Below are 120,001 nucleotides of genomic sequence, written 5' to 3'. Positions count from 1 at the left end.
CATGGCTATATATAGAAAAAGCAGGAGGGCAGTTCATACTGCATCTACCTCCCTCCACGTCAGGTTGCCATTACTAGTAACCTACCAAAGTAACCTAAGCCAAACGAAAGCCGCGTAACTCAAGGTTTGCTTGCAAATAAGTCTGAGAGTGTGTGAGCGCCTTTTTAAGCTTGAGTGCGAGTCCGTGGAGTGCGCATCGCGGCGTCATTCAATTGCTTTTCACCACTACTACGATGCCATGCCCGAGTATTACGGACCATAATAACTATGGCCACTTAGCCACTTAGCTCAAATCGACATAAAAGTAAAGGGAGAAAGGGACAATGTGAGTTCATAGTTCTTATGGGGCGTAATACAGTATGAACCGATTAGGCCAGCAACAAGTATTACTGTGGCCTCTGTAGCTTTCGTTAAAGCCATCATTTCTCTCTACGACGTTCTCGTGCTTAGCACAAGTGGGATTTTATGAATTAGGATTTTAAAGTTCTTTGCGAGGTCCGTACACTACATCACCGGACGGCACTCGATGCTAAACGTGAAAACTCAAATTCGCTGTAAGTTAGCTGTTTGAATGACAATTATCAAGAGCAGAATTGTACGCTCTTATCACTGCAGCCCCTATCGAAGGATGTACGCTACCTTATGCAGGTATTAGACTAATGATACCTTATGCAGGTATCAGTTCGGTGTGCATTGTTCCTGAGGACTAGCAGCATGTTTTACGCGATTGCAGTCGGTATTCATAAGACAGACAATCTCTGAAGGCTGCGTTGCATTTGTACCACGACTCCTTCGTAAAACTGCTGGACATTCTTGGACCGCGGCGAAACACTGCAGACTCACTGCGTCCAACGAAAGTGCTTCTGATATTTCTGAGAACTACGGTCCTTGATCAGACGTTATGATCAGTTTGAAAGTGTGCATGCCTAGAGGCGTATATGTGCCGTTTGTGTGTTTATCTGGTCAATGTGGTGTCTGGTCACCCAAAACCTGGAGTAAGGACGTCGTCGCTCGGTTAGTAAACCCTCGAGCTAACGCGTTAGCCTGTTCGCTCCCCTGTGCCCCCGCGTGTCCCGGGCACCAGGGTAGGCGATGGCAATTGTTGAACGATTTGGGGTGGGAATTATCGCGAGGCTACACGTTCTTAATGGGACAACCAACAAGCCCAAATGGAAATCCTTAACAAACATTCGACATGTCTCCCGGGAGTCCGTGACCACGACCGAGTCTCTTTGCGAACGGTCCGCCTGAGCGAGGGCGATCGCCACTGCTAACATTTCGGCCGAGGCGGGGGAGCCCGCCGAGGCCGACGTGGTTATTTGCTGCTGGCAGTTCGCGTTGATGACTGTCAGGGCATACCTCCTTTGGTAGCGCTGCCCGGTCGCCTCAATTACTATAATTGATGAAAAGTGTCAATGTGAAAATTGTTGAGCAACATGAAAAACTCACGATACAGCTTTCTGTTGCTCTATACGTGCTACATAAAGTGTTTTTCTGAGTGTGAAAGATGCCCGCGAATACACGCAAACTGCCTCAAGCAGCCAGCAGCGCGGCTATTTTGCATGTATTCGCAGGCGTCTTTTACGCTCGTAAACTTTTACGTAGCACGTATTGAGCAACAGGAAGCTGTATCGGGAGTTTTTCATGTTGCTCTACAGTTTTCTCACTGACACTTTTCATCTAAATGTAATAATTGAGAAGTTAATTATTTAGACTAATTATCTAATTAGGCGGAATGGAAAAATAATCCGAGCATCTCCAAGCAAGGGCAAACAACATTACCTTGGTTTGGTCCAGCTACGTGGCATTTGCATATTTTTAATGTATGGGCCACGAAAAAATTATGCGGTTTTACGTGCCCAAACCACAATCTGATTATGAGGCAACCGTGGTGGGGGACTCCGGAATAATTTGGACCACCTGGGGTTCTTTAACGTGCACTTAAATCTAAGTACACGGCTGTTTTCGCATTTCGTCCCCATCGAAATGCGGCCGCCGTGCATGGCCGGGATTCAATCTCGCGACCTCGTGCTTAGCAGCACCCATAGCCACTTAGCAACCACGGGAAGTTTGGCCCAAGTTAAGTGAAACACCCTGTACATAATCTATAGCATGTCCTACTCACAGGCAATTTAAGGTAGCCCGAATACGGTGTCATTGTTATGAGAAGAAGCTTTGTCTCTTGTCGAAAAGAAGACGAGGAGAAGTCCTTTTGTCAAAGTTTTGGAAGGATACTGACGCTCCTTCATTCTTCTCGTCTAGTTCTCTGAATGAATATCTTCTAATCAGTTATAGAAAAGTATTGTGCTTGCTTTGCCTTCTGTGCCACCTGTCAAGTTACGGAGTATCTCCGCAAACTAACGCATTGTTTTCTTTTCTTTCTTCTTTTTTTTTCTCGAAACAGAACCTGAAGGGACGAGGCCACTGTTGTGCCAAGGGTTCTACCGTGGCAGTGAGGAAACAAGCCGAGATCCTGAGCTCGAGGTCAAGACATGAGAATGAATACTTCAAGAAACCATGGCCCGTTTTACCGTCTGAAGGTTGTCACGTAGTGTGGCGTGCTCTCTAAGTGCGGGCTTTTTCTTCGCGCTTATGCCTCACCATGAACACGTGACGGTCAACGGAAAGGAACTCTACCTGCCATTGGAAGCACTTCGCAACACTCTTCGCTTGTTTTCACCCTCTGCAGCACTCGTACGATCGTTACACACCTTGAATAACCGACGTACCTTCTCCATCCACTGAACAAGTCGCCTTCTGTCTTGACACTCTACGAACCGGCGTGAAATTCGGTAACAGCTGTTTCGTTTGCAAGAATCTGACCTTGCAGGCCTTATCCGTCCCGTTGCCTTTCTCCACGACCACAAGCATCATCGGCATATTTTCACGTTCATATCACCAATCGCGCTCTTTTCCTTCCTAAGTAAACGCAAGCTCCACACTTATGCAAGATATTCACACCACCGGAAACGATCACGTCACCTGACGCTGTTTTAGAAGCCCGCCGCACTGCCCCTACTACGTACGTACGTTTATTCGTCAAGATGTCGTGCAAGTATCACGAATACTGTCATTTCACCAGTGAGTAAAGGCAAGATCGTTCACGGACACGCCTTCTTTGTCGGCTCACCCAGCGGACAGGCTTCGATGCCCGCGAACAGTTTGCCCCTCAGCTCGCTTAATGGTACACTTCCCTTCATTCAAGACGCGAACGCTAGTCTTTCACCAGGCTGCACCAGGCCCTCTGCTCCTCTTCATTCAAGCCTTTGAATGAACAGTAGAATTCAAGTCCAAGTGACCTACTTACACCCAATATGCCTTCAAGACTCTCTCAATGGAGACCACAAAAAGCGATTAGCCAGGCTTCGACTTCGCATCTTATCTGATCAGAAGGGGACTTCGGCCAAGACATCTATCGGCTCACGCATTCTTTTGTGTTCTTATTATTCACCTGTTTACGTTGTTCTGGGGAAGCCTTCGGAAAGTGTGACGACACTCAGTGCAGAACAGCTTGACGAGGGGCTTGCGGGCTACGGCCCCGTGAACATGACCTGAAGGAGACGGGGATACACATTCGCGCCCCCCGACCCAGCCAGCCCTCCCTTGGCGGTGCGCGCTCGGCCGACACGTGACCTGGCGGAGCCATGCCTGCGCGAAAGGGCTTGCTCGCACCCCAGAACACTTTCCTGGACACCATCGCGACCAGGTTTGATGGAACTCGTGAGTACTGACGCTTTATTTCTCTTTATCGCTCTTTTTTACGGTGTATGCCTTCTATTTTCTGTATTGAGTCGCTCTTGTAAATTTCAATTTATAGGGTTGTTTCAAAAGTGCTCACAACGCGTCGTGTATAGTGACTCGAGCAACAACGTAATGCAGAAAGGCAAGGCAGGTTCACGTGCCTTTTTACGTAGTCAGATAGCTTGCATCCTCCTGAAATGCCTTCATGCGCGTAAGCCCGCAAAATGAGCTTCATAAAGGGTGCTGTTGAGATTCCAGAAGCATGACTGTCGTCAATTGGTCGCGATGGCTAACACCACAAATGACAGACAGCACAATAGTTGTCTGCTAATGCCGGTACTCGTGCACGGAGTAGCTTGAAAAGCGAAAATAGTGATGGCGGGATAAATTGTGGCACATGATGATGGTAGTATGTTCAATACAGAATAAGAAGCAAGGGACTCTGCGTAACGCTTGTCTTCCTGTTTAAATGCCTTCGCGCACCTTTATGACGGAGCCAGCTCTACAATAATCGAAGTCTCATACGTTTTAACGCGGTACTTGCTACGCTCTACTGAGTTGTGCTCCCACGAATATCCATCTACAGGTCCATATCGAGAAACCTTGCAAATAACAGCGCTGCATCCTGCGTTTTTCTAGGCCCCATATTTTCTCTTCCTTTCTATTTCTTTTTCTTTCCTTTTTCGTTGTATGCTAACACAACGCCCTGCAAACTGGTTCAGGGTTTGGCATGAGTTAGTGGGCTACGAAGCGGCAGACACCCAGCCTAGTCATACGCACACACAAAAGTTCATCACGCCTCGTGTTCGAGATAGGTAGCCTCGCCTCCTCTCGTCGCAAAACAAAACAGAAAGAAACGCACCCAAGAACGATCCCTAGAAGAACTTTTTCGCGCTTTATGTCAAGTATGAAGAACTATGCGTCCAGCCAGCTTGCTTCCGTCAACCCTCCCGCATCCCTCGCATATATGCTCACGCCGCACTCAGTCGTCCTCTCTTGGCGCTGCCGTGCGAGCGCGTGTTTGCAGCCATCGCGTTTCAGCGACTACGCGACATGAAACGGGAAAACGAGCACACGCGAGAAGCGGGCCACGACCCGAGCCCAAGGACGCGTGAAATCCTGCAGCGGGAAAGCTCTGCTTCACCCGAATGCAGCACTCGACGAATCGGCGGCGGCGGCGGCAGCTGCTGCTTACGCATGTAGCCGGCGCAAGGCCGTGTGCCAAATCCCCGAGGAAAGACCCCTTTATCCGGGCGCAGTCGAAGTCGGCGCGTCTCGAGCTCAATGGTGGACACGCGGCGCGCGGTTAAGAAATACAAATAAGTTTGTGCCATCGACGCTCATTGTCTATGTAAGAAAATAACAAGAAAACACTTCTAGATATATATTCGCTTTTTTAAAGGAATGATGCGCTTAAAGGCGCATATTTGTTGAAACGGAGATATTTAGGTAGAGTTTGCCGTTTCATTGCGCAATTCCGTAGAGAACAGAGCTCTTAACCAGCACATCTGTAGCGGCAGTATAAATGGCTACACATATATTAAGTCGTATTCTGAAAAAAATTGGCATTCCAGCGCTTCGAGCTAAGTCCGAGCTATGCACCGAACAGCCTAACACAATTCGGAACATATATAAGCCGATTCCTAATATATGCGTGAATGTGCGTTGTCTCTAGCGGCGCGAGTACCAGCGTGGAAGGCTACTGCGATCGTCATCCAATCTCACAGCCGCCACATGGGGAGAGGGTGGAGGGAGAAAAGTAGGCGCTCCTTCTACAGCGCTCTAGTGGCGCAAGCTTGGTGGCGCAACCCACCACCCCATTGCAAAGGGGAACTCATGGCATCCATCCATCCGTTTATCTATACCACAGCACGTGTATGCCCCAAAGCTCTCTCGCGCGACCACGCCTGCGTCTCACATGGGCTATGGTAGCTATAATTCGCTGACGAACTCGGTTGCGCAAGAGCACGCGCCGTTTGCATTGGCGCCTTTGTGTCAGTGGTGAATGTCTGACCACCACCGACCACCGAACCGAGAGACAGAAAGGTATACAAGCTTTAATCATATGATGGAGTTGTTAGCCTGCCTAATCACTAAGTGTATCGCTGTGGATGTCATAATCATCACCCAGCACCTAAAATAGCCTATCAGGCGATTAGTCAGGCTAACAACTCCATCATAAGATTAAAGCTTGTATATCTCTCTGTCTCTCGGTTCGGTGTTCATATATATATATATATATATATATATATATATATATATATATATATATATATTGGTTCGCTTTAAGAAACGCGGCAATCAGCAGTGCCTTTTAACCGGACAACGTGAAGGGCCCCGTATCGCAGAAAATCCGGCGTCGGCGTCACAGGGCGGGCCCTTCGCATGGTGCAAGGCGTTAGTGATCAAAAATTGAATTTCTCAAAGTAAAATCCGTCAGAAAAATCATGAAGTACGACTTAACCACAACCTACAGCATCGGTTTGTAATTTGAAAAGTTGTCGCAGTTTCACCTGAAAGGCGAAGCATCAATTGCGATAGCAAATTTGTAGAGAGCTATACGGAGTAATGATAGTAGCTTTATCAGCTGTATAAACGTGGACATGCAGCAGCACCGGCAACACGCAGAACTGTTGTCGACGCCGTCGGCGTTTTGCCCGCGTTCGCACAAAATGCGTGCGGCGTTGGTGACTGTTGCCGGAGCCTCTGATATAAATAGGCACTTGGTGCCGCAGCTAAACGTCGCCTCCCCCCCCCCCCCCCCCCCCCCCCCCCACGGCCTTTCGCGCGTCGGAAGAAGGTGCGTTTGCTCTACATATATGGTGATTGTAAAGGAGGAAAGAGACGCCTACTTCTGCAGCCCTTAAGGGAGCATGGCACAGAACGCGCGTTTGTTCTCCGCCGTGCGTTCACTCCCCGTGAAAGCGCGCGTCCCTCGCCCCCTTTCACTCGCACATACAGCGTTCGGCGCGCGGCGACGATTTCATCTCCATTGACGTCATACGGAACCTCACGGCGACGGCGACGCTGACGGCAGAAATCTGCTTTGTCCATATAATTGCTATCGCAATAATATACGAGAAAAAAGCCTGATAAGCAGCCAAGGATCTTTGAGTGCTATCGCGTTTCCCTCTTAAAGGCGAAGCTTAAGCGTCCTCCATCTGATGGTGTTTCGCTGTACTTTGGTTCTAGGCAGCACTGAGATGTTGAAGCAGCCGGGAATGTTGAAAACCGAGCCTTTCTAAATTTTATGCTCTGTGCTGTATACTGAGCTGAAACTGATCTGCGGATTTGGACTTCATTTATGCTAGTGCCAGAGGACTGCTTTTGCTAAATGTTAAAAACGGCAAAGTGTACTTACTCACTGTTGAGTAGTGGCCTGGAGAGCAATAAACTGGTGCCTAATCACTTTGTCACGACAGCCTTATTTCCTCATCACTATCTTTATTGTCACCTTTAATTCATTTATTTATTTTTCGCTGTAAAACAAAGAAAAATAGAGTAGTGAAGGTATTTGTTATTTTAATCTCGCCACAGCGAACCATTTATAATTTAACAGAACAGCAAAATAAGAAAAGGGACGACGAACGGTAGGAAGGACCTGACGGAAGTAGCACAAGAAGCCTGTTTCTTTCTTTTATTTTTTTTTTTCATTTTATTCCTGCTCGACCTTAATCGATGCTCTCGGGTCTTGGCGATATTCTTTTTTTTTTTTTTTTTGAGCTTGCGTTAAGGCGTGTATCAATTGTATACACAACGAAAACGAAAGCCACCGCGCATTTAGCTAGATTATTATGTCTCTTTTTCTGCTTCGTCCATGCCTAATGGATTTACGGAATACCAGGGCAGTACACGAAGGAAATGAAAAACTTTTCTTAGAAGGTAGGCAGTTAGCACACTGGAGACGCATCGATCAGAACTTGTTAATGTGAAAACCTTGCACTAGCTGCGTCGCGTTTGGCATTGTGCTTCTCGTGTTTTCCTTTTCTTCTTTTTTTATGTTGTCAGTCTAGTATAATTACGCCGTTTGTTTTAATCATCAAACTGTGCTTTTCCTCTCCTTTCTGGTTCCTTCCGCGTGTTCCTGCGTCCATTTATGTGAGGAGGTGCACATTTATTTAGGATTTTTTATCCGTGTTTGAGAGAAAGATAGAGAGATCAAGTCTGCTTAAAAGAAACTGTAAGGCACGCTCGAACGTAGATGATCAATTTATGCTTCAACCCGTAAAATGGCAAAGCAATTTAAATGATTAGGCTTCATGTCTCAAAGTTACGGTACGAAGGATTAATTTTGACCACTTGGAGTTATTTAATTTGCTCGGGACACGAGCGTTCTTTTTTTTTTTTGCGTTTCGTTCGCCTTCGAAAAAGGAGCTACCGCAGTCAGGAATCGAATCCGTGACCTCGTCCTCGGCAGCAGAATGTTCTACCCACAGGTAATCACGGCGCGTTCATACACAAAGTAACGCCGCACTAAGTACGGGTTAGCATGCACTTTGAAGGGCCACGTTTTATGAAGTAAAGAAAAAGAAAACATGAGACCTGAATTAGACGCCCATTAGCCGTCCGCTGATATTTGAAAACTGGTACTAGAAATAATTCTGGGTTGTTACGTGCCAAAACCGCGATTTGATTATGAGGGGGGGACTCCGGAATAATTTTGAGCACCAGGGGATCTTTAACGTGCGAAAAGATCATATAATGTTAAATAAACTTTCAAACTTTCAAAACTGGTACTAGTATTACGATTTGGAATAAGTGAACCCGCTTTGAGCCCTGACCGGCTTCAGTTCCGCAGTAGTGACAGGTTGATAGCTAAATTAATGAATAATTAAAGTGAAACAATTATTATTTGAAAATATCATATAGTTATTCAGCAATCCTCATTTAGCTACCGCTTTTTCCCGGTGCAATTATTGATAAAGTACCCTCTTTATTATCTTAATGTGCACTTTTCTCGAGTGCGCTTTACTAGATCATGTGGTAATCCCCGCCTCCCCCTCTGCTCCCCTCGACGATGCAACTCACGAAAAAAAATAATAAAATGAAACGCAGGATTCGTCGAGAAATGGCTCCGCTGCGTTCGCAAAATGCAGAGCATGCAACTTGCAACTGTGTCAGTGAGCACAATATTACTCGCTGGTACTCAATGCCTACAAAAAATAGCGAATCAGTAATCTCATGCTGTTGCAGGACATCATTTCCTCCGTCTAACAGGCGTGGTGGCAGCGGCCACAGTACCCCCGTACACAGGAAACCATGTAGCGTGCGCGGTCGTTTGCCTATCAGTGATACAATAAAGCCTCGTATAAATGATTCCTTTGTTACGTGTACTATCTGGCTGTTGCGTGAGCGATGCATTGGAAGATAGATCACACTGCCACGACGCTGTCGAAAGAGCCAAACGGTGGAGCTCGTAACACGAGCCGGTATATCCACAACACGGTGAACACTGCACCGTTGGCTCTATTATACTCTTGCCTAACTGCACGTAGTGTTCGCGAGCGTCCATCATTCGTTGGAGTTCATATACTGTTACGAAATTAATTACATCCATCGGAGTATAACGTGAGAGCCGATTCATCTTATAACAAGGTTAATATCGACTTCGGATCCCTCCTGCCTGAGCGCTTGCCTAACTTTATTGCAATATATAACGACTTGTCTATTCCTTCGTGTATATCGAAGGTTTGTTCTGTCTAATCACAACTAATGTCTCCTTTTATCTATTTGAGCATAACTTGCAGAAATCGATCAGTAACTTCTCGCCGTCAACCACAACTCTACCATCTCATTAACAGTATACGTAATAAGCAGCTTCAGTTTCGACGTCCGAAAGATCACCTTGCAAGCAATGCCAATTCCAGCACGACTTTTACTTATACGCGTGTTGCTGACTAACATGCACGCTTCAGCGGCTCTTAACGTAATACAAGTCCTAAACACGCTCATTTAAATGATTGTCACTCAACATTATATTCCCCGGCAGCAGCTAAGAAGTTCCACTGCCTAGCGGCGTGCATTTTGTGCGGGTGGGACGAGACTCTCGAGCACTTCTGTGTCACTGCCCATATTTTGACACTCAACGACGTATTCTTCAAGCTAAACTCAACCTGTTAGATAACAGAACGCTCTCGGACGAAAAGATTCTTGGGCCATGGCCTATGCATTCTTGCATGCAAAAGGCCACAATAGCTATTCTGCAGTTCGTAAAGAGTACTGGACTGTACGAACGCTTGTGAATGCGGAGATTCTTCTGTGACTGTCTCTGCGAATGACTAACTCTGTTTTGTTTTTCTCTTCTTATCTATTCTTCCCCTTTCCCCTCCCTAAGTGTAAGTTAGCCAACCGGGCACGTCCTTGGTTAACCTCCCTACCTTTCCCTCTTCGTTTCTCTCTCTCTTTCTCTCTCTCTCCACTGCCTAGCAAGCATACGCGAGTTCCATTCGCCATCACGGCGGTTGTATTCCCACTGGAACAGAATGGAGAACGATCTTGTAGTACTTTTATGTTCACCTTAAGGAACCGGTCGTAGTCAAAACTAATTCGAAGCTCCCACTACGCCGTGTCTCACAACCAAAGTGCTGCTTCGAGGCATTAAACCTTGTCAATCAATCAAGCCTTCAAGAGCAAGGTGAAAGGAATCCACATTATTTTGTTTGTCTGCGTCACAGTGCGAAGCGGCAATGAATCTTTTTCATCGCATTATAAACCCTGCCATCGCCCACGACATCTGTGTGTTCTATCTGCCATATGAAGCCAACAAACTGCTGGCTTCTATGGTGGCTTTCTGTTAGCTTCATTATGGTTGTAACTGAACATTAAGCTCCTCGGTTACTCTAACTGTATCCTCCAAGTGTGCGCGCTGTTCTTTAATCTGCCTGTAGGCCAAAATAAATTCCTTAAGCTATGTTCAGCAGCAAAATATGGTCGGCGAAAAGGCACTGCACAGTCACGTTCGAAAACACTTTCATTTTAGTACACTTGGATTGTATAGTGAAAGGACAAGAGCGAAGAAGGCAGTTCCGACACGATACAATAATACTGTAGAAACGTTATTGCAGAAATTATTGAGATACTGAAATTACAAGCAAAATTACGATTGTATTGATCAATAAGTAAAACAGTATTTTATGCGGTTAGATCTGTACTCGTTTTTGTCTTCACGCTTATGTCAGTGCACAATAGCTGTTGCAGTCAGCACAGGACTGCAAAAACACTAATGTGACCACAGGTCGTAAAAGTGTTATAAATATTTCGTTACGTCTTCGGCGAAACGCTTGCGGTCCTGGGTACTGTGGACGGTAAGCTTTCCGTAGCACTAAAGAAAGACATATAGGTACCTCAAATATCAAAATATCAGTTGGCAATCCCTTTATTCGTTTTTGACCTTCCCTCGCCCTCAACCCTCCCCCTTCCCTGTTTCCTCCTTTCTAAGTCCGCTTGCACAAGCAAGCGCGTTCCACCACCATGTCACCACCTTCATTGCATCTTGACATTCGCCAGGGACCCACATTTGCCTTCCTGCTTGAACATTTCGGAATGCGCAGTCATTCTCGCAGCTCTAATGGCTTCTATTGTGTGGAGCTTTTCGTGTTACGTAGGCGTCAGTCACAATCTTCCCGTTTTCATTTCCTGTCGCCGCCATCGCCGCCGCTCACCGCGTTCTCCCTACAGGCATACCGTCCGTCATTAGCGAGAGCATTAAGCAACTCTCTCGCGAAACTCTGTGGTATTTTTTTTCTGCTTCTGTATGCCATGAACTTCTAGCTACCCACATTCTTCGTCTTTTCTGCTCTTTATCCACGCAGGAACTGCCGGTTTCCTTTTGCCTCTTCTTTAGCCTCTTCACCTTTATCCCGCTTCCCCAATAACCGACGTCCACCGTTCCCATACAACCTTGCTTCCGCTAGCACATGTGCCGACCTTTTTTTTCAGTACGTCTGTGTACGTCCTCGTCCCCACTTAACTGCACGAGTCCGCCGCCCTGAAGTGCCTCAGCTTCTTCCAGTTTTTTTTTTTTTTTAATCCATTTCTCCCCTCACCGTTGGACGTTCTTCAAACTCAAGAGTGCGCTTCCCGCATCCAAAGAGAAGTGCCATTCGTTACTCCACTTGTGCCACGCGCGCCACGCCTGCCACCGTTTGCCAAACGAAAAAAAAAGACTGCAATGAGGTTTCAGGATGGGAGACGCTCGCCCTCCCTCCCTTTCATTTTGTTTCCGCTTCTTCTCTTTCCACTCACCCGTCTTTTCAATTGACGAGCGACTCGTCACAATTTGCCAAGAAATTCAGCTTCCTTCCTGTCTTCTTTTGGGTTTGTGTGTGTGTGCGTGTGCCTTTCTGCTAGACCTGCGTCCACCGCGTGCGATGGCAGAGTTCGCACGGCGCTCGGACGCCCGCACAAGAAAGCTGTCACGTCTGTCTTTTGTTCGTCATACGCCACGTGTGCGCACATTTTCGTTTTGTTCTCTTGATTCCTTAACCACAAAGGCAGAAAAGTGAGAGAGACAGAACCACCCGCCTACGGTTCTGGCTCGTCACGAGTTCTTTCTTTCTTTTTTTTATGCTTTTCTTTTCTGTGTTTTTTTTTTCTTGCAGTACATGCACTTCTCGGTGGGATCTTGTCCAGCCGCAGAATGCATGAACGCATTGCATCATCATTCGGCTCCCCTAGCGTTTCTCCCACGTTCTTTACGCTGCTCGGCTTGTTTCACTTCATTTGTTCATTTCGCCGTCGTCACTTTCTCATCTTTGTGGCATCAGTAGACGCCTCTCTTTCTCTCTCTCTCTCTCTCTCTCTCTCTCTTTCTCTTTCTTGATTCACCGCACGCAATATAGGCACGCTTTTGTTGCGACAGCGTTATGCAACCTACAGCTGTACCTGTATCCGAAAAGCACGCCATGCGTCTTAGCACCGCAGAAGATGCTTCAGACGATTGCGATGGCGCCACTGTCGAGTTCGATCAAACGCGAGTGGTATGGAGCTGCTGTCAGCATATATATCGCTGACGTTTCGCTGCGACACAGTTTCACGGAATAGAAGGCGCGTGGATAACATTGCGTGCGCAGAGAGTATGCTGGATGCGTACCGAAAGAAACAATGCCGTTCAAAAGAAAGTAAACATGAGGAAATCCGCAGGACTCTAACCTGGGTAAATTGTGTGAGTAATCTAGTGCATCCATCACTCGACTGCGATGTCAGCGCATTTCGTGCCACACACGCGGCTCAGCTTTGAAAGCTGCGCCAGGGGATTTCTGCACTCCATTCACAACCCTCAAATTTACATTTCTCGCTAGGTACTTAGAGTGGATAGCAGACCCTCACAGGACGCGCCTCAAATTTATGGCAATGCCAGAAGCATTCTGATGCCTGTGGTGGGCTGTTGTAACTGCTGTTTCGGTGAAGAAACTGTTTGCGATGGCATTTTTTAACCAAATTGCATTGTGACAACGGTGACAAAGAGGCATGCTTAAGCGCGGACCTGAAGAAATAAAAAAAAAAGTTTTCTTTCATGAGCGCAGCGGCTTAAAGAGGAAGAGTTAGACAGGCATGTGCCACTGTGAACATGAATCAAAGTATTGGCATTACCACCTTTCGTCGAATTAAAAACAACTAGTTTTGGTTTTCGAGGCTTCTGACGACATGCGCTGCTACAATTCCAATTGATGCATGCACTCAATGTATTAGAGCGTCTGTCGTAGCCTCACTCCAAATTTAAAGAACTGGATGTCTACTTTGTCCATTTATACAGTACACTATATGACATGCGTGACAAAAATGAAAATATATTCTTAACTTAAAGAACAGCGACTGCTGAAATAGAACACTTTCATGATATCTTCCTTTAGTAGCAGTCTGGAAACGTTATGTAATCATTTACACGCGTCACATCACCAACAGCATGGCATGAAAAAGGAAGGCAAAAAATTTGTAATGTCACTTGAATACGATCGCATCTCTAACTGCTTTGCAGTCATTAGGAAGCGAAGTATTTTCTTTCACTCGTTCAATATTTCTTTGGCACAGTAGACAGCTGTCTCCTTGTAGTTAAAAGTACAACTAAACAGTTAATTATTCCTGATGAAAATATCGATTATTTGGTATCCATAGAATTAAGGAAGGGAACGTTGAAAAACGACAGTGGTAGGCGTAGAGCGAACCAGACGAAGGGCTACCGCTTCGTTTCAAAGAAAAACTTGAGGCATGACTCCAGAAGAAAAACCAACACTGGGACAAAGAGAACGCGTTGATGAAAAAGTACGTAGAAAAAAGAAAACATCTATTTCAAGAAAAGTACGCGACCGGCATGGAAAAAGGAGCACGCGCGACAGTGCAAGCGCTTTCCGATCTTGTTCTTATGTCAAAAAGAAAACGAAAGGAAAAAGCACGCGCTAAATTATTCTCTCACTTCCTCCAGACACTAAAACACGGCGAGCGTGTAGTTATGTCTTTTCTTTCACTGTAGTTTGGAAACTACGGCGTTCATCGAGCCATTCGAGCCATACTATATTTGAAGCACTTCAATTACGCGTCATCTCAGATAGATAGATAGATAGATAGATAGATAGATAGATAGATAGATAGATAGATAGATAGATAGATAGATAGATAGATAGATAGATAGATAGATAGATAGATAGATAGATAGATAGATAGATAGATAGATAGATAGATAGATAGATAGATAGATAGATAGATAGATAGATAGATAGATAGATAGATAGATAGATAGATAGATAGATAGATAGATAGATAGATAGATAGATAGATAGATAGATAGATAGATAGATAGATAGATAGATAGATAGATAGATAGATAGATAGATAGATAGATAGATAGATAGATAGATAGATAGATAGATAGATAGATAGATAGATAGATAGATAGATAGATAGATAGATAGATAGATAGATAGATAGATAGATAGATAGATAGATAGATAGATAGATAGATAGATAGATAGATAGACTTTATTACAAAGATGGAGTTTTGTCTTGCCCCGATGGGGCATCGCTAATGGTCGGGGCCCCTAGTCCAGGGCTCCGCTGGCTGTTGCCATGTTCCCTGCTCTCTGGATCAGCTCGAGCTGGTCGTCGAGGGCCGAGCTGGACAGCAGTGCCTCCCATTGCTCCCTCGTGGTGTTCTTGTCATGGTGTTCGTGTCGTGGTGTTCTGTGTTGTGTAGCGTGCACTCCCACATAATGTGGTATAGGGTTGGTGTGGCCCCGCACCACGGGCATTCGTCCCTGTATACGCTGTGGGGTGCATGCGATGTAATATGTGTAGGTTCGTGTAAGTGCCTGGAGCCTACGCCAGGCAGCGGCATCCTCCGTCTTTAGTATTCGATGGGGTGGGGGATATCGCAAGCGACTCCCTCTGTGGTAGTTCAGGATTGCTGAATACTCGGGGTCAACTGGGTCAGGGTCATCTGCAGTCGGCGTGATGAGTGCTCGGTTATGTGCAAAGTATCGAGCTGCTCTGTCGGCATACAGGTTACCCGTGATGGTGGCGTGGCCAGATATCCAAATGATGGTTTGGATGGTGTTGTCGTCAGTGTCCTCCTTGGGTATTTGGGCTAGGACTTGTGCCGCAGGTCTTGCGATTCTTCCCTGTAGGAAGAAGAAGCAAGAGAAAGGCAGAAGGCAGGGAGGTTAACCAGAATAACGTCCGGTTGGCTACCCTACACCGGGGGAATGAGAAAAGGGAACACAAAGATGACAGGGAGAGAGAGGAGGGAAGGAAAGAAGGGAAATTAGCGGTTAGTTCGCTGACGTGTGTGGTATTGCACTAATAGTCACAGACGTTGACACAAGTCCGTCGTCCTCAAGAAACACAAAAGTGCCTTCACCGCTTCATGGGCCGACGAGCGATGGGGGCGGTGTTCCAGCAGCACCTGCACGGAAAGCGTTCGATTGTCCAGTTTTTTTAGAGCGTTAGCAAGTTCTTGTATTTCTGGGGCATATTGTGGACAGTGGCACAGCAGGTGGTCGATAGTTTCGTCGGAGCCGCAGACCTCGCATGCTGCACTGTCGGTCACTCCAATTAATGTAGAGTATGCCTTTCTGAAGGCAACTCCTAACCAAAGGCGACAGAGAAGCGAAACTTCACGTCGAGGAAGTCCGAATGGAGGTCGGAGTTGCAGTGAGGGGTTTAATTGATATAGTCGTGTAAGTCGTAAGTTTGGCGAGTTCCACTCGGTCAGTGAGAGACCGCGTGCCAGGTGTCAAAGCTGCCTTAAGCGTCTGTCCTCGAAAGTGGAATTGGAACGCTGAGCTCTTCTTGGTGTGATGGGCGAGCAGCGTTATCTGCGGAATCATTGCCACTGATTCCACAATGACCAGGTACCCATTGAAAGACAACCTCGTGGCCTTTTTGTTGGACGTGATGGTGAAGTTTCACGGTTTCTTCCCTGTAGGAAGTTGCGGCAGGCCTGCTGGGAATCCGTGACGATCGTCAGTGGTTTGTTTGCGTGTTGGCCTTCGCAGATGGCTAACGCGATGGCCAGCTCTCCGGCTTCCGTGATCGTGCAGGGGTGGGTCGATGCACCGGAGGTGACGTGGCCTCGGCGGTCACAGACCACTGCCACTGCTCCCTTATTCTTCGTTCCGTACATAGCGGCGTCCGTAAAACTGGCCGTGGTATGGAACCTGAACGTTTTCTCTATGTACTGGGCCCTCGCTTTCCTCCTTCCGTAGTGTAGGTTAGGGTCCATGTTGCGTGGTATTGCGGCAATGTGATACCTGTCCTGGACGTGACGAGGTATCGTGCAGGTTTCTTGGGTTCGTAATGTTGTGACTTTGAAGCCCAAGGTTTGTAGGACCTGCCGGCCCGTGTGAGTCCGCGCAAGTCTCTGTTGTTGTGAGACGTGAAGGGCTTCTGTGAGTTCCCTGACGGTGTTGTGTAACCCCAACGCCAATAATTTCTCAGTCGATGTACTCATCGGCAGGCGGAGAGCGGTCTTGAAAGCCATCCTCAAGAGTGTGTTGGCCTGTTTCGTCTCAGATTGTGTGAGATGGTAGTAGGGCAGGCTGTGTGTGATTCTGCTCACCACCAGGCTTTTGACCAGTCGGAGGGTGTCTCCTCTTCATGCCTCTATTCTTGGATGTTACACGGGATATGATGCGTGATATCGTCTTGACACTGGTTTTGAGGAGCGTAGGGTGTGGGTAGCACGCTGGTTAGACTGCAGCCACATGCCCAGCACCCTGAGCAATTACTTTTCATGTATGAGGCCCCCGTTGAGGTGTACCTCGAGTTTTCGTGTTTGGTCTATGGGGACTGTATGGTTACCCCGGCCTCGCCAGACTCGTATGAGTTCAGATTTCTCGGGCGAGCATTGTAGTCCCCGTTGGCTGACGTATTCTTGGATGAGGTCAGCTGCAGTATGCAGCCGTTTTTCTTTTTCAGTAAGCAACCCTGTTGTGGTCCAGAGTGTTATGTCGTCTGCGTAGAAGGCGTGGCGGAGGCCTTCTACGTCCTGCAGTTTTCTTGCGAAGCCGATCATGGCGACATTGAAGAGTGTGGGTGAGATGACTGCTCCTTGTGGTGTGCCCTTGTTGGGAGGGTGGTATACTGCAGTCTGGATCTCCCAAATCTTCAGCTCTGCCGTGCGATGGCTTAGGAAGCTCTGAACGTACTTGTACGTTCGCTCGCCGCAGCTGGGGTTGGCGAGCCCTTCTAGGATTTCTTGGTGGCTGACGTTGTCGAAAGCTCCTTTGATGTCGATTGCTAGGAGGGCATGTTAGCCACAGCGGGGAACGTTGCTGAGGACTTCCTCCTTGACTTGGAGTAAAACGTCTTGTGTGGACAAGCCTGCGCGGAAACCAAACATGGTGTCTGGCAGGTGCTTGTTGTATTCTAAGTTTCTCTGTACTCTCTTGTTTATGATTTTCTCGTACACCTTGCCGAGGCAGGATGTGAGCGAGATGGGTCTGAGATTTTCAGTTGCCAATTTCTTGCCCGGTTTGGGGATCATGATTATGTGTGCGTGTTTCCACATCGCCGGCACCGTACCTTGTTCCCCAGTGTTGGTTCAGAAAGGCCGTGAGCGCGAAGATGGCTTTGTTGCTAAGGTTTCTCAGCTCATCTACGGGAAATTATTGGTCGGCGGCCACATGTGGGCTTTATCACCATCCCAATCTGTTCCTGCTTTCCCACGAAAGAGCAAAAGGAAAAGCTTAAGAAGGTTGCGGAGCTAAGTGATTGATTGATTGATTGATTGATTGATTGATTGATTGATTGATTGATTGATTGATTGATTGATTGATTGATTGATTGATTGATTGTATGACTTACTGACTGACGTTTTTTGAAAACAATTCAAACTTTGCTACATGATGTCAAGGAATTCAGTCCAGATAGACAGCAGCTCTTCTACCGCCTCCTGCGCGTTTTAACGTGATAGCGTTTTAACGTGATAGCGTTTTAACGTGATAGCGTTAAGGGCCCCGTGCCGCAGAAAATCCGGCGTCGGCTTCGGCGTCGTCGGTAAGCATCGCCGTCTGGCGGAAATAATTATGTCGAACCACATCATCCCGAACCACCCCGACCACACAGGCCATCCGCGTGGCGCAAGGCGTTAGGGAACAAAAAATTTCTCAAAATAAAATCTGTCAGAAAAATTGTAAAGTACGACGTAACCACAACCTACAGGCGTGATAGCGTCTGAGTGTAATTTGAATATACGAGAAAAAAGCCTCATAAGAAGCCAGGGATCTTTGAATGCTATCGCATTCCACTCTTAAAGGCGAAACTTAAGCGTCCTCCAATTCTGATGGTGTTTCGCTGTACTTTGGTTCTAGACAACATTGAGGGGAATGTTGAAAACCGAAGCTTGCTAAATTTTGGACACGCGCGCGCCTCGGGGCAACATCAAACAATTAATAAAACAATAAAAAAAGGTCCTAGGGCCTTCACATTTTGATATAAGACGGCTTAAACTGCTCCTGTAAAAATATCTTTCGAGCAATGCATTTGCGCTTAAAAGTGAGGCCGACCTTAAGGAGATCAGTGTAAGCGTGGTCTTTGTAAGCTGGCTTTCCCACGTTATGTGTTGCAGTAAAGCCTACTCGTAAGAAAAATGTGATGCGAACGGAGCCCGATAACGCTATCGCGTTCCACTCTTAAAGGCGTAGCTTAAGGGTCCTCTAATTTTTGTTCATCCGCATGTGCATGGCAGTATTTTTCTTGAAAATTCTTCACTTTACTTCGTATAGAAACGAGGGACTAACGTAAATGTGTCGTTATATAGTGGAAAGCGCGCGGTGAAACTAGGTGAGCATAAATTCGTGTTTGCTAGTGTTTACGCGCGCAGTTTTCCAGTGGTAACACGCATACTCGCATGCTGAGACGAAACGCTTCAATAAAAGCGACAAAACTGAAATTGGTCGCTGGGGACTCAAAGCTAAAGGCCGAGGAAGAATCTAAGATAAGAGCGACCTACATTTTGCGCTCACTTGCTGGAAAAATACTCAAGCACACATCATAAGCAGGAACCCTCTAAACAAGGTAGGCCTCACTTCTGGCACAAGAACACACAACTTCACAGATGTTATTGTGCTATATATACGAACGAATCACCAGCGTATTCCTTGCAACAGCCAAGCCAGCTTCTTACACACATCGCATAACCATAGTGAGATCAGCTGGAACTGTTTCTGTACTCTCTGGGGACATTTTAAGCATTCTACAAGCACCTCGCCACGTGGGAGTGTGTCTCTCCCATCTTTCTTTTTTCTTATAGGTTCCTTTTTCCCTGTTCTTCTTTCTTTTTTTCACTGACATCCATGCTACTTTATTTTCTAAGCCCTGCTTCCTCGGTTGCAGGGAGCCTTGCTCCCACGCCTTGTTTTCCGTTCGATTTTTCCTCAAGCAGGTGCCGACTCTGGCAACACTGTCTCGTCTCTTGTTGCTCTGGTCTCTTGCTGCAGCCGCAGCCAGCTCCCGTCAACAAAGCTTGCAGATATACACGCGGCCGTTTGTAGTGAACTCCTTCCTTCCTACGTGTAAAGTTTCGTGAAGTACCCCTTTCTTGCTTTTTCTTTCGCTTTTTGCCCTGATCGCTCGGCATGCCTTCCGATTTCCAAGAGAGAGAGAGAGAAACGTGCTTTAATGAGATGCTGGAGATGTTATCCTGGCTATTCGCCTGACAAAACTCAGGTGCTGGGTGATGATTATGATATATACAGTGATAAACAATGAACAATACATAAAGTCACACACACACATATATATATATATATATACACTATTTACAAAGTTTCGTTAAGGCTCGTAGCCCGCAATAATGTTAGCAGGGCAATATGCGAAAACACCCGTGTACTTAGATTTAGGCGCGCTATAAGAACCCAGGTGGTCCAAATTATTACGGAGTCCCCCACTGCGCGTTGCCTCGTAATCAGATCGTGGTTATGGCGCAGTAAAACCCCATAACTTGATCATTTCGTTTTTCGATCTTAATACTAATATGAAGATCACGCGCCCACTAACAATTCACTCGCAATTCACAAGAAGAATAGAAAGACAGGAGGGGAGGAAAAAAGAAGGAAAGGCAGGGAGGTTACCAGCAAACATGTCTGGTTGCTACCCTACCGGGGGAAGGGGGTTTAAAGGGATGAAAAGAAAGGAGAGAGAGGGAAAGAAAAGGAAAGACAGGCTTAACAGAACGCACTCGGCCCTAGAGAAGGTATTCTCAGAGAAGATATTATTCGATATTCACAACCTTTGACAACAGTTGCTACGAGAAAATATGATAGAACTGTCACGGCAAGTCTCGTGTCGCACTTCTGGGGGCGCTGGAAATCTGCGCAGATATCGCTATATTCATCGAGAGCTTTCGAGAAGCGAGTGCATTAACAAGCGCTTTCAGGCACTACTTCGGCCGCACCTCAGCTCCTGGCACGGGTGAAGTGGCTCAAAACTTCGCACAATTGTGAATTATATGTATATATTTTTTATTCGATAGGATCAACAAACTGGATTTTTTTTCGTCTGTCCAAACACGTACTGCTGCTTCAAACAACTTCTCTATAGCATCACTTTTCTCTTTTTTTCAGAATAGCCATTGTTGCAATCTTTTTTTCGCGTAGGCGCGCTGGAACGATGCGATTTTAATAAGGTGGGGCCGGAAAACATTTGCATATTTTTTTTCTTGTAGAAGGATTGAAAATTGGAAGTTTATAGTAAAAAGCAATAGGAGTTACCAATGTGCCGCTGGGCGAGCTTGGAAAAACTTTTTTTTTTCATTCGACGGAGCTCCAGATTACCGAATCCCGCAAAATGAAATTTTCGCTGTAATTTACCTTCTTCGTCGAAAAACTCTGCCACATTGTTATACTCGCCCACGTCCTTATTCGCTATTTTTCTTTCTTTTTTTCCCTTTATTGTATCACTCACTCTTTATCCAAGGAGCAGAGTTAAGCTCTTCGTTGACAGTGCCCTGCGAAGAACGATAACTTTATTGATAGTCCTGCGAACTTCTTTTTTTAAAGCAGACCTCGTTTCTTCTTTTAAGCCTGACTCAATCTTCAATGTCTTCTTGCCGACAATGGTTAACGCCGCTTTTCAGAACGTGGCGAAACCGTGTCAATCTTCCCTCTTGAACGTTGACCGCACTTCCGAGACACTGCCCTTTCCTCGGAGGTTATGCTTCATCTCTTCACCTCATTCCGCTCATCCATCTGTGCATCTTCATTTACGCGTATACTTGAAAATTTCGAACCTCTTGACCCTTTTACCGATTCTAAGCTCCTGGGAGCTAGGCCTCAACCCTCATTGGACCGTAAAGCCGTACAAGCGCGTGAATTCTGTAGTTTTACGTGCCAAAATCACGATTTGGTTATGAACACGCCGTAGTGGGGAACTCCGGATTAATTTTGACCAGCAGATGGATATTTAACGCGGCCCCAATGCACGGGACACGGGCGTTTTTTGCATTTCGCCCCCATCGAAATGCGGCCGCAGCGCCGGGATTTCATCCCGCGACCTCGAGCTTAGCACCCAACACCATAGCCGCTAATCCACCACTGTGGGCGCCGTACAAGCGCATCTGCAAGGCTCAAAGTCAACGGAACTTGACTGTCTCACTATAGCCTCTTTCAGGCGCTGCGTGTGATCTCGTACACGCCAAGGAGCCGAATCAAAATTGTTTTTAAATGCGGAGCATTTCTTGGCGAACATTTGTCACTTTGACAGTACTCTATCTATTCTATCTACTATCTATCTATCTAATCATTATCTATCATCTATCATCTACTATCTATCAGCTATCTATCTATCTATCTATCTATCTATCTATTAAGCCGCCTACGCCTTTGTGCTCTCATGGTCGTTTCGCTAACTTGGCATGCACCAAAATTGGCATAGTATGACAAGAGTGTCTGACGAACATAATGATAGCTCATGGCAATGAATGTAATGACATGCGTGTCATGTAGGTCATGAAACAGCGCATATGTCTTAGTGCTCTCACCCATTACGTTAACTTGGTAGGTGCCAAAAGTGGCATAGCCTGACAAGAGTGTATGATGAACATAAATAATAGGTCATGACATGAATGTCATGACATGCGTGCCATGTGGGTGATGAAACAGCCGCCTAAAATGACAATGACCCAGCGAAAGAACATTAACACCCCAAAAACCACTGAAATGGGTTCGGACGTGGGTACTAAGTGAAGCAAGCACTGAAGGATGATGGTAGATGATGATGAATCAACTTTTATTGGGCCCAAATATATTGGTGGTGCCCACAGGCACCAGACGGGGTGGTTCCCTAGTTACGGGACCCATATGTCCCCACCGCTCCTGGGCCCCTGTCCGTCAGTGCGAGCTGAATCGGTAGGGCGGGGCTGGATAACAAGGTCTCGCATCGCTCAAGGGGTTGGGGATTGGGTGTGTTGGCGGGAAGGGGGAAGGGGGGGGGGGGGGGTCTTGAGTTCTGTGCACTCGGCCAAGATAGTGCGGCAGGGTGCCCTTTTCCCCTTTGCAAAAAGGACAGAGCGTATCATGTTCTGCGGGGTACATGCGGTTCATCAGTACGGGATGCGCAAAGCGATCCCGCCTGCGCTCGACGCAGGATGGTCTGTTGTTGCCTGGTGAGTTTGGGTGCGGTTCTGGTAGTTTGCACCTTTCCTCTTGGTACATCCGGGCAATGTCCCGAAAGCTGGTAACCGGGTGCGGGTAGCTCTTCCGGCTCGTGCTCTGCCCGGATTGACATTGCTCGGCATGGTAGTCGGCGATGGTGTTGCCTGCTACCTGCGAGTGAGCCCGGACCCAGACGAGCTCTAGGGCTCTTCCCGAGGCTTGCACTTGGATAGAATGGCTCGGGTTGCGGAGGAGATTACCCCCCTGCGGAAGCTTCCGTAAGCTGTCTTTGAGTCGGTGACCACGGTGTCCACGCTCGGCTGTGCGAGTGCGAGGGCCACGGCCGCTTCTTCGGCAACTGCGGGGTCTGTTGTCTTCAGGGACGCGCTGACGATCAGCCTGTCTTTTGACGTAACCACCACCGCTGCTCAGTCACTGTGTTTTCGGAACGAGGTGTCCGCGTAGAGGACCCTGGGGTTCTCTTCCAGCTTCCGGGCCATGGCTTTAGCCCACGCGGTGCGTCTCTCGTCGTCCTTGCCCGGCGTCATGTTCCGAGGAAGAGGTTTGGTCTGAATGGTTGTCTTCCAGTCTTCCGGAAGGACCACCTTGATGGGTACTGGCTCGATCTGCCATCCTATCTTGCGTAGGACGGCTCGTCCGTGTTCCGTGTGACTGAGCCGGATTCTCTGATTAGATAGTTGGGCTTCGATGAGCTCCTCCACCGTGTTGTGGGCGTACATGTCTAGCAGTCTTTGCGTGGACGAGTATATGGGTATGCCCAGTGCTTGCTTCGTTGCCTTACGAAGCATGATGGTAGAAGTCATAGTCATGAGTATGTCTAAGCAAAAATGACAATGACTCAGCGAAAACAAATTAACACTCAAAAACTACTGTAATGGGTTCGGACATGGGCACTAAGTGAAGGAAACACTAAAGGATGATGGTAGAAGTCATAGTCATGAGCACGACTCAGTAAAAATGACAATGACTCTGCGAAAAAGATTACCACTGAAGTACCACTGAAATGGGTTCTTACATGGGTGCTAAGTGAAGGAAACACTAAAGGATGATGGTAGAAGTCATAGTCATGAGCATGACTGAGCAAAAATGACAAGGACTCAGCGAAAAAAGGCTAACACTCAAAAACGTATGAAATGGGTTCGGCTGTTGTAATAAGTGAAGGAAAAGGCTAAAGCTTGATAGTCGAAGTCGTAGTCATGAGCATGATTAAGGCTTTCGCCTTAGGCCTCTTAGGCGAAGCTAAGTGACTCCTAAGCACTCATGACATGAATGCCATGACATGCGTGTCATGTAGGTCATGAAACAGCCGCGTACGTCTTGGTGCTGTCATGGTCGTTTCGTTAACTTGGTAGGCTCCCCACAACCTGCTTCGCATAACATTGATTTCCACAGGGTGTGGGGTCTGCCGGATATTTTTATGAAAATGTTTGACGTTTAATGTGTGTCGCGTACGTCTTCAAAGATATCTGATTGGAACAATGCTGCAAAATTTTTTCATATTTGCAAAGTGGGCTAGAGAATGGAGGTGGAGCATCGATGTCTCGGCTGAGGAAGCGAATGCTTATTTTGCCCACTTATCGATGATCAACGATGGCGAGCACGCAGAGACATGCTTTGCAGCTAATGTAACGCGATATTTTAGTGTCGAGTCACCGTCGTGTGTAATTTCTAAAATGCGTATGAACACATATGTTGTTGTATTTGAGTTGCGAGCCTCAAAACGTGCACAGCGCTTCAGTATAATATTTTTTTGGTTACCTCTTCCTGCATCTTTCTCGCCATTAAACCATCTCGCTTACTATCACAAACATTTGAGTAAGAAAGTTTGCGCTGAACGCTCCGGTACCATATCACGTTCGGCAGCAGTGCTAATATCTCACACACTCGTACATATTTCTTTCTCTCGTTCGCAGACAGCAACTTCGTGCTGGGCAATGCACAGGTGCCGGCGCTGTTCCCCATCGTGTACTGCTCAGACGGTTTCTGCGAGCTGACGGGCTACCCGCGGGCGCAGATCATGCAGAAGGGATGCGCCTGCGCCTTCCTCTATGGGCCCGAGACCAAGGAGGAAGCGATACGCGAGATAGACGACGCCCTCGAGAACAAGACCGAGCTCAAGCTCGAGGTCATCTTCTACAAGAAGAATGGTTCGTCATCCGTCCTTCCCTTTTCTGACGAGTGCAAATCCTTGTGGGGGCACGGCGGGTGTAAACCCGCTTGTCACTACGATGCTGCTGCTTACCTGAACGTTCCCGATGGCGTTCTGTTTAATAACTGGGGGGCACAAAATTTCCAGTGTTCAGTTATCAATGACTGCTTGCTGAGGCGTGTGCTCCTGTATTTTTACAACGCGTGTGCTGCCACGCTAAAAACTGATAAAGGGGTGTCACTTAGAATTACCCACTTTTGGAAATGCTGTTCGCCCTATAGCGTACAAATAGGAATGCATCAACCTTCAGCTCTTGCTACTTCTGCTCCTTAAATTGTAACACAGTAATACATGTAGCAGGGCTAGTCGGTTCATACTGTACTACGGACCATAAGAACTATCGGCATCTTTATGAAACGGGATCTTCCCATCTGGTTAACCTCCCTGCCTTTCCCCTTTCTTCTCTCTCTCTCTCTTTTTGTGAAAATTAACAAAAACTAAGGGGAGGAAGGGACAAGTGATCTTGTGCCTTCCGCCCCTTATTTTTGTAGATTTGCGCTAAGTGGTCATAGTTCGTATAGTCCTTAGCACTCCTTAAGATGCATGGAGGAATGAAATCAACTAGATCCATGCGAAAGCGGTATACAGCAGGAGCACCACAGTGCGAAAGTTGTGACTCCTATAGCAATGGCAAGTACGTAACGCCTAGTATTGCCTAGAAATGTGGTGCCGCGATCGGGGAACTTCGTCCCGTGAATTTCGGTGCAACTGGACCGGCACTGAAAGTATACAGGAGGCAGTGGCCATGTCATCGGCGAAGCCATTTCGTTCTTGTTCGAAAATTTAAGCATGGCGTGTGTTTTCTGACGAGCCAGAGACTACCACATTCAGAAAGACCGGTGTGGCAGAATCCTGCACTGTATGGTGGCCCACATAGAGATGGTTTTAGCGCACGCTGCCTACAGAACTAATAACCTAACACTTATGTCACGAGTGCAGTTGTTCAAAACTACTCGCTCAAAATTTAATTTCTCATAGACATAACGTTTGAGAAACTTCCAGATAGCTAAATCCGCGAAAGTAAAGTGGCCGTGAAGTACGAATGCACGGACTACTCGAAAACAAAGGGTCGCGGTAAGTATGAGAGGGAGTGATTGATAGAGGTCGAACAGGGGAAGCTTCAACCTGGCGTCAACGTTCCGACAAAGAGAACGAATTGTCCTTCTTTTTTTTTTTTTTTTTTTGTAAGAACGACGACAAGTACCCTTGTCCAAATGGTTCTCTTTTTTTTTCAGGCTGAAGCTTCACTTTTTAGGCCACTGTAGTTTATATTGGGTGCTCAAAGGTCAAAATGTTATGTATCTCCCCTCATTTCTCCAATAAAAAGTAGAACCTCGCCCTTGCCCACTTAGTGCTGTGGGGGTTGACTCCACCCTGTCGCCCTTTGCAGGAAGCCCGTTCTGGTGCCTGCTGGACATCGTGCCCATCAAGAACGAGAAGCACGAAGTGGTCCTCTTCCTGGCATCGCACAAGGACATCACCAAGTCCAAGATGGCCGAGATCGAGACGGACGACGCGGACGAGACGGCCGAGCTCGGTACGGGCGCGTTAAGCATGCGATATGATACCATAAAAAAAAATTGGTGGGGCTTAGTGTCCCGAAGAAGCACTTCCGCTATGAGGAGCACCGTCGCAAAGAGCTTGGCGCTAATTCCCTGATTAACGTCCACCGATTAATGAGTTCAAGATTAATGTCCGCTTCTTCGAGTAATCCAGCCGAAAAGGATGAACCGGGCTATACTCGACCGGCGATTTTTTTTAATCTCTGCCAAGTTTAAAATATGAACCCTCGTCATTCGGCAAGATAACGTCAACGCTTTATCTCGCAATATACGCAATCACTATCGAAAAAACCTAACCCTAATTGATGCCTTTGTTACGCAAGAGCTTTCGCTTACCAACGTTCCGTGCTTTCGCTTGAAGAAATAGATTGACTGCCAACTGAAGCTCTCTTTTTCTTCTTTTTTTTTAAGGCCTGCAGCATGCCACGGATACTTATACATAAATTTCTTGATTCATTTGTTAACTTCCCAAAAGCAACACAAGAATTATGGGAGCCACTTTAAGTAAAGGGCTTCAGAATAATTTTTAACCAGACGAGTTTTTTAAGGTGTGCCAGTCTGGGAACACGAGTACTCTTGCATTATAGAACTTTCTTCCTATCCCGGTTCAAGGTAGCCATTCGCGCTCAACCTGGTTAACCTCCCTGCCTTTTTCTCATCACTTCTCTCTCTCTCTCTCTCTCTCTCTCTCTCTCTCTCTCTCTCTCTCTAAACGTAAGTCCACTGATTGTGTTTGTCAAGTACTATTTTCATAGCTGTTGGGTTTTCTCGGCTTACCATCTACCCTCTTCTGCTTGTCTCCACGACACAAACGATCGCTGTAGCTAGAGCCTCACATCGACAGGTACTCGAAAGCAAACCCATTGCACAACCCTAGTCACGCACAAGGGCCTGTCTAGACAGGTTGTACGTGCGACCTAGCGTTGAGCGTGACCACGGGGGCTCGTAGCCCGGGCTTATAATAACGGTAGGTATAGATATAGATAGGATATAGATCGAGCCCTGCCTCCTGGCCTGGCCTCGCGCCGCGCTCGGATTCGTCCCCGGGCCACATTGGCGTTTATTGCTCACGAATCACCGTATGACCTGGAAACCCATTCGAAGCGCCCCGCGGCATTCTTGCCCGGTTTAAACTCTAACCCTGCGCCTGTGAGCAGTTGCGCTGTTAACATTGCCGGAACCAGGTCACAACCTCCGCGGACGTAAATATCCATGGACGCCTAGAAAGAGATAGAAGCGCGGTTACTCAAGTACACATAGTGCGACGTTTACGGCCCGAGCAGCCTGCGGAAGCGGTTGCCACCGCTAGAGTGCCGCTTCCTTCTATTGCATTTCAGTTTATCTGCGCTCTGAATCCGCATCTGCGCCGACACCTGGGCTGACACTTGAGAAGGCGTTGTTTTCTTGTTTCGACGAAAGCGGCGATGCATTGTAATGTTCGCACACAGGTTCCGAATGGCTCCAGGTTTTGCTCGTGGAGCAGCCTGCTAAATTTAGGTCGGAAGCATAAACGAGAATTTTAATAGCAAATATATACAAGACCCTGCAGCTGGTACCATTTCTTGACTAAGCAGTTTTAAACGCCGTTTGATAAATGATGTTTACAACGAGGAAAGTGAGAAAAAGCAGGGATATTATTCAGATGCAAGTTCCCAGTTTGCTACCCCGTGCGTGGTTAGAACGAAAAAGAAGGCGAGAAAAGAAAGAACCACACATATACGATAATAGGAAGAACTATAGGCGTTCGCAGAGTCCGGTGGATCACATAAACACAATAACGTTTTCATGGTCTTCTGATGGCATGATGAGTCATGTCTGTGTTGAAGGATTATCTCTTCGATATAGGACCAATCGTCCACTTGTTGAGCGCATCTGTGAGCGATCGCCCCTGCACGTAACAGAGAAAGAGAAGGATAAATTGAAGGCATGGAGGTTAATCACTACTGAGCCCGCTAGGCTAACCTGCGCTGGGGAAGATAAGTAAGAGATTAAGGGGAGTAGAGAAAGGTCTAGTGCTGATGCCGCCGACGTAGCGAAATTCTCAGCTCTGTATCACAGACGGTACAAGAATTGTATGGCCATACAAGAATTGTATGATGGACCACGAAACAATATATTTGTTTTCCTTAGCAAATTTGGCTCCCAAATGGCGACGCTACTGGAACATATCCACCATGTTATTAACAAAGCTAACAGTACCCTTGTTTTCTTCGGCGGAATTTCCGCCTCACTCCCGTTCCATTGAAACTACTACTATATAAAACACTCGTGCGTTCTAAACTAGCGTACGCTTCACCCATATGGACCCGTCCACTAGCTCGTTAACGCAGGCCTTAGAATCGGTTCAAAACCGCTCAGCCAGGTTTATCTCTCTAACTACTATCGCTTAGCCAGCGTTTCTCGCATGAAGCAACACCTTGACCTACCTCTCCTTTCTACTAGACGTCGAATTTCACGCTTATGACTGTTTCATAAATATACACTACACTAATAATGACCTAAAAATGACACTTCTTTCGCCTCCGAACCATCGTGTCATCCCGTATTGATCATCAAATGAAGGTTGGGGTGCCTCAGTGTAAAAGCAATGCATACCTTGAAGCCTTCATCCCGAAAACAAGTCAAGACTGGAATCGCCTTCCCGCCTCCATCGTCGCTATCACAGATCATGATGTGTTCAAGTCGGCTATCTGTGACCATGTGCTGCATCTTTAGCCATTTTTTTTTCTTTTCTATTGCCACTCCTCTCTGTAATGCCTGTACGGCCTTGAGAGTAAATAAATGAAATGAAATGAAATGAACTGGAAGTTGTCTCGGGTAACAGACCATGCTGCTGCCATGGTTGCATCGCTTGTTCATTCTATTTTAATGACCACCAGTTTGCGTGCGTTCCTTGCGACTTTCTTCCTCGCGAGAACTTCTTTTTTAAATACGTTCTTATTACCAAACATTGTGGACAAACATTTTGTCGATTGCGAAAATTGTGCAGATGCAAATGGCAACGTGGATCTGGAGGGCTGCGTGCAGAGCAACAACTACCAGAGGCGACGGAGTCGGGCGGTCCTCTACCAACTCTCTGGTCACTACCGCCACGAGAAGAAAAATGTCCAGCTCAAGCTCAACAACGTAGCGCCTCCTCCTATTCCTAATGTCAAACGGGCCTGCGAGCTGCGATGGACGCGATCATTAAGCAGAGTTAACCAGGCTTCCACGACTTGCTATTGCGTGTTACGATCGTACCGAGATGCAAGAGGGTGATACAAAGTTACAAAAAAAAATACGAACTGATTTTCCGTGATCTCTTGGAAAACAACGCACAATAACTGCCATCTGCCGAAGCTGTCAATTAGACGTGTGCTGAAATCTCTCCAAAAGAAACGTTCTAAGCCTTCGGCACCAACGTAGTCTTATAACGGCTGATTCAGTCTAGTTTCAGACTGTAAGAGTCGACCGAAAAAATGTTCCTACCATGTCACGTTGAACTCACACTCGAAAAATATCACTAAAAGTGCTCGGTCTGCTGCATGGTTCTCGGCATTCACGGCCACACTGGTACCCGACAACATAATAAACTATTATATTATACTTCTGTACAATAACCCCACAAACAAAGAGAAGGTGAAGGACAGGTTATGGAGAATGTTCAAAAGGAAAATCCACTTTCAACCGCTTCAGAAGACAACTCAACAGGCCAAAATTGGTACAGAAGAGGAATCACGTCGCGTCACGCACAAAGTCGTGAGAAAAACTGTTACTATTCACCATAGCATAGAGAAATTTCATCACAGGCGCAATGCGGCCTCACACCAACATAGAACCTTACCTCACTGTCAGTGCATAAACATATTGTAAAACAAGCCACCGAGACCTACTGATCCGTTGGTGAAAAAATACTTCTTTTCAAGTTAATTACTTTTTGCGGCATCACCATTGCATCAATCCTCGATGAGTGAAATGGGCCCAGCTAGTTTTTGCTAACATCGGAACACATTACGATGATCCAAATTTGCTCATTGTGTATAAACACCCCTGCCGAAGAGTCTTCGGCTGCCCCAGTTCCATGTGGTTCGCTGTACGTTATTCATGCAACTCTAACAGAATCGTTAGGAACTTCGTAAACACTCCGCCAGATTTCTATAAGTAGACAGCGCTTAATAAAACGGTAATGGAAAACATGAAATGATTGTACGCCATTCAGAACATTTTAGTAGGGACGCCTGCGAGCGGCCAGTCACTTGCTGCATTACTGTGCGTGTAAGTGCTTTGTGCACTTAAAATTGGTTGTGCACGACTACCGGTTTCGATGCTGTAGCGCTTGAGGGGCTCGCTGTTTATGACAGTCTGACGCTTCCTTCTTCTATTCTTCTATATTTTGTTATTCTGTCTTTTCTGGTAACCTTTGTCTGCTACTCCCGAGTATCTTAACAATCGCTGCCGTCTTATTCGACCAGCGATATTTAAACGAGCACGCCGAACTTGCAGCAAATCATCGTAACGAATTCAGTGGGTGTGCGAAAGGACCAGGCCCTTCCAGGCAGAATGAACCAAGGTGATGACGAAACAAGATATTGGTGAAATATCGGTCGCTCGCACGGTGCGCTGAACTCGGGACCATTAAAATTGCGCATTCTCCCGTCGGTTGTCTGGAATTTGCGCTGTAGGCTAACCACGTGGGCTTTAGTAAGGTATACACGGGGCTTCGGCGCCAGAGGTCATTCGTATGAAGCGTGTCTCTTGCGGCAGGCCGCGGATATTGCGCATGTGACAGGAATACAGCAACCGGATTATTACCAAAGGGGGGGGGGGACATAACCTTTGCAGCTCAGCCCAAAAGTCCGTGATGCTCGTGCATAAAAAGCTTTGGCCGCAAATCGGCTTAGGGTAATTGGGTGCCAGAAAGGTTCGCTGGCAGTCAAGGAGGCTGGTAAGCCATCTTCGGGCTCCTTGAAGCTTAATTTCGTCATTTGCCCCGCCATTAACCTTTCTTCTGTCAGAGACCTGCGAACGCCCGCCGTATGCGATAATAGCCTGCATTTATTCATCACTTGCACGGGCGTTAGGGGCACGGACCCGCATATTGATTAGCATGTCACCGGTCCAAAGCGCGAGCCTCTTAGCGTCTTCTAGAACGTTGGACGGCTATGGAGGTGAACGCCATTCACGCCTTGAAACACCGTTCGCGTTATGAGCGCTCCGCATTTGAAGTCGTTCACTTTTTTTTTTTTTCATTTTGTTGCACACTGAATGGCGCGTTTGAGGAGATGCAAAATACGTACAATCACGATAGGCTGATTGATTGATTGATTGATTGATTGATTGATTGATTGATTGATTGATTGATTGATTGATTGATTGATTGATTGATTGATTGATTGATTTTGACTTCCCAAACCCGCACATACACTTGGCTGTGAGCGACACCATATAGCGCACAGCTCCGGGTTAATTTTGCAAAATATCCGTAAAGTTCGCCTAAATCTAAGCACGTGAGGGTTTCCGTAACCTTCCACCATCTAATGCGACCACTGCGGCCGAAAATCTATCCTCAATTTTGTTCAGCAGCAAAGAGAGAGAGAAAAAAAATAATAAAGGAATAACAGGGAGGTTAACTAGAGATTATCCCCGGTTGGCTACCCTGTACCGGGGGAGGGGTAAAGGGATGCGACAGGAGAGAGAGAGAGAGAGAAAGAGAAAAAAAAGTAAGTAAAAAAAGAAGAGAAAATCACACACACACACACACACACACACACACACACACACACACACACACACACACACACACACACACACACACACACACACACACACACACACACACACACACACACACACACACACACACACACACACACACACGCACACACACACGCACACACACACACGCAGAGAGAGAGAAAACAGAACTGTTTCTGTGGGCACTGTCACGCAGTCTGCGAAGGCGTTCTCGTGTTGCATAGTGTAAACGTTCCATCTTACGTCACACAGTGTAGAGTCACAATTTGTCACTGAGTCCAAAATTTCATAGCCACCAAGCCACGGCACAGCGGGTCGTTTCTCGAACAGCTCGCCTGAGTGGTGCGCACAACAGCGAAGCGTTGGTTCTGCTTCATTTTAAAGGTCAAAACAGTGCAAAGAGAACTCGAAAAAAAAAACAAAAACAAGAAAAACGCGTCTAAATAGATGGCAAATGTCCATCAGGTGCTTTCCTGCTTGTGCTTCACGTGCGTTGTTCAGTTTAAATTGGTCTGAGCGGGATCATTATGGCACTTGGGCGTAGGATAGATGAGCTTCTACTGTGACACTGGGTTCCATGTAGCTGAAGTGAGTGAAGTGATGCATGAATGCGTGAAAACCTGGAACTGATCCCCCCCCCCCCCCCTTTACATGCCCATTGCAGCCGTAAAAGCCGTCACTTGCGAAATTTGTCAGTGGTCTAGCACAACTCTCTTATAAAGGTAGCCAGCCCCATCCAAGAGCCATCAGACTAAAAAGACATGGACAGTAAAACAGCAGACGTGATATCCTGCTCAATACGATGCTTGCGACACGCGAAGGTGGCGATGTTGGCGCGCCCTAGCATTTTGATACCTCTCGTCAAGTTCGTCTTTTATAAACTCTGGTGAATTGCTTTCTACAGTGTTATTGTAATACGCCCTTTCATCGTGAAACGAGGCGTCTTAGCGCCAGAAACGAACTGAAAAAAAACGCAAAATAATAAATACAAAGCGGGCTTTGACTGTTAAAGAAATCCCGTCTTCCTTTCTTCGTGTTTTCTATGTGTTTGCTTCACCAGGCTTTTATGCAATCTTATCTTGCTTCGCTTTGGTGTTCAAGCTTCCCTGAGAATGTGTTGTTTCAGCAAAATTCAAGCCTTAAAATAGCAAATACCACTTGCCGCTTTTTGATAAGCCCTGCATTTACCATAGCTAGACTATGCAACCATGCAACCGACTGTGCAACCAGAGGCGCTCACTTTTTTTTAACATATTGCACAGAAGAACGTCCACTACTAGTGAATGGCTACGGGCAGTATGCATCAGCATAATTATCGAGGATCCCATACGTGCCGTAAAGATTGCTAAATAGCTCTTGCCGCCACACGTCGAAAAAACGCGACATCATACACAACTCTCAGCACAAGCAAGTAATGTCGTTTCTCATGCGTCGCTGACCCTTTAAGTCGTTACAAGTTTTTCGAGAAAACAAAAATGGCATGCAACCAGATCTCCTTGCTCCACTGATTTGAGGCAAATTGAGGTTTCAAAAGCGCGACGCACACTTAGGCGGTCACCGTTTTTTTTTTTTTTTTTTTTTTTGGGGGGGGGGGGGGGGGGGGCACTTTCTTGTCTCTTCGTTCGCACTTCAAGTAAAGCAACTCTTAATAAACCTTCTTGCGAAATCTCCCTTCGCCCGCCGTAATATTTCTTATTCGCTGCGTCGCAGCTTAAGTCGCGCTGTAAGCAACCTTCCAATCAGGTTCACTGACCTCAGTCATTTCAGGCTCTTATTCTCACGCGTAGACTCGAGGTCCCGTATATTACAAGGGCGACGACACTTAACACTGTTCGTGCTGAATTGTAAAACCTTTGCAATATGTTTCTCGCCGCGGCTTATGCGATCCCAGGTTTCAGTGAGCTTTCACCGACCGAGAAGAGCTTTCATTCGAGTTTCTTCCTTTTTATTTCTTTTTTTTTTTCTTTTTTGCGATGCTGTAAAGAATGATCTATCGCTCGGAAAGTTACTGCCTCTTTCCAACTTCTTTATTTTATGTTTCTTTTTATTTGCACCACGCCCGGTATTGCATACTCCTGTTTAAACAAAATGAAACCACGAAATTAGAAATTGTCGTGTACCCGAATGTACAAAGGGAACCAATAGGACCAGCCGTGGTATCTCAGTGGCTATGACGCTGCGCTACTGAGTTCGACGTCATCGGTTCGATCCCCACCGCGGCTACCACACTCCGATGCGGGCGAGATGCAAAATGCTCGTGCACTTAACTGCACGTCAAAGATCCCCACGTGATCAAAATTATTCTGGAGTCCCCCACCACGACATGCCTCATAATCAGATCAGGTTTAGCACGTAAGACTCTAGAATTTAATTTTTGTTTGACATCCATGCAGGTTACTCAGGCAAAAATTCGCAATTGAAGCAAAAGTTTGCCCTGATCCAGAGTTGAAGATTACCCTGCACCACCGCCTTTCCGGGGGCAGCGGCTTTACCAAAGAAACCAACTATAGACGCTAGCAGATAATACGGCGAGAACGAGTTAACCAACAACTCGAAGTGCACGAACAATGATAAGCAAGCGAGTTGCAGGGAAATCCACAATGTTGGCGAAGTTATCGGTTCGCTTTGCATAGCTCTGTGTGATGCACTCGGGTGGATTGCAACGTTTCTTTTCATGAAACTTTCTTCACCTTGCGGATTTCCGCACAATTTATTTACGCATGAAGTAGAACCAAAACTAGAAATGTAGTCGAAAATTATGCCCTGTGTGTACATTTCTGCATGCCAAGTTCATCAAAACAAAAACTCAGATAAAAATAATAATAATTAAAACGTGTCGCATATATTTGGAACACGTCTGGTTGAACGTGTGCAGCAAGCTTCAATAATATATACAAAAACGTAAAGTAAAACGAGTTGGGAACTATATACGGCTAGGTACTCGCTGTCGGTGCCAGTATGTCGTCATGTAGTGGGTACACTTCTTTTATTGTTTATCGCAATATATTGCAAAAGGCATACCCTTCAAAAAGCTGGATAGGTGCTTTCCAAGTACGCTGGACATGAAATAGTTGATGTTCTCTTATCCGATGTTCCTGTGCAGAGTTCTCGCACGGAGTTCATGTTCTATACAATCGACAAAAACTCACCGAAGAATTGCCCATTCTTAATCCGTTTTGCGGCAGCAGGCGTTTCATGATTCCGAAGAGGCAAGAAAATAGGGTGAAACTGAATTTGGCAACGCACCGAATACATTGGCTTGTGGTAGGGGTACAACAGACAGAGGAAGGACGCGGGCGTTGTATAAAGGCGAGTGCCTTCATAATAGAACGAGGAGGCATCGGCGTAGGCGGCCCGACGAGGCCATCAGACAAGAGAAACAGCGCTTCAAAGGACGCGTCAGCTTTTCTATTTGGTTCCCAATTTCATACCTCCGCTAAGTGGCACGCGCGCTGTTCCCATCTTGTATATATTTTTTCCTAAGCCTCAGTGTGGAGCGGACGATGTTGCTTCAGACATGTGCTACAATTGCATCGTCAATCGAAATAGTTGCTGATATATCCGAGTCGTACGCGGGTCTTTCGTTCCGTTATAGGTTTTGCTCCTTCCTTTGCGCCAGTTCTGCTAGTTTTACGCTTTAAATTTCAGTGCGGAACCATTCCGCTTTAAGCACTTCGGGTGCCATGTTTTTCAGTCGCAGTCAAATTGAGTTAGTTTGTCCCTTGCAGAGACAGCAAGCGTCAGTCAAGTTATCGAGAAACACCAAGCTTTAAAAAAACTCAGTGATTGGGAGCGCGTCGGTAGCGGCCAAGACTAGTAATTTAATTATACGAAAAACAAATTTAACATAGTTTAAAGGAATAGAAATATTATCTACTTCCAATATTCTACTCATGCGGGCGTTTTCCTGGCATTTCCTCCAACTCGCTTTCCATAACCTGGTTTGCACTACGATTATATAGTGATTGGTTGTTTGCCAAAGTCTTTACCGGTGCTCAGACCTTAATGTTACCGGTTGTCTATTGAACCAATTTGTCAGAACGAAGCCCAAAATGGTTATCACAAACCTAATCCTTTTATTGTCCGTCTTATAATTTTTTAGCCTGAACTTGTGCCCCTAATTTTCTCTGTAAAGTACCTCACCCTTCAACGCGCAAAAACGACCTTTATTCACTCTCTCAATTAACGCACTGAGTGGAACCTCTTGTCGAGTTCTTATGGTGCCGTAACGAATGATTACCAGGTTTGAACAGCACCGTATTCTCTACGTTTACAATAACGGGCGAGTATATACAAACATTTTAGCAAGTCATGCATGAAAGTTTCATAACCTGTACATATTGTAATACAAATCTTAAAACTGTGCCCATGTCTCGGATTTCACGTTCCGATAACAGGGATATATTGCTGTACACTGTGTCCTGGTATACAAATCATCACAAAAAAAAATGTTAGTCGCACAACCAGTGTTAAAAGTGAAATGAGCTAAAGAATCTATGAAAGCTCAAGACCATTGCGCAGGCGCGATTGTATACGGCGTTTATTGTACCCTAGTATGTAACGCCCGACACTTTACTTGACCTTTTCGTGCAGTTGTACAAATATAGGCGGGTATGGCTAGCTCATTGTCGACAGAGTTCATTCATGTCTTGATGGCACGGTAAACCTCTGGCGCGCTTTTCTCTGCGGCCTGCGTACAGAACCTGTTGCACTCGACGGCGCTGCCCGAATACAAGACGGCGGCCATCAAGAAGTCCCGCTTCATCCTCTCCCACTACGGCGCCTTCAAGACCTGCTGGGATTGGCTCATCCTAGTCGCCACGGTCTACGTCGCCGTCGTCGTGCCTTACAGTGCCTGCTTCGGCGAGATGCAGGTACGTCGTCCACGACTTCAGTTGGCATCGCGAGACAAGTGGAAGGTTCGATGTTTTTAACTGAACAATGTGAATTTGGCATTGCTGCGACTTAATGGCAGCCGATTATAAACGGCGGCGAAATCGCTAAAAGCATGTAGAGTTGTTTTCACGTCGTGGGACACAGTATCAGAGATTCGGCCGAAATTCTCCCGGGTTCTTCTTTTGCGGACCAACTCACAGTCCATACTATATGAACCGCAAGAGCCCGTGAATCCACAGATACTGCTTTACTGTGACGTCCGTCCAAGGTGCTCACAACATGACAGTCGTAACGCGCCAGTTCGGGAGCGGAAACTCGCCAGAGCTCTAAAATTCAAAATGAAGCCATTCTCGGCACTTAAATACAAAGAGCACGGAAGCACCACGAAGCATTGGGAGGATATGTACCTGGTCACATTAAACTGCTAGCCAAGGCTACGCACATTTTAAGTAAGGCAGTGTATGCACAAATGAAATAGGCTATTTCGCGCATATAAACATGTATGCAAACTTCGTGGCCTGTATCCACATTAAAGTTCTTGCTGAACATTAAAGTTCTTGCTGAACATTAAAGTTCTTGCTGTGGAAGAGTCACCATTGCAGTGTTTCTAGACATAAAGCGTGCATTTGACACAGCCAGCCACACTCACGTGCTACATGGGTTAATTCAGTTGGGCATAGTTGGCCGAAGACTGAGATGGATTGCGGAATTCTTAAGAGACTAGAAAATCTATATTGAAACTGCTGGTGGCAAAAGCACAGAGCATAAAGTGAATCAAGGCGTTCCACAAGGTAGTGTACTCAGTCCATTTTTATTTAACTGTGTTATGGCTGAATTACCCCATATCTTGCCTGCTACCTTGAATTATTCACTATATGCAGACGACTTGTGCATATGGACTTCTGACACGAGTACTCAAGCCGTTCAGCAAACGTTACAAGCTGGCCTAACAGTGATTAATGATTTTTTGAAAAGTAGAGGTATGATTATTTCACTTGAGAAAACTGCTGTACTTCCTTTTACAAGGAAGTGCCTCAAGAGATTCCAACTTGTGCTAGACTCTCAGCGTTTGCAACTTGTGCGACAACACAAGTTCTTAGGTATTATTATAGACAGACGGTTATCATGGGCTCCCCAAATAAAAGCATTAGAGGAGAAAGTCAGCTCCCTAATCAACATTCTCCGTCGATTTGTTGGAGTGAGATGGGGTAGTTCAACCTCTTCTTTATTACGCATTCACTCGGCGATCATTAGACAAAGAATAGCATACTCTGCTCCTGTACTACATGGAATATCCCGTAATCTAGAGGAAACCATTCAAAGATTAATGGCCAGAAGCCTTCGCATATGTCTTGGTGTTCCCCGTGCATCTGCCAGTGCTTTGGTAATTGCTGAGTCCCGCCAACCAACTTTTCATGCACTAAGATTTACGGAAACTTGTCGTCACTTTTTTCGTTTAGCAACACAACACGCTAATCATCCATTATGCCAAAACCTTCAAGGTAGAACCGGTGCACGCATACATGATGAAATACGGCGGTGCAAAAACTTACTACCTGCTTACGAATACTGGCCTGCATGCGCAACTCATCCCCCATGGCGACTTACAATTCCAGAAATAGTCACTTCAATTCCTGGAGTAGGTCGTAAATGTGATATGCCCGTAGTTGCGATAAAGCAATTAACTTTATCACATCTTTACACTAACTACGTAGATCGCATTCACGTATATACCGATGGATCATGCTGGAAACAAAGCTCTACATCAGCGTTTTATATACCTACATACCAAGAGAAAAAATCTTATAAGCTTTGCCAATTTACAACGTCCACAACGGCAGAACTTTACGCAATACTTTCTGCTTTACGTTACATATGTCAGCATTCAGGACCTCTTCGCTGGGTAATTCTGAGTGATTCGCAACCCTCATTGCTGAGCCTAAATGAAATCAGCTTAAGAAAAAGAAACAGCACATTGACATATGAAATACAGAAGATATATGCCACAGCGAAAGATCTGCAACATGACATAGCTTTCCAGTGGATTCCAAGTCACTGTGAAATCATAGGAAATGTAACGGCTGATCAAATGGCTCGTGAGGCTCATCAAAAGAATGAATTATCACTAGTTCCTCTAACAATGAGTGACGCGCGTTGTTTATTGAACAAACTATGCGGTAAATTGTCCAAGGAAACTTGGTTCATAAATGATGCGCAGAACTCTAGATTATGTAATATTGATCCTGGAAAAGAATTCAATATTCCGTTTAAAATTAACCGATCGGTTGAAACAACAGTACATAGGCTTCGTGTAGGCACTGCCTATACTAAAAGCTTCCTGTATAGGATAAGAAAAACTAATAGTGCTACATGCTCATGTGGAGAGGCTGAAGAAGACATAGAACACCTTCTTCTACGCTGTAAAAAACATGACGCTTCCCGTAAGAAGCTTTCAGAAAAACTACGTGGCTTGGACAGACGACCACTATCCATAGGAAAAATTTTGGGTACATGGCCTACAGAAAAACAACAAAACATCGCTGCGCGCGCCTTGGTACAATTTTTGCAGGAATCAAAAATATCACAAGAATACTGAGTCGGATATTAGTTATTGCTGGTATTGTTATTATTAGCAGGCACTCTTGATTACATGTTTACTGTGTCTTCGTGTTCATGTGGCATTTGTGTCTGCGCACAAGACTGTTGTAATTAGAGCACGGCATTCAAGAGGGACCTAATTCGCAAGTGCCCAACATCATCTTTGTGAACTTGGTTTTGAGAACATTTATGCTTTGTGAACTCATGTGTTGTGTGTGAACACTTCAGTTTTGTGAGTATTTATGTTATGTGAACTCTTTTGTAGTGCTAACATTTACTTATATTTCAGTTAGGATTTTCTACGTGAACGTTCGTACATGTGTTTTGTGAGTTTTGTGAGTTATATGAGTTTTGACAACATTCTGAGGACAACTATCATGCAAGAGAAGAGGAGTAGCCGGCGCCACATATAGGCACCAACCTCTCCTTAAATACATTTAATTAAAAAAAAAGTTCTTGCGCTAGAACTGTTTGCAAGACACAGGGGCAGAATTCACAAAGCTTCTCCTTTATAAGTGTTGTTTGCCATTAATCGGGCGCCTGTGCTTCTAATGTGTCTGGCTCTAATACATAAAGTATAATATAATCTAATAATATGTAATTTCTAGCTTAACAACGTTTCGTCAACGCGGACTCAGATAACCAAGTACATTCTGTGAACATCCTAAAAGCGAAAGTATAGGTTCCGCATCTACCGGAATGCACCGTGCAGCTTCGGGCTGCATTCGAGAGGGCGGTAACTTTTTCTTTCAAGACCTTCGCTTAGGTCAGTGTCTTGAGAAAAGGCACCCGTGGACTTCCCCACACACCGTTTGAGTCCCGCAGCGTATCCACAGCAACGCTCCGGCCTTGGCCTTATTCTCGCAGAGCCACACCGTGCAGCAGCAGCAGCGGCGGATGGCTCTGATGGCGGCGGGCCTGAACGAGAGCTCGCTGCTCGAGCTGGTCGCCAGCTTAAACGGCAGCACAGGGGCGGCCGCGGGTGTTGGCGGTGGTGTCCCGGCGGGGAGTGCGCTGCCGCCGCCAGCCGCGGAGCCGCAGCTGGACGGCAACAGGACAATCATCTCCGACGTCATCGTCGAGGCCATGTTCATCATCGGTACGTCAGGCTGCGCATGCGCCCAACGTATTTTGTTTGTCTGTTTGTTTTTGTTTGTTTGCTTTTGTTTGCTTGTTTGTTTTTTACGAACTGTTGTTTACGAACGAAAAATAGCACTGAGAGAGAATAATATATTTATTTTCACGGCTCGAGACCAATTTGGAGAAGGAAATAAGGGAAAACGAAATCGGGCTAAGCGTTGGCTCGCTAAGCTTCAGATGCGAAACTCCATATTAAATAGGTGAAGCGTAAACTCGGAAAGGCTCATCGGTCGCGTCGTCTGCTCGGCGCTTCCTGTCCGACGGATGATGGGTCCGGTTCACGATTCTCCGTTCGCGGGGCCGGTCGAGCGTCAATGTTAACGCAAGCGCGCGCACGCACACACACACGCACACACACACACACGCACACACACACACGCACACACACACCCGCACGCACACACGCACGCACACACACACACACGCACGCACACACACACACACACACACACACACACACACACACACACACACACACACACACACACACACACACACACACACACACACACACACACACACACACACACACTAAAACGGGGACATCGAAAGAGGTACAGAAAACACAACTGCACTGTGGTGTCCAAGATGTATGCGTCTTTGTCTCTGCCTTTCGTGCGCTGTTCTTTCTTGTTTTGTTTTGTTTCTTTGCTCACAAAACACGTTATTTTACTGCGTGGTTTTAGAAATTACGTGCTCGGAAACAAAGTTAGGAATGGTGGGAGAACTGCAAGGAGGGCGCTATCAGTAGTCCAAGATAGCTGCCTTCTGCTAATCAGTTCCATCTATTTCGGGGATATTGTTATGTACATGAAAGGTCAAAATATACTATAGTAAATAACAGTGGCAGCTGCTGCTAATCACGTGAAAGAATTGAAGATGTCGTACATAAAGGCTAATGAAATAGAAAACACATCAAGTTTCAACGTAAAAAAAAAACAATAAATTTATTAAAAGTTTAGCATTTGAACTTTAAACACATAACATGAGAGAATGTAGCTCGAGAAAAGCAGGCTGGTATGGTCAAAACGAAGCTTTAATAGCTCCTAAAGTTCAAACAGGACTTCAGCTTGATTCTGTTAAGATCGACTGAAGCATACATCAGTACAGTGCTTAGCGCACAGCTGTACGGTATTCACTGCTACTGCCTGGTCTGCAAACTGAATTGTCTTCACGCGCCTTAACTCTGGCAGCGTTTGTGCGGTGTTCTTGCAAGTCTGAAACTAGTTTCTGCCTTTCATTTTTGATGTCAGATTGGTCAATATGGGGAAGTTGTCGAGCAGGTACAAAAGCTTCGTTTAGTTTTTCTTTCTCGACGTTGTTGCGACCAATGCTTCTCAGCTTATGAAGGAGGAGAGAAAGAAAAGGTACGAAGTTCAACCAGATGCACGTCCGATTTGCTACGTCCTACGCAGGGGAAAAGAACGAAAGAAAACTAAGGAAGGAAAGAAAGGGGAAAGAGGCACTAGCAGTGCGAATATGTGGACTGCCCATCCCGCCTACAATCAGTCACAGTGGACCAGTTGATTTCATAAACTGCACTAAAGCCCGCGTTGCTTCGTGAGCCTATATCTCAGCCGAAGAGAATTTAGCAACCAAGACTAAAATGGCCCACAGGCACTATATTTAAGACTACTACAAACAAACACTTATCCCGCACCAAGAAGACTAACAAATATTCTAACACACAGTGTGCAGACTGCAATACACCACTTGATTTAGAACACATGCTCCTGGTCGTGCAACCGAACCAACGAAAATTTCACCAAGGATCGGGACAGCCTAAAGGTAGCAATTCGCAGACCGGACCTGACCGGGCAACTATGGGCCATCCAGCAACCCCACGACGCGGCCAAAAGGCTCTGCCTGCCGGTCCCAACGTGGGAGCAGCCCACTTTGTGAGGGAACTCACAACTTCCAGGACCAAATAAATGGTTTCCTTCCTTCCTTCGTGAGCCTACGACGCATGGATCATGTACCAAGGACACTTGTCTCAAACCATGGTCTACGATCTAGCCACTTTAACACAGCCCGAAGACGTCACGCTCAACTACCCCCCATAACGATAACAAAAACTTGGAGTATACGCTTAAGCTTCGCCTTTAAGAGTGAAACGCGATAGCGTTATTGGATGCCGTTGACGCCGACACCGACACCGTGTTTTCTGCGACATGGGGCCCGATCAAAACTTAGAAATGCTCGGTTTTCAACATTCCCCTCAATGTTGCCTAGAACCAATGTACAGCGAAACACCATCAGAATTGTAGGACGCTTAAGCTTCGCCTTTAATAGTGGAACGCGATAGCATTCAAAGATTCCTGGCTGCTTATCAGGCTTTTTTCTTGCATATTCAAATTACAATCCGACGCTATCCCGTCTGTAAGTTGTGGTTAAGTCGTACTTTACGATTTTTCTGACAGATTTTACTTTGAGAAATTCAATTTTTGTTCACTAACGCCTTGCGCCACGCGAAGGGCCCGCCCAGTCGGGGTGGTTCGGGATGATGTGGTTCGGCATGATTATTATGCGCTGAGGTCGTCGCCGGATTTTCTGCGACACGGGGCCCTTAACGCTATCGCGTTAAAAACACAGTTCGTCTTTGATCGTCTCTTCACAAATGCACGAGTCAGACGGGAACGTGTCTGTCATCCCAATAGGGAATAAGTAGGCTTTCGTAAAAGCAACTCCTAATCAGAAGCGGCACAGTAAAGTTGCACCACAGCGGGAAAGTGGCGACAGGAACGTTTGCAACTGCCTCTCAGCTTAGCTGACTGTTGGTGTAGTGTGTACGTAAGGAAAGTTAGCAGTGTTGTCGGCAAAAATTTTCAGGGTAACATTAATGTGGTGAGGGAGCACGGTTGACATACTTGTGGTTATGTTCGTTCTAACGGCTTTAGAAGGTGAGATGCTAGAACAGTAAACGAAATCATTCTATCACAGAACAAGCACGGGCTCTTATGAGAGTCCGCGAAAGCTTTAGTAAAGCAGTGCATACCGCCATCGCACTGGATGGCACATGGTAATAACTCCGAAACCCCGGCTGTAGAGCAATGCACACTGCGTCGGTGCCTTTTTCACAGCTATGGAGAGTTACCCCTTTCTCTTTTCCGTTTATGAGCGTACTGCATATTTTCAACAGGGGCTTTTATCTGATCTTTATTTTTATCTTCTGCTCTTCGTGTTCCCCTGCGAGCTCTTTTCCTGTTTCAAGGATAACAGAGACAATAAATTCAAGGTCTAGAAGCCCTCACAGTAGTCCCAAATAAAATCGTGGCGCTTTCTTTTTTAATCGTCAGATTTTACTCTGGAAAATCACAAAAGCCCAGTCCGACGAATAATTCTTTAATTTGTCAGATTTTACTGTGTAAAATCACGAACGCCCAGTCCGTCGAATAGCGTTGCACATTATACGTCAATGTCTTTTTTTTTTTTTTTTTTTGGGGGGGGGGGGGGGGGGGGAGGGGAGTAGTAAAACCAATGGGCTTTCAACTAAAGCAACTAAAGCAAACTAAAGAAAAATTGCAGTGGTCTGGTGGAAGCACAGTTCTGCGCGAGGATTCTTTGCAACGAGAACTCGACAAATACAGCAACAAAAGCCCGTATAGAAACTAGCAAATAAAAATTTCACGAAATGTACCTGGCCAGGACACGTGCCTGCCCTTAGCAGGCGCTCTTGTATCACACCACAATAAGCAGAGAAGTAACCCGAAGAAGAAACAACGACCGTCCCGACAATGCCGCCGACATGGCTATGAAGAAGTTGATATCTTTATCGAGCTGACAACCTGCTTTCAGCAGTGACCGACGATGACACGTGTCGTAAAGCTAGACGAGTACATAAGAGCAGTCACATATACCTTGACCTTGCTTACCCGTATCCTTTTTCTTTTTTTCTCTCTCTTTTCGTTTTTTTTTTTTTTTTTGCGGATTAGATGCGCCACTGGGATGTCCTTTCCAGTTCAGCTTCGAACACGTTTCATCAATTTCTGTCATTGTCATGTGACAGGTGTTTCGTGCTCTTTTGTCGTCTTCATCTCGTTTGGCGTTACTACCCACGTTTCGGAAGAACGATAGAGGAACAGCGCCCTAACAAGTGTTCTCTCTATGTGAGTCGACGTGTGCGAGCGTCAGTAAGAATACAAAATGTAGACGCTCCACTACGCAGGCGGCGCTGACATAAAGATTGACCAAAGCACGAATTGAATCTATTCTTCTTTAGTGCACGCTCGGATAAAAGACGTCGTCTCAAACATTGGCGCTTTTCGCGAAATTTCGTTTTCGGCGAAATTACGTTTGTGTGCAACAATGTCCTCCACTTGTAACATCAGAGATGTAGCACGCCTGTTACCGGGCTGTCCATCGTTAAAGTACGAACGGGTAGGCCTTGCTGCGGACTGTGTGAAAGTGCGGCGTACTTTATTGTGGACAGCATCGAGCGAGTATGGTTCCTTTGTGGTTCACGAAGTGAAGGAGGTGCAGTCAGTCAAGCAGTCTGAAATCATTGAATGTTATCGGATTTTCTCAGATGAAGTATTGGAAAATGACATATGGAAGACATGGGGCTCGGGAGGAACAAATGCCGGCAAAATTTTGCAAGGATAAAACCACCTTTACCTTAACAGTTTTCCGTGCAGTGAAATAATTTTGATAAGTGCGGACACTTGGCTCAAAATACTGGGGATGATTTTATGCTTCGTTGTTGATGTTTCGTCAGTTTTTTCTTTAACTTTAGTATGTGTTAGTGTTCGCGCTTGTTCAAGTGTCTTCTTTATTATAATTATTATTTTTATTTTAATCTATTTCTAAAGCAAATTTATTTTCCCACATGGAATTGGAGTTGTGAGATGCGTAGTGCTTCCAACCTCTTCAGTTAGACTCCACTTAATCCTACCTACGGCATCATTCTGACGCTCTGAAACAGAATGATTTTGCTTAAACACAAGCAGATCGAACGCTTTGTTGGAATCTAAATCACCTGAATCTTGTTTGAGTTGGCAAGGTAACGAACCGTATAAACTATCGGCGCAAACAGCTTTTGCGTACGTAGCATAATGTTTGTTTTATTATCATTATTATGATTACAGATACTTTAACTGTATCTTTAACTGTATTACTGATATTTTAACTTGATAGTGTCAGGTTCCGTTTGAACGGAGTTCCAATACGCACTTCAGACGACATTTTATCAAAACAGAAAACAAGTAGTGTCCCTGCTTTGCGGCTTTTCCGTTCTAACTTCAGAATTGCTCAAACATTTATCATTGTTTAGTAGCAGTTATTGTTGGGCTAGCCTGTTCAGGGTTCTAGAAAAGAAACCGTAGCTTAAGGCAGTCATACACAAGCCTACGATTACGTAGTCCACGGCCCCTTCCTTTATCACGTGCGTGTCTCTTTTAGGCTGCGTTTTCTTCTGGAACCTCCATCAGTGTAATCACGGACAGCAGTACGCTCGCAACTCTTCCATACGTTAAGCCAAACCTGTGTGAAGTCGTGATAGAGTCCTAAGCGATATGCTAGCACCGTCTTAATGTTGTTTAATCATTCCCTTTTATCTCCGTAATGACCAGTTTTACTCGCGCAAAATATTATACGCTGAGCAACAGAACTACATCGCACTTCACGGCGACCACTCCTCTCCCTGGCCCTGAAAGAACATTGCGGTTCATTAACGTGTCGGTAGAAAAACACATTCCGCTGCTTCATTTCCCTTCACTGTGCGAATGAACCTGAAAGCCCTCAGCGACAGCTTCTGTAATTGCTCGCCCGGCGATAGAACAAGCCCGAGCACACGCACAGACTCGCGAGAAATTTTGCGACCGGAGCTTCGATTTGGACTTAGGAAAGATCTAGCGCGCTCTCTAGGATGATTTTCGTCTCCCACAACGCACGTACAAGCTCTAAAAGACAAACGCGACGTCCATAATGAAACTCTAATTGCCTGCTTTGTATTGTCTTTTCCTTCACGTTCCTTTTCTTTTTTTTCGTTGGCCTCAGTGTTGTTTTGTGCTTTTTACTGCACCCTAATTGTCGTGATTTGAAGATCTTTTCTTTCGATACGCTTTCTCTGACTCAATATCTTCTCTCTCTCTCTCTCTCTCTTTTTTTTTTTTTTTTTTTTTTTTTGCTTGTTTATACTATATGAACTCCAGCCTTATGCGCTGAAGCACTCTACAAGCACTTCATTTGCTTCGACTGTTTTCCTTCTTTTTTTTTTTGCGTGCTCTTTCATGGAGCAACGTGGTCGACCTGCGACCTTTCTGGGCGACGTATAGGCTTAGAGAACAAACAAAACGAGAATAAAAAATGAACCCAATGATTCGAATGATTAGCACAAGCGCTCAAAGAGCCCGTCTACGGTGTAGAGAGCCTGGCATGGCTTCACTGACCACAGCGTGGGGTCTCGCTGTCTCTTGCTGCTCCTGTGGCCAATGCATACCTTTCCGCTGCTCAGAATAACTGGGGGGAAAAGAAGAGCGACAGGCAGACAGCTGATACTGGCGTTTGTATTTAGCCGGAGTAAGAATGTTTTGAGGAGAGGGCACTAATGGACGCCAGTTGGGAGACGAACAGATTGCACAACGTGCAGGCTCATTGAAGGAGACCAGAACAGACGACCACTCGGCAGAAACGCATGTCGTACAAAATGCCTGGCCAGGAATGTAGGGAGCAGTATTATTGCTCATGTTGAATAAGTTGCGCTGAATTTACGATGAGGTTATGTGGGCTCCCATTAATGTCTCTTTTGGATTGGATCTTGGGCTGAAGTTCTGTTGGGCTGCATGTTAAGCGAGTGGCGTTCATTAAGGATTTCTCCTGACCCCTTTTTTATTATCTAAGTATTGTCTTTTATTATCTAAGTTATTATCTAAGTACTGAAGTAGTTCGAAGTGGGATAATGTACCCAGTGGAATACAGAGCAGTCATCAAGTCCCTTTACTTTCTTAAAAGGCCGCACACCGAGGAAGACTTTCGAGTAGATGATAGAGGTTTACGGGGAAGATTCCCCGTCATATAATGTAGCCAAGATAGCCAACTGCGCTAGGGGATAGTTCAATAAATGTCAGATTAGATGATTGATTGATTGATTGATCGGTTGATTGATTGATTGATTGATTGGTTGGTTGGTTGATTGATTGATTGATTGATTGATTGATTGATTGATTGATTGATTGATTGATTGATTGATTGATTGATTGATTGATTGATTGATTGATTGATGTGGCCACCGGGGCTGGTAATCGAATTCGCGACGTCATTCTCAGTATATAGTAGAGCGCCTTAGCCATGCACTGAGCCATCGCAGCACGGATAACTATAACGAAAGCAAGAGAGATCAACGCGACAAGCAATAGAACAACAGTAGACATGTTGAAACAATGCGAAGCATGAGCTGTCCGTCACACCACAGCTTACTCCCATTCGATCCGTAGTATCAGTCAGGACAAGACAATATCAAGCCGCGCTACTCGGCGACTCAATGACGCCTTCTCGCCGCGAAGCGGAACTGAAATCCCTGTTTGCCTGTACATGGATGCGCTGGCCCGATGGGGGGCGGCATCGACGAAGTCGTGTTCTTCGGCGTACGAGGACACTACCTTTTGTCTGGATGGCTGTCCTAGGCGCTGTCGTTCAATGGAGCTCGAGAGTGGAGGCGACAGTCTACGTGTCTGTGTGTGTGTGTGCATGTGCTGCACGACCGTAATGAGAATCGAGTGGCACCTTCACTCGCCTCAGTCGAGAGTGATTCCGATGAGCCGCTCCTAGCAGGTTTCTTTCGTTCCGCTGTTTTGCCTGTTACTTCATTATTTCTTTCTCTCGGATGACTCTCAGTGGTGCCTTTGCCCTAGTTTAGTCTCATCGTCTCTCTTGGGATTTTCCTTCCTATTTATTTATTTATTTATTTATTTATTTATTTATTTATTTATTTATTTATTTATTTATTTATTTATTTATTTACTTTTGTACCTGCACCACCACTGTCTTGCAAAAGGCAAGCACCCTGCCGCTTCAAAATGGCTATTGGTGCCTTTTTTTTTTCCTTTACTTATTGATGCCAAAGCGTCAAATGGCTCGTTGAGCGAGAAAGCTGGCGGAGTCTGTAGCAGCGAAAAAACGACACCTAACTTCCCATTGGCTGCGACGCCACGTCACGACGCTGGCTCGCGCTTGCTGGCTAGGTAGGGCAGCACGTACCGCTATGGAGTCTGATGCACCTACTCCATCGGCGGCCGTATCCTCGGCAGTAGCGAAACGCGGCCGTCCACGCCAGTACACCGCAGACCAAGTAAGGGAGCCGAAGACCGCAGGGAAACGAGCGAAGATGCACGCAGCGAAATCCACCATCGTCGTGAACTCTCCCAATACACGGCGGCCGGAACGAGCATTAACCCCAACATTACGCGCAGCGCAAAACTCGAAGGGCCGCTCAGCGGCGCCCAATTGTACATTAGTGCTTTCGCATTCACAACTCATAAGAAGTGCTTAAGTGTCCTCGGAACCTATTGTTGGTACTCCTCAGGCGTACGCCTTTGTTCGCGGAAAATGGGCTACTCCAGCGTTTTTTTTTTTTTTTTCCCTTGTCTGTCAGCAGTGGAGCAAACAGTATTGTGGAGGATCAACAGCAAAAGGGCGTGCTGATAATATATTTATTATCGCTAATAGTCCACAATCCCTAAGCATACTTCATTATCCGTTTATATACCGCGTGTCCCTGCTAACGTTAGCCAAGATGTTTCACGAAAAAAAAAAAATTTAGAAACACGGTGCAAGTTAGGATTGTAGAACCTACGGTGTTCGGTCGTCACAGGTATGAAGATCGAACACCTTAGGTCTTAAAATCGTATCTTGTACCAAATATGTTCTTACTTTCATTTTTTTGGAAGGACACCCTATATAGTTTCTTACGTTTTGTAATGTTTTCTTTTTTTTTTTCGATAACATACACGCATCATCGTAGACACTTCAGACTTAACCTCAGCTGTTTTTTAGCAGCGCATCCGTTACCCTTTAAGTAATCGACGAACTCAAGTTAACAATTGGGACCAATTAGATATACACTTCTCAGTATAAAAGCACATCTCTGCAGTTTAAACCGCAAAAGAAACGACGTAGACTTCGCACGATGTGTGTTTTGTTCTAAGTCGATCCTCTTAAGTTCTCCTTTTTTTTTTTTGTCTACCTAGGAGCGGGCTTACATTAACGAGACAGTCCTGTCCCCGGTCTCTTGTGCTCTAGTTTCGCCCGTCGAGCATGTTCACTCTGTCAGCAGCACCTCCGGCAGTCTCCGTTTCACCCGAGCCAGTCCCGGCTCAGCTATCATCTTGTCGCGTCTATAGACCCAGCGCGCGCAGCGAAGGCTCCACACATCCTCCTCGGGGCATCGTGTGTTGCATGCCCATTCTCTTTCTCTCCCCCGTATCATCTCTCCTAGTAAATATACATCACCCCGCCCTGTACGTATACACTCAGCGCGGCGGCACCGTCTCTCATTATTTCGCTAACACTATACACGCCGAGGCAAGACGACGACGACAAGAACATGCGGAGAGGCAAACAGTAGTAGAGAGTCTTCGCATCCTCGTCCATCGGCGTGAACAAGAGCGCCGGCGCGCCGGTGTCTGCGGTCTGTCTCGTCTGAACCGTGCAGCACTCTGGAGACTACGGAGCTGGCGCCACCAGATAGATGGCCGGCCGAGTTCGCAAGCACGTTCGCGCATCGTAATACCGCACTATAAACCCTATTAAATACGGTCCAATCATTACACCTGCTTTCCACGCGCTTTCCGTATAGCGCTTCTCCGTGAATTCAGTAGCACTGTCAAATAATATTAAATAAAAACGTATGGAGTGACCGGAATCCATACGGATTGCATCGGTAAAATATCAGACCCTCTCGATCAGTGAATACGAGAGAACAATAAGTTGGATTTTTTGCGCAATGCTTCGCTACTACAAACATCGCGACCAGTTAACTGTCGAAGCGGTAATTACGTGAATAAATCCTCCTTTATTAACTTAGCACTGCGTACGTGTAGTATATGAAACTACTTCATGCGCACTTACCTTAAAGCTCGCTACATAGGTGTGAGTAATGCGGCAATGTCTGGAACCGTACGCTGTGCCGAAAAGCCAACCTCACCATGTCACCATGTGAATTTAGTTAGTGAGTTATTACTACGCTTGCTTACTTGCTTCTTAACTAGTTCATTGGCTGGCACCGCGACTATAGCACTGCAAAAAGACGGTCACGTGAAACGCTACATATTGACGTGTTTTCGATGCGGCGTCTCATCCATTTCACACTGCGCGCTCACCGCGCTGTTACGCCGACAACAGTGTTCTTTATATCATCACTGATAAGACGAATAAAAGACCGCAATAAAAGAGTGAGTATTGCGTGTCGTGAAACGAACCCGCTGACTCCAGGCGACGCCTCGCTCAAAATACGCCGGAAAGTTGCTCGGTGGGTTTACCGCCTGAAGCTACCGAGAGTGAACAGCACGCTGGCGCCTGTCAGCTAGTCACGCACGACTCAGTAGATGCGCCGCTGCCCATTGACCTGATCTCAAATCTGTACCTTCGACAATGCACTGCCTAATATTTTAAGGATAGGTCGACCCGCCACAAGCTTGGCTAAGTGGCCAAGGCATTCTGCTGGCGAGCACGAGATCGCCGGTTTGATTCCCTGCCACGGTGGCCCTATTCCTATGGTGTCGGTATGAGAAAATACTGACGTACTACGTTAAAGCACCTCATGTGGTCAAAGTTACTCAAAAAGCACTCCACTAAACGGCGCTTCTCAGCGCGTATCCAGCGTTACTTGGGGACGTTGAACCTCATTAAACAAGCAAGTAATCAGTCAGTTTGATTGGTCGATGGCCCTTGACGCCTAAAAGCAGAACTAGGGCTACAACAGGCACCGCAGTGAGAGGACCCCGGAATATTTTCGACTACGCGGCATCGTTTAACGTGCACCTAAATTTAGGCGCGCGAGCGCGCTTGCATTCCGGCTCAATCAATCTAAACGCGGCCGCCACCGCCGCGGCAGGGAATCGAGCCCGCCACTTCGTGCTATAGGCAGCAGCGAGCCGTAGCCACCGTTTCAGACGGCGGCCAGTGCGCTGCACGGTTCTCTGTGGTCAGACAGTGTCCATAGAGCCATGTCGGCCAAGGCCACGGCTGATGGAGTGACCGCGGGGTCCCAGGAGAGGAAGGGTGTGGGGGAAGCACGACGTCGGAGACGACGAGCCCGCAAGCGACGTCCGCAGGCAACCAGTCACGCGTCTTTCGCGCGTTTCCCGTTTCCTTCGCGCGAGAAAGAAGAGACGGCCTCCCTTGGCCACCCCCGCGTCGTAATGTGCGTGGCCGGCAACTGACTCCCCAGAGGTGCTCTGCCGCCTAGTCGCCAACGGCCACCGTTGTCGGCCAGTGGATCAAGGCTGCGCATCTATGGCTTGGCTATACCTTTGTTTTTTGTTTTGTTTTTTCCTCCTTCGAGCCGATATCGCCTCAGGAGAGGCTGGGAGCACGTATATTAATTGTATTAGCGTGCTCCTAAGAGCTACTCTTTGAAGGTTCTTCAAGAAGCTGCGTGTTCTTAGTTAATTTTTGTTTCCTCCGCATTTTGGCCTGTCATTGATTCCTTGCTTACGGAACTTCTCGGCTTCGATACCGCCCTCGAAGGCGCCTTGCCGCGTCTTCCGAAACGGGCCTGTCGTGCTCCTGCTACTACCATCAGCCTCAATCTCCATTATTTCTCGTCTGCTCCTGTCGGGTGACCGAATCACTTTCGCCTTTCAAGCCTCGGTTGATGTGCCCCTCGCATAGACAGCGCTCCTAGCATGTGACCATTCTGAACCCTTCTTATTATTTTCTTTTTTTAATATTTTGTCACTGCGCCTAAGCATAACTTTCAGCTTTCAGACCGCTTCGTATGTGTCGTTTAGGCTTCTTTCATCAGAACACATAAGGTTTAATGGAGTCGCTCGGTGATTTGCCGCTCATAATGTGGACACTTTATAAAATCTAAGGTTAAACTTTTGGGAGATATGTGCCACTTTGGGCACGTACATATTTCCTGTCTTTTTTTTTATCCGCCCTCAATAAAGTGTTTTCATCGTCGTCATCATAAACTTCGAAGAGATGCCTGTATCACTTCTTTCATCCTGTTGCAAATTTACGACTGCCCTGGATACCGTGGCACGAAATAGCTATGTGCGAGAGCAGCGTGCCAAGTTTCCAGGTACTAACAGAACGCATTGAGCATAGGCACCTGAGCACGACAAAGACAGCACCGACTTACACGTTTCTAATTGATGCCCTGTTAAAGCTGCTTTCCCACTCAAATACGCCTTTGGTGACAAGAGCTGACCAAAACAGTACTACATGTAAATCATGTACTACATTATAGACCGTCTGCTCGCTACATGTGACTACTCTTGTCCACCAAGGTGGATACGCGCTTTACAGAAACAAAACAATGTACACCTCTCATCATGTTCGCCACGCCACCTTTTCTTTATCTTTCTCTCCTGCTTCTGTCGTTCCCGAAATCCCTTCCCAAGTGTAGAATATCATGTTAGAGGCACGTCAGTAAGGGCGACCCGTCTATATTTCTAAGTTGATCTATCTATCTATCTATCTATCTATCTATCTATCTATCTATCTATCTATCTATCTATCTATCTATCTATCTATCTATCTATCTATCTATCTATCTATCTATCTATCTATCTATTCATCTATTTATCTATCAGTGTCGCAGTGTGTGCGACACTGGTACCTGTACTTCTATCAGGAAACCATTTTTACAGTGTGCCAGACTCCCCTCTCAGAAGTAAGCACAAAGGTCGCGGAATTGCCTCACGGCAGGCACGGACTGCGTCACCACATCATTCCCACACCCTGTGGACCATAAACGCTCTGTTGGAGCTTGTGCGCGAGGTCGGCTTGACCCGGCAGGCAGTGAGCGATTTTGTTTATTTTCATGACCCTCGCTCACAGACCCATTACCCTTCTTAGGCAACTAAGTAACACTTTTGGCTAAAGCTCATTGTCTGTCGTTTTCCGAGTTTCACTGTAATGAGAGTTTGGTCCAATGTTTTCTCTTTGTGATTATAGCTACTCATGCGACGTGAGGCATATAACTATTACCTCTTTCATAAAAGTACAACTCCTAAATTTCACTGTTATTTGAAGTGAAGTAGCAATAGCTGCAAAGTGCTGCCAGCGTTTTTCTTCTATCCCAAACTTTAACGGCCGAAACGGTGTGTCATTGTGTACGTACGGTTTACTTACTTTGGCAAGAAACAAGTCATCCGGCAACAACGTGCAATAAGCGAATTCTCACATTATGCATAACCCATTCCCGAATACCTCTCTTCGGCAACGTGCCGGCTAATGCACTTTCTGGCATTATTCTACACTCCATTGTTCCTTTCATACCAGCGTTCACCCTTTTGTTCTCGGTAAATGTTTCGTGCGACTCTGTCCCAGACGAGGTGACGACATAGCGGGCTTAATATTGCATCTAAAGCGCGCGCGCCGCGCGATCATTTACTCTGCCCATCCACTCGCGCACACGAGGACATGCATATTACAGCCGCAGCCCCTCCGCCAGAGCAGTCATCAGGTTACATTATCATCCTGACGCAGAAAGCAACGCGTTTTAGGGATATTTGGTGACATGGGCAAGGTTGACCTGGACGCATGAATAATCGCAATGGAGGGAGCACTAAGAGCCGACCCCTAAATAACACGCATCAACGCCGTGCTAAGCTGGTCATATTCGAGGTCGCATCATCCGCAACGTGTGAGCTCTTTGCATACCTGCCTCTCTACGGTATAGTTTTGTTAGAGGCGTCACAGTGCTCTTTTAGCATATTAAGGTCGCGTGAGCGCGCCACTCATCTTACAGTTATAGCTCTTATGGGCTCACTACCCTGGTCGTTTTGGATGTCCGCCGGCGTCGTCGCTGGAATCCAAAAATTCCTTGCTATGTTACACTACAAAATTACGAAGGAAGAAAACAAATAAAAATGCTTTTAGTGCAGTATGGTTTCGAACTTAGGACCAACTGACTGGCAGTCCAGGATTCTACCTCTCAGCCATCCTGCTCTTTTTTTTCCCCTTTCTTTTTACTGTCTGTTTCTGACATGTCACAAACAAAAAATATTTTCTGCCGACGCTGCATAAGTGGAAATTACTGATCCTTGAGAGAGCGATCGCGCCAGCAGCTGCCAACATCTGTCTGCTGGATAGAGCCGGCGTCCGCGCCTTCTTCGGGTTCTAGGCTTCGCCTTCCCGGTTGCGCATGTGGTCCTAAATCATATTTCCTTCTTCTACATCTAATGACAATATTTGAGCGCGTTTCATTCGTCTTCATGGGCCTTCTTCTAGCGCCCGGCTTCTTCCCGCGGTTACTGGTAGGCGCTGACGCTGCCTTTTCTTGAAGAATAGCGTGAGGCCTATTAATGGGACAGTCGAAATATCAATTTCAGAAGAAAAACAAAACAAATGAATACATCACTAAGAAGCTAAATGGCCGTTTTAGTAGAGACCAGTGCATTAGTGCGGATAGGTAACAGGTGGAATAACCGCAGTGGTGGCTCAGTCAGCTAATTAGGCGTTGCGCTGCGAAGCACGAGATCGCGGCATCGAATGCCGGTCGCGCGGCGGCCGCGTTTTGATGGGGCGCAATGCAAAAACGCGCGTGTACCGCGCATTAGGTGCACGTTAAGGAACCCCAGGTGGTCAAAATTAAACCGGAGTCCCCCACTACGGCGTGCCTCATAATCAGATCGTGGTTTTGGCACGTAAAACCACAGAATCTAACAGGTGGAAGAAAAGCCGAGTCCTTCCACTCCACCACCGGGAGGCGCAACTTCCACAAACGAGTTCGACTGACGCTTTTTTCACTTCTCGAAGGAAGATTGCTCACTCGCACTTGCCGAATGTTTACTCCAACAAACACCGCACGAAACCATTCAGCTACCGCGTTAATGCTTCGCGTTACGGGCGAAACAGTAACTTTTTTTTTTGTCCTTATGGAATTAAACAGTTTCAGTTATCGTAGCCACCGTACTCAGGCCTTTCAGAGTTGTGGTGCCTTTCTTCTTCTTGTACTTCTTCTCCTTCTTCTTCCTCTTCTTCTTCTTCTTCTTCTTCTTCTTATTATTATTATTATTATTATTATTATTATTATTATTATTATTATTATTATTATTATTATTATTATTATTATTATTATTATTATTATTATTATTATGCACACCTCAGTAAAGCGTATTCGTTTCTTTGGTAACTATGACTAAGGGAACAAATTCAGAGACCTTCTTTTGTTCGTAAAAACAGTCAGTCTTGTGCAGACTGCCTTTGCTGACGATACTTGGCGCCTTCGTTAACCAAAAGCGACGCTGAGTATCAACATAGGCAGGGGTCTGATTGTACGAACTGATACAGCGTATTAACTGATTTGTGAATACGGGCACACAGTACTAAAAAGTGTTTGGTCGATAGGAACAGGTTGGGTTGTAGCTACGACAGATGATCATGTTCGGGTAGCCGACACTTTGGTTATTCCCGCGTAAATTGTGTTACATTTTGCATGGTATACGTTCTCTAAAGCCAGGATGTTCTTACAGGAACTGCCTTAAAAAAACTGTCGTTGAGTTACCTGATGAGCAACTACAAATGCACAGTAAGCTCATTACATGGCGTATTACCGCACCAAATACGCATCTTCCCCAACATCATTTAGGTTCTACTCTTGCTCCGCTATTGCAAGAACCATGTAGTTCTTACTCGTGTGATACGCCTTGCGATGCGATGATTCATCGATCGTTATTCTGGAGAGTTTACTCGTTACCTCTGTTAATTTACAATCTGCGCGATCGGCTCGCAGCACGCCAGGCTTATAAAAGCGACCAGTTCGCTCCAGCATAAAGGGGAGAGATAAGATCGTAAGGTTGAATATCCAGAATAGATGGTTGTCTGAATGCAAACATGTCATTCTGGCACTGCGCTGAAGGGCCGACACCTCATCGTTACCTTCTTTTTGCCACGCAGACATCGGCCTCAACTTCCGCACTACCTTCGTGAACAAGAAGGGCGAGGTGGTGGCCAAGCCCAAGTCGGTGGCCCTCAACTACCTGCGCGGCTGGTTCATCGTCGACCTGCTGGCCGCGCTGCCCTTCGACTTGCTCAACGCCGCTGGACTGTACAACAGGGTGAGAGCGCGCGTACGGAACGAACAAGCGATGCGTCTACACAGCCCCGCTTAACTGAATCCTCATACGCGCGGCCCAGGGGTCATGGCGCCGCCGAATGGGGCGTGTTCACGTGAAGCAGGTCGTCGCAACTAGAGTGTGCTCCGTCTCAAGAACTGCGTGCTATGCAGTGAAGGCTAGGGCTCGTCTCAACCAATCAGTAGCCAGAGCCGGTGGCGCGTTCTGAAAAAAAAAAAAAAAAAAAAAAGAAGAGCGAGGCGTATTGTGCCCAGTGCTGTCACAGCTACTGATTTAAAAGTAGGTCTACTGACTTTTTTTTACATTTTTAGTAATTCTGTGATAAAGCTTCAAAATCTATTAGTTTTCTGTTCTTCTCCCAGAAAAACAATAGCAAAGGCTGCTATATTTAACATTTTTCTACGCTTTCTACTACTTTCTAAGAATCAAGTTATTCTTCAATAGAACTCTGCTAAAGTGCGGTCAAATTTTACTGCGCACGAGCAACGAGCGAGATGTGCTTTTTTTCTAATTTTGGGGATCTTAAGCAATGTCCAAAACAGAATGAACACGTCAGACTTCGGGTACCAGAAGTGATCTGAGGCCCTTCTAAATCTGACTGGAAGGTTGGAACAAGGCGTCTATTCAGTAGTTACGGGGTATGAATTTTCTGCTCACCGTGTGGTTTTTCAAACCATGCACCACGCCAAAACATTTTGGAGGTCATTGTATCGTCTAACTGCTTCGCAGAGCATTTGCAGAACTATAGCAATAAGCACAGCATCCGTATCGGCAGAAGCTTCGTGTGAGGTACCTCTTCAGCTAGCATAAATAATCTACCGATTTTATTGCGATAGCAATTATATGGACACTCCAAAGCAGATTTCTGCCGTCGGCGTCGCCGTCGCCGTTGCCGTCGCCGTCGCCGTGAGGTTCCGTATGACGTCAATGGAGATTCGTCGCCGCGCGCCGCCGAACGCTGTATGTGCGAGTGCGCTTTTGAACGCACAGCGAGAACAAACGCGCGTTCTGTGCCGTGCTCCCTTAAGGGCTGCAGAAGTCTCTTTCCTCCTTCTCACCATATATGTAGAGCTTCTTCTTAATTTTGCGGCACCAAGTGCTTTTATATCAGAGGCTTTTAACGTCAAACGTGTGCCGGTGCTGCTGCAAAGTTTGTACAGCGGATAAAACTACTATCCTTACTGCTCTCTATCTGCAATTGATGCTTCGCCTTTCGGGTGAAACTGCGACAACTTTTTCAAGCAGATTTACCATTTTATGACATGCGGCCTTTTTATGTTTAACAGAACAGCTGCTATCTGCTCAAACGAAGGGATTTATTTATGGGGTTTTACGTGCCAAAACCACCGTTTGATTATGAGGCACGCCGTAGTGAGGGACTCCGGATTAATTTAGACCGCCTGGGGTTCCTTAACGTACACCTAAATTTAAGTACACGGGTGTTTTCTGTATTTCGCCCCCATCGCAATACGGCCGCCGTGGCCGGGATTTGATCCCACGCCCGCTGCGCAGTAGCCGAAAGAGGGAGAAGAGCGGGACATTATCGGTATTAGGCGGCGAGAAGTTGCGCAGGAGCAGATGGGCGCTCTTCGAGAACTCGGGCCAAAAAATGCGCAGCCTCAGACGCTGGAAAAGAAACGGAAGTTGGGAGCAAGAAACTGAACTGAACGTGTCGGTCTGGAGAACTTTCTTATAAACTGCAGAAGTATCTTATGGATTGGAGAATGGAGAAATTTTCAAATACTGGCGGCTGACTACACCCGTATAGCCTGCGCGCTGAATGTGATTCTCACGCTGCTTTTCGCAGTAATAGAGTTAAGACGAATGAATGAGCCGCTGAAGACTTGCGTTTCCTTTTTTTTAATCGTGACGTGTCGGCTCAAAGTGTGTTGTACATACAGAATAACCCAAGATATCAATCAGAAGTCGGCACCGCCATTTGCTTCATTACCCCCAGTTAACATCTGGTGCCCGAAATAACGAAATTTCCTAGACCTTTCTGCATCAGTTCGTGTAGCAGAATTTACGCGCCATCTCCTTTAGTTGCTGCTCGGGTGTCATAAACACGCCGGTATAATGCGCGAAAAAGAAAACACAGTCCACCAGGCTCCACAGATGTTCTGTTCCTTCCGCACGGTATATCGCGTAGCCGTCGCAATGAACTGCCCCGCGAAGACCTGGATGTTTTGGCAACGTCGCTCGCCGACGTACACGCCAGCCAGAAATAGCGAGCACTACAACGATAGCAACTTTGTCATAGCCCGCTAGTAACTTCCGACTTTGCGGGCTGTCCAGCGGAAAGAAGAAAAAGAAAGCGGACGGTGGGTCACGACAGCGGGTCATTAGCCCAAGGTCTAACGCGGTGAAAAGGTGCCCGAAACAAAAGTCGACATCCAGAAATCCAGTGAGCGAGCACACATCTTGCTGGCTCAGAGGAAAAGAAAGGCAGACAGCACAGGAAAGGACACTCCAGCAACGACGAAAATGACGTGTCACCATCGGTGCGGAAGAAAAGAACAGTCGGGGGACGGCGGCGCAGAACACCGTGGCCCGGAGCAGAAAGGCTCGGGTTCCGTGAATGAGGGAGCGAGCTGCACAGCCGGTGGGCTTACGAAACGTATACGACGAGCGGAAATTGAGGCGCAGGCGTCGTCGCATGGCGCTCGGGTGTCGAGACGCACGGGGCTCGGCAATCTCGCTCGGACGTGTCTGGAGTGCGCGCTTGAGCGACTAGGACGACACGCGAGCACCACTGACGACGATGCTACTCGCTCGTTCGAGCGAACGCGGGCAGTGCAAGTGCAGCATCGTGTTGGAAAAGGAGGGTACGGGTAAGCGGAGAGCTGGAGAGGTCCTATCCATAGCAATCGAACACGTATACCACACTCCTACCCTCGCTCGATGCCCTCTCCTCTCTTGCCCGAAACTGTGCTTGCTATTCTGCTACAGCACCAAGTTGCGCCGACCGGCCCTTCTGGCTAAAAGGGAGTGTCTATTTAAGAACCTACAAAAGCAGCACAATCAACATGCACGCTAGCAACACCTCCTGTTTCCAGAAATGTCAATTACGGCCCGCAAGCAAGCTTCACGTCTTAGTCTTTCACTCCGATGAGAGGCTGGTTTAACGGAGACCTGTTGTGGCAAAAGCCGGTGAAAATGCAAGTAGCGTTAAGGTGGAGCGACAGCCGGCCTCATTCGCCAATCTAAACCCATCTGTTGCATCTATGCTATACCGCCCCCACCACTACCACCACCACCACCGCAGCCTTCTGACTCGGCCGCCCACAGTTTCGAAGCCAGCAGCCTATTATTAAGATAAAGACGAACAAATATTGTGCGAGTAATTGAGTGTGTTTACATCTGCGCACGCACTGGTAAAGGAAGGAAGAGTGGCGACTGACGCAACAATCAAATTTTTCCAAAATTTCGCGAGCGCGACCACGAGCTGGCATCGAACACAAAACTTTACTTAGGCACTCGATAGAAAGTCTGTAGGCTAATTTTTGAAGTATTTCGATTGTGTCTGCAGATCCTTACTTGTGGCTGTTTACTTACTGTCGAATAATGTCTACAGGTTTTCTCAACCTGTACAGGCTTTCTCAGCCTGTGGAGCTCAACAGACTAATGTAAACATACATGTTAAATACTTTATCTGTGGATAGTATATAGACTTTATATGGCGAAAAGGACGAGTACGTAAAGAAAACTAATTGGTTTGTAAGTAGTCTATAGACTACCAGTAGACTGTCTATACACTCGTTTTTGGAAGTAATATGCGCATGGTCTCAAAAAGTGCGAGTGGGCAGATGGATCGCGGTAGTGGATGGCATGGCGGCGCCGTGGGTTTGAAAATTCTAACACTAAGCAATCGGCCACGAGGTGAATCAAGCGCAGTGTGCCTATACCCAACGCCCCTAGATATATAGCAGGCCTGTTCCCTCTGCTTTTTGACGCCACGCTACCTGGACCGAAATTTTCATTACCAAGCCTGGCATGACGAAAGCGGTGAGCATCCCCATTTGATTCTATGGCAGTCGGGAAAGGTTGCATGACGTCACGGATCGAAGCGCACAGGCCTTGTGCTATCTAGGAGACGTTGGCCTGCCACGGCGGGTGGTGGATTGCGCATTGCGCCCTATAACGCCACTACTCGCAGTGCACACCACGCCATTGCGCTGTTCCCATCGCGCTCCCTTTTCAAGCGCACGAATACGCGGAAACTGCGGATGTTTTGCCTTGCAAATAAGTACTCTCTATATACGCATAGCATTATTTCTATACCGGAGGAACGGCTTGCGGCGGTGGCATTATGTGCGATAAACAACCGAAGCCCTAAACGAAACCCAGGTGCGTTCGGCAAACGGGGGCAGATCTGGGGCGAGTGGAATACAGGAAAAAGAGAACGTGCGAACGGACAAGCCAGGAGAAGAGGTTTCTCTTTTCTAAAAAAAGAGAAAAAGAGACAGAAAAGGCAGTGAAGGAGGGGGGGGGGGGGGGGGGAAGGGATAAATCCACTGGGAAGCGACGAAGCGGCAGAGAAAATATAGGGAAGGTGGAGAGAGAGAGAGAGAGAGAGAGAGAAGAACGGGCGGGCCGACCGAATAAACAATTCGAGGCGCGGTACTCCCAATAGCTCATCCAAACAGGGAGCCCAAAAATAACATTACGGGTCTCAGCAGTGAGGAGTAGACGGCAACCTCGCACACAGAAAACTAGCAGGTCGTGAAAATCAAGAAGAAAAGAGGAGAAGCAACGGAGTAAGGTGGCTGCGAGTGAAAACGAAAGGAAGCACTGCAGAATTCCAGTACCGCGGGTTCCTTCCAACAGCATCGGGCTTGTTTGTCGCGCAAACAAGCTCGCGAGCCAACACAGCATAGCGCGAACGCGCTATAACGAAGCGTCGTGAACGAGGAACAAGGCACGGCTCGCGAAGGAAGAAAAGGAAATCAATCCTGCCCTCTCGGCGAACCGAAGGTGGTTAAAAAGAACAGCGGCAGCGAAAAGACCTGTTTACCCGAAGAAAAAAGGGAGCAAGAATGAACAAAATACACTGCAGCGAACGCGCCGAATTTCCTGCACGTTTCCAAGAGCATTTTCTGCCGCACCCTATAGCTATGCCCGGCCTTTTTATCCCTCTCTCTTTCTCTCTCTCTCTTTTATCCTGCCTTCCAAGCTACACAGGCAATGCGCGCGTCTTCCAGGTATACAAGTGTAATGTGCCAACCGAGTTCTCGTTTTGAGTAATTCGATTATCAACCACCTTGCGACACACGTCGCCCTGCTAGTTTATCCTTGACTGTAATATAGGATGCGCAACGCGACACTCGGGTGGTACGCGCGCTAAATTGCGCGAATGAGAGTGCACGCGCGCAAGAATACGAAAGAAACCGGGAAAAACACAAAAGGCACGCGCACGGCCACGCGCGCAAGGCAACTTCGGGCGAGGCGACGAGGGCTGGAGATCGAACTTAACGGCGTTACGTACGACCGAGGAAGAGAAGTCATGGCGGAGTGTATAGAGTATATACAAGAAGAAAGCGAAACAAGGAATGGTTGGAGCGGAGGAAAGAAGAACCCTCTTCTTCCCAACGCAATATATATACCCTCTCTCTTGCAGGACGTGAAGAGGCTGCTGCTGACTTCATAGTTCGGTATCCCTATTAGGCAGAAACCTGCTTCTTAGTCGCCTCCCATCTCTAAGTGAATCACGCCGGCGACGCCACATCCCGAATTCGCACTGCCACAGCTAGCTTCGTTTGTACGACGTGCCTTCTAAGGAGGGTCAGAGGAAGGAAAGTGCGACCGGTAATGAACGTGGTCAGCCCATCGTTCCTTTCACCGGTATTCGCCGCGGCGACTTTCTGCAGAAATAATCCCGGGTTTGTTTTGCGTCGAGCAACGTTAGTTGTTCGTTGAGCCGGTGTGTTTCCACTCGTTTTCTGAACCGCCCTTTCTTTTTCTTTGCCTCACCCACTAAAGCCAGCAGCGCTGCGCTAGTCGTACCTGACGGCCCGGCTTATACCGATGAAGCAGAACGGGCAAACACGGACAACGGTCCACTGGGCACGAAACGGCCGCTTCTCTGCTGGGTGCGTCCAACCAACGGGCCGACGATGTCCCTGTCACACGGTCACTCGAAGGGGGCTTAGCGGTCGGGAAACGCGCTTTCCCGCATGGTCTGAAGTCGCGTGGAGCGTTAAAGGGCCGAACGGACAAAAAAAAAGTGAGTGCCGCTGCTCCGGTGAGACTGGCTCTGTAAACACGCCTGTCAATCCCAGCTCCGGGCGATAGTTCGCTTAACGGCGAACGTTCGCTCCGACTGCAAACGCGGTGGTTTAGACAGGTTGCGTGCTCTGCTGCGGAAGGGATGACAAGAAAGAAAGAAAGAGCAGCAATCTTTAACTTGGAGTTTAATTCTAATTATAAGGTAATGTTCACTTAAAGCGCAGCAAGCCCGCAGCATAAGTCAAACGTGTGTGTTTGGAACACTTGCTTTATAAAAACTCCTATCTATAGCAAGGAGGCAAGACATCAGTGCCAGCTTACTCTTGTTTGTGCATTACGTTTCTCGATCCTTAATTCTGGTTTTCAAAACCCCTACAGCTGTTGCTGTCGTTCACGGCAGCTTACGCCAGGGCACAGGCCGTAGCACTTGGACATGTTACGCCTTATAATATCTCTCACTAAGCTCACAGCATATCAAAGCTCTGCGTTCAAGAAAACCTACTGATCATAGTCCCTTCTAAATGATTTAGTTACCACTGGTTATGTCAAAGATACTCGGCCACTGCCCTTATCGCGCCATGGCGAAAGATACGGAAAAGGGGCGTGCAATGACCATGGCACCGCCGTGTAATTCTTATTATTAAAATACGTAGGGGGAGTCGAAGGCGCACCAGAATTATGTTTCCACTCTTTACAACGCTAAACTGACTCGAAAACAATGGACAAGATGTCCCTGTACTGTGTGCCAAATAATAGCTTGCTACAGGCTCTCGCTAAATCGTCAAGTCGGCATCTTTTAACGCCCGTATCGCGCATGTCGAGACAAAATAAGTGCGAACGCACAATTCGTAGTAGATTGTGGAGCTCGCAAACTGGAGCTGCTTGCAAAACCTCTCAATAACGACGGCTACTGCATGGAATAAACCGGCACAGAAAACAAGGCGGCATACCAACCGTAACAGTGGGCAGTTGGAAGAGCTTCTTGCGAGCATTCATCCACAGGACAAGCGTTCGTCCCGTACAGTTATCTGCTTCTTGTGCTCCGACGTTACCAGCGCTAATTTGTTCCTCTAAATGTCACGATCCTGCTCGCCAAGCAAGTAACCTTACCAACACTTTCCACTCGCTTCTTACCTCCGTATTCAGAAATGCATCTTAACAATTGAAGACCACGCTTGACTTGATGTAAGTGACGCCTGGCGCGAACTTGCCGAATACGCTCCTTGCACTTCATTTAGTGCTTTCACGACAGGCGTCATTTAATTTAAGTCAAGCGTAGGTTTCAAGCTCAAGTCAAGTTACATTTCTGAATACGGAAGTTAGTTCCCTCAGGGTCCCTTAATAACTTCTTTTTTGGCAGGGAGAGGCCTTCGTCCTGCAGTGTACATAAATAAAGGTTGATGATGATGATGATGATGATGATGATATGATGATGATGATGATGATGATGATGATGATGATGATGATGATGATGATGATGATGATGATGATGATGATGATGATGATGATGATGATGATCTCTTGTCACTGGAGCACCCTAATGCGCTAGCGCTTCTGCGTCATTGTGTTCGCGTTACATGCTTTAACAAACTATAAAGTGAGATGAAATCGCTCATCTGTCAGACTCTGTTTTAGCCATGCATGTGTTTCCCAAGTAGATTATGTCAACCGTGAAAAGTGCACTTGGACTGGAGCGTCATGCTGTTCAAATCCCCGCCAACCCGTGTTCCGTCACAGCAATCCGAGTGAGAGAAGCAAATCCAAAGATAAAGGCTACACAGATTGTGCAAGAACAAAATCCGTACAGCAGCGAAAGAACGGATTACGCGGATTTCATCCTTTCTTTCGTTTTTTCCCAAGGCGATTTTCCTTAACTGAACTCGACCTTTCTTCCCGCTTGCATCACATGCACCTTTTTTTTTTCTCTCGCCATGCGGGACCATTACGTATTTAGCAGGCGAACGTTTAATGCGCAGTTGAAGCACTTTCGATTGAGTCTGCGGCGTTCGTTGCTTTCTCTGCGCAAGTAACTGGTCAGAAATGTTTAAAAAATATACAAGCGTGACAACATCCTATAAACGAGTCTCATGCTAGCACCCTGCGCAAGCGGCGGCTCTATAATTAGCTCGAGTCTCTCTCAAAGTTTAAGCTGCGCGTCTTGGCGCAATCGGTGTTTCTCTTACGCTGAGCACCTTCTATTCTCGAGCTTAATCGAGAGGAGGTCGTCCTGTGGCGAGGCTTAAGAAACGCTGCCAGTGGTGTCTCTGCTGTGCGGATAATTTGCGATAAAAATCCCGGTCGTATATACGATAATCGGGAATTACATCCCGCCATACCCAAACGATTCAGGAGGGGGAAAAAAGCACTTAGCTGGAGGCTGCCGAAGGATAACGATCGACGAAGCTATGGTAACAAGTTTTTACCGGCGCTATATTTGATTAGCGTAGGAGAATGGAACATGTAAACTATCTTGTTTCTTTTTGCAGAGCGTTTGCTGGGGAGACATCAAGGTTTTGTGTTTCTCACTTTTGTAGCAAGTGAAGAAGAATGCAAGGAAAGACGAAACAATGGGTGCATGCAATGGGACCTACAGGGCATACAGAAGTGCAGGGGCTACAAACCGACCCATCAGTTGTTTGACTCCAGCGAATGTTCACGACTCCAGCGAAGGTCGCTTGCGTAGGTGTTCTGCATTAATACAGTGCATTATAAGCTCAGACGCAATAGATTCTTTTCGATATGGCGATAGTTTTTACTGTCGAACACTGTTCGGGTAAACTACTTAAACTTAAGAAGTATGCTTAGACTCCTGCCATCTTTGAATTATCTGGTCTTAGCATTTGAACATGGTGGTCCTTCCAGCTTAGCCTCGAACTTCTTGCAGTCAGACGGTACTCGTGCACGTCATCTCGCTCCCCTGCTCGAATATTAGTGAACTCTAGAATGTACAACGTCATGTACATCAGCCACTTTCACGTGCTGTCACCTTCATACAGGTTTGACCAACAAGCTTTGTTCCCCACTTCACACAGCTTCGTTGAAAGAGTACTCTTTGTCGTGGTTCCCTCTGCAGGACAACCAGATGTACCTGCACCTACTGAAGCTGACGCGGCTGCTGCGCCTTGCGCGGCTGCTGCAGAAGATGGACCGATACTCGCAGTACAGCGTAGTGGTCCTCACGCTGCTCATGCTCATGTTCACGCTCGTCTCGCACTGGCTCGCATGCATATGGTTTGTCATCGCAGTCCAGGAGATGGAGTCATACCCAAACAACAACATCAGTGAGTACCGCTGCTGCATGTCGTCACTGCCGCATTTCTGTCGTCTCCTGTATAGTCATTCCGGTATCCACGAGGCATTAAAAAAATTAAACACTTCCTCGGCACATTGTTTTATGATGTTAGATTTAGCTCTGCATTTACAGTGACATCTCTTAATTTAGTAGCACAGCTACATTGGACATACGTTGTACAGCGGTCGAGACACTTGTCTAGAACGCGCTCCTAACGGGCGGTATCTATGAGACGTAAAAAAAGATCGGCACTTCCTCGGCACGTTCTTTTATGGTGTTAGATTTATCTCTGGTGTCACAGGTGATCTCTCTCAATTGGATAGCACACCTGCTCTGGACGTGCGTTGTACAGAGGTAAGACACTTGGCTTAACACGCTCCTGACGGCCAGAGCGGCTGTCAAAGCATTAGGCGACTTAACAGTGCGAGATGGGACAAGACGTCTCGTTAATGTCGCCAGGGTAGTCCGTAGAAAGCCCCTCGTGAGTTCTAGCCAAGTGTCTTGACCTCCGTATACCGCATGCTCTCGGCAGCAAGATGGTATATTCACTCTACACTGCAGTACAGAACAAAAGCACGGCAATGGATGTCATGAAATGTACCGTTCTTGGGTTCGCTCGTGATTCTCGAATGATTGTCTCTGATTTATCATGATTAGTTAAATATTTTACCATGATTCGACATGGTTGGTTGAATATTTTACCGTGATTTACTATGGGCAAGCTTTTTTGTGAAGTGCGTTAGAAACTGACAGCTTCGTGCCAAGGATACAGTGAGCTAGGGTTGCACCATCCCGTGCCCTGATATTTTTTTACCGCTGTCCTGGAATCGGCAATCAGTTATATAAGGAAGCCCAACCATGAAACTTGACCTGAAGCCTGTCGCAGTTTGCGAATACTGAATATAGCACTGTCTCGTACTGCCTCATGCAGTGTACGGATAGCACAAGAAATGTTATACCAAATTGTCGTAAAAGGAACAAACAATTTCGGCCACGCACTGACCAGAGCAAGCACCGCAGTTTAAGTGAAGAAAGAGCAAGTAGATTCAACTCCTACTTGAGCATGAATTCATTCGTGCAGTCAGCTTTGAAGCTATTTCTCGCACCAAAGTAACCTGCAATGCCGCAGGGCAAACTTTGAAATAAATAAAAGAGTACCCTGTAAGTTAAGAAGGAAATAAATATTAAAAACACTCTGTACTTACGCTTATAATTTCAAACAATTGTTACGGGCCTCTACCTCGTGCAAGGTTTGAACTCTTCGAGACACTTCGCGTATTGCCGTTTCCCCCATCCTTGCGTTGCATTCTTCCCTTCTCTGCACAGGCGCGCTTCTTTCATCACAGGACGTCACCTTTTCTTGTCCCTGTCTCTCTCTCTCTCTCTCTCTCTCTCTCTCTCTCTCTCTCTCTCTCTCTCCTCCACACTCTCATTCAATACCGGCATGGTGCTTTTGCAATAGCAGGTAGCGAGAAATTATAGCTCAAGGAAACCAACATTTCCGCCTAGACTCAACCGCTTCGCGCGACTGATGCAGGTTGGTTGAACCAGCTTTCCATGAAGTTGCAATACGACGTCCTGCGACCCCTCGACATGGCCGCCACCTACATCACGGCGCTCTACTTCACCACCAGTTCGCTCACCAGCGTGGGCTTCGGGAACGTAGCGGCCAACACAAACGCCGAGAAGGTGTTCTCCATCCTGACCATGCTCATAGGAGGTGAGCGCATTCACGACACGCTGCGCGTAGACAAGCGAACAGTGTTTGTGTCACGAAGCAGACTAGTTCCTTTACACATGTATTCCTGTCCTTTCTTTTTTTTTCTTTTTTTTTTTTTTTTGCTTTGCAGGCTGTGCTATGTATGCGCAAATATTCCTTGTTATTATCTGCGTGCATCGCACCTAGCGTTCAGATAGGAATTTAGATGCCTACGAACGATTCCAATTGCATTTTTTTTTTCTTGGCTTGATTTTATGCACCTGAACCTTAAAAAAGTGAACACCCAGATGAGAAAACGCCACGGCGGGCTTTTTTGCATGCGCCCGGCGATTGGTGTAATCTGACTCTAAATGTTGGCGCAGCTTTTGCATCTTTTCTTTTAAAAAAAGAGTTGCGTTTAAACAGACATGGATAAGAATAGGCATAAAAAGAAGAATGTCAATAAAGGAGAAAAATTTCACGAACAGAAGTCCGCATTTCTGCACTGCAGCTTGTCTTAAAAGGTGGTAACAAATAAATATTTTTTAGTTTTTTTTTCTACTTTCACGACGGTGAAACACCTGATCCTGTGTTCAGCTGCACCTATACATAAGCCGGTGTGAAACCATGCACGCAGAGACGAGCGTATGTAGCATTATACACGACATTTGAAAGACGCGCCACGTAACTGGGCTCACGGGAAGGACGCTCTGCAGCCAAGCTGGCTTTCTATTTATTCGAGCAGAAACAGCGGGAAAAGGTACTTAAGTCACGACCAACCACCCCAAATGCGTACGCTTCTGCAGTTCTAGTTATGGCATGAAAACTGTCGCTATAGAGCTGATTCATGCGTGAATGCATACTTGTCATGAATGATACTGGTGGGGTGGAAACGAACAAAAATAAGTGCAGCGAGCGTTTCACGCGTTCAGGTGAACGTAGATACATAATATCAGGTCTCTTATGGCGGGCACTATCACATTCGAATGCCTCACCCACGACTACGCGGTTATCTACGTGTAAGGTGGCGAACTCGACAAAGTCTAGTTACCATTCCTGCCTTTTCTTTTCCTCTAGCTCTCTCTTCACCCCCGACAAACTAGCTGGAAAAAATATAGCCCGAAACATATCGGTAATAGAGCAGGTTTAATTAAAACTGACGCGGTTAGCAGAGCTATAGTTCTGGCATGCCGTTACATGTTAGTATCATGATAGATGCGTGAGACAGCGAAGAGATCAATGAGCTGCCTTTAGGGTCATCGCACCCCGACAAAAGCACCAAATTCATTCCAAGGTTTCTCGCTACCCCGAATGTGCGAGGAGAACGAGAAACAAGACGCTACATAACGTGTCTCGCTTTACACTTTCTTTTCCCTCACCCTGCAGCGCTGATGCACGCCGTGGTGTTTGGGAACGTGACGGCCATCATCCAACGCATGTACGCGCGGCGGTCGCTGTATCAGACCAAGCTGCGGGACCTGAAGGACTTCTTCCGGCTCCATCAGCTCCCCAAGCAGCTGCGGCAGCGCATGATGGACTTCTTCCAGACCACCTGGTCGCTCAACAACGGCATCGACCCGAGCGACGTGCTCCGCGAATTCCCCGACGAGCTACTCGGCGACGTGTCCATGCACCTGCACAAGGAGATCCTCTCGTTGCCCATCTTCGAGCCGGCGCCGCAGGGGTGCCTCAAGCTCCTCTCGCGACACGTGCGCAGCAACTTCTGCGCACCCGGCGAGTACCTGGTGCACAAGGGGGACGCCCTCTCCTACATACACCTCGTCTGCAACGGATCCATGGAGGTGCTCCAGGAGAGCATGGTCGTCGCCATCTTAGGTACGGTATACCAAGACATATGTTAAAGGGACATTGAAGAGTAATAGTAAGTTAAATTAGTAGATTACACTTCTACAATAGCAATATATTGAAGCAACACTAAATAGGAACAGCGAATTAGTAAATTCATCATCAGCCTATGTTTTATGTCCACTGCAGGACGAAGGCCTCTCCCTGCGATCTCCAATTACCTCTGTCTTGCGCTAGCTGATTCCAACTTGCGCCTGCAAATTTCCTGACTTCATCACCCCACTTAGTTTTCTGCCGTCCTCGACTGCGCTTCCCTTCTCTTGGTACCCATTCTGTAACTCTAACGGTCCACCGGTTATCGATCCTACGCATTACATGGCCTGCCCAGCTCCATTTCTTTCTCTTAATGTCAACTAGAGTATCGGATACCCCCGTTTGTTCTCTGATCCACACCGCTCTCTTCCTGTCCCTTAACGTTAGGCCTAACATTTTTCGTTCCATCGCTCTCTGTGCAATCCTTAGCTTGTTCACGAGCTTCTTTATTAACCTCCAAGTTTCTGCCCCATGTGTTAGCACCGGTAGAATGCAAATTAGTAAATTAGACTTCCGCAATATCAAAACGTCCAGAATTGGAGAGAAAGCTTGGTAAGCCAGACACAGAAACGGAAGATGGGTGGCGACGTCGCGATGACGTTCCCCGGCCAGCTCACCGTGACGTCATAGATTTTGGTGCTGTTTACTCGGGTCTAGTTAATCGTGTTCGGGCTTGGAAGGACTACACTGCATTCAAAATAGAACAAAAAACTCAACTTAGCATTTTTTATAACTTTTCCTGCGCAAGAGCGACTCAAGTACGAGAAAGCATTGTTTCATTGTAGTGACGGGGTTAAGAACCAGACATGGCCGCCGCCCCCCCCCTACAACTGTGAGTCTAGATAGATAGATAGATAGATAGATAGATAGATAGATAGATAGATAGATAGATAGATAGATAGATAGATAGATAGATAGATAGATAGATAGATAGATAGATAGATAGATAGATAGATAGATAGATAGATAGATAGATAGATAGATAGATAGATAGATAGATAGATAGATAGATAGATAGATAGATAGATAGATAGATAGATAGATAGATAGATAGATAGATAGATAGATAGATAGATAGATAGATAGATAGATAGATAGATAGATAGATAGATAGATAGATAGATAGATAGATAGATAGATAGATAGATAGATAGATAGATAGATAGATAGATAGATAGATAGATAGATAGATAGATAGATAGATAGATAGATAGATAGATAGATAGATAGATAGATAGATAGATTTTATTAGAAAAATAATCCGAGTTTTGTGTTGCCCCAAAGGGGCATCGCTAATGGCCGGGGCCCCTAGTCCAGGGCTCCGCTGGCTCTTGCCATCTTCTCTGCTCTCTGCACCAGCTTGAGCTGGTCGTCGAGGGCCGAGCTCGACAAGCAGTGCCTCCTATTGCTCCCTCGTGATGTTCGTGTCGTGGTGTTCTATGTTGTGTAGCGTGCACTCCCACGTAATGTGGTATAGGGTAGGTGTAGCCCCGCACCACGGCTGTGGGGTGTATGCGATGTAATATGTGTAGGTTCGTGTAAGTGCCCGTCTGGAGCCTACGCCAGGCAGCGGCATCCTCCATCTTTAGTTTTCGATGGGGTGGTGGATATTGCAAGCGACTCCCTCTGTGGCAGTTCAGGATGGCTGAATACTCGGGATCAACCGGGTCAGGGTCATCTGCAGTCGGCGTGATGAGTGATCGGTTATGTACAAATCCTCGAGCTGCTCTGTCGGCATACAGGTTATCCGTGATGCCACCGTGGCCCAGTATCCAGATAATGGTTTGGTTGATGATGTCCTCAGTGTTCTCCTTGGGTATTTGGGCTAGAACTTGTGCAGCAGGTCTTGGGATTCTTCCCCGTAAGAAGTTGCGGCAGGCCTGCTGGGAATCCGTGAGGATCGTCAGTGGTTTGTTTGCGTGTTGGCCTTGGCAGATGGCTAACGCGATGGCCAGCTCTTCGGCTTCCGTGATCGTGCAGGGGCGGGTCGATGCACCGGAGGTAACATGGCCTCAGCGGTCGCAGACCACTGCCACTGCGCCCTTATTCTTCGTCCCGTGCATGGCAGCGTCCGTAAAACGGGCCGTGGCATGGAACCTGAATGTTTTTTCTATGTACAGGGCCATCTCTCTCCTCCTGCCGGAGTATAGGTTAGGGTCCATGTTGCGTGGTATTGGGGCAATGTGATACCTGTCCTGGACGTAACGAGGTATCGTGCAAGTTTCTTGGGTTCGTAATGTTGTGGCTTTAAGCCCAAGGTTCGTAGGACCTGCCGGCCCGTGTGAGTCCGCGCAAGTCTCTGTTGTTGTGAGACGTGAAGAGATTCTGTGAGTTCGCTGAGGGTGTTGTGTAACCCCAGTGCCAATAAATTCTCAGTCGATGTACCCATTGGCAGGCGGAGAGCGGTCTTGAAAGCCATCCTCAAGAGCGTGTCGGCCTGTTTCGTCTCGGATTGTGTGATATGGCAGTAGGGCAGGCTGTATGTGATTCTGCCCACCATCAGGCTTCTGACCAGTCGGAGGGTGTCCCCTTTCTTCATGCCTCTATTCTTGGAAGTAACTCTTTATTGGGTGAACTTGTGCTCAGAAAAGCAATTAACACTAATATCACAACCATAGCGGCGATCATGGTCGTAGATTGTCAAAATTTGCATGCTTCATGGGTCAAACGCGTCGGATTTATATACATGACTCATCGCATGCTCCAGCGTAATCGCTGGTGCTCACGTAAGTTCCAGAACGTAGAACGCTATTCGCGACGCGCATGCAATCTGGTTGGACAAGGTTCCCTTGCTATAGAGAGAGATAGAGAGAGAGATGCTTTGTTTTGATGGGGCACGTATATAGAATAGGCGCAACATTCGAGAGTGCTCCGATACATGAACACGCGTAGTTATAGCAGCCGGTAGGACCACTGGAAAACACAACCAATTTACACGCCTGTGAGTATAGTTCGAAATCGATGGCGTTGCACTGACATACCGCCCTTGAAGTTTCGACGCGAAGTTCAAGACAGTAAACTTCGGCCTTCATTTTATCTTGCAATGAACTTTTTTCCGTCAAGAGAATTAAAATAGAAATTTAGGGTGAAAATAATTTAACAGTATTAAATGATTCAGAGTTTTTCTTTCCATTCCTTTTAGTACTGCACTGCGCCATTAGTTAAGTTCAACACCTTTGTACACTACATCAAGTGTGTGAGTCGCTCCTTGCTTCAATAGCGATGGCTATAGACATTCCATCGTCGCAGTGATTTGTTCGTAGCGATGTTCATCGTGCTTATAATATTGAGGCGACAATTAGAGTAGCAGAGATGCTTACCGAACCAAACAACCCTTGTACCAAGCACAGAAACGAGTGTATGAAGTGCTACATATGTGATTCAGTGTAGCAACCAAACCGGAACCCATTTTAGTACGTCTTGTGGATATTTCAGAGCCACTGACATAAAGTATGATTCGGTGCTTTCCTGCCTACCACTCTGACTTTATTCTTCATTGTGTATTTTTCTTTCTGCACATGTCCAAGCCACCGGCGCCTCTGAAGTGCGTCAACATCTTCCTACGCATGTGTAGCATGTGTATCTTTAACAAACGACTGTCTCTCCTACGTAAACATTGTTACAAACCGGATTATAGTGTTGCTCGTGAGTAAGTGTTCGCTGCTGTTTTTACGTGACACTGCATGATGTGTCGCGCAGGCAAGGGGGACCTTGTGGGCAGCGACATTTCATTGACGGCCGGTACAGAGACCGTCATGAAGTCAAGCAGCGACGTCAAGGCCCTGACCTACTGCGACCTCAAGTGCCTTTTCATCCCGGGTCTGCTCGAAGTGCTCAAGCTATACCCGGAGTTCGCGGAAAGCTTCTGCCACGACATCGTGCACGACCTCACCTACAACCTGAGGGAAGGCTACGAGAACGAGGTAAGCCACCTCGCTGCTTCTCCTCCTCCTACATATTGCCTTCCATGTAAGAACAAAATGAGTTCCCGATATGTATTCGAGAATTACCTCACTTTCATTGACTGTCGGATGGATTATCTTTATGCCACGGCTCCCTCTCTTCGAGGATCACGATTACAACTCCCTGGAACAATATTAGTGAAACACTAATGTCCTTTAACGAACTGCGGTGTTCTAATGGGTCAGGGAGAAGAGACAACTCTTGCTCCTCAGTGTCCTCATTTTTCTTTTCTTTTTTCTCATAGAGCAATTTTGAGGGCAACACGCAACAACGAGCTGCTGCAGAGCCCTGGAACAATGAGGACACAGACACTGTATTCACTTTGCGGCTCCGAAAAAATGAATGTGCTGTCGATGTGGTTTTCTCGCCTTTCTTTCTTTGCGTGTCACAAAAGGTGCATGAGCGGGGCTCCCGGCCCCGCTTTAATTCTTTCTCCTCGAGACCTCAATAAAGTTCGTACTCACTCACTGAGTGGAGCAGCACAATGATTACCCTAACGCGCTTCATGCATCTTGTACTGCGCTAAAAGACTTACAGATATTCCTTGCGTTTTGCACGACATGGGCGCTTGCCCCTGATTTATTCATTGAATTTAATGCCCCAGAGCACATAAAGATGTGCTGACAGAATAGTTGGGCGTACATAACTGCGTACACCCGTGAGCAAGGGTACACGAACCACACACTCACCAAAAAATCTCAATTTATTCGTAATTCAGACGCACAAGCTGAAATTGACGAGTGCCTTAGAAAGTTCACAATGCCAAGTTCGGACTGCAGTCCTCAACTTCAAGCTGCATTCATAGGTGGAGAAGATAAACTGCTCTATCGTGAAATCCCTGGCCCTCTTGCTCAAGAAAGAACGTTACACAGAGTGCGTAACCAACGGATGAAGAACGATAACACAGGACAAGCTGTTCGGTGTTCTCGTTCTCCGTCTATGCTCATACATGCTATATAATATACAGGATTAAGTCCCAAAGCAACATCGTGGCTATGAGGCTCCGTTATAGGAGGGCTCCCGATTAGTATTGGTGACCTGGTAATCTGTAATGACGTGCGTCTAATCAAGATGTCAATGTTTTTCGCATTCCACCAACATTCGATGCGGTCGCTTTGGTCGCAAAGAAAACCCTCAGCTTCGTGCTCTTCAACAACTCGTCTTATGGCTAGCCGCACAGCCACCACGTTGTGCGCACATGCTTCTTAGCATGCCTTCTTTCGTCTTACTTGGCACATCATTTATGCGAGGCTGAGTTCATGACGTGCGAATTCTGAAGCACGGGAAAGTTAACTCATAACCTATAGCGGTGTCTTTCATGCGCTGAGGTCAGTTTAAATTGTGAATAGCTTAGAAAACCAATTCTAATTATTTAATTGCGGTACCATTCGGGCTCTCACTCAACTAACACAACACTGCTTTTCTTTTACAAATAAGAGCGAGAAAGTTGTCTTAATCTTCCTTTAACCGCAGCTGTGTTCGAAACGTACAAGTTTAAAGTGCACAGTTGTATCGTTGTGCGATTGGTACTATATATACATGTATGTATGAATGGATCATTTCATATATATCACCCTTGTCATTTAGAGCAAGCATCATGCTAGCTGTATCGCCAGTCAAACATCTTCGGCACCCACTTAAAAAAAATGTTTCTCTCTTTTCTCGGCGCAGGCGGAAGAGACAAACGGCGTGTGCTCACTAACCCTGCCGTCGATATCTGAAGACGACGAGGAGACGGGCAGCGACGAGACGGCGCCGGGCTCTCCCGTGTCCAACGGCCAGGAGACCGGCGCCAAGCTCAAGGAGGACTCGTGGGAGCCTCCCGCGACCACCGTACCTAGCCGCACGCCTGCGCCGCAGGCGCCTCAGGTGCCCGTGGCTGGCCGCACCGAAGCGGCGCCTTTCGCCAGGCGCACGTCGGCCCTCAGCTCGCCCTTCCGCACGCCCACGTCCGTAGCCATGGAAAAGCTGCGACCCGTCGCCACATTGCCGCATCTAGGTTTGTATTTATTAGTTTTCATACACTCAATGATACATTGACGGCTTCACATTGAGGAGGAACATCAACAGATATGAATACGTATATATTAGTGGCTGTCTTGAAATTCTTAGACTTAGATATGGCAGTCAGATAGATTAGATGGAGTTAGTGGTGGCTGATGACCATGTTGGTGGGCTAGTACCATCTTCTGGGAGAGTATTCGATTGCTGCTTCCGCCGGGTAGCTTGTAAATTCTTCTGTCGCTTGTCACAATTTTAAGGGCTTCATTACGTTGGCTAACTTTTCTTTCCACAAGATGGTCATCATCACCATCATCAGATTCTATGATCACATCAGGACAAAGGCCCCTTCCACAGATCTTCAACTTCCCCTGTCGTGCGTCAGACCTCCTCATATGCATGAAAATTCCCCAATGTCACCGCACACCACCTGATACCCTGCCTTCTTCACCTGTGTTTAGTTTCCCTTGTCACACATTCTGTTACTATTCTTCGCATTACACAACCATCCCGAGTCCACGGCTTCATCTTAATCTCAACTAAAATATCAGCTACACCCGTTTACTAGAATCCATCCTGAACTGTTGCTGTTTCTTAAGGTTACACTAACTAAAAGATGGTCCTAGGTACATTCCAAGTGATTTATTCATTGAATAATTTATTAACTTAGTAATTGATTATTTAATAAAACCCGACGCTTGTTATCGTCAGTGTTGCATCCTGTGCAAGCGCGGCACAAATTAGTACTCGTCCGTTGACGTGTGTGCCCGTGTCCGACTCGCAGGCCGCTCCGTGGAGCTATTCGAGCTTCGCGACGAGATGGAGCAGCTCCGGGGCAGCGTGGAGCGGCTGGACGCGCAGCTCAAGAGCGTCTCCCAAGACGTGGGCGGCCTGACGCAGGAGCTGCGCGCCAGCGCCCGTCTCCTTCAGCAGCTGTGCAGCGGGTGCGCACAGCTAGCGACGCGGTCGCCCGGCACGCCGCCGCCCGGAGGCGTCAAGCTGCCGCCGACGCAGCAACAGCAGCAGCATCAGACGCCGCTGGGGTCGCCCAACGGCCTGCTGCAGAGCCCGCCGCCTTTCAGCGCGACGACGCCGCAGTCTCAACTGCGCGTGTCGCATCAGGGCTCCCAGACGGACTGCAGCCTTTTGGAAGAGATGCTCATCAAGATGGCCGACTCGGGCTCGCCTCCCCCGAACTCGGGCTACTCCTCGGGCTCGTCCAACGAGGAGAGGGTCAAGTTCATCATCGGGCATCCGTCGCCGCGCCGCTGTATCGCTTCGTCGTCAGAGGACAGTGCCCTGCTCAGTGTGTCCAGGGACCATCTCGTGCCGTCGGCCACTCTGTCCTCGCGCTCTTGGCAAGTGTCCACCGAATTCTCGGAGGTGCCGGCGTCGCCCGGGAGGCCCGACCACGTCATCGATGTGGAAGAATCCCTGCGCCGGAGGCTCTCGACGGAACTGTAGCCAGTGTATCCGATCGCATAGCTGTCCTTCACCACCCGTCCAGCTCTAGTCAGTGGGGAACCGCGCCTTCGTGGAGGGCCCCGGCTGCTCTTTCGCGGCCCCTCTCAGACGAGTCTGACTGGCTTGCATCGTTTCTCGAGAGATTCTGTCGGGGAAACAATCAACCAGACCACACTCGGAGAAGATCTCAGCGCTGCACAGCGCAGGACGTGTAGCCCCCCTGCGGGCTGCCGTATAACATTTTTTCAGTAGCGGCGTTGCTTTAACCTTAGATGCAGACCACGCGCCTTGCGCTTCGTTCCAGTTCCAGCAAGAGAGAAAAAGTGCGACATCGCACGAGTTTCATGGCATCGCGGAGTTTTCGCGACGTTCAGCCCCGCTGCACTTACTAGCACCAGGACAACAGCTCACCTCCAAGAGCATCACTGCTGCTTCCCGCAAGAGACCAAAGCGACCCTATGGCGCATTTGCAATTATTTTCTCGGCACCACCAGAGGACGCTTTCATTGACATAAAGTCTTTTTTTTTCCTTGTTATCATTGCAACATTGCTGGCACAGCTCAGGCACGCCGAAGCAGGGAGTGTCGATGCGCCGTCTTTGTTTTGCGCTGCAGCTAGCGAAAGAGTTCCACCCTTGTTCCAGTATTAACAGCACACTTGCTCATTTCATCGCACGGCGAACTGCGTCACGATCGCGATGGCAAGACCGGAGCGCTGGGCCTCTCAAGTCCCCGCGGTGACTTCAGTGTGCGCGTGTGCTCTGTGCGTCTCAAGCGCGGCCGATACCCCCGTAGGGAGCTCTTCGAACGCTTGTTTTGCTTCATGCTGCGATCAAGGCTGCTTCCATCGCTGACGTTTCTGCGTAGAGCATCGCACCCACGCTGCGCTTCGGGCTGCGTACGGCACGGGCCTCACGTTCGAGGTCTTCACCTGCCTGCTCCTACGCCATATAGACTGCTGTGAACTCCCCGCTCCATGCATGGCCCTGCTGTAAATAACCGCAACAGAGTTGCAGAGGGAAAGAGACATTGGAGAGAAAAGACTTCCACGGACTTGCCCGCTTCGTTCTATTCACCCTGTGTCTGCCGTAGGGGCAGATTTCCAGTCTTCTTTCGCATATGCAGTTGAGTGAAATTATCGCGTAAGCCGGCATGTAACGCTGGCAGTCAGCAATATACTGGGTCGGTCACAGAAGAAGTGTCGTTTTTTGTAATATGCAAATCGAGTGTTCTTTTTCTTTCCCTCCTTTTGTGCTGCGTTCGTGTGCTTTTGCAAACGTCTGCTCTTGTACCCGCTTTCTTTGGCATCGTTACGCTTGGCACATGTGGCTTGACATTTTTTTCAGGAACTCAATCTGTAAAACGAAGCTTCGACGACACCCCCGTACTGTTAGATGGCTGTTATTACGTAGCATTGGCACTGCGGCAACAAAACGTGGAAACGGCACCATCATAGAAAATGGTGAATAGAATGCAAAATTCTTGCTTTCCGACGTGGCACCCGTGCTGGTACTTGGTTTCTGGCCTCACAAATAGCTGTTATACCAAGAAAGCAGAATTTAAAGTGGGCGTACACCTGAGCATACATTTCACAATTGAACCGAACAGCCCATGACGTCTGAAAACGGCTCTGCTCAAACTATCAGTAGTTCAGCAATTTGTCCAGAATTGTCTACTAGTACTGCCAGTCGCTGGAAATACTGAGGAAAACTTCAGATATACACCCACATACTCTTAGTGAAGAGCCTTTGGCCTACTATTCGCGTCATATCTTGAGCGCGGTAGATGATCAAGCATAAGACTAGCGTGTTGTTAACTATCATAAGATGCATTACCGGACTTAGTATCAATGATGGATTCTGATGAGCATAGCTGAAGAAAGCGTGGTTACTGAAGCCGAGTTTCTCCTGGATATTCGCAATGCTGTCCCTCGAAAAGAATTCACTGAACTAAAAAGAATAAGTCATAGCGTCAGCAGACGAAGCGTTCAATAATTGATTTCAGAGCAATGTCTCACGTTATATCGCTTCGCGTGTATGTTTGCGTGTACGACCTGCGTTTCTAAAGTGCTCAGGGTGTAGTTCATTACCAAAAACCCTAACATGTAGTTGCAACGCGAATATGCAGACGTATAAGTTCCAACGCAAGAAATAAAATAAGCTAATTCTTTCTTGTAATGCTTACGTCAATGAACCATTATGTCCCGAATTTCAAAATATGTACATCCAACAGAAATGCGAGATATCTAAATGAGAATACCACATTGAACGTCAGGAATCTAATATCCGAACATCACACATCTGTTACTACGTCTTCCTATATCACTAATTTCTCGAGCATGTGTTCTTCTGCCACTTTCAAACTCTACTCCGCCTCGTACTTCACGCAACAAAAAGTACATTTCTCTAGCAGTTCTTTGTGTTTTCAATAAGTATTTTTAAAGAGTGTGACTTTCAAAATATTTCGCAATGTAGAACATTTAGGTGGAGGCACTGACGGAATTGTGTTATTTTTCCTTTGATAGAGCGGCACCTCACGGTTCTGACAATGGCTTGTTACGTTTAGGCATTATATTCATAACACAAGAGTACCCGGCGGCGTATCTCACAATGCTGACTAGCTAGTGTCGTATTATTTATGATACAAAACGCGATATAATACAACATTTAGGATTCGTTTCTTGCAATGAAAAGAACACTCGCTCATTCACACGAGTTCTGCCCAGTCAGAGACATCAAGAGGCATTATTCCGAGACATCAAAGCAGCAAACAGCAAACCATCGATTGCTCAGCTTTCTTCGATTCCACGCACCCCCTTTCCTCCCCCTCCCCGCCCCCCTCTCCCCGCTTTTCAACCCTGTTCTCTTTTATGTTCAGTCAAACTACATAGTCTCACATGGTGGAACAATGTGTGAGCCAAATAATTCAGACCTATCGTCACTACACTGAATAAAATTTTACCTTCAGGTGCACCGCGATGCAGATCATCGTGTTTTACAGCACGACACGTAGCTGCCAGATAACGTTTCGTATTTCAAGAAGCAGTACTTACTTACGAACTTACGTAAGCGCATTACTATTTTTTCATTTGTTTTCGAGCGTTTGCTACTAGAGAATTGTTTGTGCATTTCGACTTACAAGAGCACGCTCATGCAAGCCGGGACAGCAAATTTCAGGGCTGCCTCGAAGGGGATACTGCCAGCGAGAATAGATTTTGTTTGCCATCATTACTCTTCAACAGTTCATACCGGGCTAACTATAGAAACTTTTCACAACGCAGTACCTACGAGTAACAGCAAAACCTTATATAACTCGCGTAGTCAATCATGATTGCAGTGCGTCATTCTATTTGCCCGCATTGAATGTTCAAACCTAGGTTACCTTTGGTCACACCTTTGCAACCTAGTTTACACATTTATATATATAATACAGCAAACGTTTTCTCGCAGGTAGGCACAACACTCGATGAAGCAGCTTGTGTCTGACCTTCATCTCGGACCTCAAAAAGTAAAAAGGAATGAACAACACAGTCATTGCCCTCCATACAATGCCACACACTGCTATTAGAACAGACATTCATGTTCAGGCGTAAAATGTTCTAATTTCACTTTGTTCACTCTGGCGGGAGAGATGTATTCCTTAATGACTAGAAACATGACGCAGCACCGAATCGTGCCTGTAAATGAATGTCCCTCGTTAATATTGGCAGGCCCACACCACCACGGTGCACCGATAGACAATCAGCCTTGAATGCAAGACGGATAAAAAAAAGAAATTAATTACTTTCAAGATGGAGTAAATGCTCGACATGCGAGAGACTGGCAACATTGAAGAAGTTCTGTTCGGTCGCTTTGTTTCGTTAATCAAACCGAGGACAGCTTTACCTTAGCAGTATTTTGGACCAGGCTAAGAGAAATCTACAGTGCGTTGCAAAAGTTTCAAAGCTACTGCACAGATGGCGAAAGCTACCGATTTCTATTAAAAGCTCATAGAGTAAAGACAATGACCGTTCTTCATATAATTATTTGCTTCACTTCCGTTTTTATTTCACATACAGTCAGTAAGTATAATATCAGATATAAACTAATAAATATAAGTGCACAACCTACATATAAGCAGTCTGTGGCACTGTGCTTTTAATAAGGTATCGTACACCGGATGTACACAAGGTGCCTGGAACTCCGATGCCACGTGCATCAAACCAAAAGTATTTCCACTCAAAGATTAAGATCCCTTTAAATAGCCATACACAAACTTCGTCCGTGTGAGTGGACAACTCCGATTAAGAACGCAATGGGTTCGAAACTTTTGTCAAACACTGTACGTGATAAGAAATGAAGTGCTGGCCTTTTCAGTTCATCGGGCCTCTTGTTGACAGCATAAATCCGGGCCAGCCTCCGACGCGATTCTTTAACTAGCCTTGTCATGGTAGGCAAATGATAACCATACTAGTGGCTTCCAAACGTTAGAACATGGAACAGAACGTGAGACAGCTCGTGCAGCCGTCGCAGAAACGTTGGAGCCTAAACAGCCTTGCGCTTTGAGTACACTAGAGACTAGTCGCGCGTATATTCGACGGCCTTTTTTGTTTCGTTGTTTACTAGCACATTTTCAGTGTTTATTTTGTTCCCTGGGAGTTGCAATTTTCCCGACATGCGCAACAACACTGTGACGAGTTAATCTAAATGGTCTTCGAGTAAATGGATACAACATTCTTCCAATCCTCCCTTTCACCCCTTCTTTTCATACGTCCTTCTCTAACGTCGACGGCAAACATATTATGCGCAGCTTATTCTGAAAACCGCTATTCTTATCACTGCTGCATCGTGATCGCTTAAATTTAGATTAAACTACGTTTCCTTTCTGCCGAGGACGATGCCACACGGTGGAATGTCATGCGCAGAGACACAGCTTGGTAAAGTGCTTGTGACAGTGTGCGTAAGAGTAGGCAACTAGCTGCTGTGAAGTCATGGATTTTCTTGAAGATACTGTCTTTCTTATACGCACTTGCGCCGTACTCAGCGGTTCCAGGTGCAACGTAGATTAAAGCAAAGACCACGGGGGTCCCCTCTCGCGAACGAGAAGCTACCGAATGAATTTTGATTCTTGAAACGTAGAAGGCGCTTTCTGTCAACGTGCAGTCGCAGTCATGGCCTTTATTTCGGCACAGCTTAGTACCTTGTTAATGATCTTTACAATATGCGTGAAAGCGTGAGGCCGCTTTGTTGAATACGTGACGTGCGCGAGGTGTACAACGCGTCTCAACAACGGTACACGGTCAGTGATACCCGCAATAAAACGTAGTTCGGTCCTCAAGCTCACCTACAAGACTTGACTGTAGAGCTCTCGTGAGACGGACCCTAAACGTTGTCATTGGGCGCCATGTGGTGCGACACAAAGAAGTGTGTAAAAAAGAACTGTATACTTGAATGCACGGCGACGGAGCGCGTACCGAGAAACGCATGCATACTATATACGTCTGATACGAGTGGCAAGAGTTGAAGACCTGCGTGCCTACATGTTGGAAAGTATTGGAATGCTGGAAGTATACGTGAGTGACATAACAAGACGTGGAATGTTCTTCTTGCTTATACTCATGCTTCTCACTTTATTCCTTTCGGCCACGATGTCACAACCTGTCGAACGTTGTTTCTCTAGATCTTTATTTTCAACGCCGTCCTATCATACCTTCTTTCCCTGTGTACATAGACTGTCCGTTTTTCCTCGTCACTTATGTACAACTCTAAAAATCTACACACAGCCCTCACGATCCACGTTCGAGAGCACATTTTCTTTGATTTTCTTTCTCATGACTCTTCTACTTAGTGTTACCGTTGCCTCTTTCTTCTTCTCCTTCATCTTACTCTTTCATGACGGACGAGCGGCGCCGGAGGAGCACCACATTGCAGACGATTTGTACGCGTCGGTTTATCTTGCGAATAAAACGTTCGAGAAACCGCTGTGCTTTCTTGTCGGCCGTCTCTTGCCATTTGGTGTGATTCCATACGCGCGTGCGTGCGTGCGTGCGTGCGTGCGTGCGTGCGTGCGTGCGTGCGTGCGTGCGTGCGTGCGTGCGTGCGTGCGTGCGTGCGTGCGTGCGTGCGTGCGTGCGTGCGTGCGTGCGTGAGTGAGTGAGTGAGTGAGTGAGTGAGTGAGTGAGTGAGTGAGTGAGTGAGTGAGTGAGTGAGTGAGTGAGTGAGTGAGTGAGTGAGTGAGTGAGTGAGTGAGTGAGTGAGTGAGTGAGTGAGTGAGTGAGTGAGTGAGTGAGTGAGTGAGTGAGTGAGTGAGTGAGTGAGTGAGTGAGTGAGTGAGTGAGTGAGTGAGTGAGTGAGTGAGTGAGTGAGTGAGTGAGTGAGTGAGTGAGTGAGTGAGTGAGTGAGTGAGTGAGTGAGTGAGTGAGTGAGTGAGTGAGTGAGTGAGTGAGTGAGTGAGTGAGTGAATTACGAGACGGAGAACAAACCTTACGTTTAGTAAAACTTTCAAAGTCCTATCTTACATTATTTAAAAGAAGTAACAATAAAATATCGGCCGACGTTCTAGTTTCACTAATGACTGGAACTTCTGAAGGGAATATATTTTTGCATTAAACGAATAAACGTAGCACAGGGAGAAAGAATACAGGAAATTAAAGCGAACACTTTGAAGGTAGTGTTCGATCGACGAGCTCGCGGCCGTATACAGCGCCGAAATGAAAGGGAACTTGTTTTTCTTTCTCAAGATTGAAGTTGTACGCCATAGTTCCACAATAAACAAGCGAAATAAAAAAATTATCGACGTCTTGAACTTACGTGAGTTCACGGTAAACTTATTTCCGGTGTACAGCTGGTGCATAAGCGAACCGAGACAGCATAATTCATGGACTTGGGATCTAAGCGCTGGTAGGACACCGTTCAGCCCACCCTGCAGATTTAGCCAGTGACTGTTTGGAAACGACATTACGAATCTGGACTTCTTAGCTTCAAAGATTGAGGTTGCTTTCGCTATTAATGAAAGACGTGAGCAAAGGTGTAATGAAAGAAAAAGCAATTACTCGAAGGTTGCAAACAGGCTCAACTTTGTCAGTAAGAACCGTTACCTTCCTTTCGCACAGAGACCGAAACACCCAGGCCTCGCGTGTGCCTAGTAAATCAGGGAGCGCTTGACAAACTACTGACTGTGAACTAATATCCCTCGATGGGTTGCGGCATTCACACTGAGTTGCCGCGCCAAGATGGTTGCGACGGCAACCATTTCCTCGTGCTTCGACCGGCACCCTTTCCTTTCTGCAAGAAAACATCCCAGTGCAACAGCGAATATGCTATTCTTTTTCAATGGTGTGAAGTGCATCACTTTTCCCCAAAACTCTGCAGCTATGAGGAGAAGAAAGGACAACAGGAGAAAAATGACAACGTCGTAGCGCTGTGGAGAAAACCGAAATTTAACATTTCTCCCTCCTTCAAGACTAACCATGCTCTCCTTATGCGGCAGCAAGCAAAGTCAGCGTGTTGAGATAAGAACAAGTATGCATGTCGTTCGTTGACGCCGCTGACAGATTGCGGGTTAAGTAGCTACATTTATTTATTTATTTATTTATTTATTTATTTATTTATTTATTTATTTATTTATTTATTTATTTATTTATTTATTTTAACTTCTGAAAGAAAACCTGGGGCTTTTAGAGAAGCTTCGTGGAGGGCTCCGGGTTATTTTGACCACTTTGGGGTTCTTTAACATGCATTTAAACCTGAGTACAGGGGCGTTTCGAACGCGTTGGCATTAGGAGTGTGAAAGTAAAAAAGTATGTATAGTTTGGAAAGCCGGTCACGTGGTAGAGGTATAGAGCTATATATATATATATATATATATATATATATATCATAAGAAGCCAACAAACAAGGACACCAAGGACAACATAGGGGAAATTACTTGTACTTACTAATTGAACTACGAAAATGATGGATTAATGGAAATGGAAATGGATGAAGAAACTACTTGCCGCAGGTGGAGAACGATCCCACGTCATCGCATTACACGTGCGGTGCTCCTAACAATTGAGCTACCGCGGCGCCGTTTCTCCATCCACTTTCTGGGGGTATCTTAACGCAATGGCGTTAAGGGCCCCGTGTCGCAGAAAATGTGGCGTCGACAACCGGCGTGCGATGTCCGCGGGTGGCGGAGAAAATCATCCCCAACCATGCAGGCCCTCCGAATATATTTAGGTATATGCATATGCCACGCCTTCATATATGACGTGCAGTATATGTGGGTTATATTACCACACCATTCTATCACTAATGTTGCTCATACCGTGTCTCATATTCTTGACAAAGCTATTCCTCGGGATTTTGAGCATGACAATCCACAAACAAATGTCACGAAACAAAACACCCACAGCGCATGCCTTTTATGTTACATTTTCTCAGACTGAAATAACAAAAGTGCGAAACAAACACGGGAACCTGAAAAAAATTAGGTAATTTATTTGGCGCGGTTGTGCGCTATCTCCGGGAAAGGCCCACGCAAGAGGCTGCGTTTCTACCAGAAAGCTCGCCTATGTGCATAGCGTTCGCTGCCAGTGTTTGCCAGTAACCATTATGGTTGCATAAGCTGCAGTCGTCGGGAACCGTGAGAAGCAGTCAGGGATCTTTGAATGCTATCGCCTTCCACTCTTAAAAGCGAAGCTTAAGCGTCCTCCAAATTTTTTTACTACTAGAACCATTTACATTTTCATTAATCTATCATGTCTTTAATTCGGTCAGTAAATACAAGTAACTCCCCCTATGTTGTCCTTGGTGTCCTTGTTTGTTGGCTTCTTATGACATGATTAATAAAAATCGGGCCCCTCGGTTCCCTTTCTTCTCGTTCATTACATAACGAAGGCCTCGAATCCTCGTCACATTGATGCCTTCAGGTAGCATCTGTGGGCTGATTGACCAGTTGCCTTCCCCCAAAAAAAGATCACGTACTCGTGACGCCTCCGGCAGAAAGGATGTTCCACATCCGCCGCCAAGGTTTGGGAGTGGTGGCGCTGGCTAACACTCCCAGGGTTAGTTCTAGTAGTAAAACATATATATATATATATATATATATATATATATATATATATAGGGCTCTCCAGTGACGCTGTGCACACGCTCAAAAAAATAAAAATATAAAAATTTGGAGCTGCTCGTCGGTTATATTCCACTTCAATTAATGATGTGGCACCACCGTGTGGACAGAGTGGCACACGGGTGGGAGAGTGACCGGCCGATCGGAGAGAGTGTATAAGCGATGTACTGCTCCTAGTGCTACTATGCAACACACGCATGGCAAAAACATCCATGCATATAACAACAGATGCAAAAGCACACGTTCACACCGCAAAAGACACAAACCGGTATCTCATATATCCATGGAGGAAGGAAAAATATAGGAGGGAGCATTACGTCATGCATCCAGCCTCGGCAAGCGAACGCTTCATGTAGTGGCAAGCGAACGCTTCATGTAGCCAGCAGTGGTGGCCCAACACGTGACCTCTTGCGTCCATGGAGATCACGGAGAATCGAGACTTGCCGAGACGTTTGGTTACCGATAGTTCTTATTCCGTGCGCGCTCGGCCGGCAGCTGTTCACCTGCAGGAAGGAAAAAGATTTTTCCTTGCTTGATTTTTGTTCTTGTTTTTGTTTATTTCAAGAGCTTCAAATGGTTTCGAATGGGTATTGAAAAAAAAATCAACCGGGAGTACTAAAACCTACCCCGCGTTCTGACGTATCCTCCATGCTCTGACGTTTTCACAACGTGTTGGGCCACCACAGTCGGCGTCAATCGCGTTGCGGTAGGCTCCCTCCTTCTTTTTCCTTCCTACATGCATATATCCAATCTTATTTAACACTTAGAATATATTTTAGGGTTGTTATTTAAGGGTTGACAAATCATTGGGACCGCCAGAGTCCAGAGGAGCTTGCACTGAAACTGCAGGGGAGAGATTGCGAGCTTAAAGTCAATCATTGACCGCGCATCAAAGACAATCGAGCATTCGATGCACAGGAAAAGATCACATCAGCAAGACGTCGAGTATTCAGGCAGGTACTACGACTGTGGAACCGAACAACGCATCCAAAAGGTACAGCATGTGAGAAATTGTGGCACGGGCAGTTCTCGCGCGCAGTAAAAGGGCACGAAAGAAGTATGAGGTGTGACAAAAAAAGTAAGTCCTGTGCATTTTCGCTGCGGCCCTGCGGCATCTTGCTTTTCCCAAAATTAATTTTAACGTCTCCTCGGCTTGCACCATCTCGTTCGAAGCCGATGCCCAGTACTGTGTCACGCAGTTTCAGTGGCTATACCAAACAATCTGACAACCGCGCGACATCTTGGACGAGAAAGAAGACGAAGAAGAATTGCTATGGCATCGCCAGCGGCTGCTCTTAGGTGGACCTTGGCCGTGAAGTCAAAGGTATAAACAAGTGAACAACTTTGACAGCCTCGGATTCCGCCCAGTGTCGGCCAGCGCGAATGGGCGAGGAGTCCGGATCGCCCTACGCTGGTGTATACCTCATACCAGTCGGCGTCGCGGTCACCTGGTTAGCGTTCTTGCTCCTTTACGCTAAAGCATCGCGTCGCGCTAAAGAGGACATACTCAAGGTACGTGCCCAAATGTTGATGTTACTTCATTCGCTAAGGCAATCTTCAATGCGAATACGTGTTGTGTGTGTATTATATATATATATATATATATATATATATATATATATATATATATACCTGTATGTGCGTGTGTGAATGAGAGGCATCTCTGACTTTTTAAAAATAATTTTGAATCATGCTGAATGCAGCCCCGTCATTCTTGGTGACAGGGCAAGGACCTGAGGTACAGTATCACTGGACTATTTTTTCGCAATTATGTATATAAACGAAAATCGGCATCAATTTACAAATTTGCAAATTTGCACATGCACACACACACGCACGTGCGTACGCATATACACACACACCGCGCGCGCGACGTTTCGGACACGGCTCCTTCTGCACTTCGGAGGTGGCGGTGGGCCGCTTTTAAAAGACACAGACACTTGCACACTGTCTGACAGACGAAAAGGCGGGAGGGGGGGTCACCAGTTCCTTCACCAGTTTTTTTTTCGCACAGGGCACGAGATTTTACTCCGACGAAAACTTCGTCAGCGACGAGTTCGTCTACAACATAATTATTCAAACTGGCTACGAACCGGTAAGAACCGTATGGTTTCCTGTGGATTTTTGGAAGCAGTGCGTCAAGCCTTTAAAAAAACAGAGGCGATTTAACAAAGAGCGCTGGAGCACCGCCAAATCAGCTTGTTAGTGCGAAGGCCTTCTATCTGTCAATACCGGCACACTGTGTTTTATAACTCAATCACGCAATATTAAATAGAGTCGTAACAGGAACGTTAGGCTGACCTGACTGGTCTAAATACATCTCCTTCACCACGTGCAGCGTCCTGAAAATTTTCGCGCTAACGACTTTATTTTCAGAATGGCAACACAAGGGTTTCTTGCATGCCTCGACTGCTTAACGTCGATTATTCTGCCGCTCGCTTCGGTATCGCGCCGCCTATAGTCACTTTTCGCGCTAAGAACACATTGGTTATTCTTAAGAAAGTGCGGAGGCCGAATTTTCTTGTTGCGACTTCTTCTTTTTTTAATAATTTGAAACTCTTGGGAGGCCGTAGGAGTGCACATACGCATGAGCATGCTACAATTAATCAATATTCGACAATATTCCATGGTGACACTTTCGGGTTTCGCTTTTCCGCCAGTACGCGTAACTATCGTGCGACGTATATCCTGGTTGTGCAAAGACAAGGAGGTCACGTGGGTCTACAATCAGCAATACTGTGATGAATTAATGAATATATCAGTGCTAAATGATGCCGCTAGGTTAGGGTGCATGTACGTATTCTACGAGAACTGGTGGCTCAACCGCTAAGCCCAACCTTCAGTTGCTAAGCCCCCGTAAGCTCGTTACAGTCCGCTACGTGTGTTCCCAAAATAATATAACCAGCAGGTTTGTCGGCTATGCGTCTTGCGCGCTGTGCGCCTCACAAAAGTAAACAACGTGAAATAATTTTGCAAGTATAGAGTAGTGCCACGATGGTGGCGACTCGAACAGGTCTGACATCACCAGCCGGCACTAGATAGTAGAATGTTGAACCAAAAATAAAATACATTTTTTTACATTTCGTTTTTCCAACTAATTGTGTTTTAGGCCTCCATTTCCTGTTAGTCTATTCATATTTAACTAATGTATTTGTTGTAATGCTTACAGACGTACCCCCCATTGTGGTTCATGCACTCATGTAAATTTCTGTCCACAGTACCTTGAAACAGTATTCAAGTGCCCTGGTGCCTAATATCTTATCTTCCGAATAGTATTATTATTGGGCCCGCACTGCTACGGCGCACACTAATACATTAGAATGTGTGTGTGTGTGTGTGTGTGTGTGTGTGTGTGTGTGTGTGTGTGTGTGTGTGTGTGTGTGTGTGTGTGTGTGTGTGTGTGTGTGTGTGTGTGTGTGTGTGTGTGTGTGTGTGTGTGTGTGTGTGTGTGTGTGTGTGTGTGTGTGTGTGTGTGTGTGTGTGTGTGTGTGTGTGTGTGTGTGTGTGTGTGTGTGTGTGTGTGTGTGTGTGTGTGTGTGTGTGTGTGTGTGTGTGTGTGTGTGTGTGTGTGTGTGTGTGTGTGTGTGTGTGTGTGTGTGTGTGTGTGTGTGTGTGTGTGTGTGTGTGTGTGTGTGTGTGTGTGTGTGTGTGTGTGTGTGTGTGTGTGTGTGTGTGTGTGTGTGTGTGTGTGTGTGTGTGTGTGTGTGTGTGTGTGTGTGTGTGTGTGTGTGTGTGTGTGTGTGTGTGTGTGTGTGTGTGTGTGTGTGTGTGTGTGTGTGTGTGTGTGTGTGTGTGTGTGTGGTGTGTGTGTGTGTGTGTGTGTGTGTGTGTGTGTGTGTGTGTGTGTGTGTGTGTGTGTGTGTGTGTGTGTGTGTGTGTGTGTGTGTGTGTGTGTGCGCGTGCGTGCGTGCGTGCGTGCGTGCGTGCGTGCGTGCGTGCGTGCGTGCGTGCGCGTGCGTGCGTGCGTGCGTGCGTGCGTGCGTGCGTGCGTGCGTGCGTGTTGGACGAAGCGCAAGTACGTTAAATACAGCCGCTGCCTGTAATCACGAAAGTAAGCGTGCTACTACAGTCACGCAGCAGTATTTTCAAGGTTCACGTCTGTTCTTTTCAACGCCTACAATGGAGCGAACGACTAGCAAAACTACAAACCCGTACTCTTACTTCTAACTAACATTATTCAGAAATGACGCGAGCATAAATAGTAGTGTGTAATTTATTGGTACAGCCTATGTGTCTTTTTTTCTTGGCGCTAGAAGAATACATGTATCCCAACCACCAGCCCGCCCAAACATTAACGTTACTCAATTCTAGAGATGACAGCTCTATCGACCGAACCCATACAGTCGTACGGAGCCACTGCAAAGCATCCAAAGAAATGTCGTGCTGGTCTCGCTTACTAATCGCGCACAAAAATGTAGCTCCATGTCTTAACTCCTCTTACCCAACATATTAGCTACTGTGCGCGCTGTAGCATGTTCACCCGCAAGTGACTCTTCGAACAGATCATTAAGTAATACCTCGATAGCGTTAAGGGCCCCGTGTCACAGAAAATCCGGTGTCGGTGTCGTTGTCGGCGTCGGTGTCGGTGTCGGCGGCATTGTGCGTTACAGAAAAATCATCCCGAACCACACAGGCCCTTCGCGTGGCGCATTGGCGTTACTGAACTAAATTAATTTCTCAAAGTAAAATGCGTCATAAAATTCATAAAGTACGACTTACACACAACCTACAGGCATGATAGCGTCGGATTGTAATTTGAATATACGAGAAAACATAATTCTGTTACGCGGAAACTCAAACACAAACTCCTTTTTCATCTGCCGTACGAGGTCTGCCTTAGTGGGAGCGGCGCGCCCCACTCGGTTCCTTGCAACACCATCCAGATGGCACTCGCCTCCGCGCATCCGTGTCAGCGGCGGCGCCCGCAAAGCGAGGGAAAGAAAAAAAAGAACCAGAATGCTCGCCTTCCTGCATAGCGTTCGCCGCCAGTGTTTGCAGGTAAACATTGCGGTTACATAAGCTGCAGTGGCTGGGAAGCGTGATAAGCAGTCAGGTATATATTTGAATGCTATCGCGTTCCACTCTTGAAGGCGAGCTTAAGCATGGTCCAAGTTTTGAGTAACCAACGCTCAATAATATATAAATACAAAAAGTCGCACGCACACGCCGCGAGGTCACAGCCTGCAACACGCCGAGCGCCTCTTTTTCGTTTCGATCATGGGTGTGTACTTCTCAGTCGAGAAAGCTAACGATCGTATGTGCCCGCATTGGCAGGAGTCCGGAACGACTTCGGTGCTGGCTATGCGCATCGTGGGTGACGAGGCGTCCGCGCTTACCTACCTGTCTCGTTGCGGCCTGGAGTGCTACGTGTTGACCACGGGTTCACGTATCGGAGTCTGTCTTACGTCCAGCTTCGACGTGGGCCGCGTTCAGGCCATCATCTTCGAGGTTGACCCGCGCTTTCCGCGTTCCAACTGGTACATACGCACCTCTCCGTTTACAGTTTAGCGCGGTCCTTGGTAGCACTGCGCCTGCGAGCCCGCAAGAGTAGGAGAATTCGTGATTGGTAGTCAGCGCTTACAATTTGTGTAACACTTCGCTTATGTGGGGCAGTTAGTCACAGGGGACCCCGATCATATAAGGAAAGCTATACGGAAGAACTGGAGATCGAAGGGAGAGGCCTCCGTCCTGCAGTGGACATAAAAATAAAATATAGGCGGCGCCGCCGCCGGCGCAGCAGCAGCAGCAGCAGCAGCAGCAGCAGCAGCAGCAGCAGCAGCAACTGGAGATCGAAGGGAGAGGCCTCCGTCCTGCAGTGGACATAAAAATAAAATATAGGCGCGCCGCCGGCGCAGCAGCAGCAGCAGCAGCAGCAGCAGCAGCAGCAGCAGCAGCAGCTGCTGCTGCTGCTGCTGCTGCTGCTGCTGCTGCTGCTGCTGCTGCTGCTGCTGCTGCTGCTGCTGCTGCTGCTGCTGCTGCTGCTGCTGCTGCTGCTGCTGCTGCTGCTGCTGCTGCTGCTGCTGCTGCTGCTGCTGCTGCTGCTGCTGCTGCTGCTGCTGCTGCTGCTGCTGCTGCTGCTGCTGCTGCTGCTGCTGCTGCTGCTGCTGCTGCTGCTGCTGCTGCTGCTGCTGCTGCTGCTGCTGCTGCTGCTGCTGCTGCTGCTGCTGCTGCTGCTGCTGCTGCTGCTGCTGCTGCTGCTGCTGCTGCTGCTGCTGCTGCTGCTGCTGCTGCTGCTGCTGCTGCTGCTGCTGCTGCTGCTGCTGCTGCTGCTGCTGCTGCTGCTGCTGCTGCTGCTGCTGCTGCTGCTGCTGCTGCTGCTGCTGCTGCTGCTGCTGCTGCTGCTGCTGCTGCTGCTGCTGCTGCTGCTGCTGCTGCTGCTGCTGCTGCTGCTGCTGCTGCTGCTGCTGCTGCTGCTGCTGCTGCTGCTGCTGCTGCTGCTGCTGCTGCTGCTGCTGCTGCTGCTGCTGCTGCTGCTGCTGCTGCTGCTGCTGCTGCTGCTGCTGCTGCTGCTGCTGCTGCTGCTGCTGCTGCTGCTGCTGCTGCTGCTGCTGCTGCTGCTGCTGCTGCTGCTGCTGCTGCTGCTGCTGCTGCTGCTGCTGCTGCTGCTGCTGCTGCTGCTGCTGCTGCTGCTGCTGCTGCTGCTGCTGCTGCTGCTGCTGCTGCTGCTGCTGCTGCTGCTGCTGCTGCTGCTGCTGCTGCTGCTGATTATTATGATGATGATGATTATGATTATTATTATTATCGGAAGAATAAAAATGCGTTTCGAGAGCGTACGGCAAGGATTAACACGTCATGACCGGCACCTTACGGCTATATACTTGAAAAGGAAAATGCGCGATCGTTGCATTAGACCGATTACTCACATATGGGGAGAAACTTGGAAATTAACTAAGAAGCTGTAGAACGCGTTAAGGACTGTTCAGCGAGTGACGCAACGAAAAATTATATATGCGTAACGTTAAGAGGCAGGAAAATAGCAGGGTGGATTACAGAGCAGACGGTGGTAGCCGATATTTTAGTTGACATTTGAAGACAAAAAATGGAATTGGGCAGGCCACGTAATTCTTATGGCATATAACCGGTGGTCTATTAGATAAAGAGTTGTATAATGTGTGCCGAGAAAAGAAACGCACAGTCGAGGACGGCAGAAAATTAAGTCGTGTGGCGAAATTAGGAAAGTTGCAGGCTTATGATGGAGTCAGAGTATATATACGCAAGACAGAGGTAATTGGCTGATGGATGAAAAAGGATTTCGTCCTGCGGTGGATATGAAATAGACTGACGATGATGACGTCTCCTGGTATTGCGGTGCTGTCCTGCGTCAGTACTCCTCCGCTATGTCATACACCCCCGTATGTATGTACTACATTGTTCCATTCTCCTGCGGCTCGCACACCGGTCCCGTCAGGAAAGTGGACCGCGTGGATCTGTGGGACCAGACGCGGGCCCTGCACTACGTGTTCGTCATCAACCGCGTGATGTTGTTTGCCCAAAGGCTCACGGAGCGCTTCCAGCCCCTCGATGCCGAAGGTGGAGCTCAGGTGCCGGTCGACGTGCGCTTCGCCAGGTAAGCAGGCTCGCCCGCGCGCCGACGGTTTTGCGGTGAATCGGCGCAGTCTTTTATTTGCGCGGTGAGCCAATGCGGCTGAGAGAAAAGAAAGTGAGATGAGTCGTGTAGTCAGTTCCTGGAGTTCTCTAAGCTATTCAAAGCTGATGATCGTGATTTCTATTGGCATCCCCTGTAAAACTGACGGCGACAAATAGTCACCTATAGCATGCTTGATCTAATCAGGTTATACTTAGGGGTCACCGAATATTAATTTTTTCCGAATACGAATTGAATACGAATATTAAATATCAAATATCGAATGTAATATGAAATATGAAAGCACAGACGCATATATTTACACCTGGATTATTTATATTGGTATAACCATGTGGTTATACCAATATAAATTCAGCCAACCAAAAGAACAGGCTGGCTTCAGGAAGGGATATTCTACGATGGATCATATCCACGTCATCAACCAGGTAATCGAGAAATCTGCGGAGTACTATCAACCTCTCTATATGGCTTTCATAGATTATGAAAAGGCATTTGATTCAATAGAGATACCAGCAGTCATAGAGGCACTGCGAAATCAAGGAGTACAGGGAGGCATACGTGAATATCTTGGCAAATATCTACAAGGATTGCACAGCAACCTTGCTTCTCCAGAAGAAAAGTAGAAAGATACCTATCAAGAAAGGAGTCAGGCAAGGAGACGCAATCCCGCCAATGCTATTCACTGCATGCTTAGAAGTATTCAAGCTCTTAGACTGGGAAGGCTTAGGAGTGAGGATCAACGGCGAATATCAGCAACCTTCGGTTGGCAGATGACATTGTCGTATTTAGCAACAATGGCGACGAATTACAACAAATTATTGAAGACCTTAATCGAGAAAGTGTCAGAATTGGGTTGAAGATGAATATGCAGAAGACAAAGATAATGTTCAATAGCCTGGCAAGGGAACAAGAATTCAGGATCGCCAGTCAGCCTCCAGAGTCTGTAAAGGAGTACGTTTATCTAGGTCAATTACTCACAGGGGACCCTGATCACAAGAAAGAAATTTACAGAAGAATAAAATTGGGTTGGAGTGCATACGGCAGGCATTGCCAAATCCTGACTGGGAGGTTACCACTGTCGTTGAAAAGAAAAGTATACAATCATTGCATTCTACCGGTGCTAACATATGGGGCAGAAACTTGGAGGTTAACAAAGAAGCTCGAGAACAAGTTAAGGACCGCACAAAGAATGATGGAACGAAAAATCTTAGGAGTAACGTTAAGAGACAGGAAGAGAGCGGTGTGGATCAGAGAACAAACGGGGATAAACGATATTCTAGTTGACATTAAGCGGAAGAAATGGAGCTGGGCAGGCAATGTAATGCGTAGGATGGATAACCGGTGGACCATTAGGGTTACAGAATGGATACCAAGAGTAGGGAAGCGCAGTCGAGGATGGCCGAAAACCAGGTGGGATGATGAAGTTAGGAAATTCGCAGGCGCAAGTTGGAATCAGCTAGCGCAAAACAGGGGTAATTGGAGATCGCAGGGAGAGGCCTTCGTCCTGCAATGGACATAAATATACGATGATGATGATGATGATGATGATGATGATGATGAACCATGTGGTCAATCGTGTACTGACTAGTGCAAGAACGACAGCTGACTAGCAGCCACAAAGGATCAGTTTTAATAATACGAGCACTAATTGTCATTAAAAGAGTGCACGAATAGCCTCTCAAAAATTTTAGAGCCTGGTTGGAAACAAGCTTTTCAAGAAATAAAGGCTGCTGTATGACTAGCTCTCCAAACCCTAAATAAATGGTTTCCGACAAAAGATTATAACTTATCGAAAAAGAGAAGAAAAGAAAGTGCTGGAGGATTCATGTGCGGTTGACACATGTAAAAGGACCGCTTGCAAGAAAAACATCGAATGTCGTAGCGTAAAAGAAAACTGTTAGATGACTAGGCTACCAAAAACACCACATGACACACTACCCAAGCAAAAGTCACAGATAGTCATGTATATAGGCTTCCACCGCAAAACAGAAACCAAAGTTCACATTATAATTTTGTTTCTGAGTTTCTCCGAAAACATTTGTCGTTGTTCATTCACTCCTGATAACTTTCAATGCTTTGTTTAGCAGACGGAAAACAGTCTGGTTTAACATTCAGTTGTTACGAAGAATTTGGTTAGTTTCAGATACTCGAAAATACTGATAGGGTTTTTTTTTTTCTTTTTTTAATACGAGTTGTTCGTGTGTGGTATTGAATTCGTATTCGAACCTTCGAATATTCGTCCACCCTATTTATACTACATGTACAGCAGTCTTACATGTTGCCTATATTTCATTTATCTACTCTCTCTATTAAAATCTCTACATCCATATTATGCAGTTATCTATGCTTGTAAAGATCCCGGCTCCATCGATTTCCTCCCTCCTTTTTTATTTCTTTTTTTTTTTCATCAGTACTCCAAACGTATCTTGCTTACCATCGATTACAAGAGTGACAAAAGGAAAACAAAACTGAATACAGATATTAGAAAACACATGATTCAATTATACAGAGTATAACATCAAACAAGTTGGCCATTTATCCAATTGGACTTTGCGTTCAAGCCTCTGTGTTGGAATAAATTTGAGGTCTAGCTCTTCGATACGGCCGCACTTTCTGCGCTATATACCGGGAGCGCAGGACATTTGCCCTCAATTTGACAGAGCTGGGAAGGTTGGATCGACCAGTGCTTGGTTTACGGCAGAAAGGATACTGTTTCATTGCATGCTTGAACACGATAATAAAAGCCTTTTCCTATCCACGGCAGCATTCGCTATCGTGTCCTGACAGTGATGCACGGCACGCCCGGCTGTATTACTTTCGCTTAACATTGACACTCCTGTCTTTTTTCCTTTTTTTTTTCCCCCGCTGGCTAGGATATGTAGTCTGGCGCAATTGTGTCCAGACATAATTGAGTGCACAGTGCCTATAGTTCTGCGTCTCTACGCGACAGGACCCTGCGGCAGTTCCACCTGCCACTGAGCGTGCTGGATTTTCCGTACGGGTCCCGGTTCACGCGCGTGCAACGGTTGGCCTCTGTAATGGCGCTCGGCCTGGACGCCATGCTGGTCGACTGCGCACTGCACGGCTGGTGTCCCGAACGCGGCGGATCCGGCATCGACCTCGGCAGCGTGCTCCTCTCCGCCGTCTTCCTCAGCGCCTTCGTCTTCGTCGGCACACTCGTCATCACGTTCGCCTTCGAGTGAGTTTCACCCGCCGCGGTTGAATAGTGGCTTTGGCATTCTGCCGCTGGAGCCGGAAGTGAAGGGTTCAATTGCCGATCGCAGTTGACCGCTAAACCCCATGGTCATAGAATGCTTCAAGTCACCACTTACTAGGAACACGGTGCACTTTGAATGGCATTATATGTAGCGCGTTGCGGATGAGGAGAAAATACGAAGCGGCAGGACATGGCCCGTGTGCAATGCGCTACGTCTAATGCTTGTTATCGATCACCAACAAGCCTAATAATTGCTACCTTAGTGAAGTTCACGTTAAAGACTCTGTGGTGGCCGTGACGGACCCCAAGCACACCGTTAAGGCACCCCTGACAGTCAGGTGCAGCTTCGTGACGTCAAGTCATCACACAAATGAAAACGTCAGTGGCTCGCCCCTCCACAGAAAAATTACCCCAGCAGGACCCGTTGGTCACCTTGACAAACTGTCCTTTAAGCGATGTCTTAAACATGAAACGCTTCAGCGGCTCCCCCTGGTCTATCCCCACACAGACGACAGTCACTTAGAATCTACAGCCAAGATCAACGTAATCCATTATAAAGCAACACGTCGTCTTTGCGCTAGGCGACGAGGTTTTAAAGAGGAAATTTCGCCATAAAGTTCCAACGAGGAACAAGAGCCACTGGGCACAGGTTCAGGCCGGCGACATGATGCACCAAACATTCATGTACCGGTTACAGACCAGTTCAGGAGCTATGTTTTAGGCGTTTTTGCTTCGTGCAGTCCACGTATATACTCGTAGATTGGCGGCAACATGAAATTATTATTTCACCAATACATCAACGAGCTATTCGGAGGTTACTTCCATGCTTTAGCATCCAAAGCGCATATAGAACTCTGCGCCAACTTCGTGGAAAGAGTATACAACTTTGTAATAAGCTGAGACGAAGTTAAACTCCGTGAATACGAGTACAGAATATTTAGTACAATAACGCGCAGGTCTAAGAGGTGTCGGTATGAAGAATGTGTAAGGGGGAGGAAAACGAGGGCGCGTGCCACCTGTTTGGCATGCGATGTGCACGTGGTTATATCGCGCGGCGCTCCCACTGCTTCGCCAGCTACCGCGCTGAGCTACGGACTTTGCTGCTGCGCTGCCGTAGATCAGTGATTGATACAAGTCATTGTTCTATACGGCCGCGAACGAAGCTGCTTGCTTGTTCTGCAATTTGCAGAGCGATTTCCGTGCTGGCAGAATTAGAAAGAGCTTCTAAATAGTACAGCACCCCTAGTTGCATTTGTATAAAAACAAAATGTGTTACCCGAGCACGGAAAAAACTCTGGCGTTAACGAACACGAGAAATAGGGGGAAACAAGAACACAAGTAAGCATATGTTGCCCGATATTTGTATTTTTCATCGGTTAGTGTCAACGTCGTGTTGTGGATGTCCAAACGACGTTATTTATTTGTATTAAGCTGTCAAGGTTAATGATGGAGCGCACGCCATAAAATAAGAGTCATTTTGGTTACTATAAGCCCCACCGTTTTACCATAGCCGGTGTTACAGACGCCACATGACACCTATATCACCTGCGTGAATGCTTGAAGCTTAGCACTGTATAAGCTTGAAGCGTCAGTGCCACCGCTCCTTGATATGGCACCCAGAAGTATTCCGCGTCACTTTCCCCTCCACATTAGAGCACTGCACGGACCCGGGCTGATCTAAAAGCCCTGGCCCGAGCCCGCCGCCATGAAGTCAAATAAAGAAAAGCCGGCAGATCCCACGCCATGTGGGAATCAATGTTATGCGAAGCAGTATGTGGGGAGCCTACCAAGTTAACGAAACGATCATGAGAGCACCTAGACGTAGGCGGCTGTTTCATGACCTGCATGACACGTATGTCATGACCTATCATTTATGCTCGTCATACAATCTTGCCATACTGTGCCAATTTTGGTACATACCAAGTTAACAAAACGACCATGAGAGCATCAAGACGTAGGTGGTTGTTTCATGACCTTCAAGATACACATGTCATGACATTCATGTCATGACCTATCATTTATGTTCGTCATACACTCTTGTCATATTATGCCAATTTTGGTACCTACCAAGTTAATGAAACGAGCATGAGGCGGCTGTTTCATGACCAACATGACACGCATGTCATGACATTCATGTCATGACCTATCATTTATGTTCGTCATACTCTTGTCATACTATGCCAATTTTGGTACATGCCAAGTTAACGAAACGACCATGAGAGCATCAAGACGTAGGTGGTTGTTTCATGACCTCCAAGATACACATGTCATGACATTCATGTCATGACCTATCATTTATGTTCGTCATACACTCTTGTCATACTATGCCAATTTTGGTACCTACCGAGTTAATGAAACGAGCATGAGGCGGCTGTTTCATGACCAACATGACACGCATGTCATGACCTATCATTTATGTTCGTCATACTCTTGTCATACTATGCCAATTTTGGTACCTACCAAGTTAATGAAACACGCATGAGGCGGCTGTTTCATGGCCAACATGACACGCATGTCATGACATTCATGTCATGACCTATCATTTATGCTCGTCATACAATCTTGCCATACTGTGCCAATTTTGGTACCTACCAAGTTAATGAAACGAGCATGAGGCGACTGTTTCATGACCAACATGACACGCATGTCATGACATTCATGTCATGACCTATCATTTATGTTCGTCATACTCTTGTAATACTATGACAATTTTTGTACATAACAATTAACGAAACGACCATGAGAGCACCAAGACGTGGGCAGATAGATAGATAGATAGATAGATAGATAGATAGATAGATAGATAGATAGATAGATAGATAGATAGATAGATAGATAGATAGATAGATAGATAGATAGATAGATAGATAGATAGATAGTAGATAGATAGATAGATAGATAGATAGATAGATAGATAGATAGATAGATAGATAGATAGATAGATAGATAGATAGATAATAGATAGATAGATAGATAGATAGATAGATAGATAGATAGATAGATAGATAGATAGATAGAGATAGATAGATAGATAGATAGATAGATAGATAGATAGATAGATAGATAGATAGATAGATAGATAGATAGATAGATAGATAGATCGTCGAAGCGGCAAACGTTCGCCAAGAAATACTTCGCATGTAAAATAAAAATGGCAAGTTCCGTGTGGCGTCATGTAGTAGTGACGGCGAAGAACATAGCAACAAAAGTGTGAATAATGAAAGCTTCTATTGGGCAAACTTGTGCCCACAAAAGCAAATGACACTCAAAACACAACGATAGCGGCGAGCACGGTCGGCGATTGTCGAAATCTGATCTGGGGCTCAAGCGCATCGGCTTTTAGTCGTCAGACGTTCCAACGTAATCGCTGGTGCCCGCGCGTGCCTTCCAGAAACTACTACACAATTAGTCTCGCGCATGCGATCTGATTATACAAGGTTCGGCGGGAACATACGCAACAGATATAATCTGCGATAACATTCGAGTAAATTCCAAATCATGCAGGCGCGTCTTGCGCCGAGCGATAACGTTTAACATTTGTAAGCCGGTGAAAAGCGGTCACCGGAGAAAGATAAGCAAGTACACGTGTCAATATGATTCCACATGAGCGTTACCCTTGCCTGTCACCAGTTACACAATAACCTACAACTAGACCGTAATTCGTTTTTCGAACCACGGGATCTCAAAAAACGCTAGACCAGCCTTTAAAAGTAGCAGTAAAACCATACATTACAATGTTGTTCGCATACCAGTAGAGGCTGGAAAGGGGAAATTGAGGCTACGGAGATACAGCAGAAAACCTTGGGTACCTAGGTGAATTTCTATCAGGCCCGGGCCGGGTACGGACCAGGTTTGAAATCACCGCAATAATCTATGTACGCGTAGTATTACACAATAACCTACAACTAGACCGTAATTCGTTTACGCTCAGAGGCTATTGGGCCGAACCAAACCGGGCCGGGTGTGGATCTTTCAGGCCCGGGCCGGGTACGGGCCAGGTTTGAAATCACCGGGCAGGGCTCTGGCGTACCAGCGCATGGCACTTTCGGATTCAGATTATTCAGATTATTTTTTTAATTCCGCCTAATTATATAATCAGTCCTAATTAATTAATCAACTTCTCAACTGTTACAATTAGCTGAAAAGTGTCAATGAGAAAATTGTATAGGGCAACATGAAAAACTCCCGATACAGCTTTCTGTTGTTCAATACGTCCTACACAAAAGTGTGACGTTTGTGATGTGTGATATAAGTGTCTCGAGCGGCCAGTCGCGCCGCAAAAATTTCGCGGGCTTGTTTCGCGCTCGAACAAACACATTTATGTAGCGCGCATTGAGCAATATAAAGCTGTATCGGGAGTTTTTCACATTGCTCTACAATTTTCTCATTGACGCTTTTCATATAATTAAAATATTTGAGAATGTGATTAATTAGGACTAATTATGTAATTAGGTGGAATTCAAAAAATCATCTGAGTATCTCCAAACGACGGCACACAACATTACCTTGGTTCTGTCCAGCTACGCGTGGCAGTTGCATATTTTTAAATCTTGGTGCATGATAGTTGGGACACCCTTATAATGTGTAACGGTACGATTTCCCTGCATTGTAGAGCTACCCACATACGGATGCGTACTACGCGAGAGACGCCTCAAAAGAAGGTGCCCTATGAAGAGACTTTCTCCGATACCTCACGAATAAAGTTTCATCAGGAAACTTTACTCCACCACACTCGTCTTCGCGACACAGATTTCATCTATACGCATACAGGTTCTGCTACCAAGACGCCGACCGGGACCACTGGGCGCGACCCGCAGACCTGGACCACATCTGCAAGACCCTCAACGCTAAGCGCGCTTCCACAACGTCGCGCGCGGAATCCTCCAAAGAAGTCACGTATCGCGACTTCCGCAACCAGGACGCCCAGGTAAGCGCGCGTCATTCGTGCAACGCGCTACGGATAGCGTGGCCTCCGAGTGGTTCGACAGTCTTGGAGGCAACGCTAGGTGATATACGTTGGCTAACGAAAAAAAAAAAAAGTGTGTTTTAAGGTTAGCTCGACGTAGGAGACGTCCATTTATATGTTTTCAAATAAAGGAAACGCTAGTCATGCTTCAAGCACAGATAAATTTAGTTTTCTAGGTATTATACGGCAACATTGATTTGTATAGTATATCTAATTACCTGCAGACGAAAACTGTTGAAAACCTGTGGGGTGCTGCTTTGCCCCACAACTGCTGTTCGCCAATCTGTCTTTCTTGCCCGCTCAGTCGCTGTGATGAAAAACGGAAGCCTGCCATTGTCCCTGTTTGTAAATAGCAAAATGGTCTCAAGATTCCTCTACTCGAGTAATCCGTGAAAAAAGCCCGCCCGCCGTGGTTGCTTAATGGCTATGGTGTTGGGCTGCTAAGCACGAGGTCGCGGGATCAAATCCCGGCCACGGCGGCACGCCACACCCGTGTACTTAGATTTAGGTGCGCGTTACAGAACCCCAGGTGGTCGAAATTATTCCGGAGTCTCCCACTACGGCGTGCCTGATAATCAGATCGTGGTTTTGGCGCGTAAAACCGCATAATTAAAAAAAGCAGCCAAGTTTGCACTCGTTCGTGCAAAGCTTTGGCACAGCGAAACTGTCGATCCTCAAGTCTAACTGGCTGCTACTGCTAGGTATTAACTTGGTTGCTGCTAGGTCTTAACTTGGTTTAACTTAACTACGCATGTAGTAAGGTATTCTCGAGCGATCATTTTCGGAGGTACCTTCCCTTTCGCGACATTTCGCGTGACTAGCGCTGGACGCGTCGGCGCCTATGAGCGACAGCGTTCCTGGCATGTCACAAACGCAGGCAGGCTAACCAAGGTTGGAATAGTGCCAAGAACGCTGTTGCTTGTCGACGCCAAACGCGTTGGTGACATTTCGCGTGACTAGCGCTGGACGCGTCGGCGCCTACGAGCGACAGCTTTCCTGGCATGCCACAAATGCAGGCAGGCTAACCAAGGTTGGAACCGTGCCAAGAACGCTGTTGCTTGCCGACGCCAAACGCGTTGGAGGCTAGCCGCTCGATATCAATCGGCCAGCTTTATTTGCCTTGAGCTTTGCGCGGCCTAGTGCAAGCTTTCGCCTTTTTTTTTTTTCTTCTTTTGGCTCAGCGCGCCACGGAGAGAAGAGAGGCGGGGATCGGGAAGGGAGGGAGAGAGAGAGAGAAGTTTAATGATACGAAATGCAGAGAGGTCAGCCCGAGGTAAATTCCTCTAGCCAGCTACTCGGCGTTGGGGGAAGGGGAAGAGGGAAAGAAAGAGGGAAAAAAGAGGCGCATGGTAGGTGACGATGACGAGAGAAGGAGGATGTAAAACATATGGCAAGCAATTGGCGAGGAGGAGACCGCGTGTGCATGCGCCGCGCCCGCCCTCCTCTGCCCTCCTGGTTGCCATGACTACGGCGCGGCAGTTTCTTGATGCGAACCATAAATTACGGCTGGCTTAAACAGCTTCGCTGTTAAAAAAAAAAAAAGACGTAGTATGACTTATCTGGCTTTGTGCTTATGACTACCAACGTTTGTGTAAGGGCCACACAATGTTCGTTCTCAACGAGTCAAATGCCGTACCCGTCGTAATGCAGCCTCCGCGAACCCTAGAGCTTTGGAACGCTCCGCGTGTGACGATGCTTGGTAGTGCAGCCGGGGCTGCTGACTTTTGCCGTTGGCCTATCTTATTCAAAATTTGTACGGAATATTATACAACACCTTTCAAATAAAGTTCAGTCATGTAAAGTTTGTACTGGGCGATTTTATTTTGTTACCGCTTGGTTTTCATCTTTGCACACAGTATTTTTCACAAGTGTTACCAGGAAAACGCGCTCATGTCCCTCCTGAAGTGCTCCAAGTACCGCTCTTAATTTTTAATGCGAAAGAATTATACCGAGTGTTCAACATTAAGGCTCCACAGTTCCACGGTTCTGCGGCTCCGCGGCTCCACGGTTCTGGCCGACTAAACGTGTGCCTAGTGCGCGCTTCATTGCACACGTCACGTCGCAGCCATCTGACTGACTAAAGGCGTGGGCTAGCGCGTGCATGATGGGGCACGTGACGGCACAGACAATGCGGAGCAGGTGGCGCCAGCTCATGAGCGTGTATAAAATGAGCGTGTTCATGACGTTCCGAGGTCTACAAACGGTATAATGCTTTCGCATTCCCACACGTGAGCAGTCTTAAGTGTCTCTGGCGATTTTTTTTTTTTTTCATTCTGCGCCCAGGTCACATCCCCTCAGCAGGTGCAGTCCGATGGCGCGTCCGTGTGGTCCAAGACGACGATCATGTCACCTCAGGCTCCGGTCGACGCGGCCGCCATTGTGGCGCACGCGGACGGCCTCCGGCTGCGGCAGTGCTACCCGTCCGGCCGAGCCGCGCGGTTCCTGCCCTGGGCGCTCGTGGCCGTCAGCATGTTGCTGTCCACGCCCGCGGTGTGCGTGTGCGCGGCGTGCTACGACTTCGCCACCTGCGTCAGCTGGCTGCTCACGCTGGCCGCCGCAGCAGCGCTCACGTGTTTCGTCCTCGAGCCGGCCAAGGCGTTGCTTCATCGCCTTCGTTTTTAGGGACTTCTGATGAGCCGCCGATAACAGTGCTCCTCACTGGGAAGGCGATGTAACTGCTGTGCTCTCGCCGTTGTCGTACCGTGCGATTTGCGACTGACCGTGTCTCCCTTGCAGCGATTTCCACTAACAAGTGTTGTTGTTTTTCTTCTTTGTGTTAGCCACTGTATTCAAAGATGCAAATTTACGACGTGACATGAGGCAGACGACGCACACGGGCAGCTCATGTATGTCGTCTGCTTCGTGTGCGCATGTGTGTCGTATCTTTATGTTCAGTCCAAAAGTGCTGTTTTCTTTTATTATACCTATGCGTACATCAACCGCCCCAAATTAGCACTGCGTGAACGACGTGTCTCGTGTATTTTGCCTTTGTTGGGCTTTGTGACTGACTCTATGCTATTCCTGTGCTTCTCGTGCCCAGTTCTGGATTTCGTCAAAGTTATATTGTGCTTACTGGCGTTTACATGTCGATATAACGTTCATTTGCACTTATTCTATAATATACGCCACGCGAGCAAGCTTATAAAGCATCATGTTTTGGAGTGCTCGTATGTATATACACGCAGTGAAGTGGACTCAGAGTCAACTTATTTGCAAGTAATAACCTTGGAGGCGCATCGGCCGGCCGCTCCATAGGATTCAATCAATCCCAGTCGTCTAAGGCCCAGCTGCGCGACGTACGAACACAAGAGCAAGCGTTATAATGCGTGATTGCTTAATCGAAGATACGCAGCAAATACGGGTCCCGGGTCTCGTAAATATTGCATCTTCTCGCATGCATCGAGCTATATATAAGAGACTAGGTGGTGAGATTTAATTCCCCAAAGAACCACAGGGGATTATATATAGAGACACTTTAGTAGAGGGCTGCGGACTCGTTTTGACCACGTGAGTTTCTTAAACGTGCATCCAAAACTGGGTGCACGAGCGTTTTTGCATTCCGCTTCAATACAAATGCGGTCTCCACTCGCCATTGCCTGGAATCAAAGCCGCTGCTTCGTGCTCAAAAGCTGATTGATCAGCACAACGAGGACTAGTCAGTGAAAAACACAGCAGATTTGTGCAACCTGCCAGAATCACAACCGAATTTCTAGCAACGCTGTTGCTTCGCCTTGCCTTTACACTCTGCCTACACATCATCTCTAAAATCACGCCACAAACTATAAGCAAGGTGACTAAGTCCTCACAACGCTAAGCGGCATCGCTATAGATCGAACAGCCGCTTTCGACGCCCTTTCCGCCACGTGGTTGAAGTTGATGCGTGACATACTGCCAACTCAAGCAAGTTGTAGAGACTTCCGCGTGGCGTGTGCCGATCCAATGTGGCAACGTCGTCACGTGCTGTTGAGAGCTGTTGAAACAGCTCTCTATCGGCACGCTGTTGACAAACGCGCATCCCTTGGTCGCGCGGGTGCACGCCATGTGAGCGGACAGATGACATCAGGCGAGCTTATCTCCGCAAGCAAATCCGATTACACGGAGAGATAATGTTCGCGTACATTAACACGTGTGTGCTCTCGAGGACCCTGCGATCGCAAATATTATGAAAAGGCAACGGCACGAAAATGCTCTACTGCCTGTGGCGTGGCTCGATAACGTGCGGCAGCTGTAATAGTATTTGCCACCAGGTGAAGGCCACTCCTGTAATTGCTTTTGCAGCTAACGAGGGGAAAACTTAGCAAGATTTTCATCGGCAATGTTTTTTTAGCAGCCGCCTCGACTGTCTCAAGGCGGATGCTTAAACTATACTGTGACATTATAGGCAACCGTCAGCACTCCGTCGATCGGCCCCAGGTGGTCGCCCTACTATAAGTAGCGACCAGGTACAATAACCCTTAGCTTCGGTTATTTGACAACAACCGGCCTGTTTTAGGCGTGACACGTTCGATGTCCAAATATGTAGCAGCGGACATGGAGGTTATGACGAATTGAAATGCTCACGCACTAAAACGGGTACACAGCACTAAAACGCACATAAAACTAAGGCGAAGAGAAAGAAGAGGCACGCGGTGCGTAAAGGACGAACGGGAGAGAGTTTTACAAGCCAGAACTTCGATCTGATTATGAGGCGCACCTTAGTGGGGAGACTACGGATTAATTTCCACCACCTGGGTTTCTTTAACGTGCACTCAATGCACGCTACATATACACGGTCGTTCTTGCATTTCGTTACCATGGAAATGCGGCCGCCGTGGCAGGGATTTGATCCCGCGCCCTTGGGCACAGCAGCGCAACTCCAAAGCCACTACGCCGTCATGACGGGAGGGTGGCCAACGTTTGCTACTTGTCAAGTAAACAATAATTTCCCCTAGCCGTGCGGCTGTGTGGCGCTGATATAGCGACTAAGAGATCAGGATTCTTTAGAACGCGGAGTTATAAAGCGAGGTAAAGCGGTAAAGCTAGGAAAATGATAGAACATATATTATTAGAATGTGAAGCTAACTACTCGGCTGTCGGTTTAGGCGCCACTGGCCTCCTTGAAGAGCTCCGGTTCAGGGACAGCAGTAGGAAAGTAAACATGTCCGCAACAGATAAGTAAAAGGCGATTGTGGGCTTGGCGGCAGAAAAGTAGGGAGACCACAAACAACGGAGCCGTACAAAAACAAAGTTCCCAATAATGGCTCAGAAAGTTTGATGCTGGGATTTTTTCTTTTTTGTCTGTAAAGAAAATAGGATAGGTAAGACATTAGGCAATATAAGAAAAAAAAAGAGCTTGATGGCTCGCAACCCACTGCCCCCTTTCAAAGGGGACGCTCATAGCATCCTTCCTTCCATCCCAAATTGGTGCATGGTTATGACGCAGCCCTAATTAAGCATACTTTTTTTTTCTAAGTATTCATCTCTGACTCGACTGCACAGCCAGCGGCCGCGTTAAAAGATTTATCAGGGTTATACACCGACGGAGTGCTCACACGTTCATGCGCTGTCGCGTTATCCGGACAGCTATCTCTGGGCGTACTAGCAGCGACACTAGCAGTACGATGCTTCGTTGAAATCTCAAGAAGGCGGATTCGTGTGGACACATCTCTAAGCAGGGAGCAGTGAACTGTACGAGGTGGTATCGATTCTTTCTAGAAAAGGTGCATAAGATGAAGGACAATTAAGGCAAACAATGAAGACAGAAGATGAATCCCGCATTCCTGCTTTACCGAGTCCTTCGTTTTTAAAAACTCTCTCCCGTTCGTCCTTTACGCACCGCGTGCCTCTTCTTTCTCTTCGCCTTAGTTTTATGTGCGTTATTATGAGACACCGGACTAAGTGACAAATTGTGACTCTGCACTGTGTTACGTAGGATGGAACGTTGACACTATGCAACACGAGAACGCCTTCGCAGACTGCGTGACAGTGCCCACAGAAACGGTTCTGTTTTGTGTGTGTGTGATTTCCTTTTCTTTCTTTTCTTTTTTTTTACTTTTACTTATTTTTCTCTTTCTCTCTCCTTTCGCATCCCTTTACTCCTCCCCCGGTACAGGGTAGCCAACCGGAGATAACCTCTGGTTAACCTCCCTGTCTTTCCTTTACCTTTTTTCCTTTTTCTCGTTTTACGCGTTTTTTTTTTTTTTTTTTTTTTCTAGAATTCTCTGAACAACCTCAAGTGCCATCAACGAGGTCATTGGCTGAAGAGTCAAGCGCGACAAACTAAACTGTCACGGAATAGTTATGATTGGAAAAGAAAGAAACGTCAAACGGGTCTAATTATCTCACCTGGTATATGTGTTCTGTTTCCTGATTTTGCGAGGCAAGCAATCTTGCTGACGGTATCGTGACTTTGTTGACGGTATCGGTCCTGCCCTCCTTCGTAGCAAGCTTTCTTCAGGCATTCATTGTCCATGGCCCACATGAAGCATTCGTGTTTACTCATGGATAAGTCGACGAAGCTGACGTAAACGCGCGCGCGATGTCTGAAGCCAAAGTACAATTTTCCACCAGCTGCCTTTCAGGTGTGGAATGCTATTTGAGAACTTAAAGTAGGTCAAGACGCCCAAGTTCCACAAGTATTTTGAACAAGACAAGGAACTCGGCACATCAAGGGTCGGAATACCGGCCGACACTTCCTAATTTTCATGTGATCTTTGACAACCTAATTGCATTTCCCGATTTAATCCTAAATAATCGAACGGTTACTCTATTTCGGAGCCACACGAACAGACATGTTCGCCGGAATGAGGTATTTATTAATCTTTTCTTTTTGCGAGAAATGCTTTAATGGAGTTATCCGAATTGACGCTGATGACCAAGTGGGATATTCAACTTACCCCAAAGTATAAGCACATGGGCAACCCTGCGTTCCAGCATCATCGGAATGCGGCCTTCACTTCCGGGATTCGAACCAGAGTTTCTGCGCAGCAGCATAAAACAGCCCCCGAGTCACGCACCGCGCAGGCTCTGGACACGCAAAAGGATATAAGACAACGCGTAACTAATTCACTGATAATGCAAACATTCTATTCCAGTTATTCTCGCACTTGGTCAGTGGCCCGAGCTGCGTTTCGCTTGCGTTTTCACCACGATCGCACGATCGTGGAATCGAGCGAAAGAACTTACTACATTATACCGATTCAGCCGTTCGTACTTCCAACAGCAAAAATCTTCAGATCCAACCTTTCTACGAAATCCATATAATAATGATAATAACAATAATAAGAATTAAGAAGCGCAATAGTTCATTATTCAACGAAAGTACACGACACAACGTACAGGCCTGCCTGCCAAAGCCACATTGGGCTTTTCTGGCAGAGCCTGGCAGACAGCAAAACAACCACATTTCTTTTATATACATAGAACAACAGAAAACGAACTAATAAAGATACTTCGAGGTGCTAAACCTGCTAAATTTGACACGACATGTGTCCCCACCCTCCCCCAACCGTCCTTATCAAGTGATCCTATATCGCAGCAATCGGCATGTTTGCACGTGTGGTCAGGGTGCACGCGTCGGACACCCGTGGCTCTCGGCGAACAGGTTGCTTGTAAACCGCCCCCGACGACAAAAACAAACAACAGAAGGTATACATCAATAGCGTCCGCGCACATCGCCGGCTGGTTGCATTCCAGTGAAAGGACGTATAACGCTGGCACAGCGCGCGGCGCCAGCAGCAGCCAGCAGCAGAAAGGAAGAACGGCCACCCGCGCGCGGTATCGGCGCTCGCGTTTCGTCAGACTCCGTTATCGTATTCTGATTCTCGTCTCTCGGCGAGGCCCTCGCGTCACCCGAGGGGAGGGGGGGACACTTGACACAAGCGAAATACGAACGATTGAGGCTACAGCGTCCGCTGCTGCGCTTACAGAGAACGCCACGACACGCACGCGTGTTCGGGAACCCGGCTCTTTGCGAGGAAACAACGTCAGCATGGGGTCGACGCGCTTCGGACACGCAGTTCTAATCTGGGCTCTCTCCGTCGTAGCTGCATCGGCCGTAGCAGAAATATATATCATAGGTGAGCTTTCCGACACATTTTTCGGGGCATTCTGTGCGTGTTGCTGACGTTATGGAGTCTGTTGTTTTCAGTTGGCGTTTGTCCTTTCCTGCTTCCGATCCTTCCGTGCAACATAAAGCTTACGTCAGCAAATATAACATGCAATATTAAGGATATGCCTACGTATGATTCAACCAACTCGGCTGTTATTTCTGTCTTTGTTTTTAAGCGTGATTTAATTAGTTTGTTTGTTTAGTTGTTGAGTAATTAGTTGGCTGATGTTGCCCAAAGCACCTTAAACATAATTAAAAAGGGTCAGCAATAAACAAAACATGTTTATGTCAACCTTTTTCTCCGCAAAATTATGTTTCAGCCTTGTGAGTTCGAGTATTTCTGTGACAGCTCACATACAAGGAAAGCCAGTGTAGACGTGCGATGATTTTCAACTTGATACGACATGAGACCGCCTTTGCCCGCGTAGTATATGAAGAGGTCGTCGCGTAACAAAATTCTCAATAAGCAGCTGGCCTCTTAGCAAGTGAAGGTAAAGGGAGAGAGTTTGAGTTTGAACGCTACGCCGCGAGTGTCATATCGAGTTGATGAATGCAGAAGTTATGTTGCATATGATCTTCACCTGAAGATGCTTAGCATGACTACACATGAAAGCAGATTATCCCTCTATTTCTCAACATATATGTGCAGCGTTTGTCACAAGTCCACATAGACATCAGTGTGACCGCTATTGTAGTATGCAATGTATATCAGGGACGCTCGGTGTATTGTTTCCCGGCCACTGTGAGGTTGTAGAGGTTGACAACAGTTTTTGTGAAACAGCTTTAATGAAGGTGGCTGGCATGCCACAGGTGACTCGTTGCACGACCCAATAACTGCTCTAGTCATACGCGCGTTAGGTAATGCAGTTTGTTTTGGTTCAGTTAGTCTTGTAATGACCACACCATGATCATGCTTTTATTTGACAATACTGTATTCTGACTCTAGCGGCAGTCGTTGCAGAGTGGGTAACAAATTATTCAACAACCTCTCAAACAGAGGGCAGTGGTATCAAAAACAGATAAAAAAGAACAAAAAGAAAGCGTACAATGTTTGCAAATTTCCTAAGCGTACAATGTTTGCAAAATGAATGTTTGCAAATTTCCTATGTCTTCTGTTTCAACTGCATTCGAATCTAAGTCGTTTCACTCCATTATTGTTTGCGGAAAGCAAGAATACAACACATTCTTTTTCGGCTGAAATGGAACTAGTGAGAGACATGTCGCTCTCTAGTAGCATAACCAGTTGAAAATGCTCTGTCAGAATTTTAAAAATAAAGCGTTATCGTACACTTCTATACTTCTCTGAAGTGTTCTTTAGGCCAGCTTCTGCCATCAATACCGAAACTGGTACTTTGCCCCCCATAGTGATTAAAAATAAATCACTGCTTTATTTTGAACTCCTCCTAACCTATATTAACATAAGCAAAGGGGTCCCGAACAGTATTAGCGTTCTCAACAATGAGGAAGTTATTGCATGATGTAAGCTGTGTTTCCGATAAAGAATTGTGGACGGAATGTTTCTAATCTAGTTTAGACATTGTTTGTTTAGTGATTAGGATCATGTGACTGGTCCAGAGCAGGTTATTGCAAATATGAACACCGATATACTTGTAATGCGCGACGCCCGATTATATGTTTCTATTCACTTCGCAGTTAAATATAGGAGTTTCACTGTATTCGATACAGACATGACAACACTTTTCTTTAAGCTGACTGATATTTGCCATGTATCGCACCACTCAAACAGTTCATGAAGTTTGACGTAATAGTTCAGCGGAAACCCGCTAGGTGGAGAGAAGTAATTAAAGGGAAAATGAGACATCCACCCAAATGTAGCAGTTGCTACAAAGGAAACCCATACGGGTTCCTCGAAAGAAAAGCCTCGCAGTTGAAGAAAAGCCTCGCAGTTCATGAAGTTCTCTGTTCAGTTGAAGCTGGTCGTCAGTTGAGTTAATAACAGAATATAATACGCAGTCGTCCGCCTAAAGTCTAATTTTAACATTACCTCCGTCAACAATGTTATTTATGTGAAGCAGGAACAACAACCGACCCAACATGGAACATTGGGGCACGAAACGTCAGGAAATTAATTCACTATTTCGCTTCCATCAGCCCTTCCAGCTCCTCAAAGAAAAAAGAAAATGTGATGTAATGACAGTCGTTTCATCTCACGAAATTTTAACCCAGTTATAGCAAAAAAGAGACGGATTGCGAGCATGCTGAAACCATTCCCCGACACAAAACTGATTGCAACGCCTACTGCAACTTATAGTACGTTCCGCGTTACCTACCACGGCGTTTCCTACAACCCACTGTGCCAGATTCAGGACGTTATAAATCCCCCATCTTAATTTAATTTTCGGCGAATACAATACCAGGTTCACACGAGCCGTCGAACCGTGTTCCGCCATGGCAGAAAGGAGCGGCGATGCGGCGTGTCTGCTACTACACCCTACCTCCCACGCTGGACCCCAGCCGTCCAATGGCCAACCTGTGCACACACCTGGTGTGCGGATTCGCCGCCGTGCTCGACGACGCGATGGTGCCGCAGCGTCCGGAAGACCCGATCCAGTACAGGCGTCTGGTGGCCCTCAAGCTGGCCAACCCTGCGCTCAGGGTGATGCTGTCCCTTGGCGCGACAGGCTCCGATGGAGTCTTCAGCGCCATCATCGCGGCGCCTGACCGAAGACAAAAGTATGAATTCCTTCGTCGTTGGTCTTGTCTGGAGCGAGAGCATTAGCCTGTCCGTATAGAGTATACGTATCGAAACACCAGAGACGTGAACGGAAGTAGGAGCGCAAGGAACGCTTAAGTGTGGCGTTTTGCTCGACCAAGAAGCGTCGCAAAAAGCGTTTACTTTGTTCGTAATATTCTCGTCGAAGCAAAATGGAAAAAAAAATGACACCATGCATTCATGATTACGCTGTTCGCCGACGATTCACACCGAAATCTAGGTAGAACATAGCCCGTAATTTCAATAGTAGTTTTGTACGAAATGTGTTTGGACTGGACGTTATGCTGCTTCATAGCTCAATTCCGCTATTGCCCTCGTCTTTACGTCAGCAATTGAGCTGCCCGTTATAGCAATAGTTTTGTATGCTGGCTGAGCTCAACGTCACCAGATGGAGGTACAACTGCTACTGCTCTCGTTATGCGTCTCCGGTATTTCGTAAGAATGTTGTGTGGACAAACTGAGGCTTTCTGTATTGTGAGCCAGATTTCGAGAATTCAGGTAGCGCCACCTCGGGAGCGGGGTGACCAAATACGGCATAATCGCTACATAGTCCGAAAAAGCTGCTACAGAGGACCCCCGGAGGAATCGTGCTGTAGAGATGGAGAAAGAGACGTTTAAAGACAGAGACGCTAGCCTACTGCTACATGCTGAATGTGGTACTCCAGATGCAGCTTGAAGATAAAATCATAAAAAGCAAACATGCTCCTCGATGGTGTATATGGAGTCAGAATGAAGCAGTAACGTTAAAATAAATATAACCGAAATGCATCGCAAGTGGTGGCGAAATCGAATCGCACTCGAAAGTACAAATGCTTTCACTGTGTGGCTTATACTTCTCAACTTTCTACCGCGAAACCAAACCTTCGAAGACAGCTAAATCATGATATTGTAACACAGGAGAGTGTAGAAGCAGACATGTTAACCTTTCTTTTTTTCCTCAGTTCAGCTTAGTAAAGATATTTAGGTAAAATATGTTTTTATGTTTAGGTTAATGAAGTACTTGAATAAAATATGTAATTTAATTCGCTTGTTTGGTTCCTAACATTATAAAAGTGAGATATCACTGTACAGAGCGATAAGGACGCGGAAGGCTGATGAGGTATCGTTTTCTTTTTCTTTTTTTTTATTGAACCGCCATGCGCAAAAAGACAGTCTTGCAAATCAAGAAAGGGTTATCTAAGCCCATGCCTAAGAAATCCAAACTCATTCTGTGTTGTTGTAAACGACTATTTCCCTGCATGATAGACTAATCGGAGGTGTGCTGACACAGATATTTCCTGAGCGTGCAATTTTTCGGCCTCAATGATCAGTCACGTTAGGCGATCCCTGCGTCGGCTCAGCGCGGTGAATGGTGAATAAAAGCAGTCACTCGCCTTTGCAACAATGATTCGACACCGAGCCCTCGTGCGTGCGCTTGACATTGTCATTTTGTCCTGTTGACTTGAGACGCACTGCTTGTCGCCTCCTCTGTTTCCGTCGTGTCCTTTCCGCGTTGTATAGTGAATTGTGGCACACCAAAAAAAATCAAGGTATCTACCCTGGTGAAGTAAGGTTTCTTCGCGAAGGTGTATCCCACACGCCCTTTGGAGTCGGTCGAAGCATTTTTTTATAAGCAAATGCGGAAGCTACAGCTCACTCGCGATGCTGAGATATGTACGGAGGGGTCGCGCTGCTCTCCTTTTTATATGAACCAGGTGTGCTTCAGTGCTGCGAGCCGGGAGCCTTTTCTTCGATTTTTCTTCTTACTTTTAGATCCGAACAGCCATGTAGCTATAATGTTGCACTGGAAACACGAGCACACTTTCACATGCCGCGCATCCCGCACAACTATACAGCTTCACTCCATCGATTCCCCGCGGAGTCCTAACACGTCTCTGCTCGAACAGGTTTATGGCATCCGTCATAACGGTCCTTCGCGAGTACGGATTCGACGGGATCGACATCGACTGGGAATTCCCGGGGCAGGGAGCTCCGCCGGAAGAGGACCGGAAGAACTTTGGCCTCTTTCTCAAGGTGACTTCTTCCGGCACTTCCTCTTTCGTATATATGCGTAAGCGTGCTGCTGCTGTTTATGACGTCAATCTAATGTTTGTTCGCGTCGCCGGACAACAGTGGCAGCCAGGTCGCGTACGTTGCATGCCGCGCGGAAAGCACGGAACAAGTACGACACAAATTTGCGAAAGAGAATAGGAATGCATACACGTGGCAGCCCACTGTGAAATAAATGCTGCTAGAAAGACGCTAAAGATGAATATTAATTTAGATTACTAAGTTACACTACGGCGCTAGAAAAGCGGCCGCTTTTACCGCAACTGGAGGCACGGTCAGCCAGAAAAGATGCATGAACGAGAGACGGGTGCCGATGGCATAGTGAAGTTCCCGTATCAGCTCGCCGTTTGGTCATGAATTTTGACAGCGCAACTACTCATGTTTAGAGCCTTTTTTCATCGGTAAAGAACAACAGCATTGCAATCTAAAAGAACCAAATACGCAACTCAGCAAATTTTGAGAGCGTTTACTTCTGCAAAATTCAAAAAACGGAAGTTTGGCCGTTTTATTCGGCTATATATACTTGGTAACAACCTAATAATTCAGTACAAGCTCCGCCCCCGAAACCGCACTTCACCTCTCCACTATGCTTCCATGCTCCGAAACATAATTCCCGGACGACGCCAATACTGAAAAGTAATGGCCTTCGCCATTACGTCACGGAAATTAGCGAACGTAATCGTCTGGCGCGTCAGTTCAAGTTCTCTGTGAGCTCGACAGTGATGTGTATTTCCCACTGCATTCTTAGAGTGCTATGGCAACCAACGCTCTTCCTCCAAATGAACGAAACTGTGGTTCTGAAAGAATACTTTATAAAAGAATAAGCTAAGTTAGCGTTGATCTTTAGCGTCCGTTTAAGTTTGGTTTCAGAGAGCAAGTCTGATTTTTCAGGAAGCCCGTGAGTCCTTCAAGAACGAATCGCGTGCATCTCACCGCGACGAACTGTTGCTGTCAGTGGCTGTGGCAGCCACGGAGCAGCTCATCAACACAGGCTACGATGCCAGGGTCATATCGCGGTGAGTTTTTCCTGTGCGAAGGGGGTCAAAACTTCTTTTTTTAGCCTCTATATCCGCGCTAAGGAAAGCATGAGCAAATCGGAGAGGGCTAAAGAAATGTGTAGAAATAAGTAGTGATGGAAACATTAACAGAAATTTTTAATTTAAGCCTAAGCATACATTTGTTGCTCAGTTGATGATCACTTTCAGAAATAGAAACACTTTGCATGTATATATATATATATATATATATATATATATATATATATATATATATATATGGGAGGGGTATGTAGTGTCATTTCAGAATATTGTCAATTCGCACGGGCGGGTTTATTAAAGATGTGGGCGAACAATGCAGACACTGCACAGCACGAGCAATGCACTCTATTTGCACACAAATAAATGAGGCATAGACATACATAAATTAAATGCTCATAAATGTAACGGCACACAAAAAAAAATGTCTATCGCTTTGATGGGAGCACAGGCAATATCCGTTTCTCAATTTTCTCTACAAGCATTTCTCGTGTTGGCTACTATACAGTAAATTGGTCAAGCGCGTTCCATCCCCCCCCCCCCCCCCCCCCCCCCATCTACATCAAGAATGCGTGTGGTGTGTGGACAAGTGCGTGGTTGTATAATTTCCTACGTCATGGCGCGTTAGGTACATCTTGCTTCCTCCGCCTGCAGGTACGTTGACTTCATTAATTTGATGGCCTACGACTACCACATGTACAAGCCTTACCTACCGTTCACTGGCCACAACAGTCCCTTGTTTAGACGCAAAGTGGAAGAAAGCATCTTTTCCACCCTTCACGTGGTGAGTCATTCTCTAGTAATATTTGTCCTTTCCCTTGCAGCGTGCACTTGATTTAAATTAAATATTCGCGTGGCTTTCTGGTAAGTGAGTTTGTCCCTATATAGTGGCAATGTAAATCGGGCAGAAACGTTCAATCCGTGTTTTCTTTATTTGTAATGATCGTACGGAAGCGGCGAAATCGAAGGCGTCCAGTGTAGAGCTTTTCATCCTAATAGTGTTCACTGCTACGCGATCATCTTATACAATTTCACTACTGTGGCACGTTTATCTCCAGACAATGTTAATCGTTCGCACGCGCCGACTCCGAGATCGGACGGCACACACCTTGTTGTCCACTGAATATCTCGGAGTCGTGTCCAGACCATGGCCGCCAGCACACGATAAAACGTGACGCTCGAGCAGCGCATTTCCTTCCATGCCCTTGCGAGACTGGGTCGTCTTACATTCAACAACCGACACCTTTTATCCGCAATATTTGTCGTGTAGCCATTTGCACTATCACTCGAAACTTCAGGTAAAGGTTCCGCCGCTACACACACACACACACACACACACACACACACACACACACACACACACACACACACACACACACACACACACACACACACACACACACACACACACACACACACACACACACACACACACACACACACACACACACACACACACACACACACACACACACACACACACACACACACACACACTTTTTCTTTTCTTTATTGCGGTAGCACTTATACGGACAGGCGAATTTCAGCCGTCGTCGTGATGTTCCGAATAAATACCAAGTGCGAGGGGAGTGAGCGACCCACACGCCGTTTACTGCGGGTGAAAGGGTGAGGGGGCGAGAATGAGCTATCAATGCTTCGCCTTTCGTGCGATACTGCGACTTTTCTCGACAGAAAGATAAAATGAGGATAAAGTGTGAAATCGGACAGACCACCAATTTAAACTAATCACAAATCGCAATTGCAAACTAATCACAGATAATGTTGCATAGTTAGGAGCCTTTATTGTCATACACTAACTGATTGCTATAATTGTTTCCTTTTATTCCTTGTTGCTTTGTGACTATTCCCCTCTGTAGTGCATGATTACCTTGAGGGTAAAATAAGTTGCTCAATAGGTATACCGCAGTCCGACTTTCTGCAGTATAGCTGGAAGCAATCTTTTCTAAACCACGTGAACTGGCGACCAGTTAATGAGAGTCGTATTTGCGTGAAACGTCGCAGAAATTAAGTTGCACCTTGTATTCGCATAGCGCCAAATTTTTATACGCGAATCGGATAGGATAAGCCAAGTTGTTCAATTACTACCGAGACTACGCTTTTACAGGCTGGATGCATCCTTACGATTTAAGGGCAGCTTTGACAATGATTTCATTTCGGAACGACTGGCCGCCTTCTTTTAAAAGTCGGCTATCACGAGTGGCCGACGCCTGTTCCACACGATGCGATCCAGCGTATACGGAACGCTTTCCGAATACGGTATATGACCCAGTTCTTCCCGCCGAATCGTAACTGCCCTCAGAATCATGCCTCCTAAGGTAAACCAGGGGCCGGAAACTCCCTATACCTCCCATGGGACGCTCGGTCCCATGCCGATACGCGGCGGCAGCGCCGCTTCCACAACTGGCGGCTGCCGGATATCCTACTGGAAATAATTCACAAACAAAACAATGCCTCCATGACGTCACTGATGAGGTCAGAAGGTAGAGGGAGAGGGCGCGCAGCCGGGAGGAGGAGGGTTGTTGCTGAAGCCCTCCTTTCCCACTTCGCATGCAAGCGGACTGTGTTCGTGCTCTCTTGCAGGCCCGCTGGCCGACGGCGACATTGGCCAAATCGCGGAGCAGAACCCGCTGAAGTGTGTCTTGTATTAGGAAGCGCTTTCTTCCTACCAGGTTTACCTTGCAAGCTGCTATTCATTTTCTAAACCACTGGGACATTGTTCGTACGCACCAGTGTCAAGCAATTATAATGAAGAATATTTATGTAGAGAACCGTTGTTAATTACCAATATTCGCGGTTAATATATTACATTTCGTCATTTCGTGAAAGTAGTCAATTGAAAGTCCCTACTTGCGGTTACGTTTAGGGCTACACTTCAACTAGTCCATAGATATGAAAAAAACTTCCTGGCACCATCAATCGTTAATTTTGTTCGTGTGTTGTAAAGTGGATCAACTAAAACTACCCGATTCTCGGCCAGCCAAAACTCAACACAAGTAAAAGTTGAACGGTTTTGTTCAACTTTTACTTGTGTAAAAGACACCCCAAGCACATTTCTGCCATCGCTGTCACCGTCGCCGTCGCCGTGATGTTCCGTATAAAGTCCAAACACGATAACCCCGTCGCCGCACGCCGTACGCTGTATGTGCGAGTGAAAGCTTGCAAGGGTCAGCCGACAATCGCGGCTCAATCTCGCGCGCGCGAGGGAGAAAGTCGGGGCGGTAGCGCGCTTCTTCTGTCGCGAACGAGGCATGAGGGGGGGGGGGGGGGGGTTACTGCGCGGTCACGCGCGTGCCGTATCTTGACAGAGATCTGTGACGTGCACGAAGTGCGCGCCCGCGCGGGCCTCATCTTCAAAGCGATCTGCGACGTGGACAAAGTACGCGGAATGACGGTAGCTTCGTATTCGCTGTGCTTTCGACGTTTC

At 46.8% G+C, this 120,001-nt stretch overlaps 2 protein-coding genes and 1 long non-coding RNA gene across 3 annotated transcripts; all 3 read left to right on the top strand.

The window, feature by feature from the left end:
• Window positions 1-2,409: 2,409 nt before the first annotated feature.
• Window positions 2,410-83,735, top strand: LOC119434434 (potassium voltage-gated channel subfamily H member 8-like). The gene is made up of 13 exons (XM_037701588.2): window positions 2,410-3,720; window positions 24,761-24,994; window positions 26,447-26,593; window positions 29,608-29,744; window positions 37,052-37,225; window positions 40,713-40,944; window positions 57,051-57,211; window positions 66,528-66,735; window positions 68,284-68,466; window positions 69,832-70,281; window positions 74,044-74,267; window positions 75,979-76,306; window positions 77,093-83,735. The coding sequence occupies exons 1-13, from the start codon at window positions 3,645-3,647 to the stop codon at window positions 77,770-77,772; spliced, it is 3,234 nt and encodes a 1,077-aa protein (XP_037557516.1). The 5' UTR covers window positions 2,410-3,644; the 3' UTR covers window positions 77,773-83,735.
• Window positions 83,736-87,984: 4,249 nt separating this feature from the next.
• Window positions 87,985-94,421, top strand: LOC125941692 (uncharacterized). The gene is made up of 3 exons (XR_007464551.1): window positions 87,985-88,373; window positions 88,876-88,956; window positions 94,270-94,421. It is a non-coding gene; the product is annotated as an uncharacterized LOC125941692 (long non-coding RNA).
• Window positions 94,422-110,510: 16,089 nt separating this feature from the next.
• On the top strand, window positions 110,511-117,340 carry LOC119434433 (chitotriosidase-1-like; the record flags this gene model as incomplete). The annotated part of the gene is made up of 5 exons (XM_037701586.2): window positions 110,511-110,707; window positions 113,118-113,433; window positions 115,360-115,486; window positions 116,414-116,538; window positions 117,211-117,340. Coding segments are annotated over exons 1-5 (786 nt in total), but the record flags the coding sequence as incomplete, so codon positions are not given.
• Window positions 117,341-120,001: the final 2,661 nt, after the last annotated feature.

Source organism: Dermacentor silvarum, unplaced genomic scaffold (assembly GCF_013339745.2).
Source record: "Dermacentor silvarum isolate Dsil-2018 unplaced genomic scaffold, BIME_Dsil_1.4 Seq1069, whole genome shotgun sequence".
NCBI lineage: Eukaryota > Metazoa > Arthropoda > Arachnida > Ixodida > Ixodidae > Dermacentor > Dermacentor silvarum.
This window is presented reverse-complemented; position numbering and strand designations above follow the sequence as displayed.

Bases quoted from the DNA above. Each gene is read 5' to 3' on its own strand.
- LOC119434434 (XM_037701588.2), top strand. From the start codon at position 3,645: ATGCCTGCGCGAAAGGGCTTGCTCGCACCCCAGAACACTTTCCTGGAC. The intron at 37,226-40,712 runs GTACGTCGTCCA...TTATTCTCGCAG, and splicing joins CCTGCTTCGGCGAGATGCAG to AGCCACACCGTGCAGCAGCA. The intron at 66,736-68,283 runs GTGAGTACCGCT...CGACTGATGCAG, and splicing joins ATACCCAAACAACAACATCA to GTTGGTTGAACCAGCTTTCC.